Raw genomic sequence first — 135,730 nt, 5'->3', positions numbered from 1 at the left:
GTGTAATGACAGCGATGGTGGCTTTGCTGTCCTTTTAGCTGCCATGTCTAAAAAAACGAATCAGCAGCTACAGGTATTTATAAGGAAATTAATCCATTTATGGCTGATGGTGGGAGCGTGCATGAGGCTTGTGCACGTGTCAGTAATAACACAAAGAAGAACGACAATACAGTTGACATTTTATTGCCTTTTTTTAATCTGTTACAACAAAGGAAAACAGCAAACTCTTATGAAGAGGAGAAAAAAAAATACACTGGCATGTGTGGGCCTATTTCAAAATAAACTAATCACAGAGCTATGCAGGCCTGTTTCACTCCTCCACATATTTGTGGAGAATGAATAAAATAAAACGTAGCACACTTTGAAAATAAATAAAACATAAAGCTGCAAATAGTAAACATAAAAAACAGGCCAGTTTGTATTTAATTATGACGCCACATATCAAGCAGACAGGTAAGTCAGCATCGTTGGCAGTGAAAGCAAATGAATCCACGCAGAAGTAAACTCTCCATTTTCCTCTGAGACTTTTCTTTTTTTTAATGGATTTATTTGTGGTTGGCCACCTGCAGGGAGAGGCGACGCAAAGCTACAGGGGGCTGAGGAGCTGCGGGTCTGGCAAAAAAAAAAAAAAAAAAAAAAAAAAAAAGGGGGGATAAAAATACACAAGTTACTTCATAATAACTACATGGAGAATATTCATTAACATTCATTAAACTGAAAATACTTAAGTTTAACAACAAAAGGAAAAATTGTTAACTAAGAGATTGATGTAATTTCTTTAATTTGTAAAATTGTTGATTTTGTTTTATTGGTTGTTTGATGTGTCAATCAAAGTAGAGGCCGGGAGATGGGAGTGTGAAAAAAAAAAAAAAAAAAAAAAAATACGGAGAAACGAAGGTGTAGGGAAGAACAGGTGTGAGCAACTGAACATAAAACACGGACTATTGCGGTGTTGAAAGCGTGTGGATAAAAGTATCCCTGCAGTATAAACTCACAGTGAGTCATTGTTGTTGCTGCTCTAAGTTAAGTGCAGTATTTTATTTCAGTTTGCTGAAGTTTATCGTTTGTGTTTTTCGGCCGAGCTGATAGCCGTTAAGCTAAGCTAATAGCTGCTAACTGATAGCGTTAGGTGTTAGCCGCCAAGCTAGTGCCGTTGGACCTTGAAGTGAATTAGTTTGGCGCTAAAGCAGCTAGCACCCTGGCCTGTAGCCTCCAGCCTGCACCGGAGGAGGAGACACGGACGAGAGGACACCAGATAGCGCACCTGGCGACCAGGTAAAGCCCTGTTTCACCTCCGGCTACACGGGAGGAGAGACTTTCTGCATTAGCGTGGAGGCCCTGCTTAACGGAGCATTCATTTAAAAACGTGGTCTGGGGTCAGTTATGTAAAATAGTGTTTAAAGTATATATCTAATGTTAAGTGTTATTTTTTTGTCTAGTGATTAGTGTTAGCTCCCGATTCTTTTGTTGAAAGCCCAAGTACAGACCGGAGTCAGTCTTCAATTTTCTGATGCAATATTTATTATGGTCACATATAAAGCAAGGCAGCGCTGGTCTCAGAGTGACAGAGCTCCCGCAGGATCTCAGTCAGAAAGAGCCCGATATCAGGAAATGATACACATTTATGTTCTTGGGCTTGGGCCTGCCCCGTACAGAGGTTGGACTTAAACGCAACCGAGAATAATTGGCCAGTTACCTGGACATGGACAGGCCAACCACTGTCCATGCCTTGTTTCTGGAATGTGCTATGCTATGTGTGTGAATGTTGACTGGGCGTGTATCTAATGCAACAGACCTAAATAACAAGATAGAGAAAGTACATCTGGCTCCTGCTGTGTCTATCCTCTGCTTAGCAGCCAAGCTGTCCTGAACTATGTAATACATTGGATAATGCAAGAAACATTGAACTATACGGCCAATTGTAACAATTAGAGTGCAGTCAGAGTACTTTTACTTCACTCAACATAGGTAAACCTTTGTGGTATCTACCTGACAATGAACCCAGACACCCCATTATTCTTGTTAAAGGTGAGTTAAAGTAACTGATAAATAGCATAGGGTGCTGGGGTGCTACATATGCCTCTGGCCCCTGCTTCAGGGTTGCCAGGTCTGTGAGACAAAAGCAGCCAAACAGCAACTCAAAACCAGCCCAAAACCCAAAGCCCAACCTGGTATAAAAAGGGCCCCAAAATCAGCCCAATATCAGAACTCAAAATATGCCCATAAAAATCCATATATGTTGCTTTTAAAGTCCAACAGCATTGCTATAATTGCATAATGCACTATAATATCTATAAAAGAACACCATAAACATTAAAGGCAATTTCCCGAAACAGTTCTTTCACCTATTTAATTTACAGTATATCAGAACTTAAAATATAATATGGGATACCTTACTTCAGCTGACAGGCACTGGGCGCGAGTGGTGCTGATGATGTGATTGGTCATGTGCTGTGTTGGCCTCACACAGCATTGGCATATTATTTGTCTGTGGAGCATGTGACATATGTGCATAGTTTATATGCTGATCTGGCCCGGAGTCAGTTTGACAGGATTTGGGTATAAATATTGGTCATTCAAAATATGAATCTTTATTCATGTCTGCCCAAGCCCAACCCGCGGACAAAATTTGTTACCCGCGGCAACACTTAAAAAGTAGCCCAATTTGGCGGAAAAAACGCGGCCTTGGCAACCCTGCCCTGGTTGGGTGACTGAGGCATTTGCTGTGTAGAAATGCGACTTTCGAGGGAGGCGGCCCCTGAGTTGGACCCCCTGAGCTCATGACTCACCACAAGCACTGGAGCCAATAATGTACTGGGGACACATGGATCGCTGTGGTGTCTGTACTCTAATCACTCCAGTTCACCAACAGCACAGTCTCCATTAAACCTGTGGTGTAAACTGCAATACAACTCTCACTTACTGTCTCCATTAATTTCTGACCTTGTTCAATTTAGAAACAAGTTCTCTCACCTTCCCCGCACACACTCTGCACCGCCTCGCTCCGTCATTCTCTCTGCCTCCTCCTTGTACTGACAGAAAGATGCAAGTTCTGCTTGGATATTCTGTCCGTGTTGCGCCTGGGAAGGAGCGCCAATGCATGATTTATAACCATTATACACAACTTGCAGATGCACACAGGCGGCCGTGGAGATATTGTTTACATTCATGAGGTGCTAAAGGCTGTCTTTGACCCGATCAACCCGGCCATCATTTGTCTGTCTTCCTATCCGCTCTACGGTTAGACTGATATCAGTCTGCCGATACCAGCATTTATTAAAAAAAAAAAAAAATCAGTCGGTCCACTTCTGACATGACAGAGGCTTTTTCCGTCTGGCCAGAGAAATCCAGTTCCAGTCTGTAAAATCTATGATACTGTTTTATTTTCTTTGCACATTCAGCATTTTTAAATGTTTTATTTAAGTCTTCATTTCAAAGCAGCAGTGTGTTTTAGGATTTTCCTTGCAATTCATTCAAAAAGAGGAGAGTCGCCATGCCCTGAGGAGCTAGCCGCCCACCTAAAAAACATTTCCTTTGTATTTGTTTTAGCTGAGACTTTGTAGTGTCGCATGACGGCCTAAATGCTGCTGCTTCAGAGGCTTTTCCTCCCTGCTAACAGCAAAATCACAAAGCACTTATTCTTGTGAGTTTGTGTGTGTGTGTGTGTGTGTGTGTGTATCTTTGGGGTTTGTAAATGGTAAAATATCAGCTGGTGTCAGTGTCAGTGCAACGTCGATATCAGCTTTCAGAAACTCATATTGGTCTAATCCTAATCCACCCAGTATTATGCTTCTGTGCCTTCAAGTGCACCACGTGACACTACAAAAAAATGTGAGAAATAAATTGTTGAGGAGCCTGCCAACGTTATGCTGAGCCTCAGAGAGATACATTAAATCACAGTTTGTTTCTTCTCCTGGTGCTTACATCCACGTCAGAATACGCCCCCGCTCTCACAGGGGCATTTCAGGCGCTGACGTAAAATACATTTCTGGAGACAGAAAAGGAAAAAAATCTGATTGAGCACGAAAAAAAAACAACAACAACATCTCAATCTGTGAGGGAGTGACAGGCGGCAGGATGGCATCTCGTGTATTACAGCTGTTCAGTCAACAAGTGTTGGAGCAGTCGACTGGCGTCAGCTCGCCACCTTGCTGACGAACCCGCTAATGGAAGTGGCGACTCTGACACCTGTCTGCTTAACAGACACAACACAGCCAGGGACGCCTCATGGCCCGCTCACCTCCCACCGCCTCCAGATTAAAGTATTACATTTAGGAGAAAAAACTCACAAATTTATGAGAAAAAACTTGAAAATTCTTCTATAAGAAAATTCTTTCTATAAAATCACAAATTTGCAAGGAGAAATAAACTCACAAATTTACAAGAAAAAACTCAGAAAAATTGTTTTTCTTAATCTATCAGCTGTAGTAATAAGGAAATCCTGGTGATTTGAGCCCAGAATCACAATCTTCTCATTAGCATCTGGACTTTGAAGAGACATTGCTGTGACTTGGGCCGATTCAGAAGAAAACAACGTTGTGATTCTGGGCTAAAATCAGCAGGATTTCCTTGTTCCTATATCTGGCCTGATGCGGTTTTTCTCTCATAAATTTGTGACTTTATAATCTTATTTTCAAGTTTTTTTCTCATACATCTGTGAGTTTTTTCTAGAGAATTTCCAACTTTAATCTTGGAAAAATTTTCTCCAAATATTAAGCCCCTCTCCTGGCTCCATAATATTTGGCCCGTAATACACTGTCGTACGTTCCGCTCATGGATTTTTAAAATAATATCCATTATTTTTGAGGCTATAGCTCTTGGCATTTTGAGAGGATTCAGTAGCTGAGGTGTGGTCATGGTCAGGGGCATGATGTAGACCTTGAAAATTTAAATATTAAACAGGAAAAGGTGCATAATATGTTTCTTTTGGGTTTTTTTTTAAATGCATGGGCTCAGGTTAAGGTTGGTTTTGGGAGCTGAGCCTCCTGTAAATAATTTTCCTGCCTCAGAGCCTTTTTTAGCTCCGTCTGAAACTGTGCCATGTGTGACACACGAGTGAATATGTACATACAGTATGTGACAGATTTACTGGGTGGATGCATTTCCTGGCAGGGATGCAAAACTCGACATGACACCGGTACAGTAGCTGTTCTCGTTACAGTATGTTTGATGGCCAACACAAAGGCAAAGCTGCATATAAGACACCTTACACAGGCTGACAGTACTCCTGCAAAAAAAGATCATGAACTGGGGGCAAACACCCAGCAGAGGAGATGTCACTGGTTCTCGAAAATGGCCTCGTGTGGAGCAAACGATGAAGCAAAAGACACAAATATGCCATTTTCAAATTTCCTCAGCTTAGCGTGGGTATAGCCTAAGGTGGGTCGGTGCATATTTAAAAGCACTAAAAAGCATCCACAGCAGAGCAGAAAAGAGCAAATCAGACAGTGAAAGATCCACAAATTGAAGCTGGTTTTAAGACGTAAAAATTTTGACAGATGACGTGTTGATTTCTGGGAAGGCTTGGTAACAATGTGCAGTTGTGACGAGAAGGCCGAAGAAAGTGAAAGTGAAAGTGAAACGGGGTGGGTCTCTTGATTTCCAACGTGCTGTAAGAAAAGCCAGGTGAATACAGATGAAGCAACTGTCGGAAAAAAAAAAAGAGGAAAGGGTTTGGTTATAAAGTCAGACCAAAGTCACCTGCACTATCCCCAGGCAAAAAGACAATCTGTAGATAATGTAATAAAAACTGCAGCTGTCATGATACAGAATCCAGGCAATATCAAAGAAATGCAGCCAAACAAGAAGTGATGGTGGCCATTTGCAGGGCTGTGCATGTAACAGCTGACATTATAACATAGTGGCTCTGGTTCAAAGCCAGCAGGGTAACAAAACACTGGTGGGTTTGGTGGGAATCTGTGATGAGGATGTGTCTCCATGTGCATCCATGATGAAATCCCACTCCCGGCACACTCACACTGTAGTCCCCGAGGATTTAGTCGCCACTCAGTTTGGGATTGTTTGCAAAGCTTCATGCTGCCACCGTCCACGTCTCAGCCCGGACTTGCTTCTCAATCGGCCCGTATGTACCCAGGAAATCTCCGGAGCCAACATGTGGCTGGAGGATCACCATGAGCAAACAACCTCTGGGACACATCCGCCGCCGCCGCCATCAGTCCAGCTGCTGGTATTTTCTATCAGTGTCACGTTGTCGGGGGGGATTTTCCTCGCCCACGTTCTCCAGACGTTGTGCAAACAGTCAGCCGTCCATCTGTAGTCACTGTTAAACGGGAATCCTCTCTCGCTGAGGATTTTCTGACCTGTACGATTTTTTTTTTTTTTTTTTTTTTTTTTCAGTTTTAATCTTGTCAAGAGTTGCTGTGCTGCAGAACGCTTCCTGTGGCCACAAAATGCCTCTGAATGACAACCTCTTTTATTCTCAGGTTGGGTAACAATGGGTTAACCGGCATCTTAGTGTGTCAGTACATGAGGCTGATGTAGGGCTTAGAAAACAACAGTTTGTATGCAATGAAATTCTGACAAGCTCATTATTAGTGGTGCTGTTGTACTGGACTGCATTTTGTTGAGTGCTGTTTCTACTATTCTGTCCCTCCTGATTTATATCAATACGGAGGACAAAAAATCAGAAACACGCCTCAATATAAATTAATCCCGTACAAGACCCCTGCAAACTACAACCTCAATAATAAACACAGAATTAAATTTACACATTCTGCAACAAAAACTGAACATTATAAACTTTGTTAAAAGGTAGAATTTATGGCAGAGCTGTTGCACTGAAATGCATTAGACTGTACAGGTGGATCTGTCTATGCATGGGCAGATACATAGATCTAGACATAGATATGAAGCATTTTTCAGCATTTCATTGCATCTTGGTTGTTTAAGCAATCAATATTACACTGATTGTAGATGGTATGGGAAGTGCTTAACGTGAACTGATACTAATACAACATTTAAAGAAAATAGCATCAGCAGTTTAAATGTTTCAGATTTTCCAAACGCTGAAATCTTTTCTTTTTCTAGAGATGCTGAATAGGGACACAAAAGTATAGCTGGTTGCACTTTAAATCTAAACATCTGAGCTGGTTTCTAGTTTTTTGTAGTTTAAAAAAAGTGTTAATGCAACATGATGTAGCCTATTAGATATCCTATATGCTTCTCTGTATTTATATGAGCAGCATCAGACTTGATAAACAACATTTCCCCCTCCTGCAGTTGGTCTTGCAGAGACGGTGGTTTGGGCAAATTTGGATGACCCTCCTCGCAAAAGGGTGCCACCCCATATTCTTACAAGACAACAAAACAAAGAAAAAAAAAACACATGATAAATGATGCGAGGTGAGGGAGGGGTGCCCGCGGTGAGAGGTGGCGGCGGCGGCGGCGGCAGGGTGTGAATTCGATCTGGGCGATAAGACTCTGTTTCATTGCCCAGAGCTGTCTGAGCCCCTCCTTCGTCATCCATCACCGGCCTAGGGAGCCGATGCCGCGATGCGTGTTGAATGGCAGATTGGGCGGCATGCAGCAGCACTCATGCACAAACACACATACGCCCGCCCCCCCCCCCCCTTACACGTGCACGTACAAACCTCTGCTGATGTATCACCAAAATGTCAACCTTTCCCAAACGGCAAAATAAAGCCTTGTGTTTAGCTGGACGACTGTATGTTTTAATTTTCCTCCAGCGGATTCTCAGAAGGCTTCATTTGCATCCCACATAGTCATACACTGAAAATGAAAACATAAAAATCAGCAAAATCGGAGTTACGAGGTTTCCACGTCCATGCACATCCAGCACATTTAAGCTGGGTCGAATGGTTGGCAGGAGAATCACTGTTTGGCTCTCAACTGTTTCCACTAAAAATCCTCAGTTAACAGGATGGGAATGCTGTTAAATTTCTATTAAGAAGTGAGATTCCCAGGAAAGCCTTCCTTGCCGTGCAGCACAAACACGTGCACACCGCCCATACCCGATGAAACTGCAGATCTGGAGTGTTTCTGTCATGTCGTGGTACAGGGATTATGTTTTATAATCCCAATCCAATTCACCTGTGCACCACGGCGACATCATGGCTGCACCTGCAGGAAACCTGGGCAAGGTTAACAAGGTTAATGATTAAATATGTAACAGACTCCTGGAGGTTAACAGGCTACAGGTAATGTCCTGTTAGCCACACAGGATCCTGTTAGCTCATTATGTATAAGCCTAATTATAAATATGATTATCAGTGTAATTGGCTTTGCAGTGACTACTTAATGTTTAAAGTCTCTTATAGGCTACATTATTTTAATATTTTAATGTTTGCGTGTACTGGAATTAAAAGTGATGCCCGAAGCGCCCCCTATTGGCCACATTTTCACCATCTGCAATCTGCTGCTGGTAACACTTTACAATAACAGTACAACAATTAACATTAGTTAACGTTAGTTAATGCTGTAATAGTTAATTAACTGTTAGTTAATGATTATTATGGCATTTACTAATGTTAATTATATCTACAATAACCCTCAAATAACATATAAATTAATACCTTAGCATGAACAGCATTAGTAAGTGATTCTTAGACACATTAGTTAACGGTTAGTTAACTAATACTGAATGTTTATTACCTGTTACTTAATGTTTATTACGGCATTAACTAACATTAATTGTTGTACTCTTATTGTAAAGCGTTACCCTGCCGCTTTACTCCACCAGAACCATAAATGATGACCTTCACAGTTTTCCTTCCTATCTATCTATCTATCTATCTATCTATCTATCTAAATGGCCAGTACACTTGATTGATTGATAGATTTAAAATCATACAAGTGTGAAAAATGAAAGTGTATTTTTAGGATTACGAGCGTTTTTAAAGTCATATTGTTTAGTGTTTACACCGTGTGCCACCATGTTGATGCGATTCTGGAAACTTAAAGGGACATTTCAGTGCATTTTTCCTGGTAGGAAGCTGGAATTTCTGACTTTCTGTCATCTCTGGAAGGCAGCCATCTTTCTCTGTGAGATGAAGGTCATAGGTAGGAACATGGCATTTTTGTGTGTGAGTGTGTGTGTGTTTCTGTTTGTGTGCGTGTGTGTGTGTGTGTGTGTGTGTGACCATCAGCCATCCCTCCCCTCCTCTCAAGGGCTTCCATCTGGACGCGAGCCGAGTGCGAGGCCGGTCGCTGAGGATTAAGCGACGGAGTTTGGATTGATGCGGGCCGACAGCGAGGGTCGCCCAGGCGGCTCCGCGCTCCTCATTAGGACTCGCCGTCGGAATGCGAAATGGTGGAGCTGACAGTAGCGTACGAACCCGCAGAGCGATGACGCCCCAAATGGCCACCGAGGGACCGCCGGACTTGAGGCCAGCGTGGTCACCGCCGAGACGGAGTCGTTTCCTCCGACTGTCTGGGCTGTTCCTCCGTCCCGTCGCCCCTGGATTTATGATCTGCTGTCCCAAACGGAGACTTACAGTTCAGACGTCAAGCTCTCTTTCCATATTCTTCTACTCCTTCTCATTCATTACACCTTTCCACTCATTTCCCACTGCATGTTGATGTATATCCATACATACACTGTTAGTGCCTATGTAATTTCTACAGCTGTTAGTTAACACTCAGACACTGTCGTACTTTAATTCAAACATTTCCACTTAACAGGCTTTTCACACAATGAAAATGCCCTTTGTTTGACCGTCAGTACCTGCAGTTTGTTATCTTTTATTTGCTGCGTCCTTTCGATCTGCACACCCTTTGCCCAAATACATCTGCAGTAGATTTATTCGACTGAAATCTAACCGGTTTAGTTAAAGTGAAATTTATCATTAAAATGTTTCTCCGGAATTTCATTACTACCCCTATGAACCTGTTTTCTGCGTTCTGATTGGCTTTCCTCCCGACTCACCCCTCCATAACATGTTTGTCACGTTTTCATTTGCTGATGAAAGTGTCACATAAATTTGTTTTCGCCAAGTGATCGTGTTGTTTTCGTCATTTGGCGAAAACGAGGACGAAAATTATTCGTCAGCAAAGTCAACGCTTTTCTGTAAGAGGAAAATCCACAAGGTTTTCACAGCATCATCCCTGTCACAATCTGTGATTCAAGCAAAGTTTGAAATGTGGACATTTTTTTTGTGTGTGTGTGTTTTCTCTTGAATGGGACTGAGGGCCCGTTTACACATACACGGGGTTTTTTTTAAAAACAGAGACATTTCCCTTCGTTTGTGCCCTTCATTTAGACGCAAACGGTGAAACAATTCTTTCTAAAAACTCCATCCAGAGTGGTGATTTAGGAAAACTCCTGTTTCGCGTTTGCATGTAAACTGAGAAAAACAGAGAAAATCAGAGTTTTAGGCAGCCGACGTCACATTATGCACCATCTGATTGGCTTGCATGGCTTTCTCCTTCCTCCTACACCGCCACCCATAGGCTTAAACACTGAACGGGGTCAAATCGATCCCAAAGCTGATATGAGGGTGAAAGGACGACGACAAAAGTATGAAGAAAAGCAGAATTACTAGTAAAATGTTTCATTTTTCACACACAAACATCCAAATGTCTTAAATAATTTTGAAAGAATTAATAAAACCCCACTCCTTTCTTCCATAAACAGCATTATTTTTGGATTCAGAAGATTAAAAATGTTAACAAATGAGAGACAAATCAGCTCCTGAGGCTTGTTAGAGTTTTGCTGCTGCGGTGACACGTTCATGTTTCATCTTACCTCATGGCAGCACGTTTTGTTTGTGTGGCTCGTGTGTGTGTGTGTGGGTGTGTGTGTGTGTGCGCACCAGTACACTACACTAAGGCCTGGATTTATGCATGAGCGTGCCTGCATGCTTGAGTGAGCTGAGAAGATTCCCGGGATCATGCAGCTTATCCCAGCTCCTCGCTGTTACTCACTGCAGATAAAGATGTTTCGTGCTGCATCGCTGAAAACAAGTTTGACTTTCCTGCGCTCCCCCGGCGGCCGATCTCCTCCTCCGCCCCGCAAATCCACGGCCCCCCGGTCCGGTCCGTCCGTCTGCCTCTGCTGACGGGGCGTCTATCGATTCCCAGCCTCGGTCGCGGCCCCGACAAGGACACAGTGCAACGGCGACGCCTCGTTCTGCGTGTTTGTCAATTAGCGAGGCGTTTACTGGTGGCAAAGATCAATCGCCTTAAAACTGGGCAAAGATCTGATGACACTTCAGTCAGACCGAGAGCTCTTTTTGAAAAATGTGAACCAGAGATATTATAAATAGCAGCACTGGTTTACATCACAGGCCATCCGTGAGAAATGGGTTAAACTGGATGAAGCAAGGTTTGTTGTTTTGTGCATTAATTTTGTGACATCTTTGGTGCTAAGCGCTCATTGCTGTGGTGTTTCTCTCCCACATTTCCCTTGTTTCCGTTGCTGTGATGCATTTTTCCGTGGATTTTCTTCTGCCTACTCAGCGGTGGCTATCGCTGCTCACACCAACTACACCGCAGTAAATCTCCTTCTTAACACGTCATTGAGCTTCATCTTCAGTGCTAAAATCTTGTTTTTCTACAAATACGTTTTTAAAAAATCCAGTAAAATGAGATAATCCCACTTGTTTCCAGTGCAGTTTCACTTGTTGATTAGCATCAGAAACAAGCGGGACTACCTAATCCCACAAGCAGATTTTTCTTGCATGTATATGTACATCTATCTGTAGATCTATGTACCGTATTTCACCAATTAATCGCCCGGCCGCAAATAGCCGCCGGGTTCTTATAAACGCCTGCGGTCCGCACGCATTTTGCGTATTAAACGCCCACCCGAATAACCGCCGGGGCGATTATTTGCATTATATTGAGGTAACCCAAAATAAGGCTATTCACCTTATTTTTGCGGAAGTAAACAGTTAGCCGCACAATAACTGTGCGGCGCTTCCGTTTTCTGTCAAAATAAGAACTCTAGCTAACGTTAGAACAAAAGAGTGTACCGTAATCTTAAATCGACAGACTGAAAATATGTTGGACAGTAGCTGTCATCACGATAATGACCTGGTGCAAAAACAAATAAAGGCCTGCAGCGAATAGCCGCCTGGTTCTTTTAAACGCCCGGGGTACAAGTCGATTTTGCATATTAAACGCCCGGGCGATTAATTGGTGAAATACGGTATGTATCTATATGAATGTGAGACTATGAGCTGTTAAACCACAGACTTCTTGCCATGTGTGCTGTTCCTCTTTTATTTACTGCCGATTGGGAATGTAAAATGTAAAATGTGTTGAAATGAGCTGTGTTTGGGGTGATTCACTGTTACATCAGACATTTATATACATGAAAATGTCACAAATAATTCGTTTGATGTTGTCCACGACGTCAACAAAAGTTTGCAGCGGCTCTTGCAGCGATCCACCACGCGCAGCATGAGGAGACAAGTTGGTCGTAATTGAAGCAGCCTTTGATGCCGCAATGGATTTGCACCGCTACGCTCCCAATTAAACTCTCATATCTGGATTTTTTCATACGGGCTCAACGCTCAATCTGTTCCCGCGTCTTTGAAACTGTACAGGAGCATCATTTGGGATTCAGGCTGCAGTTCAAATGAATCGATGGCACGCGGTACCCCCCCATCCCCCCACCCGGCGTCTCAAGCCATCTGTCCCTCCTGTCCCCGTCCGCTCCCCTCATCCCCCTTCCTGCCGCCTCCAGCCTCCCCGCGTCCAGCAGTGCAGCTACGCCGCTGTTTGCAGCTTTTTGCAGTGGCAGTGGTCAGGCGACTTGCAGAGCCTCCGTCCTCAGAGAGAAATTGGCTTCTACTGCTCTTTCATCTGAGCTAAGAGCGAGAGAGAGAGAGAGAGAGAGAGAGACAATGTGACAGACAGAGAGAGGTGACAGTCAAGGTCATGTCTCGTTACTGAAGCTCTCGTTGTCATAACGTACGTGTTGATATTCTCCGTCACTGCCTGATAAAACACAACAGTGATTCAACCCATCGCCACTTCTTGAAGCTTTTACATTTACTGTTCTAAACACTCGCCGTCTAATGGCTCCTCTGCTGCACAGGAAGTGACCTGTGTTATGTTTATGTTTCCTCTTTGTTCAGAATAATCAGAAAGACAAAGGATAAGAACTGGGAGGGTAAAATGAGCAGCGACAGCCACCAGAGCCGAACAGACCAAGAGAAGAGCGCCACCCACAGAAACTAAAACTAAAATTATCAACGGGAAAATCCAAAAATCCAAGGAGTTAGACGTCTCAGTCCCACCCACATGGTGTGATTGACAGGTGATGTCTCCTGATGCAGAAACACTGCGGTCATGAGCCCTTAGCGTGATACATAAATATAAAAAACAGAAAAACAAAAGAAAAACAAAACAAAACAATGCCAGTCTCAATACAGATGCATACAGCTGTCAACTTGGCACGTCATTGGTAGATTTAGTGAATTTAATTTAGTGACTTTTTCCCCTAATAATAATACATTTAAATGAATAAATAAATGAATAAATAAAAAACCCATGGTAAATTTTGTGACTTTTTCAAACTGCTGGAAAAAATGTTGATGTGTTGACTCCTGAAGTGTTTAGAGGCAAAGCTGGTGCCAATTTGTGCTTTGTGGTCTCCCTACACAGCACAGCTCCTCTAAAGATGCTCTAATGACAAATTACAAGCAGCACCAGCGGTATAAAACAATGTACACTTTCTTTTTGCCGGACTGATGAGACAGGGACAGATCTCGAACAATTTTCATTCCCCATTTCTCTGTTTCACTGAAAAAGGCCACGTCAGTGTCAGAAAGTCTGGAGGGCATGTGGCTCGTGAAAAATGGGTCCAATATTTACGTCGGTGACAGCAGGGCGAAATAATCGGTCATAATCTGCGCTCACGTTCACGTCTCCCATCGCAGTGGATGGACTCAGGACGGCCGCTGGTCTCGTAAAGAGGGGCTGAGGCGAAAGTGAGCCGTCTCCTGTCTGAACCGTGTCTGAATTCCTGCAACAGGAGCAGGAAACTGCAGCAAATATTCACATGCGAGGAAAATGCATGTGCTGTTTTTTTTTTATTCACGGTGGGAGCGCAGCATCAGCTGAGTTAGCAGCAGATTACAAGGCACCTTATTGCCATGAATAATCTATAAAATCTGCTAATTCATATCTATAATAGCTTTTGAGGCTGATGTTGTGTTGGACCGTGTTGAAGGCGATGCAGAAGCTGTGGCGTTCTCCTCAGGTTGTGTTCGGTTCTAGGTGGGATTGAGCGTTTTAATCCAGTTTGGGCTGAAAACGACTGATCAGCTCACTTGTTCCCGTCCGTGACCAACGTAAAAATAATCTCCCATCATTTTTCTCTTCTCCTGCACTATCCTCTCCTGTTGGTCATAGCCTGTCTGTTGAGAAGGGAAATGACTGAGGAGCTGGGGATTCATAAAATCATCTTTAACTGGACTCGACGCTCAATTACTTCGCCAAATTAAACATTTAACAGAACACTGTTGCATACTGCAATTCTTCTTCTTTTTTTTTTTTTAACCTCGACCAAATCCTCTTCTTCCTTTACTTTTTCTTTTTTTTTTTACCTGCAGGTCCTTGATGAACTTGAATCGCTGCAGTTTAAAGATTTAACTTCGGCCTCACACAAAAAGCAGAGCAGAGAGGAGTCTTCAATCTCTCTGGGCTGTAATTAATTTTTTTTCTCTCCCCTCCTCCTCTTCAATGGTGTTTTTACATTTTTTTTTACCTTGCTGCGTTACCCTTGGTGTAGGTCAGTTCCTCCAAAGCGTGTGTGTGTGTGTGTGTGTGTGTGTGTGTGTGTGTGTGTGGTATAAATTGATAGCAGGCTTTGGATGTCATATCTAATTAGTCTCCAGGTGCCTTGTTTCTCCCCCTCATCCATCCCATCCCAGCCATCTCTCCATGACTTTGGTTTATTAATGCCAACCTTAGCCTCCAATTTGTTCTCCCTCAAATGGCTTGTCAATAAGGCGGCCTAATCACAGCCCGTACGCGCTGACGAGTGCCAAGAGCCCGCAGAACGGTCACTTCTCTGATGTTCCCCAAGTCGCTTCGCTCGCCGCCGCCTCAAGGTGACGCGAGGCATTTAGGAGAAGAGATGCATCATTTTAAGAAGTTTCATTCATCAGCGGTATCGATTTTACACACGATGCAGTGAGTCTCCAGATGACAGACTTTAACCCCAACCTTCGCCAACCACATTTACAAGCTACATCATCTGTACAGCAGCAAGCGGCACCTTTAAAAGTAGGACCTCAAAAGAGAAAGCCAACTGGTTAAAATTCATCCACTTCAGCGTCATCAACCATCTGCCGCTCTCCTCTAAAAACCAATATTACATTAGCAGACTCTTTAAAATCCTGTGTAAAACTCAGATTACATGCATATATAAACTGTGATTGTGTGATAAATCTTTTTTCCTCCCCGTTTTTATATTTTTCTCTGTCTCCCGGTTATAATAATTGATCCTTGGAGCTGACATCATGCAGGTAATTTCTGCAAGAGATGAGAAAAAGGCTGTTTTGCCCACTAAGCAAACAGGACCCAGGGACCCAAAAATGACAGATATTGGTGCATCTCCTGGGACCAGCACATCTTCATTAGTCACCTTAAGAGCAAAGGCCTGAACTAACTGGATCAGATGTGTTAACCCAAACGCTGAACAGATTTGTCATGTTATGTAATGCTCCAGGAGTCTTTTAAAAATGGGCTGAAAATTTCTGAAATATACAGTGATAAAGCCTTTTATCATATAGTCAGTAAGGAAGGAAAGCTTTATTTAGGTAGCAGTTTTTAAAACACAGTTACAAACTGTTACATAGAAAATTAAAAAACAAATACACAGAAAAATAAATACATATGCGATTAAAAAAAGGGCATAATCAGAGAAGACATAAAGTCTGTCCAAAGATCCTAAGTCGAGATCAATGGAAAGCCTTTTTTTTTCTCTTCTCTTTCAGGGTTAAAACAATAGCCATCTTGAGGTATTACGAAGAAAACATCTCAGAATAAAAAAATTAAACAAGTCTAAATTGAGATTTACTCAATATGATATTATCACAATATTTTACCCACGATGACAATAAAATCACGATACAGGGGGGTGGCGTGACAGGAGATACACAGAACTGGAACAGTTGTGTCGCTGTGCAGATTAAAACACTGAAACACTCGACTGATTCCTGCGGACTGGAAAATTATTTTACCTTCTCCACAGTGTTTTTTCTTCTTCAGTTACAGATGTCGTGATGCATCACAGCTGATTAATACCTAAAGGCAGGGAATAAATACGCCTCAAACGTGCATCTGTGCAAATTAAGATGAAATCTCAAATATCGATACTTGGTGCAAGTGTATTGATAATGGATCACAAGAAAAAGTATCGCGATATATTGCATCACTGATTTATTGTCCACTTCTACACAGCAGCACATGTAAATATATTAAAATTTCAGATTTCTAGCTGGTCGGCGCCCAAGTGAGGTTTGGTAAAACTGTAGGAAATTTATTTCATTCCACTAGATGACATGAACCTTGTCAATTAGCGGTGTGTGCTGTTTGCTAGAAAGTGTGCTAAAAAGTGAAACTAGTCTCTCAGTGAAGTGAAATATCACTTTAATATGCTATACGGCTCACAGACACAGCCATGATCCACAGGTTTGTCCACATGATAAACAGCGCTGCCCTTGCTGCTTCAGTAATCTGAGCCAGTTTGTCTGAAAGCTCTCCAAGGACCAGAGAATACGTCTGTTTTTATGGTCAGTATTTATGTGGAAACCCGACACAATATTTGTCCCTCTGAAATGTTGCTCCTGTCCCTGAAATTGTACTTAGATTTACGCTTGTCCTTCTCTCTTGGCTGCGGCCCCCCCACCTCCCTCTCTGTTTGTGTCGTGGGTGACCGGCTCAGCTCTGTTTCCGTCTCCCGGGACGCGAGGAGCCGCCGCTGAAGGGCCTCGGCGTTTGTGAGCCACCGCTTGTTTGATGGGCGCGGGAACGGTCAGTGCGGGGGACCCCTTCCTTCAGCTTGAGCCTCTTGAACTCCTCAGGTTCACGTCGAATCCTAATTGGTTGTGGGAGACCGTCCACCTTTGTTCCAGTTTGCTCGCCAATTAAAAAGGAAGAGCTGAGTAGAGATGAGGGCCGGCCGTGCTGGGAAACAGAGTCGATATCCTAAAATAGTCCTGACATGTTGTTAGCTGAAATGGTTAATTGCTTGGTAGCTGGGGGTTTTGGGGGAACTAGCAGTATGAAAACGAACTCAGCACACAGCTAATGAATGAATGAATACACTGAAAGCATTTTTTATGTTTGCTTTAAATAGTCTCAGAAGACTTTTGCCTTTGAAAGAGTATTTGTTGATTTCATATGGTTATCGTAAATTTCTCTGATGTTTTTCAAATAAGACAAAATACAGAGAATATAAGGTTGTTTTTTCTCCCTAATGTGCAAAAACAAATCGAAACAAAACTGAAATCATGACCCAAAAACCACAATATAAACCGAACCGTGGGTTTACATCCCTACTGGGAATATTAGGAATTTTCCTGCTCATTATTTACCTTTTTAAATCCGAACCATTCACCACTGATAGAGCATTTGTCACTGTGTGTGTCTGTATGTGTTTGAGCATGTATTTGATCAATGATCTTCACGTCAAAACCTTGCAACTCCAATTTTGGTGGTACTCATGTTTTGAAGATTGAAGGATTACATGCTGCGCTGTGTGTTGAAAGAAAAAAATATGTGGAAAACCCTTTTAAAACTCACTGAATGAACTCCAAAATGCATCGCGGTCATGCTATAAACAACCTAATTTCTCTTTGCCGCTGAAAAGTTGGCAGCTCGGATATGTGAGGGTTTCCACCTGAGAGTGAGAGAATGCCTTTCTTCTGCTCTTTAGAGAGTTCAGTCACTTCTCCGGCGGTGAACATGGATGAGCGGGCCGACCAGGTCCACGCTCGGCTCTGTAATGCAAATCAAATGACTCATGCCGGATTTTTGCAAACATTAGCCAAATGAGCTGTTTCACCGAGCTCTGTGTCCACACACTTGATTGTGACTTTTTGTGAACTTTTCCAGTTTGGAGATGTTTTATTTAACAGGAGAAAGAAAAAAAAAAGTCTGTGGAATCAGTTTGAGGCGGATTTTGCTCTCGACTCGAAGAGAGGTCGAGTGATGGGCGATGACCGGGCCGGTTTTGCTGATGAAGGATGAGCACAGTTGATGAAAGAGAGCCGATACGAGCGAAAGGGGAACCTTGAAGTGTCTACTCTTCATGCATTGCCTCAATTGTGCAGCATTACTTAGCATGATACTTTTTAGGATTAGGATATAATTGCAGGTATTGGGCTGATTTTGGCCTTTGAGTAAAAAAAAAAAAAACGATTTAATTTCCTCTGCAATCAGCATCAATGTCAACCTTGAAAAAAATCCACCCTTGTACTTTTTATTTTTTGTCTCTCCACACCTCCTTTCCCCTTCAACCCCCTTTCTAATCTCCTCCCTCCTTTGCTGTTGACCCCGTCCTTCCTGCTCTGCGCCATAAGGAGAGAGCTAATCCATAACATATCATTTTACTGCAACTCTCGCATCACCAGCTGTAAATCCATGGACTTGTTCCTCTAATAGCCTGAGGAGGCGAGCTGTTAAGGCAGCAGGTAACGGCTCATCGCTCTGCTAAGTGACCAAAGTCATTTAAAAAAAAAAAGTAAACTATTTCTCCATTTACTTCCTCCTAAAGGGCACTCAGAAAATCCAGCGGAGAGAAGAAAGCCTCAGTAGTTTCTATCTACCGTAAAAAGTTATTCTTTGTCTTTAAAGTGTGTCATTGGAGTGCAATTATAAGCAACTCCTCAGCTGATACACACCAACACGGGGTGTTTGGTGACAGATGTGCCCCTATAATTTACTGGGAGAGTAATCACTCTGGAATAACTAGCCAGTGGAGCTAAGCAGGATTCATTAAGGCGATGATTGGTGTCATCAGTTGCTTTAACCAGGTAGCGTCGTGCTGTAATGATCAATGCTAATGTATGTTTGGACCCTAATGCGCTGCGTAATTATGGAATATTTGCCCAGCACGTTATGGATGAGCACATTACTGTTCATCTTGCCGCTGTTCCTCATCCATTTTTCGCTCGGTCTGCGGTGCATCAGCACGCGGAGGGAACCCTGACCACACCGCTTTGGCTCAGCCTCCGCAGACGAGCCTGGCCCGTCACATCGCATCACCTCCCAACGCGGCGCTTGGCTCAGGCCGGCCGTGCAAATTGAACATGACAATGAATCAGGGGCCCTTCAGCTGTCAAACACCATCTCTGTTAACCTCATGTTGTGAAAATTGCCATACTGTTTCGAGCGATCTGCGGTAGTTAGTGTTGGCATGGCCGAGTAGACGGGTGGTACAGAGCGATCACCGGGGGCGTTCCCTCTGATTAGTGCGCCGGTCTGCTGCATGCTCCACTTGTGGATGTCTCTCAACGGGCCTGTGCCTTTTTAAAAGGAGCGTGCCGGTGAAGGACGCCCCCCTCCCCCAATGCTGATTTGACGTCAGCCATTAGCAGCAGGTTGCACTCCCTTGGCGACTCTAACTGTGACACAATTAAGATGAATTAACATGAGCACAACCTTTGTCATCTGTCTGACAAGGTGATGAGCGAGAGGCAGCCTGCTCCGAGAGGAAAAGAGAGAGAGAGAGAGAGAGAGAGGGGAGTTTATTGGAAAGTCTATAAGTGGCAGGAAGGAATTAAACACACTGCAGCATGAAACGCTCAGACGGGAGGGCAGGTTTGTTCGACTATTTTTACAAGGTGGGCAAGCCGCACTGTACAATCGTGTCAGCGTGGCAGCAACCTGGGACGTATGAACCTGCGAGGAGGACGCGCTCCGTGGCATCACTTCAGACATTACATTGGCCCGTTTGACTCTGTTGTAAAAGCACACTGGAGGGGAAAACCGAATCGTTTTTTCTGACTTTACAGCAACGTCGAAGCACCGTCTGAAAAATGTCCCAACCTTCGATAGAGTCTGAAGTGAGGCTCATAAGGTTGCAGCTTTTACAAACAGTCCATCCACGGGTGAATTTCACTGCCTGCAGGGCAAAACACATCCATGTCTGTGCAAGTGGCCGAAGAGGTCCTTTGTAAATTAAAGGGGAACACAAGTCATATGTTGCACTGCTCTGATCGACTCAGAGTTAACCTCAGGAGTTATTTTCATCGTTAGACAAGAACCGGCACTGTTGCTTTTTGTCAGTTCAAGCAAGATATTTTAGCAAAGTTGTGGTTTTGCTGTTATTGTCCTAAAAGAGAGCTAAACTAAACGCTGTGTGTCAGGTAGCAGTTTTTGAGCCAGATTTCCTGATTTCCAGATTTCCCTTTCCTCATAGAGTTTTTGATTTATGCAGAAAATAAGGCCTGCTACAATCTGCTTTGTTCTATATCATAAATGATGCATTGACTGTGTGCTCAGCCCAAACGTGAAGATACAATTGAAACTTGAGCGAACAGTTCGCAGTTGTATTCGTGTGAGTCCATGATGTGAAATTTAACTTCATGTTTAGTCTGAACATGCAGTAACACATTTCCATCTCAACCACAAAATGTTAAACGATTATGTGCTTTAAAAAAAGTGAGTTGCTGACAAGTTTCTTTACTGACCCAACGGCTGCTGGAGTACGGACCTGATATTTGGGATACTCCAGTTGCATCTAATTACATTACGTTTTGCTTGGTTTTAGCTCTCCAGTTTAGTAACAAAGACTACAAGATCAAATTTGGACTGGCTTATTTGACATCTCTGACTCTGGTGAAACAAACTGTTCATCTTTATGTCACCGTAATAAAAGCGTAAAGTATCCGTTTCCCTCTTTTCCACCAGCTGATGTGTTGCAAAGTCCAAGTCCAGCGTTCATTTCCTCCTCGGTGAGGATGCAAGAAGGGAATTTGCTGCAGCGATGATGACTGTCTTCTCTATTTTTTTACTGTCTGGTTGTATTCACTGTGTGCCATGTGATGCTGCATTTTCTGAAACACATTCAACACTCTGAAGTCTCCATTTGTTGGTCTGTTGCAGGTTTCTGCCTCCTGGGCTTCATGAAAACAGTCCATCACAATTACTTTCTGAATATATTTTTAGTAAGAAACACAGAATGCAGCTGCTGATTCTTGCTTCATTTTAGTTGAGGCTAGTTTAAACATCTGTCTGCCGTAATTGGAGGTTTGAGCAGACCCATTCATTCTGATTGGCCACTGCCCACATTGGGATCTCATTAACCTTATTGGAAACAAGGTCCCTAGATGCTGTGGAAAAAGGGGTTAGCTAATAAGACCAACTCACCGTCCTCTCATTGTTATCCTGACTGTTTGAACAGGAAAGGGCAACTGGTTAATCATCACAATGAGTGACATAATGTATGTATTCATTTTTGAGACATCCACGATTTCTCAGAAATGTAAAAAAGTCCACAAAATGTGATGTAATAAGTATTTGCATATTCAGTGGGGACACGGTATCTGAACACAAGACACATTTTTTAACGCTTGGTGTGAACTTCAGTCTGTCTCAGATGAGTCTAGACACAGTCTGAACACGTCTGGAGACAAAACAGCAGGTGGCTGCTCGTAGGCAGGGAGTCCATTTTAGGCTAAGGAATGGTCTAATAAGACACACACACACACACACACACACACACACACACACCTGTGGGGGTGTTTTAATTTCCTAGCAGGACTATAAAAGAACAATCACTGTTTAATCATTGCAGCTGACAGATAGACCTGCCAATTAAAGGTGCCATAGGTCTATTTTTGCAGACGGCGTGTGAAAATGCCAATATTTAACTCTCTGCAGAGAGTTTGCACATTAATCCAGGGCTCTCTCATCAGTCAGAAATTTGAAATATTAAGAAAAAAACGTAATTAGTGTATGTTTATGCAGCCGACGACTTCCCCGCTGAAAGGAGCTTTTATTGTCCCGTTTGGTCACTGAAGAGAGCTTTGTCTGTTTAGTGATAGTGAAGTAGCAGATGCAGCCGCTCTTAATGGAGGGGAGGAAACTGCTTTGAATGGACATTACTCATCTTGGACAGAGTGGAGAGGAGACAGAAGGCAACTCGGTGCTGTTGGGGCTCCTCCGGGAGCTTTGGCACTAATTGTCTAGGAGAGGAAGATTGTTTTGGCTATAATGGAGGATCTGTTTGTTAACCCTGCGACCTTGCTGTAGATTGGGAATTTGTCCATTCATTGTGCGCCAGCTGATTGTTGTCGGCGCTACAGTAGCTCCGCTGGAAGTGATTTGCGGCTTTACAGTCGTCGGAGGCACATCTCTGATTACGGAGCAAACAGCCTGGAGCCAAACGCAAAGATAAACTGGATTCTGTCGCCTGTTTTCATACAGAAAACACTGTAAATGACTCTTGTAATGATCTGCGGTAGTTTACTCAAGTGTATGCTATGGTTCAGAATCTGTCCAGTGAAGCCTCAGTAGAGAGCAGGGTAATCACTAAAACACAAGCGAGTAGATTTTAAAAATACGGAAGCAAAGCGTCCATGAACAAAATGTGGACAAGGAAAATCAACATGATATGAAAATGTAAATTAAACTTTGGGAACATGAATGATCAAAAACCCACCTATCATTTATATGCAGCTCATTAAATCATGATGTTTGTGAACATTATAGCCGAAGCAATTACATAACTTATATTAACTGTGATACTGATTCCAATGTTGGTGTTTTTTTTTTTTTTTAAGCGGTGTCAGCCTCATAGATTGGGTTTGAAATTGATGACTGTCTACAGCGATGCGATCTCATTAGCCACAGCATCAGGCTTTGGCTCCCACAAATCCGTCCTCCATGCATGCGAGATCTCTCATCACCGACACCGAGAATAATTCTTCTGCCAAGTAAGAATTTATCAGTGCCGCTGATGTGAGGTATGCAGGCAGGCATGTAGTAAAACACTGCAAGAGGGCCGTGCAGTAAATAACCAGGTGTGAAGCCTTACGGGGTCAACTCATGATGCCGATGGCAGGTGAGGCTGCTGCCCAGTTAATGTCAGCGTGGGTCTGACACTACAAACACAGGAGAGTCGGCACAGTGGCTTTCAATGAATCTTTCTTCAGCAAATAGTGGAACATTTAAACAGTAATCTGCCTCATTTTCATGGAACTTAAAATCAGAAATCATTCGACTTTCCTAAAAAACTAAACAAAAATAACCCCTGTGAGCCACTAGCAGTGTGTGTTGGTGTGTGTTTGCAGGGACCCTGCCCTCTGCCTGGATTTTCTTGTTTTGCTGAACTTGTCACCCTTGGGGGGCGTCGGCCTTTGGGCAGCAGCTGTGTGGCTCCCAGCCAATCACAGCACAGCACGGTGCCAGATCGATAGCACCACATCCGATAGGAAGCTACGAAAATCACGCATGCGGATTGTGAATTCCAGATTGCAGAAAAAAGGAAATCGTGGCTCAGGAGGTAGAGCGGTCATCTGGTAACCGGAGGGTTCCCAGTTCAATCCCCAGCTCCTCCAGAATGTGTCGAAGTGTCCTTGAGCAAGACACTGAACCCCTCACTGTTCCTGATGGACAGCTAGGCGCCTTGCATGGCAGCCTCTGCTGTCAGTGTGTGAATGTGTGTGTGAATGGGTGAATGTGAGGCAAAAACATTGTAAAGCGCTTTGAGTGTCAATAGACTAGAAAATCACTATAGAAATGCAGTCCATTTACCATTTTTCTGAGGGAGAGGAGGAGGATAAAGAGCAATGTGGTGTTGGACAGGGAAGTGTCAGGGGGCTTTTTTTTTTTTCCTGGGACAGCAACAGAATGTTTTACATTGTGGACGGTCATTTATTTCCACTGCCATCTTAGGAAATTAAAACTGTAAACCACAACAGACAAATCCTACTCATTCTGCCTTTTATGACTATTTTGCTACTCTACATGGTGTGAGGTTTCCATCTGCCAATTTTAATGCAAATTTTAAAATTGCACATAAGATAACCTGAATGCAAACTTTGGAATTTTGCAAAATTTTGTGCCTGGCAAAGGTGATTTAGTTGCAGTGCTGACAAAGAGAAAATGCAGTAAAAGCCGATGTTCACGATTTATTTGAAGAAATCGATGATGTAGAGGCTTATGGCGTGTCCGTCTGCTCCATTTACTGGCACCAAACATGGATGGGGTCACACTTTATGTGTGAATGGAGTTTTGAGAGCGATGTACAACTGAGCGAGAGCTGGGCTGGTGGCGCCACTCCTCCCAGAACAAGGAGCTCATCAGATCTCTCCATCTCTGCGTCTATTCGCTTGACCACCTTTGATTACGTAATAGCTGACAGCTGTGTGCTTTTCAGAATAATTCACAAAATGTTGTTGATGAAAATGTGCATTAATTTGCTTCTTTTTTTTTTTTTTTTTTTTTTTAAAAAAGCATTCATGGGATGCAAGTGGGATAGTGGTTCAGTGTATATCCAGTTCATGTGCTGCTCTAAAGCCCTGGTGTCTGGTGGCTCTTTCCTGAGAAAAATCCTCTGGACACACAACAAGTGATGCGTTTTATGTGTTTGGTTTATTTGGAATTATTAGATGAAGAACTGCACAGATAGCAAAACCAGAAATAGCCATCGCAGCTGAGCAGACGAAGGAAAAAGCTCTGCCTTACAGAAACTCAAACTTCATAAAACATTGCTTGACTTCTTGTGAGAGGAACAAAGATGTCAGCAAAATCAAAGAATGAGAAAATTGCAGGCCACCAGTTCCACCTGCAGTCCAGTTCACCTTTAGTCCAGTCCATTCTGATTCTTCTTAACCTACACTACATATATATATATATAAAAATTACATTTTTAGTGTCATGTCCATACCAGGCTTGGTAGATCTGAAAATGCTGATTGGTGTTCCATCCAAACGATAGCACCCCAGCATTTTCAGACAATTGCCCAAAAGCCCACTGTCCCAAAATGCTTCAGGTCCCCTATGGAGTGTGCACAGTCCTACGTGCATGGATTTACACACTTTGAAGAGTTTGTGTTTTAAGAGTTATCTGCCTTAGTGAGGACATGGTCTGATGTTTGCTGACCTCCAATGTCCATGCCTGTCATTCAGACACTGTGTGGCATCACCACCGGTATGAGATAAGCGGTTTAATGGGTAGATCTAAATGTCGAAGCCCTTCAGCGTTAGATCTACCATGTGTAATCCTGGCCCACAGGAGGTATACCTAGTGTTCATATATGGTCATGCACGTGCTTATTGGTAATTTCCTTTGTGGGCGGGGCTGGATGAACAAAGAGAGGGAGGTATGAAATTGAAGGAATGTTTGGGCCGTGGGGAAAAAAAAGAAAAAGAGGGAGCAGAGATGAAAAACCAGGGAGTGGTGACAGGACATATGATTTAAAATGTGTTAAATTAGTGTGATGACTCTTAGTTTGAGAGGAAAAGTCATATCCAAGGGATAGGTTCCCCTGCGCTGAACACCTAAAATCAAAAGCTAAAGCTGCTTTCTACAGCACCTGTTGGGACTTTCATCCACTCCTCCATTCCCTGGATATATCTGGATTTTTTGTTTGATTTCCTTTTTTGCAATGCATTGCTGGTTTCGAGTTATATTTTTGCATTTTGAAAGGGATTTTTGCCTGGGGACTGATATAAAGGGAAGTTTTTTTATGGACATGATGGACATTCTGAGAGACACTGGAAATTTAATTAAGTGCATACTGTTCCCATTGATATAATAAACCTGTTTACTGAAAGCAAACCTTTTGGACCTTTGAGTTTTGAGAGTGCAGCATATGATTTAGTTTTCTTAACCTAACGCTGACAGTCAATGAATTTACAATAGTGTCCTGAACTTTTGTGGAGCTAGGCTTTGGAATGTAAGGCTGATTCTTACAGCTGTAGGACGATTGCCAAAGCAGTTCAGCTGAAACTGCGTCTGGCGCTGTGATGAACCTTTTGTCCACTTCAGAAATCATTCTCACTCGAAAAGCATCACCAACATTTCCCACAGAAGACACTCAGACGTGTTAAAATGACCATGTGTGCACATTGCTGTTTCCTTGCACCATTCTCAACTCCTGGAAATTTCCCTCCTGCGTTATCAAATGATAGAAAATAGAGAGCGTGAGAGCGTGCACAGTGAGCTTCCAGTAACAACTCTGTAAGGCCTGACTTTTTCATCTGCATGGAGGTAATGAAGGAGGCAAGGAGAGCACTGTGACAGAATGAGTGTGTAAATTTAAGCTGAAGGGCTAAATGAGCGCATTGTCAAATGTGGCCTGGGAATATGGGAGTGAACCACGACATGAATACCAGCGGTGTGAGTCTTAGCTGCTGAGAGACGCAGACTCATTTCCAGCTGATAAAATAGCCTTTGCTTCTTTTCCCCGTTCGGCTGTCCTGTTTATTGCGTCACATAAAGCGCTGGGAAAAGGTCTTTCCAAGAGGGGAGTGAAAGTCACATTTTTATCGGCCATTACATTATTTTTTTTCACTCAGCCACAGAGGTAATTTCTTGCTCACCCTCCTCCTCCTCCTCCCCCTCCTCTGGCTTTACCATCTCCGCTCCAGATCTCTCATCCTCAGATTCATTCCAGGAATTACATTGGATCGATATTATGTTATTTGTCTGTCCATGTTTTTGAAAAGGAGTCAGCCTCGCACGCCGCCACCCCGCTCGCCTGTCTCATCTCGGGGCTTCACTGAACATGATACTTCATGTCATCCTCCACATCCTTCTTACTTACAGCACATCTGGGCAATTTCTGAGAAATTACACTGTGCAACGACACATTGTGCGCCGGTCAACCTATTCTTTAAGTCATTATACACTGATGTCACTTCCAGGGAATGTGAAGACAAAAATGCATTAAAAATTCCTACGAAAATTATATTTTTTCCCCTCCATTCTAGCTCATTCAAACAAAGGCAAATACACTCCCCTGTCCTCACATCACTCAGCTGGAATGGCAGCAATAACTCTGTCTCTCTTGTGGAAGGTCAATTAACACTGAATGTGTTGCTGTCAACACTGCTTCCTCAGCTCAAAATACGTGATTACTTGATAATCAAACACCTTGCGCTTCATTTAAAGGCCCAATCTAGATTTTGAAGAAAACGCTTCCTGTGCCTCCACATGCTCCTCTGTATCCAGTCCCATCTTGTCCTGATCCTGTCCCGTTTATCCCCGATCCTGCATCAATCCTGATTATTTTGTGTTTATGATTACAGAAATTCTACTAACTGTAGCTCCATGATTACAGTGATTGCATTTTGCGTCCTCCAACCTCTTCTGAGGCATTTGACATATGTGGTCAATCCTCATTTTGACATATGTACCTACCAAAATGATCCCAATTCCACAATGGACTCCAGTTTACAAACCTGCAGTTGTAAACGCACTCACACTTGTGTCGTTGCATTACTCCATACAACCTCTGCCCTCTGCAAGAAAAAGCAATTGCAGACTGGGGCTTTAATAGCTTAGGGTAGTCATTGTATTACCTTATTTTACTTATATTCTGTCACATTGTGCTCCTCATAAAGGTCATATACTTTGAATAATGGAAAACCTAAAAATCCTAAAAATGTAAGCCATCAATATATGGAAGAAAGGTAAGGAACCCAGGAAATAAGCTCAAGCAGTCAAGTTTTCACGAGGTCCACAGAGGCTGGTGGCGAATGAAAAAAGGGTAACAGCAGGGGAAGCAGGGAGGAGATGAATTAACCATGAAATGATGGTTTTATTAGGATTTTAAGAGGCATTTACCCCGTCATTTATAAGTCAGTTTGCAGGAGGGTAGACTGGACAGAACCCACAACGTACTACGCTAATCTGTCGGCACGCAATGTAAAAGTTGTCCGCCTGACTTTTATTTTGAAATCTACTTCACAGTCATGTTTGCGATGAAACCTTTATGAATGGTGATTGTCCATTCATGAGTACATCATGAAAAATTACTTGTTAGGACGGTGCTCAGTCCCTCACAAAGAAACCGTGTCTCCAGACTGCGGGCAGTTAAAGTGACTCTGAATCTATTTTAAATAGAATGACATGATATTAGCAAAGCATCAACATTATCCACCTATTGCATTGAGAACCATGAATCCATATCCTTTACATAAAGCAATTATATCTGTCATTTTAAATCTTCTCAGCCTATGACTGCACTACATTTATTTGCAATGCATACATGCAACACACACAAAGAAAATCTTTTTATCCCTCATATAAATAACTATTAAAGCTCCATTTAAATGCTAGGCCCCGTGATGGATTTCTACTGCAATGCATTGGTAATGTAATTCACAGTGGAAAGCATCAATATTTATCCATCATCATAATTACACCATGAGGAGCATGTTGTGCTTGAAAAGGCGGTAATTGATTAATGCGGCGCGTTTATGCCCTTTTGTTTTTTCGTCTGCAGAAATGCAACGCCAAACTCCATTTCCATTCCCGACTGAATCAACACGAGAGCGAACTGAAAGGCTCAAGCGTGGACTCGTTGCGATTCAGAACAGCTTCAGCGGCTCAAATTTAGTTTGGGGAAATTGTCAAGAGCCACTTCCTCAAATTGCCATCATTACTTTCCCTCTTGGGTGACTGTTGGATGAAGCGGAGCCACCAGTTGATTGGCTGCTCCATGCGAGTCACTTTGATCGCTGAAATCGATGGAGGGGTCCCGGACATGTAAGAGAGGACCTTGTCAGTTCTTGTTACAGGTATATGTGGCTGCAGTAATTAGCTATTGGAAGCAGAAGTACACACTGAGGCTCTTCTCATTGGGCCATGAAGATGTAATTTTGCGACGGCAGGATAAACAAGAAACTAATTTCCTCGACTCGGATGCTTAGTGTCTTTACGGACGGTGCGCGGCACTCTTCTCAACTCTTCAAACTGATCGGTAATCATTATCATCGGAGAAGAAGGTCTGGGGAGTAGCGTTTGCCTTATTATCTAACCATTGTTGAGGAAGCCATGCGTGCTTTTGGATCGTTTCTGGCAGGAATCATAATCAACATCACACTTCAGCACCTGAAATAACAACGTGTCACAAACTCCGTCGCCACCAGCTGTCCCTGTTTGGCCGCCTGCACATTGACTAGCCTCATCAGATGATCGGGTTAGTCGGCCCGGTCGATGCACCAAATTAACACTACCAGTGACTCCCTGTTTTCATCCTCCATGATAGCTGTTTTCCCCATTTCATCCAGGTGGACCAGCGAACGAGGCAGCGGCCGCACTCAGGGGCAAGATGGCGGCCTGTATTCCACCTTTAATCAAAGCAACAGCTGTGGTTAGTCTGAGGTGGGGTGGCAAAGTCTGGCCCACTCCTGGGTAATCAATTTGCAATGGCAGATGCTCAGCGGGGCAAAAACTTCCATGGCTTGAAGCAGCTGTTCTCAAATAAATATCAAGGATTATGCTTTCTTTTTTTTTTTTTTTTTTTTTTGTTCCTTTGCCCCGTAATGTGTCAAATAACTCCCATCAGATTTTGATGAAATTTGGGGAAATGGCGCACATTCAACCAGTGTTTTTGAAAAGTCAAAATAATGATCAGCCCAAAGCAGGCACAACAGTTGCAGATGGAAACAAGGTAGCATATTTGTCGCTGATTAACCCAAACAAGCGTTGCATCATCAGTCGGGGAATCTGTGTTGAGTGTTGCCTTGATTTAACATGTGGGTGGGAGACCTCGCCTTTTTTCCTGTCCCTTTCCTCTCCTCTTTCCAGGCAGAACATCAGTACCAATTCCTCACACAGCACTGCCAGCAGCAGACAGGTGGAGACAGATGGCATAATGTTGGCTGCCATTCAAAAAAAGTTTCCTAAACCGTGGACACTGATGAATAGCAATTAAAACATTAGCGAGTGAATAGAGGGACCCGTGACTTCATCAAAAAGGTGCAGAGGGAATGCAGAGGAACAAAAAAGGGAACAAAGTCAAGCCATTAGGGTACAGGGCCAGGATTGTCCAGATGAGCCTTATCGAACATTAATCAAAACAGAGATGGCAACCTGCCTGTTCCACTCCCCTCCTGCCCGTCCAGCTTGTCCAACTCCCCTCCTGCCCGTCCAGCTCCTCTCCTGCCCATCCAACTCCCCTCCTGCCCATCCAGCTCATCCAGCTCCCCTGCTGCCTGTCCAGCTCGTCCTTCACTCCTCCAGCCCGTCCAGCTCCCCTCCTGCCCCCCATGCCCGTCCAGCTCATCCAGCACCCCTGCTGCCTGTTTAGCTCCCCTCCTGCCCGTCCTGCTCCTCTCTTGCCAGTCCAGCTCCCCTCCTGTCCGTCCAGCTCCCCTCCTGCCTGTCCTGCTCCCCTCCAGCCTGTCCAGCTCCCCTCCTGTCCGTCCAGCTCCCGTCCTGCTCCCTTCCTGCTCGTCCTGCTCCCCTCCTGCCCTTCCAGCTCTCCTCCTGCACGTCCTGCTCCCCTCCTGCCCTTCCAGCTCCTCTCCTGCTCGTCCTGCTCCCCTCCTGCCCTTCCAGCTCTCCTCCTGCCCGTCCTGCTCCCCTCCTGCCCTTCCAGCTCCTCTCCTGCTCGTCCTGCTCCCCTCCTGCCCTTCCTGCTCTCCTCCTGCCCGTCCTGCTCCCCTCCTGCTCCCTTCCTGCTCCCCTCCTGCCCTTCCAGCTCCTCTCCTGCCAGTCCAGCTCCCCTCCTGCCCGTCCAGTCCAGTGCTGCAAGGAACCACTTGCTCTCTTTACTGTAAATGGACGGCTTTTTGTGGAACTGAGTGTTTTACTTTTAATCCAGTGTTTTAACTTAAGCATTATAATTTGTTATATTTTAAACCATACTCATTACACTCATTTTCTCCTCATAAGCACCAGAGGTGGAAGCAAGTAACTGGATTTACTCGTGTTCCTCTAACTGCATCGTTGCTTATTAGTATTTTACTTCACTCCATTTTAAATACAAGGATACAAGGAAGTTTATTTGTCATTACACAACAGGTTGAATAATGAAATTAAAATTAAATCAGATCCATCTCAGAGAACAAATCATCAGTGACACATGGAATGGAAACTTTCACAATAAAAGCTCTGTCAGCAAGGATGAAAAGAGCAGCCTGCTTTTACTTTGTTGGCTCTCCTTTTGTCATTTGCAAATTTCACAATAAAAGTTGCATGATGAAAAACTGCAGTGGGGAAAAAAAGAATAATATCAGCGAGTTGGCCTGGCAATGAGGACCATGTAGACTCAACCGTCATATTATGCGCTCAGTCCACATTTCGTCAGTTGAGTCTACAGGGTCCCTCACTTCAGTTGAGCGTAATTCCCCTTTAAAAGCATGTAATTTGCAGCGTGTTCTCTCCTCCGTTTCTAACTGCATGGAAAAGATCACAGCTAACACAGTTACTGTTTGGAGAACGGAACTTTTTACATTTACTGCAGTAGATTTTTACAGCAACAAATTCTACTGCAGTAAAATCTCAGCAGAGTAACAGTACTTCTACTGGAGTAGCAATTTGTAGTGCTGTTTTGCACCTCTGATCAGCACTGCATCACTAAGTTCTAAATTGCATTTCCATCAAACCTGTGTGTGCATTTACAGGAAACATTAATCTAATTAACTGTACCATCAAGCTGTCAGACTTACACACCATCACAGCGGAGCCAAAAGGCCGTCCATAGGTAGGGAGTGTGTAAAAGACAGGAAGGACGTTTTGTCACTGCACAGCCGAACTTTCAAGCGTGGAAACTTTTAATGTGGTTTGCTGCCCCTCTGTTTGTAAGCTACTTGAACAGGTTATCACCCAGCCAGGTGCACAAACTATATATATTGTTAACTAACTCACATCTGATATTTTAGTTTCTGTAAATTTGACCCATTAGATTATCCGATTAAACTAAGACAACTGGATTTTCTAAGTAACTCATTTACTTAATGTACATTTTAATCAGCAACTTTTCCCTTCTTAGCTATACCTTTACACCGGGGCTTTAACCTCTACTTCAGGGATATTTAAGCACAGTAACGGCCCGCCGGTGCCGCACGCTGGCACCTGGGAACCGCCTCTGCCGCCTCGACAGTTTTCAATGACTCTAAATGTTTTGTCATTGAAACGGACGGCAATTATTTCCACTGTTCTTGTCACACACCCGGGGAGTTTTGACAGATGACGGCATGGCGTTTGCCAGTCACGTCCATCCATTCTAATTAAGTGTTTGTGTTCGATGGTGGCGCCCCAGCAGGGAATTGGGTGCTGGAGGGTGTGTGTGTGTGGGGAGGGGGGTCAGGGACCGGGGAGGTGCAATCAGGAGCACCAAACCACAGCTGGCACGTTGGCATCCCAGCTGAGCACGCAGCTGTCGGCAGGCTGAGGTGGTACACATTCTGCTTCACCAAAAATAAAAAAAATATATATAAATAAATAAAATAAATACTTAAATAAATGAGTGTGATATGAGGTTCAGGTTTCGCTCAGAGTTGCCAGTTATTCTCTTGCATCTTCCGAAAGAGCTCCGTGTTCTACGTGACATTGACGGCCACACTGTGATTCGAAAGCCTTGACCTTGCAGCCGTCAACTTTGAAATGTTTCCACGTACTCGGCGCAAAAAAAAAAAAAAAAAAAAAATCTCGACTTGGAGGAAAAGGCCAAGCAAAGAGAGAACAAATTTGTGTAGAGCTGGAGCCCTGTGGGAGTGGAGGTGCACGGCAGAGGGCAAAAGTGGCAGAGGGAAAAGGAACACACTCAGTTCTTGTTATTGTCACAGAGCAAACCCCAGCGAGGCTTGTTCCCTCCTGTCTCGCTATTTCACATGAGGGATCTATTAGGGCGTCCGCCTCACAAGATGGAGATTAAAAGCCCCTTCTCCATTTCCTGATAAAAGGACCTCTCTCTCTCTCTGCCCTGCTCTTTCTTTCTTCCTTCTCCAAACTCATTCTGTGGCGGGAAATCGGTGTGGAGCTCTCAGTGTTTTGCTCATTGAGCTGTCTGCACTGTTTTGCCTTTGCCTTATCTATCTGTTAAGCACTCTCCGAGGGAAATGGGAGCAGTGACTGGAATAGCTCTCTCTCTCTCTCTCTCTCTCTATCTCTCTCTACTCAGCGAGTACCGAGGCACAGTGTTAGTCAAACCCATTAGTTTCAGTTGTCTGTTTTAAGTGTTGGGCTACTCCTCTACACGATTCTGCTGCACTTCTTGATAAGCTCGGGCTTTTTGATACCTGTTGCTGGTGCGAGGCATTTCATTAGTTGCCCTTAACAGAAATCCAATATGACATGTTGGAAAAATAAGGTTAAGAGCAAAGCCAGCGTGCATCTTTTATATTAAAAAAATGATTTGAAGGAAAGAAAAAAAAGTTCAAATTCAAAAATCCACCCCTGCATCCTTAGAAATGTAGATTACTTGATGTGTTATGGGCACAAATTAACAATCACATCACAAATTAGATTATGGATGAACAGCACAAATTGAAAACACCTTTTTTTTTTGCTACTGGTTGCATGAAAGTGTCAGCTAATGGGTTCGTTCATGAAAGTAGAACAGCTGTGGCGACGATTATACTTAAATGCTTACAGCGAATGTACATTTTGGGTGAGTGTTGGGTTATTATAGTCACTTGGACAAGCTGTGACTCCACATGGTGGTGAAATACCCCTCAGCTCTGTGCTAATACACAACTCTGTGGTTCTAGCTTTCTGACACTGCAACACAGCTCAAAAAGTAACAATAAATTATTATGAACATGAATGAAGAGGGGAAAAAAACAAGTTCTGATGCAATTTTTTGATGAAATTAAATGGGTCTTTTATCGTTATTTTCCTATTTGAGAATTAGAAAGTAGTTCCGCACTGTAACCTTGCACCAGGAAGAAAGGACGTGGTAGTACTTTCACAAATAATTGTAATTACATGGAAAAAAATGAATACCATGAGCTTGTTTTTTTTATATTGCCATAGTCCACTTTGTTTGTATTTGTTTATTTGTCTAGTGTAAGGGTTATTATTATTGTAAAGTGTCATTTTGGAAGCTGTTATGCTGCTGTGGAAGTGGCTGGAGAGACACAAATGCAGTATTCTGGATTAGCAGAATGCCGCATATGAATTCACAGAGTACGCTCAGGTTTCTGCACAATCCACCTCCATCCACTCTACCAAGTTCAGTTTTTCCCTTAGTGAGCCTGTGCAGGCCTTTGCTCGGTATTAGACTACATAGCATAGATCACGTGACAGAGCTACATCACCGTTTTCAAAAAGCTCCATTTTCCAGCTCCATTTTCAGATTCACACACCTTGTAGGCTGCTTGCATCAAAGTACAAACCGGTGGGAAAAAAGATGCATTTTCCATTTTACCTTCCTTAACCTTAGGCAACTAAAACGAATCAAGGATGTCCGTCAAACCTCCAGACCTCCACACACCTACCCTCCACTCTTTTCATCAGTAGTACAATGTCAAACAACCTCCTGTTTTTCCTTTATTCAATACTTCTGCTCAGAGCACATTGTTTGCATTTGTCATGCTCATTTCCCCGGTTTTCCTGTAGACCAGACTCATCAGTTTATGATTTTCATGCTTTCGTATGCTTTCCAGGAGTTATGATGTGATGAAATGTCGCAATTTCCCCAAGTAAAAACCCCTAGAATACTTTTTTCCCCTCACATTTTACTGCAATTAGTATCATATAAACTGGTCGTGCACCCATTAGCTCCTGAGATGTAACTTAACTCCAGCTGGTGCATGGTAATTTTACAGCGCAGTAACTGGATGTTGTTCTGTTTGCTTGTTTTTCACTGGAATGGCATAGATATGGCCGTTGTTAATGGTGCATGTCATCCTCTGATGCTTACACTCGCTCCACTTTTATACCCAGCTCAAATGGGCTGATATAGAAAGCAAATTGAGAGGCTTTACAACACAGGTGGAGCGTTGTGAAGGTCAAGGTAGTGCAGCTCCCAGAGATGTGTGTGTGTGTGTGTGTGTGTGTGTGTGTGTGGAGGGGGGGTTTGTACGGGATAATTTCCTTGCAATAGGGAGGACTGAACACGTAAATGGTTTCGACTTTCTCGCTGATTTCCTTCGGGGAAATTTCCACTACAGAGAAGAGTGGCCAGGGCACCGTAAACCCACCCAGTAATCTCCCACAGCACTCGCTCTCTTTCTTTCACACACACACACACACACACACACACACACACACACACACACACACACACTCTTGCTGTGTTCATCTCTGTCTTCCTCTCCTCCCACAATCTCTCCACTCCCCTACTTTTTATTTGGCCCATCCTCGGCCTCCGATTGAATGGATAGGGAGGAGTACGGTGTTAAAAAAAAAAAAAATAGTTGATCCTACAACACAAATAATGAGATTTCCTTGTGTTCCCTGTACAAGTGGCAGAGGAGGAGATTAATGTTTGTCCTTTAGAGGAGGGTGGCCTCCATCTTGCAGGTAAAAGTCGGTGTTTTCACAAAGGCACTCTCCGTGGGAGGGAACGGGTCTCAGCACTCAAGCGCTTCTTAATTAGGCAGCCATTTATTTTTCGAGGGCTCTCTGGGAGTCCTGTGAAGCGTTCCTCCTCCGCTTACCGGGACGCTGTCAAGTGGCGTCCTGGAGCGACGTAATTCACCGCTTACAAAAAGCCCTCGCGCCTCACGGAGGAAGCTCCCATCTTGCCTCATCAGCAGTCTTGTCCAAGGCAACACGCCGAGGCACTGCGGAGTCTTTGACAGAGGTTAGGCGACACTGGCATCCGTCCACGTCCTTCAACTTTCTCCTCTTCTACTGCAGTGACAATTACATTAGGTGTGCAGAGCGACCGAGCGTACCTGTTTGGATTCGATGCCGCCATGTCAGAGAAGAAACTGCGGTTTGATGCACCGCAGTGCTCGAGTGAAGTTCCTCTCTTTCCTTTCCTTTTCTTTTCTTTTCTTTTCACCCGAAACTGTCAGGATGCCCTGTGCTCTCCCGACCGTTCAGCCGTGTCCGCGATGCAGCCGGAGTTAACTTTGCAGAGTGGAACCTCCTGTGCACCGAACGCATCGTGGCAGATTTATGTGGTCATTTCTCCTGATGTGTCACTGGGCCGCATTTGGCCTTGTGGAGAAAATCAATAACAAAAATGATCAGGAGTCAACCATCTGTAATGTCTGTGATGGTGAAATCCATAGGAGCGTATGAGGATGAGTCGATTCCTTGTTGCCAGACTACAGGCTCATTAACTACAGAGCAGAAAACAATTCATGGATCAACCCAAGCTGATGGATGGTGTTGTCTGGAGATGGAGGGGGGAGAGGGAGCTCAGGATGTGCTTTATGATGGCACTACTGTAACTACATTTCCTGGCCTTGCGGATGGTTTGGGGATGTTTCAACTAGTTTATGATGTTGATACACAGTGTGAAAAGAGGCTGATTAATAACTGATAATACGGCATCCATTTTCAGGTGGCCATAGCACATCACATCTTGTAGCCCCTCTCGAATGTTGAATCACCCCGGGATCATTAGATTCTGTCAAGAAAAGTGTTAGACGTGTGGAAGATGATGAGGTTAAATGGACAAACATGTTGACATTGGAGTTGCAGTGGGGGAACATTAAGCTCCTATTGATTTTATCTTGATTACCCACCGACTTCCCAGCGTGCATACAAACACGGCCTCAACAACGCTCTTGCGGATGAGCTCTGAAAAGGTGGAATGAGTGATGGGGAGACAGAATTCTCTTGTTTTTACTTAACCTTGGCTCCGGCGCATTCTCATTACCAGGAAGGGAATAGCTCTTCGTAATGATTCGGCCTGTCCTCCCTTCATGTCTCTCTCTCATAGGCATGCAAAATGAAATCGAGGGGGAAGGGAGGACCCCATTACTGCGCTCCCATTGCCCTTGCACTGGCCGCAGCCAAAGACATGCGACGCAGGGGGGGATTGAGCCCACGAGGAGAGGCGGCAAGCCCCGTTGCTTCAGCTCAGGTTTTGACGGCCATGGGTTTTTGAAGGAGGATAGACTGCAGGGATGTAGTAACGTCACCAAGTCAAACTCATCATGACACACACTACATGAAAGTTTTCTTGTATCACCTACTGTGTGTTGTTAGTGGTCTTTCACCTAACCTTCCTAACTTGTCTAATGTTGTGTGATTATGCATTTGTCCATTGCCGTATTTTGTAAAATATATAAACTTTCATTTTCATTTTTGTTGTATCCTGTTGATGCTTGATGGACACTCCTTCGGTGGCCGGGTGAGAATGAGGGCACCGGTGTTTCAAGTTGCACAATTACTCATTGCTCTGACCCTGATGAAGACAGTGTTGCTGTCGAAACATTGGCTTTTGGACGTCAAATTAAAAGTGGTTGGATCACTGTTTGACTGTGCAGCAGTCAGTCTTCTGTTTTTGAGGGATGATACCTGTACAAAACCCATACCAGCACCTTTGACTGAAGGATTCAGCTAATGAAATTCAGCATATTTGGTCATATTTTGTTATTGTCAGGGATGGAAAAGCCTCTAAAAGGACACTTCGATCATGAGCAACCAAAACTCTCCATTGAAAATCATGATGCAAACACAAATACTAATACTTTGTATTCATGCATACTTGTATGGAAGTAGGTCAAAGTGTCACCATTGAATAAATCTAGGTAAACGTCAAACGTAGACAAGCAGTGAACTACCACTCAATTCTACAGTCAATATGTGATAAATCATTGATTAGCCTGATAGATCTGCCAGCCCAGCGCTAACCCTGGCTTCGACAGCCACAGCTGTAGGCGTATCTGCAGTGTTGCAGGGGCTTTATTATTCTGGGATCCCTCAGCAGGGTTCAGGTCCTCAAACAGTTGGTGGGTCCAGACGCCGGGTTCACATAAGAACATTATGTGGCGCTCCACGTGGCAGGCAGCCTCCAGAGCTGCAGAAAACACTCACGCACTAAGCCTAAACTGGCCTGACAGCCTGATGATGCCACACTATAATGTGCAATGGCGTCAATATTGTAAAGCCTCCTTGTGAGTTTCTTAAATTCATGGAGTGGATCTTGGTGGTTTGCACTGATTTGGCTGCAGCTCCAGTCATGAGCTGGACTTGAATTATTATTCTCTGCGGCGCTGAGACCTCCTGGTTACCTGTGCAAATCATTAGCTCATGCAGATCCAATCCAATGGAAAATCCTGTGGAAACCTCACGGTGACCTGTGCAAATTACGATGCAGATGCCACACGTATGAGTGGCCCTAGACCTTAACAGTGACATTCAAATATCTTATTAAAAGGCACAGCCTGAAAAGCTGCTCTGCCAGTGGCCAGAGCTTGGCTTGGATGCTGTATTAGCATAATCACTCATCTCTCCGTTACCTCTGATAGATATTGCTGCTGTCAAATGAAAACCGACTTATATAATAAAAGAAGTCTTGAAAAATAATGTTGTTATAGTCACAAAAAGGCATTTTTAAAGATCTGTCATGGTTTTTAATGGGACTTATTGGCATTTCATGAAATATAGTCATGCAATAAAGGTCCATAGAGTTAAAAAAAATAAATAAATAAATAAATAAAATTTGTTTTCATTTGACAGGTATGGCTAATTCTGATCCTGTGAGGTAAAAATACCCCCAAACTGGACTTGTATTAATGCATGCGTGTGTGTGTGTGTGTGTGTGTGTGTGTGTGTGTGTGTGTGTGTGTGTGCCATGTGACTAGAGGTGCAAAGCGCTAACCAAATGTTGGCAGACTCCATTACCATGCAGCGGTCCAGAACAAAAGGCCTTTTCACCGTCCAGTGAGTCATTATCCCACTGACTTTGAAGGTTTAGGTCAGAGTTTGATTCCATTATGTTCCTGCCCTTGTTTACCCTGTAATGAATTGGTCGGTTAATAAAAGTTAGTTACCAATAAGCTGCAAGTTTTTTGAATTTGGCTCCCGGGGCACATCATTTTTTTGCGTTCAGGTGAGGGTTTTTGAAATCTGATACCAGTATTTTGTATTCAAACTGTCTATAGCTGATAATACTCAATATATATGAAAGTTTAAGGAAAAAAAGAACAAATATTCACTGTTTCTTCTTAGAATTTTAGTGTCTGTGGAAAAGCCTCTGAAACAGCATTTACATCAACACGAGAAATTAAAACTCTCTTTTGAAACCGAGCATAACGAAAATCCTTCGAACAGGTCGACAGCTCCTTATTGCAGGGTGACCGACCACACCGAGTCAGTGCAAGGTGAAACTCACTTAACTTCCACTGAAGAATTAAAATCACGATGAATGTTGTAAGACAATTAAAAGTGAAAAATTGGACCACATCCACTGGTTAGTGTCTGATGTGTCACAAAAAGCATAAAAGCCCAGTTTTGTCATGACACACTGTTCTAACTTCAGCCTCCAAGGAAGGATTTGATGTGTCACTTAGAAAAAAGATGAATGCTGTTATTAACAAATACAAACAGTGGCAGCTGCTGTCTGGCCCAGGCAACAGGAGGAGGGTGGGGGGTGACTCAGAAGAGTAATATTACCAAACATGAACTGTGATTTTGTGATTGAAAAAGAGGGCGTTGATCAACCTCCTCACCACTGACTCTGAGTCAAACGCTCCATCAGGGAAGCTTTTGAGACTCTGATAAAACGGTCTGCTCCAAAAGTGATGAAAAAAAAAAAAATCAACATTAATCAGAACAAATCAACATCATCAATCTGAAGGGTTTTTAATATACATGAAGTAACATAAATTAGGGTCAGACTGATATATTGGGTCGATACTTGCCTTTTATTAAAAACAGTCTGGCCCAGTAAGAGCTGTGCATCTGCCAGGATGAATATTATGCAGTTTGACAAATTGTGTTTTTATTGTAATGATCAGTGTTACATCAGCTGTTTATCAGAAGTCTCTAACCTGAACTGATTCAAATGCAACGTTTTCATCCGACTGCAGACAAGTACAAATCACTGTGCTTTGTTACTGTCATCCTTGTTTTTAGTGGAGACTTTCACTGTCCAGTGGGGTTTAAATGTTGTTTCAGGGGCTTTTCTGACAAGTAGGAAAAGTACTGAGTGCTTGATTTTGTGCATAAATTAATATTCAGCATTTTTAGCAATATCTCTAAATATAACATTGGCGAGATTTGAGTGTAAAACATCATTTATTGGCAGGCTTGATCCAAAAATATTAGTCGTACTGGCCTTTAAAAATCCCTATCAGGCAAACCACACTGTGATCCATTTGCTGTCGTAAGAATTTATTCAAAATTTATTTATTCTTCTGGGTCGGTGAAATTTAATGAAGTTGGTTACTGATTTGGCTTTGCAAAGTAAATGACTCTCCTGGGTAGACATCCAAAGTGTACCAATTTTTCAACCACAGTGTTTTTTTTTTCTTCTTTTTTTTCTGTATCTGTTGAAATCTATGTTGCTCTTCTTCTCATGCTCAATTTCCGCCCCTCCTCCCATGTCCTCCTCTTCTTATCACCCCGACCGATAGCATCCCAACCTCTATTCTCAAAGTGACTCTTAGCATCTGGGAAAATTTATAGAGTGTGAGACAATTTATTCAGAGTGAGGATGTCCAGAGAATTCAGTCATGGAGCTGCTCTGTGAGTGAACGCAAAGCTCAGGAGAGCTGTAGGACTGTGGCAGCCGGTGTGCCTGTGCATGAACATGTCTGTCATTGGGATGCATCTATTTCCAAAAAAAAAAAAAAAAAAAAAAATTTAAGGAATTGGTTGATTAATTTCTCCTATTTTTTCCTAACAATTCATGATCTGGCTGCAGTCATCTGGCTTGGCCTTAAGGTATAAAACACACAAATAGAGAGTAATGTAACTGTCGATTGCAAACAAATTGACAGTACAAGGTTTTTGTAGGAAGCTGCTAACCAGCCAATTAATTTGAATTTATGCTCAGTGTTTAGTGTTCCGCATCACAGGTAAGTGACATGACATGAACATGGCTTAAAGGAGGAAGGAGGAGAACCGATAGAGGTCATAAAATCAATTGTGTTTCAAAATGGTCTCGGTTCACCACCTTTTGGGTTAATTGATCCAAGTGCGGCATAATGAATGGCATGCCACCTCGGTGGAGAAAAAATACTCATCAAAGCACAAGGTCGCTAAGTCTACTCACCCTAACAGAAGCAGAGGGAGGGCCGCTTGACTGCCATGAGGATTTGGACTCAGACATTTTGATATCATTTTGTAAGCATACCAGCGTGGATATTTTATAAGACGCAGAACCTAAGCTCAACAAGACAAAAGAGCTGAGATAGTGAGGTGGAGCTGGACTGTAAAACATTCAGATGGCTGCACTTAAAATCACATCTGTCCTCCTTTCTCCGCTCGGCTGTCACAGCAACAAAACGGGAAGAGGTACCGCCATTCATTTTGCATGGTCAAGCTAATGGCAAATGTATCATCCTCCCCCAAAATCAACGTCAGTCGCCTCGAGGTGAAAGCGGCTCTGTGAGCGCAGGGTCATGAGTTCAGGTTCACAGGCAAGAGCGGAAATTTTGTGAAGGTCTGTGGGAAGTTCGGTGTAAAGGAGAAATTCTGAGCGTAACAGTGATACAGCGGCACCAAAAGTAGAGCTCAGGTTTGCATTATGCACATTTCAGGCACAAGGGACAAGCATTACAGAGTAGAATGGCAGGAGCTGACAGTACTGAGCAGCTCCCAGGTGAGTAGCTGCATGAATGTGAAGCAATGGTGGGGAAAAAAAAAAAGCACAACTCTGAGTCAACTTCCCCTGGATGGATAAATGGTAAAATGTGAAATAAAGGCTTCTGGCTCTGTGCGTGTCAGGGGAATGGAAGCACTGGGAGAAAGGGGTTGATACATTTTATTTAAGGGTGAAGCTAGAGGAGAAAGGTTATGAGGTCACCAAAGTGAATAGGGTTCATCCTCTGGGGAGCATGGATGTTACTGCAGCTTCTACACTAAATGGGAATAACCACCAGCGCCGACAGATGCCATGACATGATCGGCACACTGTATTCTGGTTAACTGTTAGTTAGTTACTCCCGGTTTGATGACGCACGATTGTTTGGTTGGTTCAGGAGTTTGAGTGTGTGCTGAGAGTTTCTGTGTTAGACTCTAAATCTTTGTGGCTGAGTGGCGTGTCATGAACAAAATCAAAGTTCAAGGCTAAGGTTGTCTTTATTGTCCCATTGAGGGAAATTTGTTTTGCGGCCAGGGTTCTCATAAAAACAGAATGCAAAAGGAACAACATCAACACAATAAATCACAGGACGAGTGCGGGGAAATTATTGTATTAAGCATACCGTTACCATTTCGGGTCTTTTAGTCCTACAAACAGGTTCCCAAAACCCTGAAACCCCAAACAAACCACAAATCCACCCAAATAAACATATCAGTTAAACAAGTGGGGATGATCAAATTCACCAAGCAGAACTAAGATTAAACTTAACAAATTAACCAGAGCATGTCGTGGTTGAAGGCTGTATAGTGTCTCTGTGGCGTCTTCCCCAATCCACTAAGTTCAGCACACCTGCCTTGATTAAGAGGTTCAGGTCAGGTGATGATCCCAAAAACTACCACCAGCTGCTGCCGAATTATTTATATTGAAATAAACGATCAGAAATGATAAGAGATTGCCAGAAGTGGCTCTAACCAATGTCATGGAAATCTGCCCAACAGATTCTAAGATAACAAATTTGAAATTGTCTCTTTAAGGATGTCACTAGAGGAAACTTAATGGAGTCATCAAAATCAAGAGGAATCTTGCTTTGGGGAGTATGATTGGCCAAAGGGTGGTGCTACAGAAAAGGTCACGAGGTCACCAAAACTAACAGGATTCACCCTCTTGGGAGCATGTGCTCAAGATATGTCATGGGAATCCAACCAACAGATTTCAAGATGTGTAGCCTTGGAGTAAAGTGCTGCATGTGCAGACAGACCCAGGGACGGTTTTTGCTATGGGCAATGTGGGCAACCGCCCAGGGCGCAATCTACTTGGGGGCGCACAAGCGCCGTCCAAAAAAAAAAAAAAGTGCGTCCGCAAAAAAAAAAAAAAAAAAAAAAAAACGTTTCTAGACTAATATCGCTCATTTCCATGTCAAGTTGGTGCAGTGGGCGCTAAGGCGCCCCTACTATCATGTCAACTTGCTGCTGAGAGTCATGTATACAGGTCGTGTGTGTCAGAAGAAAAGGCGCGGGGGAGGGGGGCGCGGGGGATCAACTTGCGACTGCAGAGGCTGTGCGCAGGTTGTGAGTCTCAGGAAAAGCAAAGGGGAGGGGGGCGGGGGATAGACTAACCTCTGATATGAAAGATCCCAGGCCAAACAACACAAACTGCTGCTTCCAAATAAATTGTATTTCATTCATAAAATTAATATAGACCCCTTATAGCTACATGTAATTTATTGGGTTATGTGAAAATGCCAAACAACAACAACAACAAAAAGTCAATGGAGTATCATGGACAAAAGGCCAAAAAAAACATCAGGTGCCCAGTTCAGAAAGAGAAGGAGAGAAGAAGAGGAGAAACGTTCAAAAGATAAAGGTATGCAAGTCTCTATGCGTGACGTTAATTGTGCATGTAATGAAACAGTAGCCTATACCCTATTTATTAGCCTCTTGCTAATATGTTGCCACTTAGCCACAAGTTTTTTTTTTTTTTTTTTTTTTTTTTTTTTGGTTTTTAGTTTTGCTGAACTAGCAACTATTAGAATTTTAGGCATCATGTCATGGAATTAATTTCACCCATAGGCTAGTTTGTGTTTGCAACACAACAAGTGCAAGTTCACATTGGCCTGTTAGTCTGTGGATTTGGTAAACAATACATCCTGACTGTGGAATTTTTAATTTTTTTTGCTATACGTGGGTCTATGGTAACCTAAACAACTTCCTATACACTGACATGACATTTTGTAAGCTATATGTGATATAGCTTTATGAGTAATTTCTAGTGTGTTTTTCTTAGTTAATAGGATGTTAACAAATGATAGGCCTGATGTGGTGGGGGTGGGGGGTGCGGGACGGTTCGCCCAGGGCGCAAAACTAGCCAGGACCTCCTCTGGACAGACCAACATGCCTGCCTGCCAGCGGGGCAGAAATCATCATCATTATCACCACCAACATTACCACAGCTCCTCCTCTTTGCATTACATCTCATTTCCCTGCTGTCCTGGCACCTCCTGCCTCACATGTGGCCCGCTGTCCCTCACCGTCCTTTTCTGAGAGCGCGGCTCAGAGGAAGGCCCCTGAGGGACCCTGACCTATCTGCAGTGCTTGGATAATGGATGATGGAAATGACGCTCCATCATGGCCACCAATCTGCTCCAGTGAGGACTCCTGGCCCCATGTACCGGCTGGCCCAACAGCCTGCCGCTAGCTCGGTGCCAGCTCACACTGATGGGTCCTTGCTAACCCTGGGCCCAGATGTCAGGGCATCTGCGCACAAACATAAAGCAATGCTGATGCCTTTTGGGGCCAGGGGGACCAGCTGAACACTCAGAGGCTGGAACCATGAGAGGAGCGAGCCCGAGCTAGTCACACCAGCTTACGGATCAATCAGGCTGAAGCCGCTTCCCTTGCCCTGGAGGTGTATACATCTCTGAATGTGATCTGTGCAATAGGGAATTGTAGGTGTTAGTTCATTTACTGGACCTGATGCAAGAGACACACGTTGAATTTTAAAGACATTTGCACATATTCATCATTTATTTATTTGTGCTACCATCGACTGACATACAGCAGTGGTTAATTTTTTTCTAGCATTTCCGTATGCGTGGAGGAATCTAAAAGCCCTGGTAGATTTGTCAGTAAGGTGCACAGGTGTCTGCAGCTCTTGCATGTGCACTGTGCCACTTTTCCCAGATCAGATGGACCACAACCTGGCTGCAGTTCAGATCTGACCACCCCTAAAGCGTGTTAATGCCCTCCAAAGCCTAGTAATGCCCAATAATGCCTGATGCCCTTCTGGCTGTGGCCAACCTTTGCCTGATAAAAGCACCTGTCAGTATTAGCCTCGGGGGTTGGAAGCCAAAAAACAAACACCAAAAAAAAAAAAAAAAAAGACATCCAATGCTATTACAAAATGTTACTCTGCCACCACTATCAGATAAAAAAATGCTGTTGAGAAAAGCCAGGTTGGCGCCGACTTGTCATGAATGCATTTCAGATCGTCAGATAGCTTTGAAAAATGATCTTATAGATTTATGTATTGATGTTTTTTTCCTCTGGTGAACAGTTATGCATATCAGAATTGGCAACATCTGTCAAAATTGTTCCTGTTTTTGCTTGGGGTCAACATTGCTGCTTCAGATCCATACTTTACCTTGATGGTGTAATGCCCCTGTTAGCCTCCCGTACTGTCCCTCCTGACCTCATGTCAACCCCCAGCTCCCCAGCCTGCATCAGCCTCACGTCCCACCAGCAACTTCCTTCTCCAGCCCCCTTCCCCTCTCTCCCTAGGGCTCTATACAATTAGAAACTACCGCATAGCTTGATGAAATGGATGCAGTCCATCCATCAACACTACATCGACATGACTGCTTTAATACCTCACACAGACATTTAACTCTTTATTCATTCACAAACACACGTCTTCCAGTCACACATTATTTATAGTGCCTGAAAGATAAATTCCGTCATAAAGAATAAAAACATGATGATGTTATAAAAAAAAAAAAGAATAAAATCCAGCAGTCGCTCCAGCAGCTCGAGGACGTTTTATAACTGCGTTCCTGAGCGAAGTTTGGTTATATCTGTTTTATATAGGCCTTAAATAAACCGCTCAGGGAGGCGCAGGGCACATTGCCTGTATACGGGCAACTGCTGTGTTGGCCATTACTGTGTATAACAGTATAGGCCATTTACACAGGGGTAGACAAAATAAAAGAAACACCTGACAATGTACAGTATAAGTGTTAAGTGTGCAGTCATTTGAGATTAATGAAGCTCATGGCATAAAGCTTGTGTTGATTCAATTTGTGGTATTTTTTTTTTTTTTTTTGACAAATTTTATTGTAGCTTGTCTGTGTTGTTTAGCTATGCTGGTAAATTGTTCAATCTTCAATTCTTATTGGTTAGTTAACGTATTCTATGGTCACTGATTATCCCTCTGTTTTGAATGAATGAATGAATAAATGAATGGATTTTATTTCGAACATGTCTAAAAGACAAAAGAAAGAAAGAAAGAAAGAAATAATAAAACAAAAAGTGTACGTACATACATGCATGCATACGTAAAACAAAACAAAACAAAAATAATAATACAAGCATCATCAAATCATAATAAACACGTCATTATTTTCCAATAATTTATTATAATATTCTTATAATATTCTTTCTTATATATCCTCATAATGTTAGTTAATTTATTTTTATATTTCTTATACTTTTCCTCTGCCTCTATAGTTCTGTGCTTTATAAATTGTCTGTATAGTCTCTGTTTCTTTTTACAAGCCTTCTGTACCCCTTAGTGACCCACGGACTATTTGTATCTTTGTGTTTTTTCCTGTATTGTTTTGTAGGACAATTTTTATCATATGCCAAGTTAAATTTTGTTAGAAATTCCTCATATGCTTTATCACTATCCTTTTCTTTGTAAATAATTTCCCAGTTCTGTATCATTAAGTTTTCCATATTTTGCTTCCAGTAAACTTCAACTTATAGCTGCCGCTCTGATTTGGTGATGCAGCACATTTGACTGACGCATCCACAGCTCAGACACTGACTATTTAGCCTCCTTGGTTCCCTCTTAGTTGCGTCATGTTGCTTTGAAAACTCGCCCATAAAGGTGGAAGCCGTTTTTTAAAACTGACACACACACTAATTGGCATTCAACTTCATATGAGCTTTGCTGCCTTTGTAATTGTGATTTAGTTTCTTCAAAGTCCTTTTTTTTCATGTGGTGTTTCCATTATTTTGTCTACCCCCTGCGGCTTTCCATCCACAGACCTGTCAGCCCCGCAGTGGAAGGGGAGTTCAAGGATTCATCAAACGGGCACAGCGGGGCTTGGTCTCTGCAGAAGCTTGCTCAGGTGGTCAGCTTGGGTCCACATATCAAGGCTGGGCTAATAAGCGAAGGCTCCACAAGTCAGGTACTGTGTGTGTGTGTGTGTGTGTGTGTGTGTCTGCTTGTGTGAAGTCTGGATGTCCGCCAATTGCAGTCCTTCCAGGTGGTTCAATTAAACACATCTCTAACACGCTGTCTGTGGGTCAATCGGACGGACCCATCCATCGGCGGGTCTCGGTCTGGAGCTGGAAGAGGGTAACTCGCAGGGTCAAACTCACCAAGAAGTGAAGGAGAACAGAGCGAGGACGACGCTGGCTGAAGCATCGTTAGAGTGGCTGATGGTCTGCAGTGGAGCAGGCTGAGAGAGCTCACCCGTCCCCAGCGAAAAATCAATCCTGCTGTATTTACAGTACACGCCGAGAAGTCCCTTGTGGCATTTCGTCACTCCCAGCCTGAGTTTTTCAGTTCAGTGTTTGTCCTGGCTTATGAAAAAGACAGGAATGAATCCACTTTCAGTGTGCTGCAGCTCTTCAAAGTGAGTGCTCTTCATTTATGAGATGTTGTAGAAGGTATCTCTCTGAACGCCCTCTAGAGCGACTGCCTGAGGCTCGCGGGGGCCGACTTTTCTCTTCTCTGCAACTACCGCTGCGCATCAGGAGTTCAGGAGTACTTCTAGGATAATCACTTTTTTTTTTCTCGCCATAAGCTGGAGAGCACAGTGAAATACATATCACTATGCTGAGGGAATCAAGAGTGAAATTATATTCATAAAATATTCCCTGAGGTTAGATATAATCTAGTACAGGATTTATATGGTAATGGTGAGAAGTGAATTGTCTAGCATGGCTCGTCTTTGTGTGCCTACCTCTTGTGAATTCCAACATTTCAAGGAGGAGTGAGAGAGAGAATGAATTTGTCACGTCACAAAGCACACGGATCACAGAATTAGTCATTAATTACTGTGTGAAATGAAAAACGATTGGTCTGGCCAGTGAGCATGGTGAAAGAGTTCATATATTCGTCTACAACGGTTCATTTTAGGCTTCTAGAAATTAGTTTATTCGGCTTAGAGGCAGTTCTCACACTTATTAAGCACTTGGGGCATTAATCTCTCTTTGTCCAATTAGGATTCACATTTCAACGCCTTGGTGAAAAGCACTCATCACTCACTGATATCGGTGAAAGGCTGCAAGTTGCAAGTGCTCCGTAGAACATTTAACGGTTTTTTCCTTCCTCTAATTTTGAACACAATGTGAACAGTTTTAAAAATGGCATCCGAGCTGATAGGAGAGATCTGTGTTTGGTCTGAACAGGTGTTGTGCCAAACTTTGTTCCCCCTTATAAATGTGTTTCGACGCCTCAATTTCACACCTGTCATGACAGGAACAAAATCACTGCAAAGTGCCCAGTGTTTTCCTCGTAAACATACTTAATAATTTCTCGCCAAAAGACACTGTGTGTATCCTTGAGGCCTAATAAACATGTTGAATGCATTTCCTACCTCAAAAAAACATTTGCAAAGCATCATTAGGAATATTTTGAAACTTGCATTGTGTTAGGAGTCGACAAGCTACATTGGATACATGCTTCCACATACTTTGTGCTAGAGCTGAGCCTTCAAAAAGGTAAACAGGATTTTAAAAACTATTTTCAAACCACAAAAGTGCATTGATTTTACAAGGGAATTGTCAGGATATAAATTAGTCTACTTGGCATTTAACAAGCACCTTTGCCCTGCAATTATTTTGCTGTGCAGTGAAAAAAACACACTGAGGACAACATGAGGACACACACACAGTGCCAGGGAAACACATTCTATGGGATGCAAATTTTGGTACAACACGTGCAACACTGTCTTGCTTCATTGACTGTGCAGGGATACTGAGCTCTAATTAAACCAGTCTTTTCTTCACGTCTCTTATGTCAATGATTTTCAGCTGCAGTGTTGAGGTGTTACTTGCACATCAAAATAATGGCCCTGCTTTTGCACTTCAGGGTCTTGTGACTACTATGGATTTTGCAGCAAGATATTGTCTGCCATTGGTGGGAACAGCCGTAATGTAGAGAAAGTAATCATCTTTAATAGTATCCATTTTCCATCATGGTGCTAAGAGCCCCAGAGAGCACCAAATATGCCAGTTATTTTAAATGGCCCTAATTTTTCCAGCAGCATGCAGTCCAGTACCACCACAGGGCAGTGTGTGTGGGTGCATGTGTGTGTGTCTGCATCACGTCCACACGTGGCTGTGGATCTTCTGGATGTAGTCACTTGCAAGTGATATTTTATCCGCATGTGTGGAATCATTTATCATCCACACAGCAATCAGCCAGCACTGCCATCAATTCTGTTGTTGTGGAGTGGAGTGAGGAATACATAAACGCCTCACCGTTGCACCATAATATCCCGGTTTGTCTCTCCGCCAACCTGAAAACACACACATGAGCGCCTCAGGCAAGAGTGGCAGAGACTACATAAGTCATAGGCTGATCGGTCAGGTATGCATCTACATGCATCATTGGTAACATTATCGCAGCTGCGGCTGCGGTACAGTCATCCTTCCTCATTCACGTGTGAGTAAATCAGGGTGTTTATGGGCGGTGATAAACTCTGTCCTTAAAATTCGGGCGTGTGAGCAGAATGGCAGAAAGAGATGTGGAATCAAGTGCCGTCACAGGTAGAACTGCGAGCACAACAGGACGGACGGCTGCGGTTTGGGGGGGTTCGAGGCGTCTCTGAACATTTAGTACCTTTGTATTCCCTGCTACTTTGTGATTCTCAAAGCGTAAGAAACAAGTTTGGCTCACAGCCCCACACATGGCATTAACATTTATCTTTCAGAAGCATTGACAGAGTGAAGATAAGATCCATGCATTTCATCTGCCTGTTTTGTCCCCCACAGTCGAAGACTGAGGGAGGGACTACGGATTGGTCTTTGTATCTGACATGTGATTTCTGAGCCTCTGCTCGCCTGTTTTGGACAAAACTTGGGGGAATGATGGATTTTGACTCTGGCATTCTGAATGTAAACCTGAATAAAGTCCTCAGCTTCATGCTTCATGCAAGGTTAAAATCTGATGAAACTTTGGGGAATCATGTGTTCTTATACCCAATATCCACAAAACAAAACAGATTGGCCTACCACAGCACCACAAACAGGCCAAAAAAACACCCAGGGTGACTTGCACCAGTCATGGAGGATGTCATGGTCACAGCTGATTTGTTTTATAATGGGTTTATAATAGGGTTAAAGTGTTTTTGAAAATCACAATCCCTGTAAAAATTGGTTGACTTTGTGTACAACACACAGCCATGTGTGTTTACAGAAGATATATGTCACTGTATGCTATGACAGTATTTGTTTTACATACACAGTGAGATTATAGCACAGAGAAGATGATTCCAAAAGGCCCTTGAGATGGCCTTGTTCTTTATTAAAGGGTAGTGTAACAATGGAAATACACATGATACCTTTATCTTTTTCCCTTTTTAAAATCCCAGTCAAATTAGATTAGTGACCACTGGAGCAGAAAGCCCACGACAGACAGCGCATCCAAGGTCCTGGACTTACAAAAGTCACGGAAGACATTTCTGTGGTTTGATCACAAAATTATCATCATATCTCTAAATTGAAATGGGAGGTACCGAAATGGTTTTGAAAGAAAGAAAGAAAAAAAAAAACAATATTTTTACTGGTAATCAGAGTGAGAGGCTACAGTATATTGTCTCCCAGAATTCTCTCTCACATAGCAAGACAGCATTTAAAAATCCTTTAAATAACAATCGACAGGTTAAATTTGAATGTATTAAATACTATTCAACATTGCCTTTTTCATTTAGTAGTGTATTAAGTTTGGCTTACAAAGTCCCAGCAGTAATTTGCTTGTCAGTGTCCTCTCTTTTACATTGCGCTGCCAAAGATATTATTGCACTGATAATTGAGAGTAAACGGTCTCAAGTCCACTATTGGTATAGAGTTAATTTTTGCTATAACCAAAGGCTGAGGGGAGCGGCCCCAGCCATCTCCCTCCTTGGAGGGGTTTAGTCTGACATCCTGTTGGAGGTCCAGTATGGATGGGGGCTTCAAACCTCAGACTCCAGACTGGATACCCTGCCCCAGGGCTTTGGCACATACGGACTGTTGACTCTGCGTGCCACCAAAACCTGCCTCCGCTCTCTGCTCCCAGACCCTGGGTCGTCCCGCTTTCCTGCACCATCATAGGTGCCAAACATGCTGTTCTGATAAACCACCTGCCTGTCGCCCATACGAGGCAGGAATGCCGCATTATCTGGGCAGTGGCTGGTACACGGGATTAAGTGGCACATGTCCTTGGAGCTGTCGTAGAACTGGGCCGGTCCCTGGGCCATCGGCCCCATGTACACTGGTAAGTCTGTGTAAGAGTTCAGGTAGGTGGAGTAGTGTCTGTGCACCACTGTGGAGGAGGAGCGGCGCAGGCCGGCAGCGTTCTGGAGGATGGCCTCCCTATAAGAGGGCAGCCGGGTGGATTCAGAGTACTTGAGCTTTTGCTTGTAGGGGTAGGAACCCATGTGGGCCGGGTCCAAGTAGGCAGGCTCAGCAGCCAGGGGGTAGCAGGACAGGTTGTTCCCCAGGCTGCCGTAGAGTTTGTGGGGCTTTGGATTGGCCACCACCACTCGCGGGAACAGGTCAGGCATGTCTGCGCGGGTGGGGTGAGATGTGGATGTAGAAGGCTTCGTCTCATCCACCTGCCGGATCCTATCGCTGCCCCAAGTGGCTTTGAGAAATGAGGCGCGGCGGTTGAGTTTGTCTTTCCCCAGGAGCGGTATGTCGTCCATTTCAGGCTCCAGGTAGGACTTCATACAGGAGTTGCAGCTGGTGCTGCCGCTGGGGTAGTGACCCGCAGCACAGGCCATGGCTGCAGCAGCAGGGGCGTGGTTATTCAGGAGGTGGTTGGCCCTCAGCTCAGCAAGGCAGGCTGTAGGTTCATCATAGTCATTTCTCACTCGGGGGTCTGCAGCATCAAACACATAGCTGTGGGACCTCTTTTTACGGCTCACACAGTCAGGGGGGTAGCTGAACTTCCTCCTAAGTGGTCCTTTGTTTTCCACATAGATATCGGGCACCTGGAACTCCCGGTATGGGATAAAAGGGGAGGATGGGTGCCGGGCCTGATTCTCCACATACAGCCTGCTGCTGTGGTGGGGGTTAGAGGTGCTGGGGGCTGAAGGGTCCCTAATGGCAATGTGAGGGCTGCTGAGGCTGGAGATGGGCAGAGTCCTCTCAAAGATGTGTTGACTGGCACGGGCAGGCAGGGTGTAGCGAAGCGGAGTGGGCCGGGTAACCACCCTGGGCTTATCCAGCAGTGACTGGCTGGACGTGTCTGCATAATGAATGGGGAACGTGGGTGTGAGGGCCCTCTGAGGGTAGGGAGAGTGGTTATCTGTGATGCTGGAGATGTAGGGCAGGCGACCATGGACCATGTCCGTGGTTGCCACTCTGGGTGGAAGGCCAACCCGCACATTGTCGGCCCCTCGCCTGCTCCAGTTCTCTATGGTCTTGGTGGCGTTGTCCAGAGAGTTCTCCACTCTGGCTGAGGACACTATGTCCTTGGCTGTCTTTAGCATCTTCAGCATATTGGCTTGTGTGTAGTTGGTGGTGACGTCTGGACTCTGCATGCTGCCATTGCGGTCAGTTTCTTCTACCCCATTGAAGCAGCTGTAGATGCCCTGCAGAGAGATGAGAGGGGAACATATTAGTACCACTGCTCCAAAAGTCCCTTTGGATGCTAGAATGAGCCAAAAATCCCAATGGTTTCAATTATGTTTTACTGTATTCTCTGATAATGACTTTGGTCATGGTGTTTTTTGTGTTGTTACTCACTGTGCGCAAATTCAATTTCCATTAACTTGTCTGGCAAATGAAGTGAAGACAATTACACGGAAAGCTGCCATTGCAGAAGTACATTCACTGTTGTTTGAAACATTTTTTTTTTTTTCCATCTTCATGTTGCTGTTTTGAAATGTTATATGCATGCAGCTTGATCTTCAAAACAGCTCAGGCTTGTAAATGAACAAGTTGCTGATCATGCACTTGCTATATCAGTTTCTATATTTTTATTCCTCCAGCTTTATTTTACTTTCAAATAGGCATCAGTTTGGGATTCTAAATCTCACCTCTCACCACTGTCAACACTCGCAGATGAAGGCTTGTTAATGGGGCAATTTAAATTCAATTTCTCAGGGATCATGACCATCACAGTATTTCAGCGAGTATCCATAAAGTCCTTTTATTGCTTTTTACTCATTTTATTTTATTATCATTTTTATCCTCACTGCCCTTGAAATATTCTGGTTGTGTACTGATTTGACTTACTGCATTGCCAATATTCCTGATGCGATATTTTGACGGCAAAAGCCACAGACTTTATGACTGGGCATTATTTCAAGTAGCGTGGCTCTTACATACAACGTCTCAGAGCAAAATGCATTTGGTTGCTTAAGTGTGTAGTACAAAGAATTAAATTATACTTCACCGACAACAACAACAACAACAACAACAGTAATTACAGAGCTTTTGTCACATTAATATGTGGAAGAACAACCTTAGCCCTTACACTGCTTTTCTGCTGTTTCATAGCACAAAATAATCACAATATACCCGCAGGTAGTTGATAGGGTTGCTGATGAAGGATCGTAATTGTTTTTATTTAGCCATCTGTTGAGATTCCTGGCACTCAAAACTCGTACTCCACCCCGTACTCTGTTTTGTAGAGATTTCAGCGAAAACTCCCCAGAGCTATGAAAGCTACAACAGTACTCTCTCAGGCAAAACAGATAATGACAAAGCAAGCTACAGCATTTTGTACTATGATATATTGCCCAATTTACCATGCTCATGTAATTATTGCATGAAGATGCACAATAATTTTTTTTTGCATATGACGGAGAATCTATCTACATGACTTTTTATTCATGCTAACACACAAATCACTGTGTGCTCTTTACATCTTATTAACGGGCACTCCCTGAAGTCAGATGTGACTTACTCTGCTGATGGCGAGCAGGAAGTCCAGGCGCTCTGACTTGCGGACTGAGTGTCGTAGTTTCCAGTAGAGCAGATGTTCCCAGGCAAACACCAGCAAGCTGAGGCCCATGGCCACCAGCAGCATGTAGAAAACGCCCGCCATGTTGTCAATGTCCAGTTTGCTGCTCATCACCTCTTTCTTTTCATTACGGCAGATGCCTGTGAGCCAGACGGTCTGCAGCTTCTGAGTGTCACCTGTGGGTGGGAAAAACAGCACGGGACTATTACTATGTAGAGACTTCATGCGATTCATGAATTAAGCCCCATCTTTTGCATTTTATGAAACACATTCGCATGAGATGATGAAATTCACTGAAATGGCTGTTGCCTCAGATCCCAACTGTGAGAGGTCAAGATTTTTTTACGATTCTTCACTTTCTGATTTTAGCAATGCAAAGCCTGAAATCCATTCAGAACCACCCCTGTATAAATTCCACTACTGCTCCCATTTTGCATGACAGGGAAAGGAAAAAAGAAAAATGGAACGTAATTACAAAGTTAAAGAACATTAAGGCTGCCATTACCAAGAGATCTATTTGCACAGGACCGGTATTACCAGGGGACCTCTGTCTTCTCTTCACCAAACTACAGCAGGTGATTTGGGCTGGAATTTTTACGTCACAAAATCACTGATGATCTCTGCAGTTGCTGTTTATCTCCCAGGTAATATTAGTCTTGTGCGAGTACAGCTTTAGAGAGTATTATCCTAATATTCTCCTGCTCTGGTTGTTGTGATTCTTCATGTTTATGCCCGCCGCTGTCTGACACTTTCTCACCTATGGGTCTCAGTCATAATCATGTGGCTTAGCTGCTGCTTATCTGTGTCAATCCATGGTGTGATTTCACAGCACACTCGTCTATGGTGTCACATTGTGCACTGGGCCGCATGCATCTACTATTCCCATTATGCACCTTTATTCACATGTATTGCATTTTTCTGCCCTAAAGGTGATCTGGCTTTTTATTAACCTTTTTTTTTTTAATTCTTGAAACTTATTTTTATTGTCTTGCTCTTACGCGATGTCTTTTTCTTGTTATAAATCATTATACAGGTAGATTATACAGGCTTGCTTTTATTTGATAGACCGCTTGGAAGCCTCTGGTTTTTTAAAAAAAGTACAAATTTGTGGATTAATGCATTATCTCTATGTGTTAATTCCTATTCAGGGACACTGGGAGTAGTGCATTTAACATTTATCATGAGTATTGGTGTTGTTATTACTCTTTTTGGAATTGCTCTGTCTATATCCATCATCTACTATAATACGAAGAGTTTACCATCAGCAAGAAACTGGAGCAGAGCGAGGTCGATGGGGCGTTTCCAGTGTGATTCCTTCTGCAGGGCGATGCCATAACCTGTGGTGGCAAAAACTTTCCCGCTGCCAATGGTCACAAGCTTGCAGCCCTCATCCTTCCCAGCCATGTAGTTCAGCACAGCAGCATCGTAAATAAAGGCATCCAGTTTTCTAGCAGGGGAGAGAAAAATGACTTCGACTTGAACAGCAGTTATTAAATTACTCGCTGCTCCTTTACCCAATGCTGCTTTATGTGTTTTTTTGAGAGTACACTGATCCTTGGCAGACGCTTACCCTGTTTTGAGGCTGTTAAGGGCATCCTCCACTCCCTTCTGGTTGTATTTGACCATGTGGGAGTGCATCTCGGGGTAGTTACTCCTTATGTTGCGCTCTGTGCTGCCATTTGGGACCGTACCAAAACGGAACGGCGGGTACTGCTCCTGTGGCTTCTGAAACTGTTGAGAAAAAAAGCAAAAAGGAAACCACATATTTACGATATTGATTTATAACACAACATATGTCTTGGAAGGATGCTGTTGATTAGAACTGCGTTATTTTTTTCTACTTTTTTTAACCTAAGCTCTTTACATTCTGTACAGCACAATGACTTGTGAGCATAGAAATATATTCCTTTTTTCTCCCTTGTGATTCCTGCTTGCATTCTCAAGTGTTGTTTAGTCAGTTATCTTGCAAGCCTTTTGCTCTGTTAATTTGCACCTATAAATCTGTGATTTGAAAACATAATGACCAGAAATGAACTCTGTGCCAAGGCCATGGTTTCCTGAGGGTTCAGCAATTGCTTCACCTTTGCTTTGTCTCAGATTTAAAAAAAATAAATAAAAAAAAAAAAAAAAGAGAGGGAGAGAGAGAGAGAGAGAGAGAGAGAGAGAGAGAGAATTTGTAATTTTCTGCTTTTGCTTTTGGCAACATATGCATTTAATTAGCCATGAGGGTGAGGCTTTTTCGTCAGCCTCATGCAAACACATCGGCAAAGAGGCAGTTTGAGCTTTATCTGTGAGAAAGGGGGCAATGTCGTCTCAGGCCATTCCATGCAAATGAAGACCTCTGCTGCAAGCTCCACTCAAAGTGCAGGACAAACTCTAGAGGTGAGTGTGTTGTTAACCTGTTAATAAATGGTACTGGCACATTACAATGGCTGTACAGTGTAATACTGTCCTCCTTTACTTTGGGTGGACGGTGTCAACATAATGACAGACACTGATGATGGTGACCTAAACTAAGGGTCCCTCACTATAACTTGATGGCATGAAATTGAAGCCGGTTATATTGTCATTCAAACATTTCTCAAAGACTGGGCTGCTCTGGAGGCAGAAATGATATTAGTTGTGGACTTAAACTCAAGTAGGCAAGGTCAAAAACACACATTTTCCCTGATGAAGCGGAAGCCCAGTGTAAAAGGCCAGGGGTAAGTCAGGATCTAATTATTATCAAGGCCAGCACTCCCAGTAACTGAAATCTGGGTTAGCTGTTAGAGAGTAACTAAATCCCAAACCCAAGTCTCTGTGACTGTCACCACCTTATGAACTCTATGGTTGGTGACATCACCTGCCACCAAACACTATTCACTCCACTTGTCACCTTTAAAGGTCAGGCTTCACACAGGTTTGGGTTTGGGGTTTAATTACTCTTTAATTACTCCGGCTGTCCTGCCAAGTTAGTAGTAGTTAGTCATTTGAAGTTTGTTATTTGAAGTTAATAAAGGAAACTCACCCGAGGTGCACACATATAATACACAAAGGCCTGTAAATATGTCTGAACGAATTTAAGTCACACAAATTTTCTCCTTTTTATGCTCCGTGCTTTCATCACCAAACATTTTCATGTACACGCTGGCCTTCATCAGGGTCAGAATAAAATGGAGAAGAGTGGCGCAACTTGAATAATTTCAAACAGAATTCCTTCTTTGCCATTTATATTTACCAGTTGATGGACGTGCAGTCTAAAAATCTGTGGTATTTCAGCTATTCAAGTCAGCCAATGAGATTATTCTGCCTCCAGAGTGCCTTGGCCACTGTTTTTTTTTTTTTTTTTTTTTTTAACTGCAATCTGTATACTTCAAACGGCAGAAATGTGGCGCGGCACACACAAACAGCGGGTTGACCCCCATGCTCGTGGTGTCCATGCATATTTTAGAAGTGAGGTGTCCTTTACATAAGAATGAGCTGATCATCTGTCACAGCCTTATCATGGCCAAGTGTCATTAGAACATAGGGTGCTGGTTGTATCCATCACTCTCCTCTGAAACACTTGATGCAAGGTCATTTTCTATGGCTTCATCTTGTACCTCATTTACATTCTCTTAACCTGAGGGGTCCGACACAGCTGGACAAACAGCACATCATCTCTCCTCTCCCCGCGTGAGCCATGCTCAGTGCTGTTCAAATATTAATCTACGGACTCACTGTCAAAACTCACTTGGTTTCACTCTCCCTGTCTCTGTTTCCCTCTCTCCACACAGCAGACTTAATGGATAATGAGGCAAGAATTGTAAACGAGTTTGCTGGAATTCCAATGAGTGGTGGACATCTTGGTCTTTTCCTCAAATGCCCCTTTAATCCCTTAGTGCCTGCAAGTGAAGACTCTACAAATCACGTATTGCACTGAAGGTTTAACATGGATTTCCTTGTCAATAATCTTGCAAAGCACATGCTTGGCCCTGACAAATATGCCTGAGATAATACTGGAAATTATAATCACTGTCTGCTCATAAAATACACTTGTGTACCAGATTTCACAGTCTTTTCACAGACATCGGCCTTCCAAAGACATTATAGGACGTAATTCAATTTCACCACATGCACTATGGAGCCGTTCATGTTTTGTGGGAAAGTGAAAAGTCAAAGGCGTGACATTGCCACTCCAGCAGTGGGCTATTTGCCTCTTCTTGTAGCTGTACCACATACTGTTTGCACACCCAAAATAGACCACTTTGTGTTTTGCCTAAGCCTTACATCAAACATGACAGCATGTCCAATGACACCCCCCCGGCCCTCCCCTCCCAACACATGCACAGCCAGCATTGTCAATGACAGAGCCTCGCTACCTTTTTGTCACTCAGTCCAGAGACTGTGTCGATGTATTGCTCCTGGATCATGAAGGCTGCCAGGTTGGCCGTGTAGGAGGCCAGGAAGATGACAGCGAAGAAAGCCCAGACCAGGACCATAATCTTACTGGTGGTGCCCTTTGGATTCTCAATGGGAACTGAGTTGTTGAAGACGATTCCCCACAGCAGCCACACGGACTTCCCAATGGTGAAGGTGGGGCCTCCGGGATCTAGGAAGGATAAAGTCAAGAGCGTGTTAAACAGAGAGTCTAAAGACAGGACTCAAGGTCTCAAACTCCACGTGGTTCAAAATGTTGGGGAGAATCCAGTTGTCTCCTCTGAGGGATATGCTCACACTGCCGCTGGAAGTGTTCTGATATAGACTTTCTCTACCTCATATGTGACTCCGATCTGATGTTTTCATATCGGTGTGAACAGCAAAAAGCCACATCGAGTTGCACTTTTGAGACCCTTGATCGAAGCCTGGGGAAGGCGCTATGGATCAGGCTCAGTCCATTTGTCCGTTCATCCATCCGTCACACTCAATTTCTGAGCCTCTGCTGCCTGTTGTTTTGGATGAAACTTGGGGGATTGATGGATTTTGACACTGGAGTCCAGCATTTTTTTTTTTAACCAAATCCTGCTTGGCCCATCACCAGGTCAAAACGTCCCCAAGCTTCAAGCAGCGATGACTCCAACACAACTGTCCTGATTTTGAGGCACTTTTGGGAAGATGATGCAGCTTTATATTGAGATCAGGCTTTTATGAAATAAGACCAATTGGCTGAGTGCAGTGCCACCAACAGACCAACAGGGCCCTAAACTTCATGCTCAATATCTCTGACACTGTTGGTCCAATTCTGACGAATTTTCAGCAAATGATGTGTTTTTACATTGATATGAAGCCACCAATAGACCAAAAAGTTCCCAAGCTTCGAGCAGTAATGTCTCAGTCGCATTGTGGTGGACATCTTGGTCACTGTTGATTGGGGGAGGAACGAGACTCACCTTTGGCACTGACCAGGCTGCGGTTGTACCCCACTGGACTGCAGTATTCAAAGACGAACACTGTGATTGCCACCACGGTCAGACACATAACGAACATCATCACCCACACCGCTGGACTGTATGGCTCTGCAGAGGGAGGTGACAGGAGTCAAGGAGGTAAACTGACTGAGGGAAAAGGACGGCAATAACTGACCAAAACTAAAAGATCAAGATTCAAACTCCATCTATTAGTTCAAGAGTAGAAATGTAAATGTCTGGGTGGAAATCTGGCCCAGGCCCTTTGCTGCAGTTCACTCCCTAACTCTCCCCTGCCGTTCTTGTCTCTCTCTAATCTCACTATCAAATAAAGTAGAAATGCCAAAACTAATCTCATTAAAAAAAAAATACATTGGCTAATCTGTGGGCCTCCTATTGGTGATCATCATGAGGCAAATGACCATTAGTATGAGTGAAAACAATAATTTCAGAAGAAGATGGGATATGATGAAGCTTGAATGATCTTTTATGATTATATATTCACAAAATAAGTTGTTGCAGCAGAAAACAGAAAAGTACCACAGTCAAGACAATCTGAATATTAATAATGGGGGTCAAAAGAGGGTTATGAAAGTATTTTAAAAATGGTGTAATTTATACCACCATCAGCCTTAAGGGGAGAATTTGCAAAACAGCTAAGATGGCAACAGAATGTCCTAGTATAAATAATGATAATAGTGATAATAATGATAATGCTAACATGTATATTATGAATTCACATCATAAAGACTGTTAATAGCTTAAACTCTGAGATCCTGTAGCGCTGTTTTACTCCGCACAAACACAACCAAGCCATGTCCTGACTTGACTTGACTTTCGCCATTTCTCCTTTTTCAAGTTATTTTGTCCACATTTTCTCAAGGCAAGCCAAATCCATCCAGAAGGAAAATCACTCTTTTCTTCAGACAAGCACGGATGAGTTGCTCACCTAGAAAGGCCGAGGGTGAGACCGTCCCGTTACTTCTAGCCACCATCACGCTGATCCCCGTCTCCACGAAGGGTACAGAGAAGTCAATAATCTCCGAGCGCTCCTCGTTTATGGTCAGTGAACCAATGGCCATGTCTGCCCGCTTGTAGAACACCTGTGAAGGGAGGAAAGTCAATAGAGATATTTTTGGACGAGATGAAAGAGTGAATGAAGAGAGTATGTGTCTTGCGCTATCATAAATCGGACACTGTGTAGCAGGGGCATAATAGGGGAAGGCCACCGCTGACCTTTGAGATAAATCTCATCTATCAGCAGCGTCAACACACAAGGTCCCTGTGCTTGAGGGTGATATACTGTCTCATCCTTACAGCTGACAGCACAACACCCACTCAGCGAGCCGGTCAGACAGCACAACTCAAAAGCCTATCCCAACGTTATGTCGCCTTTTCACAAATCCATTGTAAGGCAGGATCTGTCATCAATCCTAATCCCTAATCCAGTACTCGGTATTGCAGCATATAGAATAATACCTGTTACATAAGGCCTCTGCTGACAATGCATTAAGAGCAAGAAACGCGCGTAATGCTAATCATCTCAGAACAAAGGTCACCGGTTGTCTAGCCGAACAGGAAGTCGTGCTATTTTTCCCTCAAGTTTGGAGCTCTGCAGCCCCTGCCCGTACGCTTCCTACTATTAATACCCCCTGTGAAGGCTTTGCATAGCATATAGCGCCACTGTTTATCATGCTGATGGAGAGCTGGTAGATTTACAGTCCAGTCACTTCGCCTCATGCAAGCCATTAGCCGTCCTATGGAGGTTGATGCCCCATTGAGCACAATAGCCTCCCTGCTCCTGGGAGGAGAAAAAAAAAAACAAAAACATATCACCACAGCTAATGTTGAACTCTCCAACTCTGGAGAACGGGCCAGCCAGAAGAACTGATTCATATGAGATTATTCAGTTTCGTTCACACCTATCCTATCCTTTTTGTTTTTTTTTTTTTGATTTACCACAGTTCCACTTCAACCCCTACTCCCTTCACTGTGCTAATAATTCATTTACTCATTAATTGCTGTTTCAAACAGCCCTGCCTTTGACTTCAGAGAAAGATAGGACTCAATTTCAACCCACATACATAGTGGCATCCAAGGTTACACTGGTGCTAATCATGATGTACTCATGATTTGAACAGTTCAAAGACAAACTCGCGACTTCTTCCATGACTGTCCCAAATTTAATTACAGCATTTTTATCCCACAATGAATCTATGTCAGGCCAAAGCAAAGCCAAACTGTCTTATGAGTGTCATCAATCTTCCCCGCCCCTTGGTGTGGACAGAGGATCATAATTGCTTTTTTAAGTATCTTTAAACACACTCTTAATTAATATTAAAAACATTCAAACACCAAACAGTAAAAGTTTTCATGCAATAACACCATTGTACCTTACATGTTTTTCTCAAAAATGTGATTATGAGCTGTATGTTCACATTATAGTGAGGGGTGGGGGTGTCATTGTGCACTTGTTTTGACTTTACAAAGGATCAAAACTTCCTAAAATTGGAAATAAGCACTCTAGCACCTTTTACCTGTATTATTTTGGTTCTGCTTGTGCAAACAGACCTTACTTTTGAAGTTGGCTCTTAACCTGGCAAGACCACCTTAGACCCGCTATTGAGAAGTAGCTGATAGCAACGTGGTTTTCCTGAACGTGAGTGGGATTACATCCTGCCACACTTGGTGTTGAAGGAATTTCGTTCTTACCTCGCCAATCATCCCGTTCCAAATTCCCCGGACCAGCTTGCCGTGCTTCCCGTTGGTGACCAGGTAAAGGTCGTAGGAGAACTTTATGGTGCGGGACAGCTTCTTCAGGATGTCTATACAGAAGCCCTTACAGCACAGCTTGGTGTAGGGCTCAGTGTGACCCACGATGCTGAACAGAGAGAGACAGAGGGAGCAAAAGACAGAGACAGATTCCGATTATTCTGATTGTCTTCAAAAACTCGGTTATTCCTCAGGGTGTCATTTGGAGGTCAGTGCAAAGTTCTTCTTTCTTGCGATGAGTATTGGTTTCATTATCATTGCAGCTTTCTATTGATCTAGACAGCTCTGTTCTGATTGTTATAAATGATACCATTAAACCCTCATTATGAGTTATCAATTGAGGGGGAAGTGTCCAATTATTCTCCAATGCATTTTTTAGATAATTACAACACTATCAAGTCTCATCTTTCAAAAATATTCAGCTTATTTTCATTGAAATAGGGATGCAGCCAGTTTACGTTTTTTTGTGCAAGACTTCCAATCAGGCGACTCCGGTCATTGGCTAGCTAACTCACTTTTCACTGTAGCACCTAATGCCACGACTGATTGATTTTTGTCACATTGTCAAATAAGCTAGTGAGGCTAGTTAGCAGGGAAGAGATCGAGTGGAGGCGCAGCACAAAGAAAATGGAAGTTCGATCAGCTGTTTATTTCAGTTTCCAGAATGAGGTGGATAAACCAGCACTGCTTGAGCAGGCAAATTCACTTTACATGGGACCTACTGCCGTATTTCACACAGTGGGGCGCTGAGCCACTCATCTAGTTGCCTAAGCACACTGCCATTGTAGTACACAGCCAATCACAGCTATCAGCACACAGCCTTCTCAACCCTATGACTCCGTTCTCTGTGTAACGTGAGTGTGTCACTGCTCTGCACCTGAACACAAGATAGCCTAGAGTGGCTTCTTCTGACTCCACATTAGTGAAGTAATGCCTAACGTGCCTTGGACCGGTCCAGGGCACACTAGGCACGGCGGCATGGGCGGCAAACCCTGGAGTAGATGCCATCTGCTAGTGTCTGGAGTGCCTTTCTGCTGAGGGGCTTGATTTAGCGTCCCGCATGGTGAGATAGCAGCCTCACCAAGAACATTCCTGCATGTAGCATCACGGATTTGTGTCGGCTTCAATCTAAAAAACGACCCTCAGAAGCCCTCTCACTCGATCCCTGCTCGAAACAGGCAGGAAGGGTTGAGGAAAAAGCAAGGACAGCCGACAAAACCGGTGAAAGACCTAGAGGCTGGGGCCCTGACATGAGAGGCGTGGAGCGGGAGAGGGGACAGGAAGAGCTGCGGAGACAGGCCGGACCACGAGACTTCACAGGATTGTGTATTATGTCACAGCTACGACAGATGGACGGACAGCTGGGCGGACCAAAACAAATCCGACGCAAATTAATCACAAACAAACAATGGCAGACAGGAGTGAAACATAATGCTGAATTATTTGACTAGCTAGTGGTAACTCAGCCGCAGCACATCAGCAATCTTTAAAATCACTCACGTAGACCTCATCGTTGTCATAATCATTAAGGTACTTTGGGACCATTTTCAAATATCAGTAAGTAATACTCCAGTATAATTGCTGTAAACCAATTAATCGATTGTTCGTCTATATCATTCAAGTGGTTTTGTTGGCCTGCCTCTCCCATAAATCCTTCCACATTAATTCCTGCCACAAAGATGTATTGCGACTTTATCTCTCCCTCTTACTGGGGCTTTGCTAGAGAGTTCATCACATTGGATTTTTCCCCTCAGATTGTCACCTGTTCCACTGTTTGTCATTGCCACAAAACTTTAGGGTATGATATGATAATGAGTTTTGTTAAAATGCTACAAGTAGCGGCATTTACTTTTTTTTTCTGTTTACACTCCAAGGCTCCCTCTCCCTGCACTCTCTTTACTTTCCTTACCCCTCCCTCCCTTCCAAAGACCAAATAGTTTGACCCACGCTTGGATGCTTAGCAGATTTCACTATGCAAAGCCATTTTAATGAGGACGTACCCCCGCGTGGTACCTACCACATACCAAGCAACCTGAGTGACCCTGACAAAAGAGCTGCTTGTTCGCAGTTCCTGCTCACATAGGAGTCTTCAGAGGGAGGATGCAGCGGAAGCTAATAGGACAGTACCGCCTCTGCATGCTGAGCAGGAGAGGCTGACGTAGGGGTAAAAATCAATTCCTCGTACTTATCAGCAGGATTACCGCAAACGTGGGGATGAAAATGTCCTTCAGTTTCACACTAAGAGGGTGACGACAGCGAGTTGAGTCAGGGATGAGGGAGGGACCAGCCCTGCATCACATCCTGCGCTCTGAGATTCAAATGGGGACGTTTCAGGCAGGCAAGAGTCTAGTTTAGTGGGTTTTGCATTTGTTGTGAATATGTGCTTTTTAAATGGACAGCTAATGCAAATTCAATCACTGCAACACTCCCTCATGTTGGACCAATCGTCGTTTCCTGCGAGTTTCACCAAAAAACATCAAGCTGCACGTCATCAAACTTGCTTCCTTATTTCGGTTGTAAACAAGCAGGTACACTATATTACCAAAAGTATTCGCTCACCTGCCTTTACTCATACTATGAACTGAAGTGCCATCCCATTCCTAACCCATAGAGTTCAATATGATGTCGGTCCACCTTTTGCAGCTATTACAGCTTCAACTCTTCTGGGAAGACTGTCCACAAGGTTGAGGAGAGTGTTTATAGGAATTTTTGACCATTCTTCCAAAAGCGCATTGGTGAGGTCACACACTGATGTTGGTCGAGAAGGCCTGGCTCTCAGTCTCCGCTCTAATTCATCCCAAAGGTGTTCTATCGGGTTCAGGTCAGGACTCTGTGCAGGCCAGTCAAGTTCATCCACACCAGACTCTGTCATCCATGTCTTTATGGACCTTGCTTTGTGCACTGGTGCACAGTCATGTTGGAAGAGGAAGGGGCCCGCTCCAAACTGTTCCCACAAGGTTGGGAGCATGGAATTGTCCAAAATGTTTTGGTATCCTGAAGCATTCAAAGTTCCTTTCACTGGAACTAAGGGGCCAAGCCCAGCTCCTGAAAAACAACCCCACACCATAATTCCTCCTCCACCAAATTTCACAGTCGGCACAATGCAGTCTGAAATGTACCGTTCTCCTGGCAACCTCCAAACCCAGACTCGTCCATCAGATTGCCAGATGGAAAAGCGTGATTCATCACCCCAGAGAACGCGTCTCCACTGCTCTAGAGGCCAGTGGCGGCGTGCTTTACACCATTGCATCCGACGCTTTGCATTGCACTTGGTGATGTGTGGCTTGGCTGCAGCTGTTCGGCCATGGAAACCCATTCCATGAAGCTCTCTGCGTACTGTACTTGGGCTAATCTGAAGGTCACATGAAGTTTGTAGCTCTGTAGCAATTGACTGTGCAGAAAGTCGGCGACCTCTTTGCACTATGCGCTTCAGCATCCGCTGACCCCTCTCCGTCACTTTACGTGGCCTACCACTTCGTGGCTGAGTTGCTGTTGTTCCCAAACGCTTCCATTTTGTTATAATAGAGCTGACAGTTGACTGTGGAATATTTAGGAGCGAGGAAATTTCACGACCGGATTTGTTGCACAGGTGGCATCCTATGACAGTTCCACGCTGGAATTCACTGAGCTCTTGAGAGCGGCCCATTCTTTCACAAATGTCTTGTTTCACAGTCTGCATGCCTGAGTGCTTGATTTTATACACCTGTGGCCAGGCCAAGTGATTAGGACACCTGATTCTGATCATTTGAATGGGTGAGCGAATACTTTTGGTAATATAGTGTAAGTCCGACGGGAACGTTTCACATTTACCAACAAAAATCACCGCTAAAGGGAGTGCAAGGCGGTTCCCTGATGTTTTTTTACAAGAATGAGGGTAAACTGTTTTGCACTGCTCGTAACATTGTGGTGGAACATAAATGAAAATCATCGATTCACCGACACTCGATGCCGACTCTGCGTCCAGATCTGTGGCAAGTGACGAATGAGTCAGTGTGAGTTAGACTGAATATGCATGGTTAGTGGTAGCGTAATATAACTCACAAAGAGATGCAGGCGTGGGTCTGTTTGCGTGACAAATTGTGTGTGTGTGTGTGTGTGTGTGTGTGTGTGTGTGTGTGTGTGTGTGTGTGTTTGAGAGAGAGAAAGAGAGAGAGAAAATAGGTTTGGAATAAAAGGTCTCAAATAAAACGTTTAAAAATGGTGTGAAAGCAGATTCAAAACTTCACGTTGGATGTGGAATATAAATCAGAGATGGAGAGACAGTCGCCGAGTGAGGCAGAGGAGAGAGAGAAAATAGCAAAAAGCAAAACATCCAACATGAAATTATTATTCAGAACACTCAGAGAGGTGCTATTTTATTCTCAATGGAACAAGCTGGGTTAGATTTTTAATGAATTATACAAAACAAACGAAAATCACAACCATTTCTGCCATTTTCACTTGCTCCTGCAATTTCAGGAACACCCAAAGACATCATGAATTGCATCTCAAGGTTTTAGACAAGCTGCCATGAATTTGAGTGTTTTAGGGAAACAACCCCCCCCCAAGAAAAGTCGGTGATATCCTTGACGGACTGAATATCTACAGTACAACCTTAAAATGTTGGGGAAAAGCTGCTGTACCTGACAGTTTGTGGCACAGTGAGGTTCAGTTTTTTTCAGAAATCGAGAAACTGGTGTGGGTTGAATGACAGAAGTCTATATTTTGTTTTGCTGTACACTGCAAAAAAAAAAAAAAAAAAAAAAAAAAAAAATCTCAATCTGAAGGAGTCATTTAATCATATTTTATCCCACTGGCAAAATTTGCTGGGATAAAATAATCCCACATATTTCAGAATGTTTTTGGAGGGGCAAGAACTTTAAATATGCTGAAACAAGGCAGAATAAAGCAAATCAGACTACTAGTATAAAGAAGATTTCAGTGGAAATAGGTGGGATTATTTAATCCCACTGGCAGAGTTTTACAGAAAAACAAGATTTTAATACTTATAATGAATGATGAATTTTTTTGCAGTGTGTCAAAACAAGCTGTGAAACATTAAACTGTCTGCATTTCAACCATTGTGGCCTTCATCAAGGCATGTCACATGATTTATTATGACCTCTGTTCATTCACATCATACTGGCAGAGGCAAACGTACAGTATGATAAATCACTCCTACAGCTTGGAAAAGTCCACATTCATAACTTGTTAGATGCCAACACTTATTTTTTACCAACCAGAGTTTGTTGTTATTCTGAGAATTTAACACCATATAGATTATTATTATCCTGGCCTGCTGGAGTTGCACTGCACTGTTTGCCACCTGTGTTGACACACCTCTCAATTCTTGATGCCAAGTAGATTATATCAGTGCCCGCAAAAAAAATCCCACCTAATCCTACTCGTTATCACCACAAGAAAGCTGACATGAACTGTTGCTCCCACTTCCCCGTGGCGTGGACGCGGCATAAGCCTCTGACGGACTCCTCTGAAAGACTATCTTGATTTCAGCAAAACTGCGTCAAGTGGATCATTTTTAGACAAAAGTAATGTCTATATTTATTAATCCACAAAGAGATTTTTGTGTACAGATAATTGTGTGGCTTCGGATAAACTGTGGAGTTAAGGTGCAGAGACAAACAGCGCATTAGGTGGGCAGTGCAAGGTGATGCGGCGTGGAGCTAGTGAGCCATGGGCGGGATGCAGAGAGCACTAATGACACGTCACCCCTAACCTCCTCCAGACCTTCAGTCTAATGGACTATGCACCCACACGTCGGGCCGGGGCGGAGGCTGGGAGGCAATGAGACGAACAGTCAAGTTAGCGAGCGGGCAGAGCCGAGCCGCAGCAAAGGGAAACAAATGAACACTTAGAGGGAAAACGAGCGTCTCTCTCAGCTGCCACACCAGACCCTGAGTAAACACCGAGGTCCCAGCTTCCCCCGTGTCACCAGCTGCTGTGGCGCAGGCCTGGGGGTTTAACCAGGCTGCAGGCTGCATGGGAAATGGCCTCTGGGACTAGATGTGTGTGTGTGGTTGTCTTTATGTGTTTGTGTGTGTGTGTGTGATCATTTATTTAAAGTTTGGACACTCCTAGGAAACTGTTTTAAGGTGCTCTGTGGATGGCGAGTGTACCAGACCGTCATGACCACAGTCACAGTCTCCTGTAAACCGCAGGGGTGTTGTATTTAAGTTAATTTTACTGAAAGTGTTGTAATCCACTACATTTGCAGTCTCATAATTACAGATTAACATTTTGTAGGCCCTCTATAAACGTCAGAAACTTTGGCAGCGTAACAGGACTGTTGCAAGGGAGGTGCAAGGGAAGGGAAAGTGGTAAATTTGCAAGAAAAACAGAAAAAAACTCAGACATTCTCTGAGATTAAAGTGGTAAATTTATGAGAAAAAGCTCACAAAATTTATGAGAAAAAAACTTAAAATTATGAGATTATGATCACAAAATTATGAGAAAAAACGAGAAAAAAAGACTCAAAAATGCTAAGATTATAAAGTTACAAATTTACAGGATAAAAAACTTTTCTTTTTGTGATCAAAGATCCAAAATTTCAGATTTTATAATCTCAGAATTTTCAAGTTCTTTTTCTCATTAATTTGTGAGTTTTTTTTCTTCTCCATGTCAAGCTGAACCATCATAAATTCTGGAAACTTTAACAATGAACTGTTGGCAGAAATGAAAAGAGTTATCTGTCTTTACTTTGTTGTGGCATTTTTTTTTTTTTTTTTTTTTTTTTTGCAATTTCCAAATTTCTAATAAAAAAGAATCTGGTTTTAACTTTGTACCATTGTCCTTTAAGAGTTTCATGTGAAAAATCACACGTAACAAAGTTATTGTTTGTACAAAGTAACTCGGCAACTCATGAGTGTATTTCAAATTAGTTACTTTTGACCTCCGAGCAGATGTTTACAGCAGTACTTCTGCTTTCACTTTGGCAAAATGTCAGAAAGTTAACCATACCTTTATTTGAGCAGAAATTTCTGTCATTCTTTCCAACGTTGCTTAGCTGTCTGTACACTTCAGGATCTACCATCTCATGTAAATCCAAAAACATCACTTTGGTTTGGTAATTGTATCCTAAAGCTCTCAAACATTCGCCTCTGGGACAATTATTATTTTATTTATTTAATGTAAAAACACGCCTCTTATTAGCCTAAACTATAAAGTAAGGCTGCAGTGGTCAAGAGCATCTCATCCTGCTTGACTGAGACTCCATAGATATGAAAATGCAAAAAAATTAAACAAAAAAACAACAAATAAATAAACAGTAAAAATGAAAGCCTTCCTCAACAGCAGTGAACTGTGCTCTGTGCAGCTCTGTGCCAGAGGACGCTGGGCTCACGAGTGTCCTCTGGCTCTCACAATTCTTTGGTACAAAACATCACAGAGCGGCTACGCTGTAAAGTTGAGCGTGTTTATTCCAGTTAACGCCGTGATTTCTGGGTATTAAAGTTCAAACCGTTTGACAAACCGTTGGCATTTGGATCCACAAAGTCGCTCGATGCGGCTTTAGCTTTACTGGTGCTGCGTTCTGTCCCTGCTGCTGCTCTGTGGCTCTGGGGAGCTCATGCCGCCGCACTCAGTCTCAGCTCTAATCAAATCAACTTATGATCTAACCCCCATTGAACACAGCTAATGTATGATGACATTATCTTCCCAGGTCAATACCACCCTTCACCAGGGCATTACCTCTGAATTAATCTCTGCCAATATGCTCTGAGGGAGAACAATCTCTCTGCGATGCAAAGCCAGTGAAGAAGAGAGTTTGATATTTGTGCGACCCGAGGCCTGGTCTTGCTGGAGAACATGCATGATTCAAAGCGAGGAGTTAAGCCTCTATTTGTTGCTGTTAAAACCAGGACTGAGCTGAGCATCGGTGCCCGTTTGCCAGGTCTCTCTGAGGAGGAATGAGTGAACAGCACAGATGGTCTGGTAGGCAGGCGGACTGTACGGCTGAGGGCTTGAGGGATTGAAACGGAGAACCCGCCTGACTGATGAGTCCCCACTCGGATGGCAGTGGTGTGGGTGTGAGTTATAGGCCTCACAGGGGTTCTGCGGGAATCTTTGGACTTGGGGGGATATTCAAAAGGGTAAAAAGGTGTCTAGCCGGCCAGTAATGGATGTCCCAGACAACCCGCCTTGAGGAAATTCATGTGTCTCGGCTTGAGCTTTGGAGACGTCTCCCTATGCACAAGATTTCATCTTCAGTACGCCAACAACTGCCCAGGGGTTGGTTGTTAGGGATCAGGAAGCCTCAGTCAGCTTTCGGCACCGCACCCTTAATCGCTCAAAGTGTCTCCTTCGGTCGGCCGCCCTGCTGACTGCTTCATTGAGCTTCTCATTGACTTTATCTGCTTGCACCTTTTCTGCAACTCCAGGAAAATGCTCCATTGTTCGACAAGGGGGGATTATATATATATTATACTGATGGAATGATTTGGTCAGCATGGGCAATAAAGCACTACAGTGGTCTATTGCACTGAAGGGATGTGATCTTCATCTTCCATTCCCCTCATCTCGTTAACACCATTGTCAGTAATGGATAATGGCCAGCGCTTCTCTCGCCAACTAATGAACACCAATATCAGTCTCTAGGTGGCCAGGATTGATGACATGGCCTAATCGCCCTGTCTAATTGATATTCCACCATGCAGCACATATATTTCCCTTACTGGGTCACAGTGTGATATTCCACTCTGGCCGAGTGGCCTAATGAGTATCTCACCTCATTGAGTGATAAGAAGCCATGCCTGGGCTAATGGCGGGGGAAGAGCCTCTTGGTCTCATACCTAATGACACTCTCAAGTTCGATAGCAAATCAATCAAGCAGCGCGTGTTAACATGTGAGAGCACATGTGGAGCTGTACAGTGATGTAGCTGGGTTTGCATGGTATCACGGCATCGTTCACAGTTTGAATCTTCAGTCTAAATGGCACACAGTGCGACGACCAACTGGTGCAGTCAGACTGGACGTGAAAATACTGTAATGAGACCCAAGACAGATGTGCTCTAGAGCCATTTTGGAGGGGAGAAAAATCACCAAGTTTATAATTCAGTAGCCCTAAGATATATCTAAGACCATCCATTCTGAAACTGTTTTTGTAAGACAAAATCTTAAAGGTGCATTCTGTAAGACTTTAATATAAAAACGCACCTGCCCTGGTGGCCTAACAGGCAACAGAGAAGAGTGTCCCATCATTCCTTGTTGAAATGATGCTGAATTGCTCCATGTGTCCTGATGAAATTCTTGGTGTCAGGTTTGAAAGTATGAAATCCAAGCTTTTTCTTGAACAGCAGCAAACACCATCCAGGGAAAGCTGGATTCACTGTTCGCTCTTTGTTCTCCATTGTCCTTTTGGTACCCTTTGGTAGGAAGCACTACAGGTAGTTTAAGTATAACAACAAAGTTCAAACTGTTTTCCTCTCGCTGCCATTTGGAGCTGCCGATGTGTGAATCTCGCTTGTGCGGCTTGACTTCACCTACACCTCCATCAAAAAACACAGCATGATTTGTTTTTATTCTGGGGACATTTTCACACTGATTTGCTTTGGTTCAAATCAGTGGATTAGTTAAAATTTTGTTGCTTTGTTCATTTGGTTTGGTTTTCTTTTCTTTTTTTTTTTGTTTCATGTTTATTTAGAGCCCTTAATGACGGTCTCAAAGGGTTTTACAGGCCCTCAAAACCAAACAACAACCCCATAAATCCTCATAGCAGGTAACAAAAAACTCATTAAAAAAAAAAACCCAAGGACAAATAGGGGAAAACTTGAATAAATCTGTGCAAAGGCCACAAATTGAGGGAATCTTTTTCAAGGTTTAGGGTTAGTGCAACGCGTGGTGAGTGGGAAATTATTTAGCCAATGCCACATCTAACATGGACGTGCAGTGCCGCCAGCAGCTTTAGCGTTTGTTCATTATTGCTCATTTGGACACAAGACCATGTATTTCCTCGTTGCTCCATGTCAACCCTAAGTTCATTTTGTTCCTATGTTGCTTACTGCAAGCTGCTAACGCTACTAAGGTGCATGTTATGGATCTTTATTTATGAAGCTGTAATGCAGAGGTTGTTTGTAACCAAGGGAGAGACTAAACTGACATACTTTTCCTCTGATTGGCTAACCCTAACCTTAACCAACGAAAGCAGCAATTACTGGCCAGTCAGAGGCGGGTAGGGTGGGCATGCAGGTCCAGTATGTCAATTTAGTCCCTCTCTTGTAACCAAACAGGTGTGAAAGCACCATTTAGGTTATAAAATGTGAAGGAGTCATTTTTTCCTAACGGTGGAGCTTTTTTCTTCCACTGGAATGAGACGTTCTCAGCCGTGGCGTGTATCACTTACGCTTCTGTCTTGTTGGACTGTCGCCGGCAGGGCACAGTGTTGCTGACACATGTGCCTGTCAGGGGGTCCACCGCCTCCACAATAACAAATGGCCGTTCCTCCAGGGTGGCTACCGTCAGATGCCTGTAGTCTGACACCGGCTCCAGATAGGACCCGTACCGCGGCCACACGGGGTATCGCATCTGCAGAATACCCGACTCGTAGGTCCCCACCTGGAAGAGTTGAGAGAGAGATGGAGGCTAAATCAGCATGCACTTGTAAAAAAAAAAAAAAAATCATGCACCTACCTCCAGATGGAGGATAAGACTTGTTCTCAATCAAGTGGACATTGATGGGTTCGAAGACAAACACACAAGGACACAGGGTTTCTGTTGCGCCCTATGAAAGGACCGCAGAGATTGTTGCTGCAATAAAGAGTCTGGGATGCCAGAAATCACAGCCTCTGCAACTCGACCTCAAAAGACTTTCAGTACAGAGTGAAACAATGGTGAAGACCGCGCGCCTCGCATTAATCTCAGACAAACCAGGTGAGGACACAGAGACACACTGTGCCACACAACATACAGTACAGGCCAAAAGTTTGGACACACCTTCTCATTCAATGCGTTTTCTTTATTTTCATGATTATTTACATTGTAGATTCTAACTGAAGGAATCAAAACCATGAATGAACACGTGGAGTTATGTACTTAATAAAAAAAGGTGAAATAACTGAAAACATGTTTTATATTCTAGTTTCTTCAAAATAGCCACTCTTTGCTCTGATTACTGCTTTGCACACTCTTGGCATTCTCTCGATGAGCTTCAAGAGGTAATCACCTGAAATGGTTTCCCAACAGTCTTGAAGGAGTTCCCAGAGGTGTTTAGCACTTGTTGGCCCCTTTGCCTTCACTCTGCGGTCCAGCTCACCCCAAACCATCTCGATTGGGTTCAGGTCCGGTGACTGTGGAGGCCAGGTCATCTGCTGCAGCACTCCATCACTCTTCTTGGTCAAATAGCCCTTATACAGCCTGGAGGTGTGTTTCGGGTCATTGTCCTGTTGAAAAATAAATGATCGTCCAACTACACGCAAACCGGATGGGATGGCATGTCGCTGCAGGATGCTGTGGTAGCCATGCTGGTTCAGTGTGAATTCAATTTTGAATAAATCCCCAACAGTGTCACCAGCAAAACACCCCCACACCATCACACCTCCTCCTCCATGCTTCACGGTGGGAACCAGGCATGTGGAATCCATCCGTTCACCTTTTCTGCGTCTCACAAAGACACGGCGGTTGGAACCAAAGATCTCAAATTTGGACTCATCAGACCAAAGCACAGGTTTCCACTGGTCTAATGTCCATTCCTTGTGTTTCTTCGCCCAAACAAATCTCTTCTGCTTGTTGCCTCTCCTTAGCAGTGGTTTCCTAGCAGCTATTTGACCATGAAGGCCTGATTGGCTCAGTCTCCTCTTAACAGTTGTTCTAGAGATGGGTCTGCTGCTAGAACTCTGTGTGGCATTTATCTGGTCTCTGATCTGAGCTGCTGTTAACTTGCGATTTCTGAGGCTGGTGACTCGGATGAACTTGTCCTCAGAAGCAGAGGTGACTCTTGGTCTTCCTTTCATGGGTCGGTCCTCACGTGTGCCAGTTTCGTTGTAGCGCTTTATGGTTTTTGTGACTCCACTTGGGGACACATTTAAAGTTTTTGCAGTTTTCCGGACTGACTGACCTTCATTTCTTAAAGTAATGATGGCCACTCATTTTTCTTTAGTTAGCTGATTGGTTCTTGCCATAATATGAATTTTAACAGTTGTCCAATAGGGCTGTTGGCTGTGTAGTAACCTGACTTCTCCACAACACAACTGATGGTCCCAACCCCATTGATAAAGCAAGAAATTCCACTAATTAACCCTGATAAGGCACACCTGTGAAGTGAAAACCATTTCAGGTGACTACCTCTTGAAGCTCATGGAGAGAATGCCAAGAGTGTGCAAAGCAGTAATCAGAGCAAAGGGTGGCTATTTTGAAGAAACTAGAATATAAAACATGTTTTCAGTTATTTCACCTTTTTTTGTTCAGTACATAACTCCACGTGTTCATTCATAGCTTTGATTCCTTCAGTGAGAATCCACAATGTAAATAGTCATGAAAATAAAGAAAACGCATTGAATGAGAAGGTGTGTCCAAACTTTTGGCCTGTACTGTATATCTCATACTTTGAGATTACATTGTGTTATCCGGTTTCTTTCTGATTTGTGACTCTGGATCCAGCGCGGCGCTGGGGAGGAAGTTTAGGTTGTAAACAAGTTGGATAGAATTGATTCTTGGGTCACTGGGGAAGTAGAAAGTGCAATTATACATCTACCGCAATGAAGGCAATTCCACCCCCTGTTATATTACCAGTTTGCTAATTTTAATTGGGTGTTGCAGGGAAAGGAGCATTCAAGCAAACAGAGTACATCATCGAGATTTAGAATAAACTATTACGAGCTCACTGACTTGAAGGAGCTGTGACCTGTTTTTGAAGTTCTCACCTTCTGCTTTAGAAATGGGAATGAAGGCCACAGGCGACCAAGTGACCCCAATTAACTGAAACATTGATCCATCCCATTGATTATTAGGAAGTTTATGATGTATATAATGTATTGACACTAAACATTTATTTCTCTGTAGTGATTCACAGGTCATTTACCACACAGATTTGTACATTTTTAGGCATTCAACTGTCACAATGCACAGCAATTATCAGGGTTTCAGTGTTTTGCACAGGAAACATGACGCAGTGCAAGTCTAATTAAAACAAGTGATAAGACGTAGATGCTTTGCTATACAAACGTTCCTCTTGTGTTATAATTAATTTGAAGATGCTACACTTATTGCAATGAATTAAATGTTTATACCATTTACTTTGCAAAAGTCATCACCCCTCGGGACTAAAATTAAATTATTAAGGTTAATCACCGGCTCAAAATGACTGAAGTATTTCTAATTACAAGGCGGAAATGAGCACAATTCATTACACTGTAATCATGCAGCATTTTATGTCCACTACAATAACAGGAACACAGTCAGTTTAATTGACAAACTTTTGTTTCTGTCAGAGTATTTATGGCATTATGGCTGCAAAGAACAACAGCACCCTGCAGGCTAAAATGGACTGGCTGCTAATTAAAGGAGTATCTGATCTCAACACAAACCATCAGTTAACTCTAGTCAATAGGCCATTACAGATGTTTACTGTTCTGCATGCATGTGTGTGTGTGTGTGTGTGTGTGTGTGTGTGTGTGTGCGTGCGTGCGTGCGTGCGTGTGCGTGTGCATGCACATAGATTTGCAAGCCTGTAAATGAATATTTGTTGCCAATCAAATGCTGGAAAAATCTGTTTGTGTAAACTGTTCATATAGGAGCTCATCAGCGTTTAATTTACTTTATCTGTTAGAAAAACTGAATTTGCAGCAGTGAAATTACATTTACTGATGAAATTGTGAAGTAACAACAGTAGCTACTGTGCCCCGCTGTTTGAAACATACATAATTAGTATTTAATAAGACAGTGAAACAGAAAAATTATAAAAATACAAAGGAAGCAAGGTCATTTGTATTAGACTAGCTGCTCTCAGTTTCTGTCAGTAGCCGACCAAATGAGCTCCACAGTCACTTCAGTTTTGTTGCTTAGCGCTCAGTGCGGCAAAAATTTAGGCTGTAATGCACAGAATAAACACAGAACAGGAATATTGGAGTTGACCTTTTTGGAGGAAACTGATGTGATAAAAATAGATAATGCACTATACATAACATAGCAAAAAATAACCACAATGTAAAGCATCTGCATTGTTTTAATTTTCAGTGCCAAAGACTCAACTGTTTCTTGGCGAGGCGCTGAGGTTTTTGGCTTGCAAACGTAAAAGTTACTTTCTAGTCCATGCCTGGGAACAAAAACTCCCCACTCAGAGTGTCTGTAGCAAAAGTAAAACTTCATAACAAGCCAAGCTCGGCATAATGTAAAGAAAAAAAAAAAGGGAAATCCACAGCAACTCGAAATGCAAGCGGTGAACTTGAGATGTTAATTAAAATCCAGCTCATGACCTATGCTGAACATCATCCCTCTCTCTCTTTTATCTTTACTGTCACTCTTCACTGTAACAAAGAACCATTTTGCAGAATTGCCAGGAATAAAATCACATTTTTTATTGTCTGAGCAGCACTTTTAATAGCACTTTTGACTTATTCAAATGCATATCAAAATGAGTGACAAAAAGATAGGCTGAGACTGACGCTGACGACAGCACCAGTACGTTTTATACTTTTTCCTGTGCCGCAGCACGGCGCGTCCCGTGAATCTGAATCTGTCTCCCTGATGGAGAGACATCACATGGATTTCCTCGCCATTCTCATGCACACTAGGCTCGGAGCCAAGTTCTCTGAGGGGAGGGAAGCGTGGATGATGAATTTGAAGACAACATCTGTGAGTGATGATGTGGACAAGCATAAAGAATCGCCTCAGCCTGCATGGATTAATCCTGCGATACACCCAAACTAAATGATGAGACATTACAGTCCACTGGAGGTCTGCTTTGATAGAAGGGCTCTATCTACCCTGTTGGAGATGAGAAAGATGACCAGGAGCTCTTCCATCTCCGTCAGAAGACTGCCAGAACCTGAACCTCCTCAGATGAAGGCACCTGTCCCTTGGCCACCAACACCAAAACTAAACAGCGTCATAATGGAGGCACCAAACTTATTTCTCTTATCCTGAATTCAACGGACAATCAGCATGCATGGGGTCACTCTCCCTGTCAATATACTTCAACATATTTACATATAAAACAAATTAAAAATGACCATGATGCTCCCCATAATTGGTGCAGGACCTTTTGGCCTGTTGGTGGCACTGTCAGTTTTCATTTTGTGGATGTTGGATATCAGAGTAAAAACCCGTCATTCCCCAAAAGTTTCATCAAATTTGACCTGGCAGTGTAAGAGATACTGAGTGTGAAGTTCAAGGCCCTTGTTGGCCTGGTGGTGGCGCTGTGGTGGGACAATCAAATCCAACCAAAACAGGCAGCAGAGGCTCAGAAATCACACGCGACGGACGGACAGATGGGGTCCGATCCATAGCCTGTTCACCGGTTTTCTATTATGTGGGACAGAAAACGCCTCAGTAATCAGGGTTTGTCACCCTCTATTGTTGCTGGAAGCCTCATTCACCAAAACAGAAATGTGAACCATTTATCAGCGACTATACAGTCACGTCCAACATGAATATGAAACTGCTGTATCATGGCAAGTAGTTGAGATGCAAGTCTGCACTCTCATTTCAGGAGAGAGCACAACCAGCAAATTATGTCCATAATCAGCATAATTGTATTGGTTTATTCTGCATTCCAGTCTCACTGAATGTACCTTTAAATTGCTTGGCACAACAAGTTTCTAATGTTTTCATATGAGACTCTCGTGGACCAGGAGGCACGTGTAAACAGGTGTACAAATCCTCATGATGATGTGTTAAACAGTATTCAGACACTGTAACTTTTTACATTTTTACATTATTATGTATTGTTATACATATATGCTTAGGTAAAGCATAAGCACATGCACACAAGCACAATATTGTGGTATTATTTAGTAATATAACTCAGTACAAACACTGCAAATTAAATCCTTGTGGGGGGATTGAAACACTGTATTATTGTATTCTACCAAAATTACAGCGTCTAATTGGCTTGTTAAGGAGTAAACAGCCTCAGTGGGCCGTGTGCTGGACAGGCTTTGTGGTTTGTGGTGGATTTCTTCTCTTCATTTAGTAGCAGTAGCTCAAAAACAGGCAAAAAGAAATTCACACTCTTTGTAAAAATCTCTTTTGATCTTGGTTTTACTTACGTATTCAGTAGACAGACCCCCCCAATACAAAGGGCAGTGCATGTTGGCTGGTTACTGCCCATATGAACTAAATCTATATAAGAGAAGTCACCAACGGATGTGATCAATGACCTGATCAAGCCCGGCGAAACGCTGCCATGTCTCGATTTGCCCTGTAAAGTCTGTCTGCTGAATCTGTAAATACATCCAAGACCAATGAGATTCTTCCAAAGAGCGTGGATTTCCCTTTCTCTGTTTTTGTTAAGAAGTAAGAAATGTACGAATGTGGGCAATTACTCATTTTTCTTTGTTTTGCCCTGTTACTGAGAGTATGTTTCAGTCCATATTCAGAGATGAACAATAAACAGAACAAATAATACATCTGTGCAAATGTCATCTTTCCAGTCCCTCCACTAAACTAATTCCTGTGATTTGATAGAAAACTTTTGTCTTTGATCAGCAGCAGTTTAACCCTGATGGAGGGAATTTGATGTTGATGTTGAACTTATTTCCAAAATATGTCGATTGAAATGATTGAGTTCACCTGGCTGCACTTCTGACATTCGGACAAGTCCTGCTGTCATGTCAACAAACCATTAACTTCACACATTTCTCCTCAGCCAATCTGCAGCAGCCGGACTTTAAATGGTAATCTATGTTAATGACATGCTAAACAGTGGCTGTGCTATAGGCTGCAGCTCAGTTATGAATGCATATGTCATGTTCATGTTGTGCTGATGTTGTGCGTCCCATCAGAGAAAGACCATAAAGAGTTCATTAAATCTTTGCTTGATGAAGTAGAGCAGGTGTGAAGAGAAGTATTTTAAATTACATTTTAATTTGTCCGTGGTTGATTTCTTCATGAAGAATAAGACCTGGGGGGCATGTTTGCCTATTTCTCATTCACAGTGTTTTCTCTTGGCTGAACGTCTTTATTAAAAAATACCTTACTGTTACTTTTGAACAAACATTACTGCTGTCAAAATGAATTCTGTAGTTTGTATTTACACCTGATTATTGCAGCATCTTGACCTATAGCGCGCTCATCTTGACACGAGAATACACATGATAAAACAAAGTTAATTTTCTGAAATTAATGAGTTCGTCTGGAGCGGCACCAGCACGGCGCCAAACTGCTGTTTAGTTTGGTGAAAGTGGCATCGACTCCCCACGTGAACTGTGGGTAAGAGTGGGGAGAGACACTTTTTCCTCTTTATAAAAGTGTTTTCAGTCCCTGGACCCCGGAGCTCTGCTGGTTTTCTCTCCCAGCTCATTAATTACAGTTATGTAATTAGCTTCAGCGGGCGTCCCAAGTGTAAAACAGTCTGGAATAAAAACCAGCAGGGCTCTGAGGATGAGGAGTCCCGAGGATGAGGACTGAAAACTAGTGGGACAGAACACATCAGGTCTGGCCAGGATTTTTTTTTTTTTTTATCTGCGGCTGTGCACTTGTTGGAGTCAATCAGTGCGACTGTTTGATTAGACGTTCAAATAACAGATGAAATAGCCTTAAATAAATTCTCACAAAAAGAAATCAGTCAATCAATCAAAGCAGAAAATCCTTCCAATGTTAGGGTGCATGCCATCGGAAATTCATTTGCGAACAGTTGTGGTAATTTTGCAGAATTCATAACTCTATAATGATTATTAACTATTATTTTCCATTGCTTGTATCTATCTGTCTAAAGTCTTGATGCTGGAGAGGAAAAGTGTTGAAATTAGTTGAAATGCATGTTGTAGTTTATAACTGTATCGGTTCAAAGACCCTCTCATTTGAAAAATTATGTTGTTTGTTTGTCAGTGTGGTATTTTATTGGAAGGAAATTGCCCTGTGCTGCTCAAATTGTAAGCGATGAAGGTTGTTTTAACCTCCTGGATGCTCAACTTTGAGTTTCAACTTGTGCAAATTAATCAAGTCGGATTTCAGCTCCACTAAAGTGGTAAATGTGGATTTTGTTGTTCGTCGCTGAAAGGAAACTTCATGAACTAATTAAAAAGATGTTAATTTTTTCGTGCTTGATGAGCGTGTTATAAAGTCGGTTAAAATGTAAATACACTGCAAATAATTGTTAACAGTTCATTATTTCGCTCCCACTTGTTTTTTTTTTTTTTTCCAAATATGAAAATACATGCACATTAACTGTCCTGGAAGAGCAGATACACAAAGTCACTCTTCCCTTCCATGTTTAATGAACATGAAATCTCACATGTCCTTCTGTTGGTTCCACACACACTTCACTGTGCTACGGTAAATGTCATTAACTGCCTGAAGAGATTAGAAAGTGTCACGCTGGACAAAATGTTTTTCATCCTCCTCACATAATCTGGTGTTTGTACAGGAACGGGGACAATCCTGTCTGATCATACAGCTCGTCTCAATGGAAATGAAAAATGTGAGAGGAAAAAAAAAGAAATTGCTCAAACATCTTGATTCGCACCTGGCGCGTTAGTTATTCCGCTCTCCTGCCGGCCTATTGATCAGTTCTGCTGTTTTCCTATTACCCCGGCTCATGGGCCTCGTCAAGTCGATCCGAATTTCAAATCGCGGGGAAAATACGGTGAGATGAAACTCGGCGTGTCCCCGTGGCTTGTTAGCTGCTCACATCGCTGAGCTCTTCACATTGTTATCACTCTCAAACTGCTCACAGAAAACAATCCACATTTCACGATGTGTCACATTGCCATGGTCTGCTCTCGGTGACTGACAGGCACAGTCAAAAGCATAAAAAGTAGGGCTAGATTTATAATTGATGGGTTTTGGCCACTGCTGCGTTCCCAATTTGCCCTGAACCCTCACAGGATGTCACTGCAGTCATTTTTGAAAAACTTCGAATTTAAGTGGATTTGTGTTTTAATTTAAACTGAAGGATTACATCAGCATGTACAGGTTGAGGAAACTGTACAACCTGCTTTGAAAAGCCTTTGGATGGGCTCAAAAAGTCATAGTCACTCTGAAAACAAAGCCTTTTTTTTTTTTTCTTATTTCCTGAAAAGCTGACATTTGGGAGCTACGAGGTGTTCACCCAAAAACGACAATATGGAAAACAACTTGCGGGAAAAGAGAAATAAAACCCTGTCACTCCGGCGGCATAAAAGGCCATTGAGGAAATATTTCGATCATTTTTTTTCCCTTTTTGTTTTCGGTTTATGAATACATTTCCAGCCGGTGTGACTGTAATTTCAGCGGCTTCTGGGTGTTGAAGACGTACAGCCCGGGAACGGCAGCTTTTCCGGCTTGTATATCAACCTGCCAGATAGCAGCAATGACAGGAACACTTCTCCTCCTGCGGGGCTTCTTCACTCTGTCACCACTATATCACCTCTTTTCTCTTCTTTTTTTCATGCTCTCCCTCCATCTTCCAAGTTACCTTGACTTTTAGATTGGGGAGGAAGTCAGCGGCGGCATTAGCAGCTGAGCGATGACACCCAGGCACTTGCAAAGTACGGGAACAGACGGCTGCAGCGTAATGATTTAAGTGGCTAATAAACAGAGTGTTGTGTGAGGTGTGTGAGGTGTGTGAGGCAGGCCATCCGTCTGCGGCGTCAGGCTGAGACTGGCGATACACGCTATAGGTGATGTGTGTGTGAACATATCAGAGTGGCTGCCCTGTAACTTGTACAATAAGTAGACTGGTGAAGGCAATCAAAAGGACAGATTGATTTTCGCCTCTGGGAGAGGAGAAGCCAAAGGTGCAAAGACGGCAAGTGAGCGCCTGAGAGGCGTCACCTCACACTTCTGAGGCCGGCTTTCTCCCAAATTTTTCAGGAGTGCAGTGCTCACAGAATTAGGGGCGCTCTCACACCCATTGTTCGCTTGCTTTGGTCCAATCTGAGGTGCGAAGTTGCTGCTTTGTTGCGTTGTTGTTGTTTTTTTTTTTTTTTTTTGGTGAGATCACACACCTTTGTGCAAACACACGACACCCGGTGGAGCAGGACGTACGTCCGTGCAGACAGCTGTGTTTTGCACCAACAGATCATTACTGCAACATGGACGAACAACAACATGACAAGGTACACCTCTGGGTCTTTTATGTTTCCACAGGCCCGTATTTCCAGAGCATCACCTCCTCATTACTTAACGTTTGCTGTCCCGGCTCATTTTGGCAGCACCAGCGGCTCTGTCTGGCAGCTGTCAACATCTGCTTTCAACCCACAATGCACTGTGTTTTGGTTTTCATTTTATAGGAGACCACAGTGTCTTCCGCTTGGGACTTTTCAGGCAGACCATGACTCGCCTCAGCTCTCCAAACCTGTGAACCGAACTAACAGTAAATGCACTGAGGTTCAATTAAAATGAACCAAACATGTTAGGAGTGAAAAAAAAAATCCGATTTTCACTCTGCTCATGATCTTAGCCTGTAGCTTACAAAAAGGCTAAACGGCTATTCTTTGGATTTACATTGCTAAAAAAACCAAAACAGACTGTCAGTTAATTGCGTGTGTTTTACAGAATAACTAGATCAGATGCTCTTTTTTTTAGATTGGAATAAAGAGACAAAGCCTACAATGAAAATGTCAATTAAGATCAGTCAAACAATTTATGGATATAAGTACAATGACACAATTATTGCTGCGACTTGGATTTTGCAGCAGATTCATATATATTGAATATTAAGAAATACACATCTCTCTCTTAATTAACCCTCCTGGAACCTGGCTGAAGCTCACCAACATGATTTTTTTTTGACCCGCGGGTAAACACATGTAGACCAAAAAGCTTTGCGCCAACCCGTGCATCACTGATATCCACAGCACATTATTTGTTTTGCACAGTTTGTGTGCATTTTATAAACTTTTATGTGACAGAGTTAGACTGCTGGGGGATTTACACACAGGGTCACAGAGCCAACTTATTTTATTTGTCTTTGTCACACTTGCAGCAACGATAATAACATTAACAGTTCAAAACCGTGAATTGAATGAATGTATTTCATCCGAGGGGGGCAATGCCCTTCATCGCTAATGTACAGCACGGCAGGAAGCCAAAGAGAAAAGTGAGGAGTGAAGCTCTTTCTTTATCTGTTGAGATAAAAGAAACTCCTGAACAAGAATACAAAAGGCGATCAAAACCTGGCCTGAATAAAAGAGAGAGGGAAGCGTCCGTTTGGCACTGATATGAAGGTGACCAGGCTGGCTTTTGTTGTTTGATGCATAAAGAGGATAAATTGGCTGTGCACTAATTTGTCAGTCGTTCAAAATGACTGAATTCATTGTTTTGTTGTTATTTTGTGTCCATCTATTGTGCTAAGTGCTGATCGCTGGGGTGAGATCAGCTGTCTGTCAAACAGAGGACCTTAGACTGTGATCGCTTTCTCCTTGGGTTTGGTTAATAAAGTTTGAGTATCTGTACGACGTGTCTTATTCTTATGACGGCAAATAAAACGCTGCTTGAAAAATTCACACTCCTGAAGATATTGAGAGATGTTAATGGAGCTGTCAAACAAGCCATTTGATTGGCTGATGTAAAACGCATCACGAAGGTCAGCTGTGCACAAGTGAGGGAATGCTGCCACACACAGCAGCATGGAAACGTCTGCGATAATGGCTTAAACATTATCGCGAGGACTTGTTTGTCCATAGATTGAGCATAAAAAAAAACGTTTATTTATATGTAAACGTTCAGTCTTCAATCCCCAATCCCCAATTCCTAAGTCCTTTACCCAATTCCCCTTCAGGAACTGGATAAAGCACAAAAAAACTGGCACAAGCACGTAATTTGATGGCTGAATCTGCATGGTTCACACATGGCCAGCCTGACTCTGTCGAGGTTTCGTTTTTGTGTTTTTGGACTCTTGTTTTTCTGTTTTCCTGTGGTCTCTTGGTCTTTGTGGCCTTGGATATGTACTGATTGGTTGTCTCTGACATATTGTACTGCTGTCTGTTGTCTGCTGTTTGTTGTCATTGTTGTTGTTGTTTTTACGTTCAGGAACTGCTGAACTGAATTGCCCCCTTGGGGACTGATAAAGTTGTCTGAATCTGAATCTGAATCTTGTCCTGTTCCCATAAGTATTTTCACCTGTGTCTGGTTAAGGCTGAATTATGCTTCCGCGTAGGAAGAGCGTACGGAGGTTGTGCGGAGCTTACGGGGGTTGTGCGACCGCCGCAGAGCCTTGCCGCGCGCCTCCCAAAAATTGTAACTACGCGGACCCTCCGCAGCCCCACAAGAGCTGTGATTGGTCCGCCGAAGTACACTATTTCCGGCATTTCGTTGCAACCGGCACCACATTCCTGTTGTTGTGCCGTCAGCGCCGTTTTTTTTTTTTTTTTTTTTTTTTTAAACTGTTGTGTCTCGACTCGTCGGTTGTGTTTGAAAACTTTGGAGAGTGCCCGCACCTATGCACCTATACGACTGGTCCACTCGCCACAAAAGAGCAGCGACCATACGTCACAAGGTCTACGTTGGTGGGAGGAGAATTGCTCTGTGTGTTTGCAGAGGTATGTTGGACACACACGCGCTGCGTAGGAAATGCGTGCTTCGCACAACCCCCGTACGCTCTTCCAACGCTGAAGCATAATTCAGCCTTTAGTCTTGTTTGCCCCTCCCAGTGCCACACCTGTCCTGTGTCTGTCAATTACCCCTGATTGTTCTGATCCCTCCCAGTGTTTCCCTCAGCCTATCCTCTGTGTTCTCCTGTCTTGTGCTCCAGCCCCTTCCCCAGGTGTGTCTTGTTAGCTATTTAGTTCTTGTGTATTTAAGTCCTGTTTTGAGTTCTGTTCCTCATCTAGTCATTAGGTTGGTTTCCATCCAAATATATCGAAATTAAAATGCGAATTTATGCCGTTTCCATTAGTTTTGTTTTGCGATTATTGAGAGGAAAGTGCGCCGTGAGATGACGCCGTGAGATGACGCCGTGAGATGACGCCGTGAGATGACGCCATAAGATAACGTCTGTGTGTCGACTGAACAACAACAAACACTCAGCTGACACTCAACAGCTGATCATGGACAGATTCCTGCTGAACTTGTCGGCTCTTGGGAGAAGTCTGCTTACTATTTTGGCAGTGCTAACTTCGTACCGAACCATCCTAAATAAGGAATAAGAGACTAATAATAATAATAATAAGACTGTAGTGTAGAAGTGTGATGTGGTATCCGGTTCAGTCATCGTTTATTCGCAAAACCTGTTTCCACAGCAAAAAGTCGCATTTTCTTTTATCGATACGCTGAGAAATCCACCCCCTCCAAGCGTAAAAAAGTTTTTTTTTTTTTTTCGCAATTTCTGAAAATGCGAATAAAAATAGGTGGATGGAAACCCAGCTAGTGTCTTTGCTACCATATATTCCCAGTGTTTCCTTGTTTCCTGCGTTTCCTGCGTTTCCTGCGAATCCTGTGAGTTAATTAAAAGTTTTGTTGTTTGCTGAGCTCCGTGCCTCATCGCTCCTGCATTTGGGTCCAAACCTACCACCACCATGACAGACTCCCTTCTGATTGTACATTTTCTTATCTGTTGACTCTAAAGGGTTCTCACTTCAGTCAACCCTTAGCAGTTTTGTGAAGTTTTTAATTCTGTCTTAAGATGGTAAACAGTGATACGGGGCTATAAATAAACCTGAACTTGAACTGAACTTGAACTTAATTACGCCTGTAATGAAAGCGTGTTAACCCACTTAGGTCAGGTTGTGCATAAGTGCAGCGCAAAGTTCAGTGTGAATTTTGTTCAAATACAATAATCTGTCTTTGAACCTGGGCAGTGTAGTGATCTAGTGGCCAAATCATACAGAATCCCTTATTATCAGAGCTGCCAATTACACAGCCAAAGCCCAGGGCCTTAATAACATATTGGAAATGAATACGTACCCTCACTCAGAAAACATCCATAGACTGTAATTAGATCTGAAACGCCTGTGGCTGTTTACTTTCAATGGGAAGTTTCACTAAACACCCTTTACTCAGGCACTGGAGGTAGTCAGCCCCGATCCAGTCTGGTATCCACCCCCCAACCCCCTGCTTTTATTAATGATATTAATTCCTCAGTCTCCAATCAGGCTAATGATGCAGTGTTTTGCAGCATTTTTCAAAGGCACCGGACAAAAGTGTGTGTGCATGTGGGTGTTTGTGTGTGCTGGACAGAAAAGATGGGAAACAGCAAAAGAAAGACAGAGAGAGAGAGAAAGGAAATGTGTGTGTATGTGTGTGTATCCGTGGAGGGGGGGCTCCTTTATCAAGCAGTTTAGTGGTATCAGTGCAGCTCTGCCTGACTCCTTTGACTAGTCTTTACAAAGAGACCACTGATGCATGAAATCGCTCGCTCCACTTCAGGAATGCAGAAGAAGACAATACCGAAACACACTCTTCAGCTCCTCCAGCAGCATTTTACTGAGAGTTAGGTTTGGTTATGGCTGTATTTATTTGGAGGTGGTGACTAAAGAACAGATTACGGCCCAGATTTAATGGGCACCAAAACCTTTTCAGTGTTTGAAGCCAACATTAAGACCTGTCGCTGGTGCAAGACCACATCTTCTTGACCAGTCGGGGGTCACATTATGGGTTTTGCACAGGCTTTAGCAAATCTTGGCCAAGTGCTCAGGCAAAAACAAAATACCAGAAAGGAAATTCTAAATTAACTCGCAGTTCACACTCAAAGTGTGAAAAACGTACCTTGTCCCACTGTCTCTCTCTGTCCAGTGTGATAATTATCATGGACGGGTTGACCAGGTAGCCGTCGCTGTTGAAGGAGAAGTCATTGTGCTCCCAGGTGACGTTCATCATGTGCCTGCAGTGACAGCCAAAGAGAAATATGATGCGATTAAAAACACCCAAAATAAAAAATGAAACCCACCGTTATCACCAGGTGAATCAGATCAGTCTGTTTATTTAGAAAAACCAAACCTTTCAGTATTTTCACTGAATAAAATTTCCAACTCTACCCTTCCCAAACCAATGGATGAAAATGTCAAAAATGCATTGCCATCAAGCTTACCGCATTTTTATGTTTTTTTTTTTTGTTTGTTTGTTTGTTTGTTTGTTTTTTTAAAGTTTAATATTTTTTTCTTTCATTTTTTACAATAGATTTTTTTTTTTTTTTTTTTTTACATATTTTACATATTTTTCTTACTTATTAATAGTTAAATCCATTTTTTTTTTTTTTTTTTTTTTTTTTTTTTACCGGTCTACCCTTTCTAGCCCTAACCCTAACCAAAAAGCATCTTCACAGACCAAAGTGGCAATTTTTGAACGTTTTAAAAAGAAATAAAGAGGAGTTTGTACATTGATACTGTGTTCAGTTTTCAGAGGGTTAAATCATCTCTGTTTCTCGCAGCTCCTGAAAAGTTAACATTTTGGCTATATTTTGTAAAAAGGGCCTCCTTTGCCTCCACTGTGTATTCACTGTCATTCTTTATTACATTAAACCTATGGCGCTGCTCTCTCACCTCTCCGTCACTCCAGCAGAGGTGATGAAAACCTGCTGGGAGGAGAATAGCCCCCGGCCTTGTCTGTGTGTGAAAAGCCTATTTAATCTGGTAATCTGTGATAATCCCATTAACAGGTGAAGTGACTCATTATCAAAAGCTCATTAAAAACAAAAAAAAAAGACTCCTAATCAAATGAGGACAAGCCCGCTGACCGCTGAGGACCGAGAAGGAAGCTTGTCCTCAAATGTTTTTCTTTGAACTGCAGATCTGACAGGAAAGAGGAAAAATTGTGTCTGGTGGGGTGACACCGTTTGTACGGGGAATATAAAGTGCCTTGTTCTGTCTTCCAGACCTTCATTTTCTGAGCGCGGCCATTGCTACTCAAATCATGTCTGCAGGGTCTATGAAGTGAAAAAAAAAGAGGGTTTGCACAGCGGTATCAAAGTCCGAGATAATGTTCGTGATTTCCACTTTTTCAGGGAAAAGCTTTGCCTCACAAAAGGAGAAGTTACCTCGCCTAAGGCTAGCCGTTCTCAAAGAAGAAAATTAACATCTGAGATCAGAGAGGGAGAGTGATGTTTTATAATACAAGTGACCTGTGTCTAATTTTCTCACTATACTGCTCTGAACAACTTACCCATACAATTTGCATGTGAGCATACACATAAACATGCACACATTTACACACAGGGCCGCCCTCACCCTCCGTCTGACTGTCCATATCCCCTCATTTCTGCCCTGCCTGATTTCTCATTCCAATTTCCCTGAGTGATGCTGGAGCTGTTTTCTTTTCCCCGAGTTTCCCTTTGGCTGATTAAAAACATTTCTCTGACAAAACAGGATTTGCTCCATGTTCGCTGGCACAGATGGCACCAGATTGCTCTTTTGGGGCCGGGTTATGCGAAGAGAGGGCGCACCGTTATCGGATGTCACCAGCCCTCCATCTCCCTCATCCTCCCACTCAATTAACTTACAGTCTCCAAGAGATAGGGGAGAGCACAGTGGTGAGGCGATAGATGGCGAAAGGGTCGAGGACACGATTCGGGAGACAGTCGCTGTAAAAAGTGCTCCACAGTAACACACAAATGGAAAGTCTTAAATAAATGACCGGTGGGCAACTGTTGATCTCTTTTTTGGCATCCTCCAGAGATATAAGTGGGTTCAAGTCCATTTTTGAATGGGTAACACCAGCTCCTCAATTCCTGATCCCTGTCGATCCAAGAACACCCTACTACAAGGTTACCAAGGGATTTCTCACAAACTAAAACAAGAAGGCACTAAAAAAGGGCAGACCTCCAGGTCGCAGTTTGAAGTTATGGCCCTCTTTGGGTAATGTTGTTGTCATGCCCACTTTGACCAATCAGCACGGAGAGTTCATAAGTGCTGCGTTGACCCATGACCAACCTCCCTGCTGCGCTTTGCGATGTTATGTGTGATTGTTAACCCTATAAAACCATTTGTATCATATATGATACACATTTTCAATTCCGTTTTTCGTTTTCGGTTTAATCAATACTTGACCAAAATACTGTTGTATACCTTTGAACACTTCCCCTGTTCACCCTGGACCATACCATTGGCACTTCAAGTACATATCATATATCATACACCAGAAAGGTCGTGTAATAACATATTTTTTGATTATTATTTTTTTAATATATTTTGTTATAGGACTAAATAAAGGGTTCAATTTAAAAAAAAAAATTGAGTTTTTTGCCAATTCTTTCATAGTTCAGGCTTTATAGGGTTAAGAAACTATGACCCTGTGTGTGCCAAGAGGCTTGGCCATTGTCACACCGCCTGAAGGCCGACTGGTCCCAAAAGTCAATCACTTCTTCGATGTCCCATGGCCAACCTTCCTACCAACTTTCATGCAAATAAAATAACTATTTCTATTTATGTGCAGGGCATTAAATGGAATCCCACTGGCCTCCATGACCCTGTCCTGGTACCTCCTAGGACTAAGTGTCTGCATCACTAATGTCATCCTAGTTTCCATAGCTCATGCTGAAAACATTTGGGAGCTGAAATTATTTATAGCCAAATAGCCTAAAATCAGGTTGAGTCTGCTGGTGCATGTCATTTGTGCAGCATGACACCAACTGGCTCCATCTTTAAGTTTGCTGAGGATATATCGAAACATTAATTATTTGTATTACAAACACATAAAGCAAACACTCCCAATCCTTCTATCATTATACCTTCAAATATAAACTAAACTAAAATGAAAAACGAAAGTAAAAGAAACTGGTGCAAGTCGTCCCAGATGTCATTTTTTTTTTCTTTCTGTTTGTGATGATGATGATGACAAGACATTGCTGCTGGAAGCTTGGGGACCTGTTGGTGGCTCTGCGGTAGGTCAATATGTGTCATTTTCTGGCTATTGGATATCAATGTAAAAACGCATCATTGCCCAAAAGTTCATCAAATTGGACCCAGCGGTGGCCGAGATATTGATCTTGAAGCTTGGGGCCGTGTTGGCCCAGTGGTGGCATTCAGCAGTCAGGTCTATATACAAAACAGTGTGTGTGTGTGTGTGTGTGTGTGGGTGGGTGGGTCTGTTTTTGACTACCTTAAGCGACACACACAGATTTAAGACCGGGGTAATTGGGGACGGCTTGTCCAACTGGGGACAAAAGCAGTGTCCCCCATTTGGAAAAAGCTGCTCAGTAGTTAAGGTTAGGGTTAAGATTAGGTAAATCGTCGTTATGGTTAGGGTTAGGGTAGGTCTCCAAAAAAGGAATGTGAGTCTATGTAATGTCTCCCAAACAAACCCTAACCCTGTCAAAATCCATCATTCCTCCAAGTTTTATCCAAAACAGGCAGCAAGTGTGTGACGGACGAAACCCAAACCAACGTCAACGCCACCTTGATAACTTAACAAAACTACTCTAAAATAAAAACTGTGAAAGTAAACTAAACTATAAACCACGTGGCCCTAACTTGGTCTCATGTGTCTCACCTGAACAGAGTGTCATTGTTGGTCGGCTTGACCGGGTTTTGACAGTCACTGTGGCCCTCGGGTATGTAGCCTCTCTGTTTCCTAAAGCTTTGCGCGCCTTTGACCACGATGGCCACCCCGTCCCGCACCCTCTTCCTCAGGCTCATCCTCCACCGGTCTGTGATGATGCTGATGAGCCCCACAGGGAAGCTGTCCGGCGGGGGAATGTCCGGATTCCCCACCGCCAAGCTGGGGACGATCCAGATGTAGCCAGGCCCCACCAGTCCGGCCTCAGCCGCCATAGTGAACAGGTACTGCGCCTCCTCGTGGGAGCAGTACACCAGCAGCACCTGGGCGTCGATCTGCTGCAGGAGCCGTCGCGCCCGGATGTCGTTCATGCCATCAGCGGACATGTCGAACGTCAGCACATCCTGCAGCTCCCACATGAAGTAGCTGGTGTCGGTGAAGGACTTGATGTAATCCACGTAGGTTTCGTAGCCCGGGTAGAGGCTGGTGATGACCACGAAGCTGTCCCAGTTGTACTCCTCCATCACCTTGAACATGCCGTTGATCTGCTGCTCGATGGAGGAGCCCAGCTGGAGGAAGGTGGAGCCTTCACCCTGGAAATGGAGGAACACATGGCAACAGAATGAGGAGAGGGAAGATGGATGAAGACCTTTATGCTTAGTTAACCCACTGCAATCAATTTACTCTAACTAACGAACAGAATTAACCCATTATAATTCAATTTAGGTAATGCGCGGTGAGATTTCCAAAGAACCCTGTCTTTCTCCATGAGGGTTTTCTTGATGGACAAATCGCACACAAAGAAATCAGTTGCCCAGCCAGTGCGATGCTGACAGGACCAAAGTGATTCTGCTTTGTTTTGCACTACCAGAAGCTGCAGATCCATTCATCACTTAACACAGCGCAAACACTGGCCGTCATCCACACTTTGTCTTGCAAATTCAGAGGAATGGCACTATCACTGTGGCCAAAGCCTGCTCTTCGTCTCATGTCTCTTTTTTTTGTTTTTTTAATGCAATGACCTTGAGAGAAAGTTATGAGGCTGCTCCATTATATCAGCTTTGAAGAACAAGGAAGAAAGGTAGAGAAGAGAAAGTGGGGTCCTGGTGTGTCATGACTGATAAGGCTCTTTCCTTTTTGGATTTTCATTCATAAAATGTAGCTCAGGCTGATAATGAAATATTTGAGGTGCAGTGAAACATCAATTTTAATGGCACTGACTTAACGGCACAACCTGCAACATCTCAACATCAATAAATCATTATTACATTCAAAAGACTGTAAGATTCTGCTAGTTTCTGCTCTACATTTTACACTGTGGCCAACTGGGTCAGATTTGGTGGGAAATCATCTTTATGGTACAAAATAGGAAGAGGACACTGTTTTTCCAGTGCAAAAACAAATTACACAAATCCATCACCTGAGGCACAGTACAGATAGTCCTGGTCAAATATTATTCCACTACAAATGAAAGTGTCTCAGTCAAATTTTTACTTGAGTTAAAGAACTGCAGTAATAGCTTTTACAAATACTGAAGAATTCAAACATGCATTTTCTTTTTAATATCAGCACATTGCTGTATTGTTTTCATCATGCATTTATAGGACCTGGTAGCTCTCTGAAACTCGCTTATAGAGCCACTGCTGCACAAAACATGCAGAAACACCTTTAAAAACGTATGCATTCAGTATACAAATGTCTTGCTTACGCTTGTTTCACAGAGCTGGGTCATGAATTTTCGTTTTTACATCAAACCCAGTTGAGAGTGGGTGTCGTGATTGATTTTAGAAAAGCAAAAACAGCTGACCTTAAAGCTGCACTTAAAAGTAACGAGTAACAAGCTTCACAGAAATGAGGTGAAGTCAAAAGTACAATATTTGTCTTTGAAATTAGTAAAAGTCATAACTTTCCACAAAAAAAAAAAAAAAAAACTCAGCTCAAGTAAATGTGTGTTACTGTCCATCTTGTAATGGCAAATAGTGCAATGAATGAATGAAAGGTTGATGGAAAAATAATTTCCAATATGTTTGTCCCCCTTGAAAAAATTGCAAACCAAAGAAGCAGGGGAGCTTTTTGGCAGCAGGCAATGCCTTTTATGAGAAACTAACTCTTGATTTTGAGAAACTTTATTATGGGCCAAGATGGAGTCTACCAATCATCTCAACCACCATCTTCATACTAATTTGACAACGATATATTAACGGTAAAAGATGTGACATGAGGCACCGAGACGATTATGAGGAATTGTTGATTTGCCGTTGGATTTGAATTATACAGCCTCCTCTTGACTGTGGCTCCCTGCTCTGCTAAACAAACACTGTCACAAATCAATTAATGTGAACTATAAAGTGTGCAAAGTGTCAGTTACAAAGTGTGTAAATTCGTGACGTTTTATTGAGCACATCGGGTTGATTTTTGCAGATTCTTAATGACAAGAGAGTGACTTTACAATCCATAAAAGTTTGCTATGCTCTTGTCAAAATGAATCTCGACAGGACTTTAATGTGACTTTGTAGCCTCAAGCCTGCGGGAAGTGATCGTGTTAGAGTTGTACTCCAACCTCCCTGCCTCCTTCAGGCCAACACAGGCGGCCCCTCTCTATCCCGGTGTCTCTCTGGGGAAAAAACGCTCAATCCTGAGAAACAAGCCGGCTCCGAGCTCGGGTGCGGCTGGGTCAGGTGTCCTGAGACTCCAAACTGGGCTGTGATCTTATTCCGTCTGCCTCCTTGTTGTCCTACAGAGAGGTTCGGCGATGATTTCAGACGTCACAGCTGTTTCCACTGAGTCTCCACTGAGGCGCTGACTGTGCCATGCTCACATATTGTTTCTTTATTGTTCTTTTTTTTTTTCTCCCGGTCACCTGTCACTGCAATTGTGTCTTCAGATTTCTCATTAGATCACAAAAGAGGCGAAGGGGCGATTTCTACACTATCTATAATTTAAAAAAAGCCATAAATAGAGATTGCATGATTAAATAGTCACATGTAATATATGTGTTTCTGGCCATGTATTGTAATTCAATGAGTGTTTAGCATGAATGGTGTTACTCCAGCCTTGAACTATGCAAGGACCAAAATACAACTTTTAAATGAAAACCCAAAGCCATATCTTTGTTTAATGTTTGATACTACAGTAAAAAATGTTGTGAATGCTTTGCAAAAGTAGTACATGCATACCCAAGGTCATAGCCACCTGCATGCTGATCCAGTGCTAATAACCCAATATACTGGAGCCTTCCCTCTTTTATAGTGCTGCTGAATATTAATGTAAATGTGATCCAGGAATCGCCTTTTTCAGTTGAAGTTTTTTGAAGCAGCAGGACTCAGTCATTGTTCACTTCTCAGTACAAAGGATGTGCTGTGCCGTGGACTAAGATGAATGAGGCTGCACTGGAGGCCAGGTTGCTGCACAGATCCATACTGGGAGCAGGGATCTTATGCAGGTTAGTCACAGAGAAGCATGAGAAGATGGTACGAATCTACTCGTTTTCTCTTCCCCTTCACTGTCCCACAGCAAATCTGTCAGAGTTACTGCCTTGTTTCTGCGCTTGCTGCCTGTTCCCTAACACTGCAACAGTGCAAGTGAACCTATTTGTTCCTGGACAGGTGCAAATGCACGTGCACGCGTGGGTGTAGATGTATGTGTCCGTGTTTTAGTATGCTTTGCACATGCTCAATTTTATGCTGTGTCTCTCCGCCGACAACAGCCCAAGGGTTTTTCAGAATAAAGGCCCCTGCAAAGTGTGATCTCAACAGCTCAATTAGCAGAGTACAGTCTGATAGCGCAATCCAAATGAGCCTGGGGCATTACCACCGGCGCAACCAGAGCTCCATGCCGAAAGTCACGACTGCCCTGTCAGTATGCATAGCCTGTTCAGCATGGTAACACTGTCCAAGGCATTTGACTTAAGGGAATAAAATGAAACCATCACTTGCAATTCATTACAAGAAATGAAAGGATTTTTTTTTTTTTGACACCAGAATTGGATCACCTTTCTAATTTGCACATGTTGCACGAGACATGATTTTTTTTTTTTTTTTTAAATGTTTTAATTAAATCCAGTGTTACTTGTTGTCTGTCAGATGATGACTCGTGCATGAGTAAATGGTTGCCAAGCATGACACACCATGCAGTCACAAAGCAGTGTCTCTGCAGCACACACAGGCTCACAGTAATAGCGTACAATCCCAAAGAAGATTACAGCCATTGAGTCGTCGGCTTAGCTTCTCAAGCTTCTCAAGGCCGAGATCACATTCACAAGGGTAAAATATACGGAGTAACTCGTAATCTGTTTACAAACACAGATGTGGAGATGTTAGCGACTCAGACAAATTTTACTTTTTAAACCTTTAACTTTCGTCAAGTAAAATCAGGAAATGAAATCTTTAACCGTCTAGTGTCAATGGCAATGCTTTGCAGCCTGAGGATTATCTGATGAATGCATTGCAACTAGCCCAAGCTGGATTTAGATGACGGTTTAAAGTGGTAGTTAGCAGAATTTTTTCTTGATTAAGAGCCCCAGTAAGTAAACAATGGCCTTTACAGATTCCAAAACAAAGTCATCTAGATAGGTGACGGTTATCTGAAGGACTCAGATTAGCTGTGGCTATTGATAGACATGGAATCCATCCAAAAATCTGGGAGAAACAAGAGATTAAATAGCTCGTAAATGATGCACAGACGTAAATGTGTAATGAGTGATATCAGCAACTAGCAGGAGAGAAAAAAAAATGGCCATGAAACAGAGAGTGGTGCATGGCGTCCTCTCGCCCATGACTGAATTGCAGCCAGCTCGCTCTCTCTCTCTGTGAGCAGCGACTTCTGGACAAAGCTCTTTGCTGCGGCATATGTCTGCCTGCACCTCGCAGCGTGAAGCGCCCTGGCACTGCCGCCGTGTGCTCCTGACGTCACGTAGATCCTGCACGGCAACCAGGAACAGACGCACCACTCTCCAGTCTTTTGCCCTTTCTCACAAAACTGGAGGGAATCCAGATCAAGATACTATAGACACGAGGTGGGAGAGGGGTCGGACACTGTGTGTGCAACACCTGACACTGAAGTCGGTTTGTTTTCGAGAGATAACAAACTGCACCGTGTGGGAAATTTTACTTTGCACTGTCAAGGTTTTATGAGGTCGATACACATGCAGCTAGGCCTGGGTTATATTTCATTTTTATCATTTAATTTACTGTGATGACATAATGGTATTATTGTGCCAACTATACAATTCTATTTTCTAATGATAAGGCAAATACTAGTTAACATATCTCACAAAAAGAGCTAATTAGGCCCTAACATTTGAAAATTACAGTTGCATCATACTTTATATTCCTGTGCACTTTAATATGATGAGCATCAGTGGGATTATCTGATGTGATTTTGCATATATCTCTTTTGAATACCCCATGAAAGGCTAATTTAGATGATTTTCATGTTTTAGCTTCAAATGAAGGATTAGATCATCTGTGGGGTTAGAAAATCTAATGAACCTTCTAAACACTGGAGGACCCAAAGACTCAGGACCCCAAAAGGGACATTTCAAACAGCTGCAATGCCAGCAGATACTGTTTGAAACCAGCAGTAAAATAATGTTGACAGTGGCCAAATGAAACAATTCAGATAATCACAAAATATTTTCAGGGTATTAAATTTGTCCAGCCACATTTGTGCGTGGAGTGAAGTTTGGACAGGAGCTGTGTTATCATTAAACGCATCTGAATCCGCTCACGCTGAGACTTCCACCTCGTCCCACTCACCTTTGTGCCAAATTCTCTGTCCCTCTGTCTAGACGGGTCACGCTGTATCTGTGCCGCTGCTTTGCAGGTGCAGCGGGAGACAAGAGGGTTTAGGACGCAGCGAAGGGAGCGAGAGGGAAAAAACAGGAAGTGTTCCAGTTTTCGGAAGGGCCTCGGGCTTTTGGTCTTGTTTGGAAAATCAGAGCTTGGCTCCTGTCTGACTTACATTTTGTTCACTTACACCTTTTTGGCTCGAAGGACGTAGCCTCTCTGAGCTCAGAACGCCTGCCAGAGGATGAGGCTCCGCAGCACTGGAGGACTGAGCTGAATGCACATTGAGAAAATGGTCCAATTCACACTCCTGCTCTTCAGGAATTATTATTTAAGTTAGAATTCAAAGGCACCTGAAACCATCATGAACTACTGAACACAAGGCAAGACCTTAAAAAACACACCCAGCTTATCTGTCGTAATGACAAGCACATAAGAGTGCCCCATCCCTGCAAACTGGGATATTGAGTCACAATATTTGCCCAAAATAAATTATTATGGTAATTATGTGTGCTTTTCTCCTTACAGGAAGTCAAGACAGATTGTAAAGTAAGACCAAACTATAAGTTTTTGCTCATTTCCTGCATTCCCTCGCTGTTTTATATCATCCTCGGTCACTTTCCAGTGCTTTTACCACATTAGATTACTGTTTCCCTTCCTCTTGGTTGTTTTTCAGTGTAAATATTTTGAGCCAAACACTGTCTAAACATTATCAGTTTGTCCCAGTAAAGAAAAGGTTGGCAGACATCAAGCTGTGGAAAATCTTGTTCAGCTGAGGTTCATTTTGCAGACTACAGACTGCAGTAGAAACATCTTGCTGTGGTTTGAACAGCTTGTCAGTGACATAACACCAGTCTAATGTAACCACAGAGAATGTTTGCTGTTGGTTAAAACTATTCATTTTGGCAAAGAAAAAGCAGAAACTGGACACATAATGTCTGATTTTTTGTGTGCAACTAGAAAAACTGTCTCAACTTTTGCAGTGTTCCCTCATGTGCACAGTAATACACAATGGTGAGCATAACATCTTTAAAAATGTAAAAGTTTATAGCCTGATAGAGACAATTAAACCCAAATTTTGCAGGCCCCATCATCTGCATTCAGTCCCTCTGGAAAACATAAATGGCATTTGACACAAATCCCAAAAATATAATCTCTACTACACCGAAGCTATAACATGTTTTATACCCTAAAATAAAATACATCAATTAACAATGAGAATAATCAATTAATTATTCTTCATATTGATTCTTGCTGTCAAAATACTAATAGTTATCCACTTTTTTCAATAAATGGATGTTGATTTTGTCACCAAAAAACCCATTCCAAAAGAAACTAAAAGATCAGAATTCACAGAGGTGATACAAGCAGATGTAATTAATACCTAATTATGTATTTATTTTAAAACCTTTGAGGTATTAAAGTATATATCTCATGGATATCCATTCAAAAGCAGTCTTTATTTTTGGCATTTTGCAGAAAGCCCTTTCATAGTTTCCATGTATGGGGATTTGGCTACGGACCAAATGGTGGAGATGCTAATTTACGGCGAACAAAATGATGCAAATGAGGCATTTTACAGCCTCTTTCAGCACTTTGATGCAACTTCCCTCACAGCCATGGGTTTCCCTTAGAAAATGAATTCCAGGTTATGAGTTGCTGGAAGTGAGGAAGTGCGTCTGACGGGTATGGCAATTAAAACTTAAAATATCTTTAATGGTGGTGCATGTGTATTAAAAACAGTCAAAATTAACATTAAAGGACTGTAAATGTTAAAAATGAGCAAAACCCCCATCAGTCGTGCTGGAATCGTCCTTTTTTTAAAGTTTTATTGCCTGGGTTACACTGGGAAGGCGTACAGTATGAGCCGTGGTTTCTGGGTAAAGAAGAAGCCGCGGTTCAGATTCCTCAGGCTGTGTAACATCTCAGGCATTTGTGTAAGCCTGGATTGCTGTTATTGATCCAGCCACGGGCCTGCGAGAGATGATTGATGTGTGATTGACTCGTGATAATGAAGCAATTTTGATTTCATTTCCATGTGAACCTGGCTTCGGTCCTCACAGCAAGATCACAGGCCTGGCAGAGCAGACTCGCGGTTTGGCTGCGTCCAGGGTGCGAGCTGCAGGGGCGCCAGGGGGAGATGAGCTCCCCTGAATAAGACATGAGCTCCCCTAAAGACCAGATTTGAGAAATTTGGTGAAATCCGCCGAAAGCCACGGCATAGTTTGCACACTGGCTGCATAAAACAACTGTGCCGCTTCGCCCAAATCCTCCCTGTCTAACACCTACAGTCTTCATTTTCACATACTTGTTTTTACCGGCTGCATTTTTTCCCATTTCTCTCCCCCTTTTGTTTTGTTTGGACAGAAACTAAAGTGAATAATGAGGGGTATAATATTCCCTATCAACACACTAAAATGCCCCAAGGACAGGAATCAGTTTATCAGTTAATTTAATGCTGTCACTTTCTGAAAGATCAGACTCCTGGCTTTCACCGAAATATATGAAAAATGAATGAGTTGCATTACCTTATTGACTACCTTTGACAGCATCCAATAAATCAGTCAAAAACAGGCGACGCGCCCGCTCATTAAGACGGAGGATTCACTGAAGGCCCGAGCTGAGAGCCGGAAAACAAGTGACTCAACAATGACTGCACATCAAGTCTAACCTAAAGGACTATTCTGACTTTTTTTCAAGTCACTGGTCACCTTATCCGATATCTGATGAGAGAATTGACATAAAAATCATCTCTCCGGTTCCAGTGCATCTGGACCATCTGCTAGCGCTTTGGAATCCACACACACGCTTTTATTGTTGGTAACAAAAACAAATTGTGCATATCTTCATTTTGCCCTGAATGGTATTGAGCTGTCTTAAGCTGTGCAGTCTTCACCTCGACGGCACAAATAACCTGTGGCATCCACTGCTGTCTTTGTTTATTTCATTAAAGTAAAGCCAAGAAAAGCAAAAGCCAAATACTGTTTTTTTTTTGTTTTGTTTTGTTTTTTTTCATTTTAGCAGAAGGTAGATGGTGGAACTGTAGCTGCTAAACACGTTTATCCTTCCATTTATCCATTTATCACAGCTGAAGGTAGAGGAGGATCCACCACAAATTAATTTCTCCTGAAGCTGCTCTTTTTTTTTTCTTTTTTTTCTTTTTTTTTTTTAAATTTTAAGATGTGCATTTCAAATCCACATGACACACTGTGTAAATAAGGCAGCTTCGGAGTTGCTGTAAGGTTTATTTTTCCACCTTGACGGAGCTAGGCTAACGACCTCCATAGACTTCAAGTCTTTATGCTAAGCTAACACGAAATGTGACCCATAGGAACCGAACCAGAAGGACATCAGAAAAAGGCTATTTTGCCCAAAACGTTGGAGTTTTCCTTTAAATAACACTAGTCACCTGTTGTGGCTTGACGTCTTGTTTGACAAGGCATTAGCAGGCACAGCAGATGAACTGATCTCTCAGAGACACAGATGATTTTTTTCACTAAACCCCTCCTCACAGGGGACCGACGGGCCAAGATCCCAAAAAGTTCCAGCCCGTCAGTGCGATTGGTTTCAGAGCCGAGTTTTAATGTCCATTTGAGAAAGTACCAGTCGTGATACTCAGTCTCATTGTGTAGCTATCCTTTGTTTTCCACTTTTAAAAACCTGGAGTACCTCCATCTGGACCTCCTCCTCTACATACTTTGATATACACCCCTAATTACTCTGTGTAGAACAAGTGGATTCGATCCCAGTGGTAAAAACGTCACTGCTACTCCACTTGGACACGAAGCAGATACGCTGACAGACGTCCATTTCTGCTTCCTCACAGCCTCTTGAGTTTGTAGCTGGCAGCCTTCAATGAACGCAGGCAGCATCTCATTGCCAGATTGTAAAAGAAAAAAAGAAAAAAAGGCATTCAAGCTTTGAAATATGGAGCGTACAAGATATTAGAATCATCTGTCTAATACTGAGCTGCACTCAGTCATGACTATAATATGTGGTTCAACATCAACCCACAGGGAAGATTTTTACAATATAATATTATGTAATGGTAAAGATTAACATCAGAGGCTTTGAAAACTGATATCATAAAGGTATTGAACTCCTGACTCTACAAAAAAAAAAAAAAATGCTGATAGCAGCTTCGGAGAACTCATCAACTTTGATTTGGTGCTATTTTTACAAAGATCAACCTTTTTTTTTTTAACCTTTAGGAATGATTACTACAATATACTGATTATATGTGGGCCCAAGCCCATAAGCAGTGACTATTTGCTACACACATCAAATTACCAAGTGAGGCAGGGAGGCGTATGTGCCTACCAGAAGCCTGGTACCTCAGTGGGTAGCAGGGGATTAGCGCTGGAGTCCAACAGGGACCATCCATATTAATAATGCATGTACTCATTGCATTGTAAGGCACTTTAAATGCATGGACTAAGTGGTATACAGTATGTTCACGGACTGAATTTCTTTTACTGGCTAATTACAAATGAAAAGCAGTCAGTCATCTGAGCACCATTACATTTTTTTTCCCACATTCCACGTATTTATTCTGTAATTTATTATGAAAGAGTCGCTGTTGTCATCCTGAAGTTAGAATAGTTAGCGTGGAAATGGCCAGTGGGAGGCATACGCCGCTGATTGACGTCTCTTTGATTACCCTTGAGAAGTCATGCTGATGCCGAGATTGGCCGCCATGTTTTCCGAAATGAATACAGCCGACCGGGGAGCTGTCTAAAAAATATGAATTAAGGAAATCCCAGAGTTTTGCCACGTACGCGAGCCTCTCTGGCTTCTATTTATTTCCCCACAAAGGAAACCGCCACAAGTCTAAAACAAAACAAACATTTCAGTTATATATTCTGCTCCACTTTAGCCCGAAGCGTCCGTGTTAACCTGTTTCATACTGAGCTTCATATAAAAATGAGTAGCAGGAGCTGAGCTGTCTCCCACTGTGCCATTTATTAAGGCTGCGAAAGGTAGCATTTATTAAATCACATTACCGCATTAACGTGTAAATTTAAGTGTAAGATTGGCAGCCTCTCCCAGCCGCTGCACTGCATTTCACGTCGGTGCATGAGAGACATTTGCCTGGTTTCCTCAGTGATTGCATTAAAAGCAAACAGGCTGCAGGGCTCACAGTGTAAACTCCTGCCTGGGAGTGTGTGGCGACTCCCCGCTCTGTGCCTCCTGGACGCCGTGCCGTAATGTCATCAGGGAACGGCCTTTTTAAAGGAGTTAGAGTCGGTCCCCTCGCTCGAGCTCTTTGTAGTGGATTCTAGACATGGATCGCTGCTGCCAAAACTATGAGCCTGCACTCTAAAAGGCAATTTAATGGCAGTGTGTGTCACATGCATCTCACCCAACCGTGCGGTACCTCATCAGTGTAATAATGATGTTACAATATAAGCTTTAAAATGCAAAATATGGTGATCTTGGCGATGGTGATCAAAATCTTAATATGAAAGAAACAAACAAAAAAAACAACAACAATGAACTGAATGAGACTGGCTTTTGATTTTTGACGTGTTTTTTTTTTAATATTTGACCTTGACAAGGTTAAGGTGATGTGTGCGTCACAAGTCTGGTGTTCCTGTCAAGCCACTCTGAGCAGGATGGCATTTTTCCCGTTTGTTGATCTTGAAGTTGTTTTGGAGTGACAGACTGTGACTGTCTGTCTGTCTAATAACGCTCATTATGGATTATAATTAGCGCTTGAATGAAGTATCGAGTGTGAGCACTACCTGACTGTGTTCAGAAATGAGTCACCTTAGCTGCACTTCTGCTCCATCTTCATTTTATTTTTGAATCTGGGGCTCTCCTAAGAGATAACTGTTGTTTGAGGTGATTTGGGGATAGCTTCAGTATTTTTCCACCCGGGCTGTAGGAAAATGTTGATACCCATCCCTTAGAAAGAAACACGTCACAATACAATGTTAGCTAAAATACTTGGCTCAGGTGAGGTTAAGGTTAGGGTTAGGCTGAGGTTATGGTTAAGGTTAGGAAACTTTAACTAGCAACATTAGTAAACACTTTAAAAACAACCTCCATTTTTGCTTGGACTTGGATTTGAGTTCAGGTCGTTCACGGCAACATGAGTGACCTGACCCGACTCGAGTGTTTGACCCGTCCACCACCCACCATGTCTTTATGCAGAGTCCCTTTATACCACATCATGTTACTGCTCTTTCATAAAACCGTACATTTTTCTCACCTCTGCGACAGAAAACACTGACAGGCTTTCCTACAGACGACCAGCGGGTCTATTACACACTTTGGCTTGACACTTGGGTGGCACAACCGTACTGCTTAGTTATTAGAAACTTAACACTCTGCTGCAGCTTCTTGCTCGCCTTCAACACAGTCAAACAGGGAACTCATTTTCAGCCTTGGCATAAATGAATGCAAGAAGAAATTCTGAATTTTCTTAAACAGGGAACACCAAAAAAAAGAGAATAAATTTTTCCTGCACTGACACTGTGAACTTCATGAAATCCTGAGGTCCGAGTTCAAGAGCAGGCGGCATTATGTAAGCAGCAAAATGGTGTGGATGTATTCAAGGCTAAGGATTATTGTAAATTCTAAATAACACAGAGGCTGCAGCAGAGTCGTGAGTTTCTCCTCGTTAAAGCAGTGCTGAGGTTGAGCTTAGGGTCAACATTTTAATAAGACCTGAGCTGAAAAATGGCCGAACCTATCCTTGAACAGAATATCAAAGAGTTATCCAGCCGTCCAATAGTTTCAGTGACTTCCTCGTGGAAAAACGTGGACATCGATGACTTACATTTGTCCAGGCAAACTCCAAACTTCTGCAAATCTAGAAAAATGTGACTTACAAAATGGTGTGTGTGTGAGAGAGAGATCTGAAAGGCAAAACAGAAGCCGAGCGCACCCCCCCCGCCGTGACACTGGCACACGGGCCGCGCCCCCCCGCCCCGCGCCCTCTGCACTGACCTTGTATGGCAAGACGACTGCAGAGCCTCCGCTGATGCCCACAATGGGCACCGCTGTCTGCGTGGAAATGAAGTCCAGGATCTGCGCCACGGCCTCCGAGCCGACGTTGTCCTCAAACACCACGCCATGCACGCGGTTGGCGGTGAGGGTGTCGCAGATGCGGGTGAGCAGGGCCCGCGGGTTGGTGTTATTGACCAGCACAGTGATGGGGTTCACCTCCAGAGGCAGGTCCATGAAGTTTTCCCTGCTGAGCCGCCCCTTGATCTCTGTCTGGTAGGCCGAGCCGCTGAACACCACCGCCACATTCACCGCCGGCGCGGGGATCCCGAAGGGCCGGCCCCAGCAGCAGGGGGCAGCGCACAGCAGCAACAGCAGCAGTAGCAGCAGCAGCGGCGGCGGCCACCACGGGGAGTCGCTCAAGCGGCCTAGACGAACGCCCATCTCAGTCACCTACTGCCTGGAGGAGAGGGTCAAAGGGCAAGGGCGAGGGGGGGTGGAGGAGAGGGAGAGAGTGGGGATTGACATATTAGATACACGAGACCGGCTGATGTCATTCTCTGAAATGTTGTGATAATACTCGGTAATCCCAACCGGCCAGCCAACCAAACTGCCTTTTGTTTGGAGTCGGCTTATTTTGATTAATGACCTTTTTGCTTCATCTCTGCTCAGTGCGCTGCTATAACTAAGACAGTGTAAGAGCCCATTAACGGAGCCCGCAGTTGTATTTTTAGAGTGTGTCAGCATGCAACGCGAGGCAGCGGCCAGGTTGTTGCGTCTTAGGGCAGCAGCTGCCACCCTGCTGCTGTTGTATTCTGCAGTCCAACATAACAGATGGTGGCCAATGTTTAATGCAACAAATGGAGAACAAGGAGGATTTATAATTTTCCTCTCGTGACATTAGTTTTTGTAGCTGTTGCTGAATTTTACACTGTCCCGAAGCGTTCAAATTTAATCTGCGAAATGCCAGAATGCACGGTTTTTGGCCGATGAAGTTGCAGGCGCGGTGACGTTAATGTGACACTTCATCTGTTTTGGGGAAGTTTTAAGTCAAATATTAGGTTTGAGACTTGTTTCTTCAGTTAATCAGACAATTAGGCAGTTACTTAGCAGAGTGTGTATTTACAAGGGATGGCAATTCCCAAATTGGCCTTTGAACAAATCTCACTTCTTTGTGCAGCGCTGCATCACTAATAGATTGGTTCACAACCAGTACCCCCCAGCCAGACTGTCTTAACTTTCTTCCAGAAACCTAATTGCTTTGCTTTTTTCCCCCAGGAAGGTAATGGAGGAGAAATGCCACAGCAGAGTTGAATGAAGTCAGACCCTGCAGCATTAGTTTAACAGTCACATTGGCAGTGTAGCCAGACAGTGGTTTGTGTTGAGCTGTCAGACACACTCAGGCTCTATGTCAAATCTGTCACAGTGGTGTGTGGGCCTGAGGGAGCACGGCACACTGGTCCCCTGTCAGAGAGATCTGATCCACCGTGCGATGGAATCCCAGTGGGGTGAATATATTGTAATCCCTCGGTAATCCCTGCCAGGCGTCATGGCCTCAGGCTTGATTGTAGTGTATCAACTTATAAACTGATTTGGATGTGGCGCAAGACTCATTGTAGCTGTGCTCTGCAGTTCTGTATTTTTCTCCACCTCCTGAAAAATATTTTCACATATTGAGCGGTCAAAATATTGAATTATTTAATGGTTTATTTCTTCACTAGTTACAAAAATTAGCCTAATAATTAACTGGAAAAAAATGTTACCACTATTGAATAATATACAGTGGTATATTGAAAAATGTGCAGGTAAATTCAATGTATTACAATAACAATTTATTAAAGCAGACGTAAGAATATGCAGGGTTTCATATATTATACAATATAGTGATTTGTGTTGATCCACACAGAAAAAGTGGAAGGAATTTTGTTCATGCAAAAAAGAAAAGCGCATTTCATTACAATCACTACATGTCAAAATATATGATAGTTGTTGACTTTACTTTTTCTAAAAGTAAACAATATGTATAGTCATTTGTGGTCCCTGCACATACTGTAGAATAGTTTTGTTGCATAAAGGATGGCAGGGCGCGGGGAGGGTGGAGCCGATGGAGTGTGAAACAAAACAAAACACTCGGAGTCAGTGCTTTGTTGCAAAGATAACACAGGATAAGCTAAGATAAACTGAATTCCCACCAGCCTCCTTAAGAAATCATTGTAAAAATACAGTCTAGGAGGTCCAGGTAGGAACAAGAAGACAAGCTGTAGGAGTGCTCTCAGAGGATAAGGCGTGCGCGTGTGGTACAACACTGGAATACCCATTACGGGATCCTGTTTCCAAATCCAAATAAATGACGACGTATATGCACGGGAGGCTGTACACAATATATCCTACATGGGATTCTCCAGGTAAGTGCTGCCTGCGACACCTTGGCTCATAAATCATTCTATAAATTGATTAGTCCCCACTGTGAGAGGGCATCTGCCCCATTCCTTCCAATGACATTAGCCATGTTTCAGCTGCGACAGCACTGGAATAGTTTGGGGTTAATGTCTTTGAGGGGGAGTAACGTACGTGGTCCAAATGTTTAAAAGCTTTGACCTTCCACATGTTTAATCAAGGCAGTGAAACAGCTGAGACGGATGTCTGAAGGTCAAATACGTGGAGAATTATTGAACTGGATGGTGGCTGTAGAATTAAACCAAACAGGGAATGAGTCATCATCAACTTCATTAACTGGCTTTGTATTGTTGATATGCCCTCTAACACCAAGGGTCATGGCAGCCGTTTTGGCATGCAGAAACCACAAGAGAGGCGCACTCTGCATAAAGCAGCGCCTCACGTTTCTGCCTCGTCTAATCTCCAAACTCTGGACGATGCCGTCATCACAGAGACCGTGTGACGCAGCTGAACCGCAGGGCAGCGTTGTAGATTTGCCGGGCGGTGACCCCTGAAGCTGTAAAAGTCAGCTGAATCTGGAAACCGCACCGACACATAAAGGAGAGGGGAGTTTCATCATTGCGGGGGCTAAATCCTCCCAAAAAACCCTCACTGTGTGTACAAGGACTGGAGGCTTTACTCAATCAAAGGTCACTGTGGACATCCAGATATTGAAATAAAAGATACATGACAAGGTACAATCAATCATGCTGAATTATGTCTCATTTTTTTTCAGAACACAGTTTGTTTGGCTCCTAAGCCGGGTGGTAAGTACAGTACTGTCCTGAGCTGTGGACAGGAGACAGGTTGCTTTTTTGCATCACGTCACTGCCAAAAACCGGATTGTGCCTGAGTCATGCTGTAACGCGGTGAGCGAGAGAGCGGAAGCAAATATCGTCAAAACCCTACTATGCTGCATTATGGAGACGCTGGGATGACACATTTTCACATTTGAACTCTTTGTGAACCTGTCCTTGTTTTCTTTTTCATATTTGTTGAACACGCCTCTATTAAATCAAAACAACAACGCTTTATACAGATGCAATCAGAAAATCACAAATTGCTTTATCGATTTCCCTGCTGTGTCACATCAGAGCAGGTTGACTTTGTTAGCTCTGAGTTACTAAACCATATATCATACAATCGAAATATGGTCACTATTCTATGATTGCATAATAACATCATAATGGCAGTGATTGTCTGAATTAGATAGATAGATAGATAGATAGATAGATAGATAGATAGATACTTTATTCATCCCGAAGGAAATTCACAGTTTTCAGCAGTATCCACAGAGTACAAGATTAAGTAAATAAAAAAATAAAGTATAAAAGATGACACTCGAGATCTAAAGATCTAAGTACCCAATGTGCAAAAAACAATGTGCAAAAAAAAACAAAAAAAAAAAAAAAACAGTGTGCATCGATGTATACAATGTGCATAGATGTGGGCAATGTGCAAATTTACAGTATAATTATATTCTAACTAAACTGTGGGCTTAACAATACCAGGAAACAACTGAAGTTTATGAAATGTGCATAAATGTGCATATTATATGTCATTTTAGAATATGATAAAGCCTGTGTTTCCTAAATGCCACCAATCCAGTGCAGCTGTAGGCTTTGTAAACTCGGGGTGCCGTCACATGTCCTGTCTGCTCCCCTGCTCACTGAATGTAATCTGGCCTGAGGGGAGCCAAGCACGGTGCATTGTGATTTTAAAGCGGATGTTGACACCTGTGGCTGCCAGACGGAGCCACGAGTTCTGCCAAAATGAATCGGGGCCAAATGTGGAGTGACAATGAGGTGACGCTCCAGAAATATATGACTTGTGTATGACCACGGCGTTTCACGATGGCTTGCGGAAGCATAAAAAATCCCGCGGTCTACATTGTCGAGCTGCTGTCGCTCCATTGTTCCGCTGTTGCTCTGTTGTCGTAATTCACTGCTGTCCGTGACCGGGCGCTTCCCTCGTAAAAAAAAAAAAAAATTCGGTCCAACAGATGAACAACCTGTTTGACTGTGTGTCGTTTGTTTACAGATTCTGGTTTGTTTAACACGGCTGAGTGAACATTAATCGGACCGAATGAAAAAAAAAAGCAATAAAGTCGTAACTTTACACTCAAATCGGACCAAAACCAGTGGACCATAGGTGTGAGAGCGCCTGCAGATTCTGTGGATACTAAGAAATCTCGTCACCACATCGGTTCGAGTTCCCAGACTGGTGTGGAAAGTGAATGAGTAATGTCTCCTCAAAAGCTACTGTTAGTTGAGGTGCCCTTGAGCAAGGCATTGACCCCGCAGCTGCCCCAGTGGTGACAATAGAGGACTGTATTTTGGCTTCGGCAGCTGTCAGTGTGAATGTGTGGAAGTGTGTGAATGTAAAGCTGAGAGAACATGCATCCTAATTTGACTTTCTCTCTACACAGATATATATATATATATAGAGAGAGAGAGTAATATATATGGATATTTGACTGCAGGCTTTCACACACACTAGCATGCACACATTCACACATTCATATGACCATCTCTGCATGCATACAAAAACACCCACCCCCACTTTTGGCTGCCACACACACACACACACACACACACACACACACACACACTGCCCATAATTCCACCCACAAATCACTGCTGAAATGTTTCTAACAGCTTAAACCCACCCGACCTCACCTGACTCTTCCCCAGAATCAACACTATTTCAACAGAACCGAGAGAGAGAGAGAGAGAGAGAGAGAGAGAGAGAGAGAGTGAGAGAAAGATTTCCTTGAAGCAATTGCACTGTGAAACAGCTCAGCCCCTTGCACTTTCCCATGAGCGGCTGTGTTACCGAGCAAATCCCAGGTGGGACCCACAGCTCCGGCACTCTCCTCTGTAAACTGGCAACCAATAAAAGGAGCAGGCAGATTGATGGCAGAGAGAGAGATTAGGTGTAATGTGGGAGTATGACATCCTGGTTTACTTTGTACAAGCCTCACACTGACAATCTTCCTGTTCCCAGCCCTTCAGAGCAGTCGAACTCGCAAACATTGAGGATGTGCTTGTCCCCCTCTAGTGGGTGACGTGGAGGAAGTGTGCGCTTCCTTACAGTATCGGCTGCCGCTTCTCTCTGGCTCTCCACTATTTGGAGGGATTAAAATAAGCCAGAGTCAAAATAACGGGTGAAAAAAATGGCATTTTTATCATATTGATTCTCTCCCTTGTGGTTCAGTCTGTTGTACCTCAGTAATACCTCCACATGGGATTTATAATAGAGTAAACAGACAGCAATACACATATGCAAATCTGCACATTCTGAACATGTTATCTTGAATTTGAATATATTTGATAGGGTGAATAGTTTTTTTTTTTTTTTTTTTTTTTTTTTTACAAATCGTGTCTGCACTCCCAGATAGGTTCTCTACATATATATGACTTTCTGAAGGCCTGGCAATGGAAATATGAGCACATATTTGCATTTCCTCTATATATGCTGCAATCTCACATCTGTTTTTCTGCTACTTTACTGCACAGCCTTTTAAAGGATAGGTTAGATATTTTTCTTCCCGGGCTGTAGTAAAATGTTGATGCATCGTTCATAACCGTGCAGCACAACCTCACCGCTGGCTTTTACTGATGAGAGGCTTACAGCTGTGTTGCAGCACCCTGCTAGCCCTCGATGCAGTCCGACAAGGCATTTTGGGCTTCAAAAAAACATTATAATATATCTTTTTTGAACACGAGAATCTCACAGCACAGTCGTGAATTGGTTATAAATGACGGTATCAACATTTTAATATGGCCTGGGTTGAAAAATCCCAAACCTATCCTGGAAATCCTGAATGCTGCCATCCATATTTTGTTTCCGTATTTTTCATTCGTACATATTTTTGCCCAACATCCTGTACTGTCAAAGCTGTTTGCTGTGCTCTTATTTGAATCCTGTTGTCTTTGCTGTATCCTGTTACTAATTGCGGCTGCAAAGACCCAATTCCCCCACCGGGATCATTAAAGTTTCATCTTTCATCATCTAGAAATTCCAGAAGTATTCCTGACACTTAACCTTTGGATATTGTCGTTCCTGAGGGCGGTGAGCGGTGGACAGGGCACATAAAGCAGCGGGCTCCATGAGAGAGTTTCCGCTGTGGCGTCGAGACTTGAGACTGATTCCTGATCCAGCTCATTATCATGGGACAGCGGCGATAAATACAGTACATCTGGCGGAGAGGCGAGGTCTTGTCAGTGCAGTGTTTAATGACTCCCTTTATATTCTGAGCATGATGCCTCTGCTGTAGCTGTTTAACATGTGCACCTGTCCCATGCTCGGGTACAGGGTGATCAATACACTCATCCCTGGATCTGCAGCCTGGTGCCTCTGTGGCTCACACGCTGGTAAACCTATCCTCCTCTCAGTCCTGTTATCAGTGGAAGAGCGAGCACCCAAACAGTCTCCATCTACGTCATCACCTTTCGGGAGGCATTTCTGATACTGTAGAACGCGTAAAAGGAGCATTAAGTGATCTGTGACCTTTATTGACCTCTGTTGGCAGCCAGAAAGAAGTGCAACAGATGTGCCGACCCGCCCTCCTGAGCTACGGTGGCCTGATTTTTACAAAAGACGAAAGTGGAGTTTACTAATTAGAGCAGACTTCCAACAGAAATGTGTTGTAAAGGTGTAATATCACCTTCGCCACCGTACAAAAGGCTGAAATGATAACAACCAAACTGTCTTTTTTGACTTAAAAATGTAGCTATTCAAATTAAACATTTTTTAGCCTTTGTTTTGTGACACTGCACTAACCCTAACCCTAAACTCAAATGGCTTGGGTGTTTTTATTCTAAAAGAGAGTACCAGCCAAAAGGTACAGAGGAAGATTAGGGCCATAAAAAAAAATTGAAAAATTGAAAAATTGAAAAATTCGGAGAAGAAAAAAAGAGAATAAATTCAGAATTCTGAGGGAAAAAAGGTTCCAAGAATAATCTCAGAATTCTGACAATATATTTATATATATTTATACAAATTTAGAGACCGAAGTCAGAATGGTGAGAAAAAATCTGACTTTTCAGAACTGTAACATTCCTAGAAATGTGAGATTAAACTCAGAGGTAATTTTCATGTGGCTAATCTGTGCAAAAGTGAGTTAAAAAAAAAAAGAAGGAAATCTCAGCACCTGACAAAATACATATCACTAATCAATCACTTATATCAGCCTCCCTCTTGTGGTCATTTTGTGCTATACGGCAGTAAAATCTTACTTACGGCAGCTTTGATTTTATAATCTCCGCCAGGTGGCAGCCTAGAGGAGATCATGTGTTTAGTCCTGTGTGTCTGTTTGTGTATCTGTCTGCAGCTAATCTTGCATACTACTCGACATATGAGCCTAATATTTTTGTGCAGTTATGACTGTATGATCAATGACCTGTTGTGCTTGTGGTGACCCAAAGCCTTTGAAAACCTGTTTTAAACTACAATTTAGTGCTCAATCCTCAGGTGTTTATTGTCCAAGTCTGAGCACAGGAGAAGGGGAGATATGCAGGCAGTGCCTCCATGTTTTCCCTTCTCCCAGAGTATGAAAAAAGAGGTGGTTTGTCACTTTAATCTGAGCACCAGAAGGGGAGCTACGCCTGGTGGAAATCTGCAGTCTACCAAGTGCGCTCTTCTAGTTATTTCTGCATTATGTAATTAATTAAGATTCTGTGTTTGACATGTATCAAGGCACTACATCTGCAGTACATTTGCTTCTGTATGTAGTAGACTAATCAAAAGATGCAACTGATAATTTCACCTCCACTAATATGAAGAGTAGAAACTTATTCATCAGCAGATTCATACAAAGGTCACGGAGAACATGGTGAACAAAGCCATGACCAAAAAAAAAAAAAAAAAAAAAAACCACAGCCATAATAATCCTCTTAAATTAATAGCCATTTATCTAATCTGGTGATTCATCAGCAGTGTAAGTACAGTGTAAAAAAAAGATGCTATGAATAGAAACAAAATCTAATATCAGATTAAACATGCTCATTCAAAATACATTATATGAAAATAAATAAAACAATATTTGGAGCCAGAACCACAGATTTAGCTGTTACCTAAGAGGATCTAGCTGTGACCCACCAGCAGGTCCTGACCCCCCATCTGGAAGGACTGAGACTGAATCAGGGTATTTCCATTGAAATGGATCCATAATTTGGAGTAATAAAAGAAATCAATAACGTAATGTCTAGCAGTATAAATTAATAATGAAAAAATGACAGCAAAAACTAAAAATAACAACTTTAATACTGATCACTGTCTTTACTTGGATTAGAAAATATACAATATTGGTTGCACTGCTCAAGCACAGCGGTCGAGCTTATAACTAATGCATCTACTGTGTTATTGGTGTTCCAAAAAAGGTTAGACTGATATAACTTTTTTTACAGCTGATTGTATTTCCCCCGAATTTTCTGACACAGCATTTAAAGCATTGGATACTAATGCTTTCTACTGCAATTCATGATAAGTTATAGTACCTCTTGTAGATTTAAAGGTACATCAAATGTGGATTAAAGGAAATAGCGCCCCCTGCAGCTGCAAACAGTCACTCCAAATCAAATCCGAGACAAAACTGGCTTCCCCTCCTGTCCCAAACAACAGGGCTGCATACACACGTCCTACACACACACACTTCGTCAACCAAGCAAATCAAATCCAATTATCGCAAACAGATCAAAACTGACAACACAGTCAAGTGTACAAGTCAGTTAGCAGTAATGTATCTATAATGCTAAATTACTCATGGCCTTGCAGCATGGTTTGGCATTGCATAACTTTGTTGGGTACTCAGTCTCGTGCATCAATTTACAGAACAGAAGATACAAAAAAAAATAAAATAAAAAATACACTCACATGTCCTCAGTTCATAATTTCTCTGCATATAATGGACAGAAATCACAAAGCAAATCACACTAAGGGAAATGTGGCACTGGCTGTAGTTAGTAGGGCTGTTAATTCAAGAGCACCTGTCCAGAACAAATGAAGATAAGATAGGCTAAATTGCTTTCACCTGGCGAGGTGGTCTGTCTCAGGCTCCTCACTGCTTCATTATCAGCGTTTGTTCCTGTCTTTGACCTTGCTCTTTTAAAGACAATTTGGGAGGCGGGGCAACGTTTTTCCTTCTTGTGACTGTTCTGCTGAACCAGATTTTACACACTCATAGACTGAAGGTTTAAAACAGCTGGGACATTGTGCAGAATGTGTCAATTTAATTCTATGTTTATTACTGAGGTTGTAGTTTGCAGAAGTCTTGTACTGGACTACATTGTACTGAGAGGTGTTTCTAATTTTTTGTCCTCCCCGTTTACATACAATGAGGGGGGGCAGAATAGTGGAAACACCTGTCAATAAAATGCAGTCCAGTACAGCAGCAGCACTAACTATGAGCTCAATGCCAAACATAGAAGTGAATGAACGCCTCTATTACTGTGACAAAATGAAAACCTGAGCATTATAGGCATCAGAAATGGAAACTTTATGGCACAACAGCTGTATTGGATTGAATTAGATTGTGCAGGTGGACCTAATAAAGTGACCATTGAGTGTGTATATACAGGGACTGAATGCAGGGGACTACATTACACAAACTTGGGAATGAGTGAGTTATAATTTGATCCCTCTAACATATTTTTGACCTACTGAGAAGATAGCAGGCTGGATTTAAAGGAGAATTTCACTCAGAAAACCTGTAATATTTGTGGCATTTCGACCTCATCAGTCACAATGTAGGCGACACAGACAGAAAAAATGGGAGAAAGAGGGGATAACAAGCACCAACCCACAACACGGGAAGAACATGAGTCAACAGGACACTTGTTAACGAATAGAGAAGTGTGTTAAGCTTGCATACCCAAGGAAATAAATGGTCTAACCCACCCTCTTCAATAAAATTTATTGTTTTATTTTAGATCATGTCTGTCATTCTTAGTGAAGGACCTGGCGTAGTTCTGCCTGAGCCGGTCTTTAGTGTGTTAAGTTGGATTTTAACCCCCTAATGTGGTACAGTTGGTCGCCCCCCCCACCTTCACCACCCTGTCACACACCCATTCAGCACTTCTGACAGACCTAATGGAAACAATACCGCCGGCAGAGCTGGATTTAGTGAGCCTCTATGGGCCTTGACAGTGCACAAACAACTCCTCCATACATATCATTAACTTTGCATGTGAATATCTAATCAAACATTAATGTAGACAAATGTTGCTGTGAAGTGCACTTTTCTGTATCTGCTCTCGTTTCCGGGGGCGAGCAGATTTTCGATGTTTGTAAGTGAGCCTCTGAAAGATCCTTTTTTTTTTTCTTATGAGGCTGTTCTGTCAGAAAAGTGTGTAATAAACACGACTTTCTTAACAAAACCTTATCTGGTGGTGAAAATGACACGTTGGCACCACGTAATGCCAATGCCAGTGTCAATTAGGATCCTTAGTCAGCTTGGACACACACATTACTGGTAGTAAAGAGCGAAAAATCCTGCAGCAGGAGGGGTCAGTCAACGCAACTTCAGTCATTCAACCAGAGTTTGAATCCACTTTGAGGAGAGACCAGTGATTTTTCTTTTTTACGTTGGCTTGCTAACATTAACCATGACCTTTCCCTGACCAGAACAAAATAGTTTTGGTGTCTAAACCCAAATTAACCCAAAATTCTGTGTAAAGCTAACTAAACTACATCCCACCAACTGCATCAACGTGCAAATGACGTGGTGGCACATAATATTTTATATACATCAATTCTGTGGTGTTGACTCGTAATTTTATCCAATTCTGTGGCACCACCATGTAATATGTTAAGAAAGCCACGGTTATGTCACATATTTCTGAGATGATGTTTTTGTTGCCGATACTTTTGGTGTTTTTCCTTGTCTCCATGTTTGGTGTACTTGTTGTGGACTCCACTTCCCAGAAATCTCTCGTCAACAGATTTTCTATCGATGGGATTAGTGTTTCTTTGTCCGTTCAGTCATGGTGGCTAACGCTGCTCATCCTAACTTCCCAGGTCTTCCTCTGTTTACTCCAGACAATAACTGGAAACATTAAAACTCATCACTTCACTTCCTGCGTGGCATTTTTCCCTGGAGAGGCCCACCATCTGTTCACAACGGGGAATATGAAAGCTTTCGTGAATCGACTTATAGCTTGAATCAGTCTTTCGCTGTATCGGTTGGTGATGATGTCAAAACACTAGTTTATGTTTATGAAAATGCTGTGGATGATTACTTTAATCCAGCTAGATTTCCATCCAAATAATAAAACAATACTAATAGTTCTGAAATGTTGCAAATGCTAAAGTGCATAATTGCTGCATTTTCATCAGTTTAGGTGAAGAAAATTGATCACAAATTAATAAATCAAGCACAAATAAATCCAAAAATAAAGTTAAATTAAAGTTTCTTTGAATTTGGCAAGTTATTATTCTTTGGTGCCAGCAGCTATGGGCTATATTTCATATTTTCAAGGGAATGAACATACAAGTTGGTGCACATTTTAATGCACTAATATATAATTATGATTGGCGCCCTGGCAAAAATGGTGGGAATTACATTTCTTGGAGGTTGTGGCAGATATTTTCCTTCAGAATATCTGAAGCAAATTTTAAACTGTTAATGAACGGCGCCATGAAAGTGAGCCATTCATCAGGCTGATAGGCTGATAATGCCAAGCCAGTGTCATTAATGATTTAACAAACGCATTTCCTTCACCACTTAACGCATAATGTCATTATCGGCAGAGAAACTCAGCTTCAGGACAGCATGTGCACGGCAAGTTATCAAGTCACTTAGTGTCATGTTCAGCAATAAAACCTTTTTCCAAAAATGTTAAAAAAAAAACAAAAAAAAAAACACAACAACACACTGCTATTGAGAAGAAATAATCTCTCTCATGTGAAACTGCATTACAAACAAATGGGATTATTTAATCCATCTGGCAGATTTATTATGTTATTTTTGTACCTTGTTTGAAGAAAAACATGATTGTGTTACTGAATATGAGACTAAATTATTTGCTAAAATAAAGTTGATATTGACTAATTGTGAATCTTTGAAAATATCTGAAAATACTTTCACATCCTCTCTTCCATTTGTGACCAAACACAGCTGTTTTCAGCTTCACGTTTTCAGATTGGTCTGAGTCTTGCTGCGTTATCTGAACTGTGAGATATCGACACATCGGCTGCTCCTCAAATCGGACACTTGCACCTGTTTCTCGGCTCGCTGGGACGTAATGACCCTCATTGTTGTCCCGTTTTATCAAGGTCAGGATTCAGCTCGCTTCTGAATTCCTGCAGCCGGTGACACCGCGCGCCGCTTCCTCATCTGTGACACTCTGTTTCTGGGCGATTTGATTATCCTGCAACCTGAACGGACAGGCCACGCCAGCCCGTCAGCCGTCGAGCAACCCCGTGTTGATTCACCGCTCCGTTCCTGATGGAATTACTCTCTGTATCACGGCCGGGTGATAAACAGGAGCCACAAGCTGTCGTATAAAAGGTATAAGGACACGCCACTGTCCGGCGTTCTGTAAAGCGGCGTAGCCTCTAGCGAGCTGTCCCTAAAGTGAAACCAAAGTGGATGTTTTTCAATCTGAGGCACGACTGATTTATCCCTCTACCCTTTCCTAACCCCTGGGAAGAGAAGCGCGTCAAACAGATAAACTCGGTGATATTAGTTTCTGTCACAGGCCCAATCAGGACGTCCTGACTTCTCCTCTGCCGGCGGCGCGGCAGAATATATACTTCAGACATGCCTCTGCGTTAAGCGTACACGACAGGTGATGGATCCGCCACACAGAGCGAAAACCTGCGCCTTTGAAATCCCGATAAATTTCACGGCTGTGATCTCTTGGGTTGTCTCAGCGAGAGGGTCAGGGCGCATGGGGGGTGGGTGGGTGGGGGTCCTGCCACACACACTGTATATTTTCAGACACGGTGAAAGAAATCAATTGAAGGGTCACCGGCCTTCAGCTGATGCCGCTCATATGAAAACGTAGCAAACAGACGGCAAAAACTACACAGATAAGCCCCTTCATTCATGATTTCTAGGTGAACTGTTTAAACTTTAGCATGGCTCACATGGCGGATGAGCGTCCTGTAATGTTATTAGCATTGCGCCGCGACGTCGGAGCGCGGCATTAGCCTGGTTAGTACTGTATATAATGAAAACAAATAAAAAAAAAAAAAAAAAAAAATCTCCCCTGCTGTCTCTGCCGGAGGATCAGGGTGTACGCAGGGTCCTAACACACACTCTTTATTTCCAGATACGGAGAGAGAAATCAATTTAAGGGTCACTGGGCTTCAGTTAATGCCTCTGTGCATTAAAGGATTTAAGTATTCAGGAGCCATGTGCGGCTAAACTGAGCATTTGGATTTTCCCGACTCCGTTCTGTATATTATCAGCGGGGCCGTGATCAGCAGGTTTTTAAATGCCACAGCAGATGGGAAGCTATGTAGTTCTGCTTTATTACCGATGTGTCTCTGAAATCCCATCTAGCACTGAAGCCCGGCCGCCTTACCAGCATATATAATATTCAATCGCACATTCATCCTGTCGCAAAACACTCAAAATATTTCCGGGGCGGTTGCATATTTGAGAAAATGATCCCAAAACGGACTGGTGCGAGTGCTTCAATCGTCGAAATCGTTCTATAATAAGGAGGATCAACAGAAATCAGAAAAAGATCCATGGCTGCCAAAGACAAAAGGATTTCGTCCAAGGACACGGCCACATGCATTAGCCTGTCAGTGGACAAATGTATGATGTATATCTCTCCTCTTCACCTTATCACATTTATTGCGAGCGGGACACTCCATCAGGCGGCGTCGGCTCTGTCAGCACGCCGCGCGGCCAGATTGAACAGATTGTATGTGGAAGTGTTGGGAGGGTAATAATCTTTGCGAGGCTGCAGATTACAATGGCATTGCGAGTGTAATCCATTTTGCCGTAACACATGATGTAGATGTTTACCTGAGGCTTACGGGCCTCGGCGCGGCGCTCTGATATTAATATTCCTTATTGTGACCCGGCCGCGCGGCCCGGGCCTGAAGCCAGAGCGGGCAGGTGAAGACGGGCTGGTGGCTGAGGAGTCCTCTGTCAGCCTTTGACCGGCCCTGCGCTCAGCCTTATGTGTGTGTGAGTGTGTGTGTGTGTGTGTGTCCGTATGTGGAGCAGGGATCAGCGTAAGACCCTGGTTAAGCCGAGGGCCATGGCTGCCCATGCAGAACGCCGCCCCGCCCCACCCTCAGCCATCCAGCTGTCATCACCAGCCTGCTCTCACAGTTGACTCAGTGACTGCCCACACATATGGCTGACCCCTGACACACACACATACACACGCCCTAATCCACGTATGAACATACCACTTTGTTTTTTAATCTATGTTTGGTGTGTGTGTGTGTGTATATATGTGCGTAAAGGTTACCTTGCACCATATCAGCTATGCTTTGAATTTTGTTTGCCACTACAATCATTTCTACCCCTTTTCCCCTATTGCTAATGTGTTTAGAGCCGCGATGTAATGGAGGGTAAATCCAGCTCAAATCTGTTTACCCGCCTTTTTTATTTGCAGAATACAGTTTACGGAGCTTTTTAGGCCGACATAAATCTTTACGGTGAGCAGAGTCAAAGAGCATGACAGGACCCCGAGAAGGGAAAACACAAACGAACGCGTGAACCGGAGTAGATTTTTGTTGGTATCGGTGATGATCGGCGATTCGAGGTCGGAGTTTACCCGCCTTTTTTATTTTATTTACTGCCACATCGGCGGCTACAAGTGGCGCAGATGCCGTAAAAGCTAAGTGACAGACGAGCCGAGTCCATTTAACGGCGGCTAAAGCATGTAAAACTGTCCTATGGAAGACAATCAGAGCATGTCATAAACAACGCCGGCTTTTATGGTTTTTCTCTGGAGATGAAGTATCGATCCCCCGCCTTCCCTCCGCGGTAAACAGTCGCCGGCAAAAACTGAAGGCACCGATTCTTCATCTTTAACCCGAGCCGCGGGGGAGCGGTGTTTTTTTGCAACATGTACAGCAAAGCCTGGCGCCTATTGATGTCTCGCGTTTTTTTTTCAAAGATTATTTTTTTGAGCGTTTAGGGGCTGGCGGTTGACGGCGGAGAGCGATAGGATGGATGGATGGAGAGAGAGAGAGGGAGTGAGAGAGGAGGACATGTGTCAGAGGGAGCCAGGACGTCACAGCCACGTGGGGCACGCCGCGACGCCCCGTGTCACTTTTTATTAGACCGCCGTGCAGAAAACACCCAGCCTGATTTCTTACAATTCATCACGCAGAGTCAAAAACGCTCGCCGTATCTCGACGGCGTCCGACAGCCCCGTCACGTCGTGCCGCCGAGCCCCCCCCCCCCCCCCCGCGGTTATCGCCCGCCATCCTTCACGAAGACGCTCCCCGCCACGCCGCCGCTCGGGGCTAATTGTGAAAAATTAAAGTGGCGCACACACAACAGCCGTGAACAGAAAGCAGTGAGGGCTCATCAGTGTGGCGGCGTTGTAAATGACACACACACAGAGAGAGAGAGAGAAAGACACACACACACACAGGTTGGTGTCGGTATCCACGAGGGGCAGAGGAATGGCAAGGAAGGAGAGGAGGCGTGCGCTCCCTCAGCCAACGGCGTGTCAGTTTTCCTTTTCGACGGGGGGACGGGGCGTTAGGCGAGGTGGCAAGCGGCGCCGCGCCATGAATATAAATGGGACCCGTGAGCGCAACCGTAAACTTGTGGAAGGAGAGCAACACGCAGCCTGCCACACTTCTGTTTGCTTTGAGTTTGAGATGCCATCAGATAGCCTGCACGGATATGAGAACCCCCCCCCTCCTCCTCCTCCTCCTCTGCCCACCTGCAGGGACGCCGTACCTGTGCGGGGCTGTTTGCAACATGTGAGGTCGGTTTCCCCGTAAATCTGAGGGGAAAGGATGGCGTGGTGATGCAGCGCCGCCCAATTCAGAGTGAAATTTACTACTTCTCTCCCGTGACCTTGGCTGGATCGCTCCGGTGCGAAACCCCCCTCCTCGGGCCCCCCCGTCCCTTCCTGCAGTAAATGTTTTACAGCCCCTGCGTGTGTGTGTGTGTCTCTATCTGTCACTCAGCCCGTTATCCACTTGAATCTGTTGTCTATGCAAGCGTGCCCACTTGTTTTTTTTTTTTTTTTTTATCTTTATGGGCCCCTGCCGTTTCTCAAGCGCCTCTTTCCTCTTTCCTCTGCTCCTCCTCGCCGTGTCCCCATCCTCTCTCTCTCTCCTCCCCTCCTCTCCCTCCCTGTCTGCAAGGATAGAGCGAAGATGGCGTGAGGTCTGGTATCTTTAACATTTCATTAAGCAGATCAGCTCCAAGTGTGCGTGGAGGCGCGCTGGACCGCTGACAAAGCAGCGGCTCACCCTGAGCCGCACGCCCAGAGGTCGTTTCAGTTTGCCTGCAGGCTGCAGACACACAGCGAGAGGCTGCGGCCGGACGTGCAGCCACACGGCACATCACGTGAGAGGAGACGTGTTTAGCCTGAGCTAAAGAGGAGGGGGGGGGGGGCGATTTAACAAAAAAGTCCTCTTTAAAGTGCTGTCCCGTCCCAGATTGTTATTATTTATTTAGTTATTTAATTATTGTAACATCTTTGCGCATGTTGCTGTGGGGTTTCTGCACCACGCTTCCCTGAGATCACCTGTCAATCAAACTGTGTCGACAGGACAGGATTTTTTTGGCGGGGTTTCTGCAGGTGAAGCTCCTCTCTTTGTCTGTTCCGCCACGTCCCCTCTTCCTGCTCATGCACTTCCTCCTCTTTTATAGATTTCAAGCAAATCAGAAACATAAAATGCATCGCTTCTTTTGCAGCAGATGATTTTTTTTTTTCCTCCCAGGAAAGAGCAGCTAGATACCGAACGCTCAGAATAGCAAATGTAGCTGGTTGATTCATTATTGTGCTTCATCAGTTGGATGGAGTTTTTTTTTTTTTTATTATTATTATTTTCAGTTGAAAGAACTGCATAAATACATCCGGATATATTTTGCAAACACAGCCCTGTGTTTTATTAACTTCTTTTACAACTAATAAAGGCAAATATGCAGTCAAGAGACCACAGTGTTCCCCAATCTGTCTGAGCTCCTCTGTCAAACCAACATTCATCTCCTATTCGATCCCATTGCCTCAGATCACATTTTAGTTTATACCTCACAAAATTTCATAAATAAAACACAAACAAAACGGACTTTTATTAGTGTTGAATGAGGGCAGAGACAGTTGCTGTGTCTCAAATCGCGCACTTCCGTTAGTGCACTGTCTGTAAGTACACTTAGCTGACAGTACACTTACCGGCACAGTGCGCGAATTTTGACAGAGAAGGGTGTCTCAATTGCCGCACTTCCCGTTGCGCACTTACCAGAAATGACGATCGCCACAGTCGGCATCAGGCGAGCCCCGCGGCACTGGCCGCTCACCTGTCAGATCCGGCAGACCCGACCGGGTGGGCGCGGTACCAGCCGGAGCCGCGGCCGGCCCGCCTGATATCGACCGGAGCCGCGGCTGGTCCGTCTAATGTCGACCGGAGCCGCGGCCGGCTTTGGTTTTCGGTGGTAAAGTTATCCAGAAGTAGACGTGTACACATCCTATCTTCAAAATAAAAGCATCACCACTGCTTCTAATGTATTAGGTTTTTATTTTTGTAAACAACCGGAAGTGACTGTACTTTGCACAATTGCTAGCTTGAGAGTTATCCGAAAACGTCGAAGCAATTTTCAAAACAGACGTTATTTGGACAAACTGACCACATATTTGGAATCTAAGTAGTTACTTTCCCGCCTGAAAAAAAATTAAAACTTAATAAAGTGACATATTAACAGTCGTAAAACGAAAAGTAAACTCAGCTTTTTAGCTAGCTACTTCCGGTCAGTGGTGCCGTGAGGGTGATAAGTGTCCATCGTTCCACACTCAATTTTTTGACCGTTTTGAGTGTGCATCCGGGCATTTACAGTGCACTTAATTTTGTTAGTATTTTGTTAATATTTCCAGTGTGAACGCACTTATGCACTCAAAATACTAAGTGTAAGTGCAGAAGTGCGCGATTTGGGACACAGCAAGTGAGTTAAGTAACCCGTGCAGTGGGCTGCCACAAACCACTTGTTACGTATTGCCTCTTGAAAATGCATGGCGGCGATGCTTATACTTAGACTGTTGCACAAATCAATCAGCGATGCAGGACCCGTTTGAGCACAAACACATAAACGAGAGACAGTGAGAGAGAGAGAGAGAAAGAGAGAGAGAGAAAGAGAGATGTAATCACAGTGTTTGTGCTCCACAGAGACTTAACTGCACAACTAAAGGGACAGCTAAGTGAGTGCAAACACAGGCTAACCCTCTCTCTATCTGTCCCGTGTATATGACAGGGGGCGTGGATGTGTGAATATATGTGTGTGTGTGTGTGTGTGTGTGGGTGTGTGTGTGCGTGCGATGGCAGTGGGAAATGGTTGGACGGAGGATTAGTAGAGCATCTGTTTGGAAAAGAAAAAAAAAAAAGCCCTCTGCTTGATTGCTGAGTGTATCTATTCTGTTAGCGAGCCAGGCTCCTCCTCCAGTCTCCTGTCCAGTAGCAGCCTCTTCCATCATGGCTGTGTTTGTGTTTGTGTTGTTATGTGTGTGTGTGTGTGTGTTTGTGTGTGTGCACGTGTGCATCGTGCTGCGTGATGGACCAGCGCTAGCATAGCAGAGCCAGCATACCCTGGGATCAATGCATCTGCTCCCCCATCACATGTTGTCTTGCACAGGCACACACACACACATACACACATGTGCGCACACATACAGCCACTTGCACACACACACACTCACACACATACATACTCGTACATCCAATTACTGAAACTAGGATATGGTTGATATAACATAATGAACAGCCATTTTTCACCTGCCTAACTGGTGCCACGCTGTTTACACCGTTTCCTTCCATTTTCCCATTTATTCCCAGGTGAAGCCCATGGATTAAAAAAAAAAAAAAAAAGCCTGATAACATATTTTATATTTTAAAATTTATAGACATCAAACCGTTCCACCATGTGCGTAATCGATCATGTAATGGTTCCGGCGGCCCTCATGCCTAACTTATTTTACTGTCAAATTATTGGGAAAAAGTCTATAAATCAATTCTGCTGAGATTGTTTTCAATGTGTAATTAGTAGTGTTTCTATTGCCTCAAGCACAAAATGACCATAATCTGTCAGCGGGGGCTCGCAGGCGGTGGTCGCTGCTGTTTTCTTAATCGCTGCGGTGAATTCAAGCCTTCAGCATCAAACGTCTGGCCCGTGCTTTTTGTTTTGGTAGAAGGGATGGCGCTCAGTTGTTTCTTGTGCAAGTTTGTTGTGGGAAGCAAAGTGGCTAAAGAGATATTAGGTAGCTAAAGTGAATGAGCAGCCGGTAGACCTTGGACTGCTGGACGTCTGACAGACATTTTAGAAAGATGGTGACTGTAGTTCCACCTGACTAGCTGGATAATCTTGTTACTGCTGTGAAACGCAATTTCGTCTGTTCTCCAGGCGGGGACTGGGGGGTGGAGGAGGTCGGAGCTCGGCTTGGGGCTGAAGCTCAGATTGGAAGAGGAGGAGGAGGAGGAGGAGGAGATGCCAACGGTTACCTGATGTTGCAGTTCCTCTGGTTGCCACTAGATGTTACCAAAGAGTCCATAGCGCCGCTCATTCCTTCAAAGTGGCGATAATCCCAGTTAAAAATATGGATTTCCTTATTTAGTGTTATTCTTAAATACAGTATTCATCATCTGGTAAGATTTGCGAGTGATCCAGTTATTCCTAAGTCAATAACTGTGTAAAATTGAGTTTTAGGGGCTGCATTTCCTACACTGATCCGTTCCAGCAGGGCTTTGGTTCCCCTTGTGAGGTAGCCATGTCGTCCAGACCCTGGTCCACTGCAAAAACTCAAAATCTTACCAAGATTATTTGTCTTATTTCAAGTCAAAAATGTCTTATTACTAGTCAAAATATCTCATTACACTTAAAATAAGACATGATGACCTCAGAAGTAACTTGTTTTTAGTCAACTGTCTCTTGTTTCAAGAGAAAATTTGCTTGAAACAAGTGAAAATTTGCTTGTTTCATTGGCAAAATTTGTTGCTTGTTTCTAGCTAATTTTCACTTATTTGAAGTGATTTTCCACTGGCAAATTTTGCCAATGAAACAAGCAAATTGTCTAAAAACAAGTTACTTCTGAGGTGATCATGTCTTATTTTAAGTGTAATGAGATATTTTGACTAGAAATAAGACATTTTTGACTTGAAATAAGACAAATAATCTTGGTAAGATTTTGCGTTTTTGCAGTGTAAGACCAACAAACGGTCCAGCAAAGAGGAAAAAATCCTTCTTTTTGGAACTTAAATAGCTACTTTCTCATTAGCATTGCAACCAGGGTTGCCAAGTCCGCGTTTTTTCCGCCAAATTGGGCTACTTTTTAAGTGTTGCCGCGGGTAACAAATTTTGTCCGCGGGTTGGGCTTGGGCAGACCTGTGGCATAACTGTGGCCTTTGCCTGGGAAATTGCCTTTAATGTTTATGATGTTATTTCATAGATATTATAGTGCATTATGCAATTATAGCAATGCTGTTGGACTTTAAAAGCAACATATATGGATTTTTATGGGCATATTTTGAGTTCTGGTATTGGGCTGATTTTTGGGCCGTTTTTATACCCGGTTGGGCTTTGGGTTTTGGGCTGGTTTTGAGATGCTGTTTGGCTTCTTTTGTCTCATAGATCTGGCAACCCTGATTGCAACAGCATGTTAGTAAATGCTTATAGCTAGCATTGCTGTAGAAGTCACTTGCTAAAAGCTTCCACTTGCAGAGGAAGAAGTAGAATTGAAGTGCGTGATCGATGCATGATGCTCCAACTATCAGACTCTTCTTCTGTAACATTTACATTCAAGATTTAGATTGAGAAAATAATCCTTGGTAAAATGGTGGATTTCAGTGCTAACAAGCAAACAGTTGGCCAAGTGTTACTCACTATTGTTTGTTGGGGCTTGCAGAGGGCAACAGGTATAATTTGGGGGTCAATTAAATGGGGTTGTGTTCTGATTGCTCCACTTAACTTCCCTTCCCTTAACTTTAAGTCAGGGGAAAGACAGATTATGTTTTCTATAGCAAATCGTGACAAATTAAAAAAAAAAAAGAAGAAGAAGTACTGAGAAATTACATATTTTAGTTTCCTGTGCCTTTAAATTTCTGTCTGATTCTTGACACACATACTGGAAGGTGACAGGAGAGATGGGAAAGAGAGGGACTGAGTTGTGTCAGACTGTACGTCATCAGCCAAACTCAAAGTGTCACTGATCTCAGGGAGATCCCAGTGGATCCCTTGTCTCGCTGCATCGATATCGCCTCTGATGCAAACTGGACAATTTCAAAAGCAATTGCCCGCAACTGACAGCCTGTCTCTGGCGTTTGACCTTGACTCAAACTGAGATACATTAAGGCCTTTTTAATACATTCAGTCAGTATCCAATAACGTTTGTACATGCTGGGAATTCACTCTGACAGGCTTTTCTTCTCCATGACAGAATATTCTAATTGGAGCCCTGAATAACAGAGACATCATTTCATATTATGATGTCATCGTATTGAATCAGATCGTTCGTTATCGACTGAGAGGGATTACCTCTCTTTGTGCTGTCCGGAGGTCTGTGCCAGACATTTTCTTGACATTGTCGTTGCTTTATTGCCTGGAAACATTGCTGACAAGCTCCTGTCTCTCCAGGCTGTTAAATTGGAGTTGATCTGTGCTGATGATGTGGTTGATCTCGGTGTCAACCTGCCTGGCGCTGGCTCTACCTGTCCTTGCTTGTTTACTTGTTATGCATTGCCTCATCCTTGTTCTGTGTTGCTGCTCTTGTTTTATGTTGCTTCCTCATTTATTACCTTATCTGTGATTTCTGGGAACCGTTTGTACTGTCAAATCTGTTTTTGTTCTTTTTTTTTTTTTGTCCATATGCCAATCCCACTTCACCGGTCCCATTGGGTTAGGTTCATCATTACCAATGCATGCTGCATAGCTGAGCTTTGTTCAAACCCACAGAACTTTATTTTAAATTCTAGGGGAGAGCCCAAGGATCTCTGAAGATATCAAAAACGTCCTGCTGAAATGCAGGGAAATGTGTATAAAATGATGCACACGACATCTAGATATTCTCTATTTGATGTATTGCTGCAGCCATAAAACAACTGGCATCTTGGGTTTGAATATTTCTCTTAAGGGGAGACTTAAGAGAAAATCATAGTTGCAGAGTTAAAAAAAAAAAAAAAAAACCCTCCTGTGTTTTTGCCAAGCCATTAACATAAATATGATTGTATTCATCTTTCTTTCTTTTCTTCATGTCAGTAATGGCAATTTCTGCACTTGTAGTATTCCCCCCCAAAAAAATGCAGCTCAGAAGGCTCTGAAACACCAGTTTTGCCAATTCAGGGTTGATTCACATGCCAAGACAACTGCTCTGTATTCATGAAACTTAAGTGCCGTAACGGATTCAAGAATAATTACACGAGTCCCTTATTCCTTCCCATCCTGCCCGCCAAAAGTCCCCTGCAGCAGCGGCGGCACCAGCAGCAGCAGCAGCAGCAGCATCCCGTCTCTGCCGGGCAGGTATCACAGCCTCTCTGAGCTGCTCTAACTGTTTACAATGATGCATCGATCCGTTCTGCTTAATCCTCGGTGACACGGTGAGTTAAGGCAGCAGCTACGGCCAGCAGAGCCTGTAACAGCCACAAAAGCCAAACACGGCGAGCCGCCTGATCCCTCGACAAAGGACGGACTCATCCTCGCCGCTCACTCTGCCTTTGATAACTCTTCTATTTACAGGTAGCAGCATGAAGCAGGAGGAGGAGACGGGGGAGGAGGAGGACGAGGAGGAGGGGGGGTTTCTACTTGAAACTACAACACAGCTCTCAACAGCAGCAAACACACACACACACACACACGGCACAGCACAATGCAAAGTTAAGCTCAACTACAAAGAGCAGGAAGGTATTTCTTCCTCGTCTCCCACGCTCACTATTGAAAGTAAACAACATGCTGCACAATTTGAGCCACATACAGACAGAAAGTGAAGTGATGAGGCATGACAGCATCGCACAGCACTGTTTGCGCGCGTGTGTGTGTATGTGTGTGAATGTGTCAGGGATGAGAGGCTGGTGATCCATTACCTGTGTTGGCAATCCACATCCAGCCCTGGCTCGCGACCACTCATCCCGTGTCGGCGGCTTCAGCTGTCCTGTTCCTGTTCTGCCTTTCTTTTTTTTTTTTTTTCTTTCTTTCCGTCTTCTTCTCCTCTCCTCTCTCTCTCTCTCTCTCTCTCTCGGCCCTTCACACTCACTCCGTCGCTCTCCCTTTCCTCTCCGCACTTGTTTGAGTCTATTTCAGTAGCAGCAACAGAGGAGCCCGCTGCGACGGTGGCATGGTTTCCAGCACTTTGGCAGAAGGTCACATTATCACTCGCTGGTAAGAGGGGAGAGGGTGAGGAGGAGAGGGGGTGCAGGGGGGGAGAAGAGGAGGAGGAGGAGGAGTAGGAGGAAAAAAGGGGGGGGTGACAGTGTACGGTCGGAGCGGAAGAGGGAGATTGGAGTGAAAAAGTGCAGGAGGAAAAGGAGGAAAAACAAACACGTGAACGAGCAAGCAAGTGGCTGTCCACAGTTGTACTCCTGGCTAATTTCCCAGGTGAGGAGCGGGACGGCTTCCTCAGAGGAGCGTATTCGAGTTAAATGTCCCCTCTGAGGAGAAGCCTCAGCGTGTTCGCCTATGTGAAGGTTGTCCAGAGAAGGTTAGGGAGTCTTCACCTGTGTTCAACCTGCAAACTTATCCATTATTCCTCGGTGAGACCTCAAGAAGTGCTCCGCGAAGCCGCCTGAAACTTACACCGTTTCAGACAGGAACAGAGGAAAAAAATAAACCCCAAGACCGAGTGACCTGGATGTGCAGCTCTTCACTCGTCTCTCCGGTCATCCCCTGTCCTCCTCCCTCACTGCTCGCTCCAGAAAGACACCGATGTACTCCATCTTTGGGGGTGACGCACCCGTCTGCACTTATGTATGTCCATTTATCAGAGCAGCTCACAAAGTCAGCCGGGAGAGCCGCGTGTCCGTTTCCCCGGCTGCCCTCCTCAGGTTTGAGCAGCGCTGATGCGGCCCCTCCATCAAAAAAAGAAAGGAAAAAAAAAAACAACAACAACAAGACAGAGAGATGCTCCAGATGCCCGGGATGAGGCTGTCGACGCCCGGCGACAGATGGCCAGAGCGGTGGGACGGTCAGCGGCTGCAGGAGTTGGAAACGGGGCGGAGATGTCTTCTACAAGGCAGGGTCTTGCTTGGATCCACCCCCAGCCCCCCCGCCTCGTAAAAAAAATAAATAAAAAAAATAAAAAGACCCACAGCTTTTTGCTTGTTGTCTTCTTGATTTTTGAGTTGACGGCACTTGTTGTCCTGTTTTTCTTTTTTGTTTTTTCCCCTACCTGTGCCCCTCCTTCCCCCCTCAGCAGAGCCTTCACTCTGGCCAGCTGTAATCCTGACTCCTGCACTCCATGTCACAGGAAGGGCTTGTGAGCCCTAATCATTATGTAGTAAGGATTTATCCTGCGATTCTCTCTCTCTCTCGCTCTCTCACTCTCTCTCTCTCTCTCTCTCTCTTTCTCCCTCCACCCCTCCCTTTTGTTTCCCTCCCTCTTCCGTCGGAGCACCGGCCGCTCTGCAACTCTCTCAACGTGCTGTAGCCTCTCTTTCGCCCATCGCGGTTTAATGCGTCTCTCCTCACTCTGCCCGACACGGCTTCATTTATTTTATTTTAATTTTTTAATTTATTTCTTTTTTCACACTGCCGCCGCCCCCCTGCCTGTCTTTCTATAGCTCAGCCGTGTCACATCAACAGGTTTGCCCTTGAAATGTTCTCTGGGACAAACCGAGTCAGTGTTCTCTTTTTTTCGCCCCTATCTTTGTGCTAATCTGTCTGGCCGTGTGTCCGTGTGTGTATGCATGCATGTATGTATATAACGTGTGTATATGTATAAATGTATGCATGCATTTTTCTATTGATGTGTGCATGCATGCATAATATGTCTGTCTGCATGCCCTTCTTTTCTCTTGCCTCTGTTACTTCCTTCTCTCTCTCTGTCTCTCTCCCTCTGTCTCTCTGTCTGTCTGTCCCCTGTCTGTCTGTAATCTGACACCACTGTGGTACACCTTCAGCCTTTCAGCACAGACCGAGTCAAAAAAGAAACGGATTTTGATTTTGACGGTCATACTTGTGCTAAAACTGCAGAAAACAAACAAACAAACAACAACAACAAAAAAAATCCAAATTAAAACCACAGGTGATTATCGCTGCCGAATCCACGGCTTGTTTACAGTTTAACTCGCTTTTTAAAAAGTGACTGATTTTTCCCCCCTTCTTGTCTTGTTTATGGAGCGTAATGATTCATTCGGTTCACTAAGAGTCAATAAGCTGCTTGGCTCCCAAACTCCAGGACGGGAGCCAAATACCTGAATTTGGTGGATTTCCAGCTGCAGTTTGCCATTAATTCTGCGTGGGAGAGCTCAGTGTGAGAAGACCAATCACCGAAGAGGAGTTTCACTGTCCTCCTCAAAAGATGTGTTTTTCTTTCAGGCCGGCGGACGGTGGACTCACTTGCAAAGGGCTAACGTGGTCGTAACACCATTTGAATATTCAAATCCAGCTCATTTGTCAATCTGGAGTAGGTGAGCGATTAAACCCAGCTTAACAGTGGCACAACCGCAGAGATAGATCAATTAGATTTCCCATCATATCCATCGTAGATATCCTTGTGGCGATTGCATGGACTAGATTGCACGAGATGAAACTAAAGTATTTAACTCGACATTTGTTCGGTGATATCGTGAAGTGTTGTTTTAGGACAGTACGTGCGGCGAATGGAAATGCGCAAGGACGGAGGGGCGGAAAGAGAGCTTCAAGTTCTTTTTGTTCACTTCGCTCGTTCTTGCGTTTCTTGCATATCTTCACCATATTTCCTTAATTATCACAATGCTGTAACTTCACTGTATAGTTGTGCTCCACAGTCTGTACATATGGGGTGCACTGCAAAAACTCAAAATCTTACCAAGATTATTTGTCTTATTTCAAGTCAAAAATGTCTTATTCCTAGTCAAAATATCTCATTACACTTAAAATAAGACATGACCACCTCAGAAGTAAATTGTTTTTAGACAAACTCTTGTTTCAAGTGAAAATTTGCTTGAAACAAGTGAAAATTTCCTTGTTTCATTGGCAAAATTTGTTTCTAGCTAATTTTCACTTGTTTCAAGTGAATTTTCACTTGAGACAAGTGAAAATTGTCTAAAAACAAGTTACTTCTGAGGTGATCATGTCTTATTTTAAGTGTAATGAGATATTTTGACTTGAAATAAGACAAATAATCTTGGTAAGATTTTGCGTTTTTGCAGTGTGCTGTGAAGTTCATCTAGACTCCCCGGGGAATCGCTCTGTTTTGAAGATACGGTCACACAGGCGGGATTACGTTGTGTTATGATGGAGAGTTTGGATGGATTTAAGGATTTTTCGGCACAGATTTTTTCCCAGGTATCTTGGCACTTTATGGATACGGGAGATTTTAGATATTCACTTCAACGGGCTAAAGCAACTTCCAGCAGAGAGGTGAGGCAGGTGCAAACTGATGAAGCTGATGTAAGCATACAAGGTGTGGGGTTTCCTCGTCTCAGTACTCAGTGCTTAAATAAGTGGATTGAATAAAGTTGATGACAGTACATGTGATGTTATAGAATTTTTGTAGGTAGATTATAAATATTTTGGCTGTATCCGATTCAAATGACTGTCCATAAAGCCTCTTTTCGCCTGTGTTTATTGACTGAGCCAGTCCTCTGTCTGCTTCATTTTCCCAGTCACATCCCCTCTCCTGCAAGCTGTCACATGTCTGACTGCAAGTATCAGCTGTTTGTCTTGCATCCCACCAGGATTTTTATTAACCGGCCACAGAGACTGTTGCATATGCAATTTAGTGGAAGACAAACCCCAACCAGACTCAGTTTACCCAATTTCTGAGGCTGACATGAATGCATTATTAAGTGATATTAAGCGGATGTAAGTAATGTGGATGACAAGAAACACTGACGACAGACAGCATAAACTCCTGCTTCACTGAAAATGTAAATGGTGTTTGAGTGACGGTCGCTCACTGGTGGTCCTGGTTTACGGCTCCGTTGCTGCATGGAGACAACCGCAGTCTTGACCTTGTCTGACCTTGGCACCGTGCATCCCACAACTGTGGCTTTGATTTGTCCTCTTTCCAATTTAGAAACTCTATTGTTTTGATTCAGGTGGATATGTGGAGCTGAACTTTTTTTTTCTTTTTCCTTTTTTTTTTTTTTTGGAAAGATCACACGGGGATGCAGGACATGAAACAGCACTAAGGCAGAGTTGACTGCACCTGTGCCTGTATCCTGCTCTGAGTAAAAATAAGCAGCCTGAGGCTATTTTAGCCCCTCTCTCCTCCATGGGTAAGGGGATGAGCCCCCCCTAGAGTTCGCAGAGTAGAAATGCCCCTGATGCTTGGCAGATTAGATGATAATCTCAGCATGTGTCAGGACAAAAACCAAGAACTGCTTCAAAGTTTGCCTTACCCGTGCTGTATATTGCACTTTTCCCCACTTTTCTTTCTTTTAAATTTAGGTATTTAAGCTCATTCTGCTCAGAATCACATCGGAAGCAGACAGCAATTTACTTCCAAGTTAAATTAGATTGCCAAACTATGAACAATCTCTCATAAAGCGACAGATGCAAACTGCGGTGGAACAAAGAAAACCCCATTAATCTCATTGTTTCTCTCCTGAGAATGAATCCCACCAAAGATGAATCATTTTCTCCCAGTCAGGAGGACATCAGTGGGATTTTATGAGCCTGTCGCTGCGCTGAGAGGTGTGTCAGCACGGCCAGGCGATATATGCTCCTCTGCAGCCCGTGCTGGAGGCTGAGAGGCTGAGAGGCTGGGCTGCATGACCCCAATCAATCGCCATGCTGTAATAAATGTCCATGAATCCCTTGCTCTTGATCAACAGCTCACAAAGTTGGCCTTCTTGAGTCAATAGCTGATGGATAAGGCAAACAGATGAGACTGTAAAGCAAAAGATAATTACATGTCGGGTGTCGGCTGTTGAGAGGGTTTGGGGTTAGAAGGGAGGGCAGCAGACGCTGAAATGCTTTAGGAGGGTAAAAGTGGCACAACCATGGCCCTGCATTCAGAATGTTATACAAGTAAAAGTATACACATGTTAGCAGCAAAATGTACTTAAGTATCAAAAGTAAAAGTAGTGATTGTGAAGTTTTTGGTTGTTTTTAGTGTTAAATTATTGCATTACTTTGTAGAAGTATTTTAATGTTTTATCTTTAATTAGTCCATAATCTGATGGCCAGTTTAAAAAATGAGGTTATTATATGTTTTTTGCAAAGGAAATCCTATTCTGCAAACCATCTAGTGACTACAGTTGTCAAATAAATGAAGACAATATAGATTTGATTATTTATTTATTTATTTATTTTTTAACTAGAGTTAGATGCTGAGGCGGATCTACGGGTGGGCCTGGATGGGCGTAGGCCCACCCAGATTGACAGCTTGCCCACCCTATCAGATTCAAGACCAAAAAAGAACTAACTAAATAAATAAATGTTTTAATGTCCTTTTTCCAACGTTTATTTTATGCTCGTTTACAAATATGCAAACACGTATATAGGCTGGACAGCAAAAACAAAAAAGGAAGAAAAAAAAACTTTCTTGCGTGATGTACTACGTCGCGTTACAATCTGACACTGTTGTCATTTGAAAGAGAACTAATTGACAGGACAGATTATCATGACATAATTAACCTTTTCAACGCAAGGCCAAGAAGACTCCACCTTGTGTAACATAGCAGCAGGTAAGCCAGTGTTTATTTATTTATTTTTGTTTTGGCCCGCCGTGGCATTTTATGATTTCTGTGGTTCTGTGGTTTCAGTAACATTAATTTGTCTGTTTATGTTGTCATAACGAGGATTATGCCGTGGTGGATTCATCGCTGTCATCTGACTGGCTCACTGATATGTCTGTAGTATTATGAAATGAGTAGCCTACTAGGAAATTGCATACCAAAATTTATTACGGGTCCAAGAGTTTTTTTTTTTTTTTTTTCATCATATCATTTTATACATGTCTATTTAAAAAAATAAACAAAATTAAATAACAGGCCCATCCAGAATTTTTTAGGCCCACCCATTAGCCATGTTCTGTATCCGCCACTGGTTAGATGGTGGAGCCATAACCATAACCCTCTGAATATTTCTGTGATCCGCACACCGCCGAGGGTTTAGGAAGATCAGGCACAAATTAACTTCTAAAACAACAAGACAAGTATTTCAAATTCACATCAGACACACCGTGTGAATAAGACAGCTTCTGAGTTGCTGTAAGGTTTATTTCTTCACTTTGGTGGAGCCAGGCTAATGATGCCTATAGACTTCAAGTCTTTATGCTAAGCTAACTCGAAATGCTACCCATAGGAACTGAACCACAGAGGTGAAAATGGTATCGAACATCTTGTCTATTAGCTGTTTGGAGACAGCGCATCCCTCTTCCTTTAGTGTGTGTTGGGTCGCAGTTGGATGAGTTGATATGAAGTTAAACATCAACAGTGGACTCTGTGATGCAAAGCTGATCCTAAGTTAAATATTGTTGCACAGGGCAAATAAAGTGTGGCCAAAATGGAAAAACAACTGAATCACCAGAACCTCACGATGGTTAAAGCCCAGTTTCGAGGTGCTTCAGTAAACTTTGCTCCTCTGCAGTCATTTTGGTATCAGCCGCTGCCAGACCCTCGATGCCTCAACAGATTGCACTTCATTACGGTTGATGCGGCAATTTCTCATTTGCCCGTCATTCCATTACAGGTGTTTACTGTGATTACCTGAATGCTGGATTGACAGGGTATTAATTTTGTAATCCATTTCTCTCTGTGTTGATATTGAGTTAGGAGGCGGCACAGTCGCTAAAAAAAACACATTACGCTGAAAATATAACGAGGTTTTGTAAGAAATATCACCACTGACAGGCGAATCCCTGTGTGTTCTATATTATTTCAAAGCGATTGCGACTTATAATGTTGTCCCCCTGCATCTGAACCCGAGACAACCTCCCCTCTGACAAAAGTCCCCCTGACAAACCTTGATAAGACTAATCTGTGCAGAGGCTGTGGCTGTAGGCTCGCGTTCGTCCTCGGCTTTGCACTCGCGCTCAGGAGGATGAGCGTATAGTAAAGTATAGTGCAGTGGAGGAGCAGGTGGGGCTGAAGCGGGAGGAAGTAACACATGTCGGCGGCAGGAGCAGAGGGAAAGGCAGGCATATGTTCTCTCTCCATGGCCTGGCCTTACCGCTTCACCGGGCAATATGGCAGAGAAGCACATCTGACCCAAAATAATATCCTCACAGGCGGCACACCGAACGTCACTGCAGCCGTGGCTCGAAGTCCTGGCATTTAAAAACATGGTCACTCCTTTAAATCTGGGTCTACTTAGAGCTATTTCAAGCAGCGTTCCTGTGACTGAAGCAGGGGAAAACAGTGGGATAAAAGGCCAATCTTGGCTGTTTGTGGATCCCAGAAGGGAGGCCCAATATATCTCGGTCGTCTGCGAGTATTGACCAGTGGCGTCTCGGCTTACATCATGAAACCTGCGTTCCTCTGCTCGCACAGCGGGGCTCTCGCGGCTTTTTAACTTCGCAAGCCTCTCACAGCACAGCACAAATCCTACCAAACAGATCCTGAATCTCAAACATGTTTTGCAGACGAATTGTAACCGCACCGACTCGAGTCTTTTGTCCTCTTTCCAAAAATGGCACTCGTGTGGGTGGGCTGTGATATTGTGATACTGGATTCCTCTCATTTCAGTGCAGCCCGCCGTCCAAACATGTCTCGATGCATAGATGAGGCCTTATTCAGAGCCAAGCATTGTATTCAGCTCATCTTTTAGGGCTTATCTTCTTGTCTCCAGGTTATGGGGTTTTTCGTCATACTGTGGCGCTGAAACGCGACACATCCTGAGGCGGTGTGCTGCCATTCAGCTCCACAACTCTCCCTCTCTCTCTCTCTCTCTCCACCGGGCAGCGGCGTCTTAAGCTGTCGCCTCAGCTGGCGTGAGAATCCACTTTCGGTGCCGTGTCCAGCGGGCGTCCTGGGGCTGTCTGGCGCTGCCGGCATCTCCGTCCGGCCGCCAGCAGCATTTTGGTTGGGGCGTAAGAGCCTGGACACAACCTGTCACGCCATTAAGCATCTGTGCACTCTGGGAACACATGCCAAAGCCCAGACCTGTTGCCTGATGGATGATGCCGTCACTGTAAACAACCCAACATTACCACACAGGCCGGCGCTCCATTTTCTCCATTTGCTGCGCCGCCTCATGTCGGTAAAAATGTGAAAAAAAACAATAATGACTCCGACGTAAACAAATTGAGGCTACGGTTTATTTTCAGAATGCCTATTTATATTACAATCTGCCTAATGGAGGTGATTTGTGACTTTCTTGTTGAAATGTATGGCTGCACTTGTGCATCCTTCCTGACACCCACTAAACAGTAAAATCTGTTTCCCCATTTCCAGGATTTATCAGCATTTCACTCGCGATTCATAAAGCAACACACGAGGAACGGCTCCCCGGTTAGCAAAGCTCCATATGCAGAAATGAGTTTCGAGCGGGTGTATCAGCGCCTCCCGACTGTATCTGATAAATTTCCTCGGGGGTCAAACACACGTGGAATCTTAATGTCAGAGCCCGTTCCTCATCAGGGTGCCAACCTTCGGAGGAGAGAGTTGTCTGACGAACCGAAGCCATTATCTGCGCCATCGCTAACGTTTATTTAGCCTCTGCATCTCTGGGCTGACAGTTATCACA

The 135,730-nt window shown here is 43.3% G+C and overlaps 1 protein-coding gene across 1 annotated transcript; it reads right to left on the bottom strand.

The window, feature by feature from the left end:
• Positions 1-50,960: 50,960 nt before the first annotated feature.
• Positions 50,961-127,084, bottom strand: grin2ca (glutamate receptor, ionotropic, N-methyl D-aspartate 2Ca). The gene is made up of 13 exons (XM_030058208.1): positions 126,982-127,084; positions 103,333-103,789; positions 90,587-91,185; positions 86,870-86,984; positions 72,432-72,643; positions 62,035-62,203; positions 60,272-60,425; positions 59,308-59,433; positions 58,300-58,529; positions 55,530-55,690; positions 55,219-55,406; positions 53,903-54,135; positions 50,961-52,583 (listed from the first exon to the last, which is right to left on the bottom strand). The coding sequence occupies exons 2-13, from the start codon at positions 103,771-103,773 to the stop codon at positions 50,961-50,963; spliced, it is 4,251 nt and encodes a 1,416-aa protein (XP_029914068.1). The 5' UTR covers positions 103,774-103,789; positions 126,982-127,084.
• Between the last annotated feature and the right edge of the window lie 8,646 nt (positions 127,085-135,730).

The sequence above is a fragment of the Myripristis murdjan genome, chromosome 8 (genome assembly GCF_902150065.1).
Source record: "Myripristis murdjan chromosome 8, fMyrMur1.1, whole genome shotgun sequence".
NCBI classification, from domain to species: domain Eukaryota; kingdom Metazoa; phylum Chordata; class Actinopteri; order Holocentriformes; family Holocentridae; genus Myripristis; species Myripristis murdjan.
Note: the sequence above shows the minus strand (reverse complement) of the source record. Positions and strands in the feature narration are given on the sequence as shown.

Bases quoted from the DNA above. Each gene is read 5' to 3' on its own strand.
- grin2ca (XM_030058208.1), bottom strand. From the start codon at position 103,773: ATGGGCGTTCGTCTAGGCCGCTTGAGCGACTCCCCGTGGTGGCCGCCG. The intron at 91,186-103,332 runs GTCAGTGCAGAG...CTCCATTTCCAG, and splicing joins CAGTCGTCTTGCCATACAAG to GGTGAAGGCTCCACCTTCCT. The intron at 59,434-60,271 runs GTGAGCAACTCA...CTCCCTCTGCAG, and splicing joins CTCACCCTCGGCCTTTCTAG to AGCCATACAGTCCAGCGGTG.